The sequence below is a fragment of the Taudactylus pleione genome, unplaced genomic scaffold, assembly GCF_031769625.1.
Source record: "Taudactylus pleione unplaced genomic scaffold, aTauple2 ptg000256l, whole genome shotgun sequence".
Classification (NCBI taxonomy): Eukaryota; Metazoa; Chordata; class Amphibia; order Anura; family Myobatrachidae; genus Taudactylus; species Taudactylus pleione.
In genome coordinates this window covers 6421053-6565231 of record NW_028284658.1, presented here as the reverse complement: position 1 = coordinate 6565231, position 144179 = coordinate 6421053, and the positions used below count along the sequence as shown (strand labels likewise).

At 45.2% G+C, this 144179-nt stretch overlaps 2 protein-coding genes and 1 long non-coding RNA gene across 3 annotated transcripts; 1 reads left to right on the top strand and 2 right to left on the bottom strand.

Annotated features, from left to right (window-relative positions):
* Positions 1 to 16477: 16477 nt before the first annotated feature.
* Positions 16478 to 34354, bottom strand: SACK1D (scaffolding CK1 anchoring protein D). Its single transcript, XM_088480623.1, has 4 exons — positions 33855 to 34354; positions 20821 to 20988; positions 19915 to 20039; positions 16478 to 18997 (listed from the first exon to the last, which is right to left on the bottom strand). The coding sequence occupies exons 1-4, from the start codon at positions 34305 to 34307 to the stop codon at positions 18031 to 18033; spliced, it is 1713 nt and encodes a 570-aa protein (XP_088336749.1). The 5' UTR covers positions 34308 to 34354; the 3' UTR covers positions 16478 to 18030.
* Positions 34355 to 58450: 24096 nt separating this feature from the next.
* LOC148514906 (uncharacterized) lies at positions 58451 to 113350 on the top strand. The gene is made up of 3 exons (XR_015879435.1): positions 58451 to 58551; positions 59018 to 59067; positions 113203 to 113350. It is a non-coding gene; the product is annotated as an uncharacterized LOC148514906 (long non-coding RNA).
* On the bottom strand, positions 61324 to 134852 carry PPP1R16B (protein phosphatase 1 regulatory subunit 16B). The gene is made up of 11 exons (XM_088480622.1): positions 134635 to 134852; positions 132066 to 132383; positions 110315 to 110385; positions 107657 to 107802; positions 89615 to 89718; positions 89354 to 89478; positions 82471 to 82596; positions 82243 to 82318; positions 80753 to 80882; positions 71293 to 71443; positions 61324 to 62671 (listed from the first exon to the last, which is right to left on the bottom strand). Exons 2-11 carry the CDS (start codon positions 132319 to 132321, stop codon positions 62195 to 62197), a joined length of 1662 nt encoding a protein of 553 aa, XP_088336748.1. The 5' UTR covers positions 132322 to 132383; positions 134635 to 134852; the 3' UTR covers positions 61324 to 62194.
* Between the last annotated feature and the right edge of the window lie 9327 nt (positions 134853 to 144179).

Below are 144179 nucleotides of genomic sequence, written 5' to 3'. Positions count from 1 at the left end.
GAATAGGAATAGTGAGCTCTGGATTTATGAACATCAGCATAATGATTGGAGAATACAGTAGCAATAGAAGGGATATCCTCACAAAGCATCCCAGAAGCATCTTTCAGTCTGCACAGTGGTAGGGGAAACCTTAGCGCTAGCTAAATAAGTAAAAAATCTGCTAGTGCGACCCCCTTGAATATAATAGTTATGCGAAGCAAACAGCAGGCGTCGTTTAGATTTGTCTAATAAAAAATCAGTCAACTGTTTGCGTACAATAAGCTATTCCATCCTGTCAGCAGGAAGACCACTAGCAAGGTAAATCGCTTCAAGTGCCTCACATTTAGACTCCAATTCTTCCACGCGCTTTCGATTAAAGGCTTTAAGCTGGGCTATCCTAGATATCAAAGAACCCCTCAGAAGCCGCCCCCATCTGCATTAACCAAAAGTAATTAAGTTTCCAAAATGAAGCACCCCTGGGAAACTTCAGATCTAGGGATACCAGTAAAGGGGAATGATCTGAGACACCCCTTGACAAATATTCTATCTTAACATTAGAGAGAAGCAAACAATGCAATACAAAAGCCATATCTAGACACGAAAACACTTTATGGGACCCAGAAAAACATGAGTAACAACGGGCTAGAGGGAAACGCTGGCACCAAGCATCCACCGAACCTATTTCTGCAATTACATGCAAATAGGGGGCCGGACTCCTCTCTGACATCTGAGAACCCTCCCTCCACCTATCAAGAGATTCATCCAATACACTATTAAAATCTCCACTACAAATAATAGGAGTATTAGGAAATTCCAAAAGAAAATCACAGGCCATGGCAAGCGTAGTCAAATTAAAAGGGGGAGGTATATACATTGCTAGAAGAATAAGGGGAGAGGCATGAAAAGTGCCTGCAAGAAAAACATCGACCCAGAGAATCTATATGCACCTTATTACAGGTAAAGCACATTGATTTGTAAATTAATACAGAGACCCACCTGGAGTGTGAGTGAAAAGTGGAATGAAAGGCTCAGCCCATCCAGGGTTTTTTAAGTGACAGGATATGACTATCCATTAAATGTTTCCATTAAGCAAACTATTCCAGGGGTCTGAGCTTTGACGTAGAACCAGAGAACGTTTAACCTTATAATTTAGGCCCTTACATTCCAGGAAAGAAGACTTAACATATCATTAAGAGGTACCATAAAACAGGATAAACAATGTGCCAAAACCCCAGATCAGCCAGAAAATTCCAGACATACATTTTAGAATACTCCGACCGCCATTCTTCACAATACATAAATGGTCGCATATATTAAAAAAGAAAAAAACAAACAAAGTAAATACAAACACCTAAATCCAACCACCAGTAAAAAAAAAAGGATCTACACCACTAGAAAACTTCCAATCAGGAATAAAACAAATGCACACCTGTGCATTATAAACTTCCCCATACTCAAAAAAAAAAACTTCATAAAACATAATTTACTTAACATCGGTGAGAATAATGAAAAGAGACTACAGTATCATACAGAGAGAAAACACTCAAAATATTGAAAATAGAATACTCAAGAATATTAATATCTCTCATGGTGGAACAGCACGATTCTGCGCCTGTAGATCTATCCAGGTGGAGGCCTCACGCGGAGAGGCAATGAAATGTGTGCGATTCCCAGCCACGACCCACAGTCGAGCAGGAAAAAGCATAGAATAAGGCAACTGAAGATCTCTCAGCTGAGGCTTCACCTGTAGAAACTGTGTCCAGGATTTTTGGACCTCTTTAGAAAAGTCCTGGTTCCGCAATTTTATGACCATTATATTCCGACGGGCCCTTGGTTCTGGCAAGACGAAGGATGGTATCATGGTCCTTATAATGAAGAATCTTGACAATGATAGTCCATGATTGCACTCCAGGCGGAAGAGGGCGGACAGGAATACGGTGGGCTCGCTCAATTGCAAACTGTGGAGTGAAAGAGTCCTTGCCAAATACAGTGACCAACCAAGACTCCAAGAATTGCTCCGGACTTGTGCCCTCAGACTTCTCAGGCAGACCAACAAACCAAACATTGTTCCTGTGAAGACGACCCTCAATATCAGTTAATTTCTGCTGACATGCCATAACCTGAGAGTCCAAGGAAGATAATCTCTCAGGAACAGGAGCACTAGCGTCCTCCAAATTAGATATTCGGGTCGCCGCTTCCCGAATTCTAGTTCTCATTTTTTGCATATCTTGTCGAATAAGAGAGATGTCAACATGAAACTCCTCAACCCTGTCCGCCAGTCTTTTCTCAGAATCAGTAATGGCCTGCAGGAGCGTCTCCTTAGTAACTTCAGTTGATGCAGCCATATCAGGGGAAGGCGGAGCAGACAAAGAAATTGAAGGTGAAGAGGGTGCAGGTGAGGAAGGACCCACACTGTCTCGGGCAAACCTTGCCAACCTAGCCACAGCAGAAGAGTGAGACTTCCACACCATTAGAGAAATAAAGTAGACAGGCAAATATGGAAGCAATATGAAACAGCAAGCAGCCTGGCAAGGTAAGTATCAATCAATGTTTGCAGCACAGGATATTAGGAGAGTCCACAGTGTGAAAGTGAAGCTGTACTCCATCAACTAGTAGACCTCTTATGTACAGCCATATCACTTAATTGCAGAGAGACACATACAATTCCCATGGAGATCAGGCTGTATAGAGTGGGAGAGGAGCACTGAAGGCAGGAGCAGCAGACATTATGTACCTGTGGGATCCAAAATGGTGCTGTCACTCTAGACAAACTTCCAGAGGTCACCCCCAGCCAAGGATACTACAGCTGGCAGGACCAGGAACGTATACAGAGGAGACAGAGAAGGGCACCTCCAGGTAGCCGCTTTCCCCCCAAGATAAGAGTGGCTGCAGGAGACGAGGAGAGGCTGACGCACCACAGATGGCACATTTCAAAATGGCGCTGTCGTCTGTAGCTCCAAGAAGAAGCAGCCCAGGACCCCTAGGCAGCCAGCCGCAGGACAACCGCCGCCCCCAGAGGTCACAGAAGCCGCAGGAGACCAGAGGAGAGCAGCCGCACCTCAGAGAGCCGGATCCAAGATGGCGCCGCGACTCTCCACACAGACCAGGGACCGGGACACAGTGCACCACAGGACTAGAGCTGCTGGACCACCCGAGAGCCGGAGACCCACTCACAGGTAGGTAGGGCACTATATATACGGGGCAGAGCTAAATGGAAGTCCTCCATGTAGTACAGGATACCAATCAAGGATTACTAGGCTGAAGAGCAAAGGGATGTGTGTCCTACTCCATGCCAAGCCAAGCCATGCCCAGTCATTTAGGGTCTCATTTAGTAACGAGTTTTATCACCAAAACGAGTGATAAATTTCACTGTGTATGATAAATGGTGCTCCAGCCAATCAGCTCCCAACTGTCAACTGTTAGAAGAGAAGCACTCCCGCGACTCCACTGGCAACTTACCTTCCTCTTTTGAGAAAAGTGTTCATGTATTTTTTCCTACTGTTCAATAACTAAGTATTTAACTAATTAAAATTTCATTGCAGCTTCATGCAATCTACAGAAAAGTTATGTTGATGCAGATAAACCCCACTTCCAGCCTCTCAAAGAAATTTTATTCACAGACAAGCTGAGTGTGTCTGTGTTTTATATATATATATATATATACATATATATATATAAAAACAAAATGTACACAAGATTAAAATGACCTGCCTAATATTGTGTAAGTCACTAAAACAGTCCTGACCCCTTCCAGCAGTGGGCTCCACAAGACCCCTGAAGGTGTCCTGTGGTATCTAGGTGGTACATGTCAAAGTAACAGCCACATGAATGCCAGGACCCTAGGTTTCCCAGCAGAACATTGCTTATAGCATCACACTGCCTCTGCCGGCTAGCCTTCTTCTTCCTTGCCATCTCTTCCCCAGGTAAATGACACACACACACCTGGCCATCCACATGATGTAAAAGAAAATATGATTCATGAGATGGCCACTTCCATTGCTCCATGGTTTAGTTCTGACACTTACGTGCCCATCGTAGGCGTTTTCGGTGGTGGACACCTGACACCTTACAATCATAGCCAGCATTAACTTTTTCAGCAATTTGTAATACGGTAGCTTTTCTGCTAGATCGGACCAGACGGGCTAGCTTTCTCTCGCCATGCGCATCAATGAGCTTTGGGTGCCCATGACCCTGTTTCCGATTCACCAGCTGTCCTTCCCTGGACCACTTTCAGTAGGTAGTAACCACTGCATACCACACACACACATATATAAAGTGTAGCATCGGTGACACTCGGAAGAAAAAGCTCAATACACACAATAGGTCTGGTTCAGAGTTGAACACTATTGCCACAGCAGCTAAGATCCCATGCGCAATATGCTAACGTCGTAGCTACCGGGACATGTATTCAGACACCAACCAGTGTCTTCACAAATCCAACCATCTGCGAACAAAAAGGCAGCATCGGTCGCAGATCATTCAATGTTAGCAGTCCTCTATGGTCGCGTAAAGAATGTCTGCGGGTATTGAGACACCCCCGAAGAAAAGTCGCAACACACTTACATTTTTAGCAACACTCCCCGTTACCTCCCCCAAACGCCCCTTGACTGTCAATCACACTGCAAATAATATGAGATATGGTAAGAACTTACCCTTGTTATCTCTATTTCTACGAAGTCCATAGGGATCCACAGGATACCTTGGGGTATAGGTGTGACGTCAATCATCGGGCACCAAAAAGTTAAGCTTTCAGCCTCCCAGGATGCACTAGGTCCCCCTCCTATACCCCGCCCCCGAGCCAAGGCATCTCAGTTAGTTATCAAGCCATAGGCCGGAGGAGGAGAAGGAAGAGAGAGAACAAAGATCTGGACACATACAAGAATCACATTCTCACCAGACGGAAAACCGGTGACCAGAGCAAAGCCCATCTGCAGCACAGGTGTGACAGGGCGGGAGTCCTGTGGAACCCTATGGACTTCGTAGAAATAGAGATAACAAGGGTAAGTTCTTACCATATCTCATATTTTCTACTTCAGGGTCCATAGGGTATCCACAGGATACCTTGGGGATGTCCCAAAGCAGTATCCTTTAAGGGTGGGGACGCTCCTGTGCAGAAAGGAGAATCCGCCGCCCGAAGGAAGCATCCTGAGAGGCGAAGGTGTCAAACCTGTAATACCTCACGAAGGTATAGACAGAGGACCACGTAGCAGCCTTGCAGATCTGGACTGCAGAGGCACCACGTTGAGCTGCCCACGAAGGACCCACAGACCTAGTGGAATGAGCCTTCACAGAAGGAGGAACCGGCAGGCCTTCATGAAGATAAGCTTCAGAAATAGCCATACGGATCCAGGCTGCCAAAGTTTGCTTTGAAGCAGGCCAACCCTTTTTACGGAAGCCATAGAGGACAAACAAAGCGTCTGACTTCCTAAACGAAGAAGTGCGGTCAACATAAGTACTTAAGGCCCGCACAACATCCAAAGAGGCCTCATCCACGGAAAGACCCGGTGAGTTAAAGGCCGGAACAACGATTTCCTCGTTAACATGAAACTGGGAAACAACTTTGGGAAGAAACTCGGGCCGATTGCGGAGCACTGCCCTATTCCCATGAAAAACCAAGAAAGGGGGTCTACAAGAAAGAGCCCCTAACTCAGAAACACGTCTGGCCGAAGCAATAGCCAGAAGGAAAACAGTCTTAGCTGTTAGCCATTTAAGATCCACTGAGCCCAGTGGTTCAAACGGCGGTCCTTGGAGAGCCCTCAGGACCACAGCCAAATCCCAAGGCGCCACAGGTGGAACAAAGGGCGGCTGAATGTGGACAACACCTTGCATAAAGGTGCGCACATCAGGGATTGTAGCATTCCTACGGTGAAACCAAACAGACAGGGCCGAAACCTGTACCTTCAAAGAAGCAAGGCGAAGCCCATGATCTAGTCCCGCTTGTAGGAAGGTGAGAATCCGAGACAGTCGAAACTCCCTCGGTGCATAACCTCTCGGTCGACACCACTGGAAGAACGTATGCCACATGGTACGCACCACAGAGCTGGAAAACCCCCGGGACCTCAGCATGGCCGTCTCAACAGCCACGCCGTCAAAGACAGCTGAGTCAGGTCCGGGTGAAGACAAGGACCCTGAGACAGAAGGTCCGGTCGTAGCGGCAACCGCAGAGGACTGTCCACGGACAGACCCTGAAGGTCTGAGAACCAGTGCCGTCTGGGCCACGCGGGAGCTATCAACAGGAGCGTCCCTCCTTCCTGTTTGAATTTCCGGATTACCCGTGGAAGAAGGGAGACCGGAGGGAACAGGTATGCGAACCGGAACGTCCACCGGACGGACAGAGCATCCACCAGAGACGCCCCTTCGTCTCTTGTGCGAGACCCGTACACCGGCAACTTGTTGTTGTGCCGGGACGCCATGAGGTCGATCTCTGGAAGACCCCACCTGTCCACCAGCAGTTGAAAAACGTCCGGGTGCAGGGACCATTCCCCCGGATGAACGTCCTGGCGACTTAGAAAGTCCGCCTCCCAATTTAGCACTCCTGGGATGAAGACCGCTGATATGGCCGGAAGATTGCGCTCCGCCCAAACCAGGATCCGAGAGACCTCTACGAGAGCCGCCCGACTGCGGGTTCCTCCTTGCCTGTTTATGTAGGCCACGGTGGTAGCGTTGTCCGACTGGACCTGTACCGGGTGACCCTGGAGAAACCGATGTGCCTGCTGGAGAGCATTGAAGACCGCACAGAGTTCCAAGATATTAATTGGAAGCTCCGCTTCTGTCCGCGTCCACCTGCCCTGGAACAAGTGTGGACCCAAAACCGCTCCCCAGCCCCGAAGACTGGCGTCCGTTGTCAACAGGACCCAATTTGGAACCCAGAACGGACGTCCCTTGTTGAGGTGGGTCGTCTGTAACCACCAAGCAAGGGACAGGCGAACCACCGGGGTGAGCACAATCGTCTGGGACTTCAGAGACTGAGGCAGCCCGTTCCACTTGGACAGGATCAGGTGCTGCAGAGGTCTGGAGTGAAACTGGGCGTATTCCACCATGTCGAACACCGACACCATGGAGCCCAGTAACCTCATCGCCGAGTGTAGGGACACCCGGCGGCTGTGCAGACAACTGCACACCCTTGACTGTAAAGCAGAGATCTTGTCCTCCGTCACGAAGATCCTTTGCTGTCCCGAGTCCAATAAAGCTCCAAGATGCAGAATCCTCCGAGACGGGATTAGAGTGGACTTCTGCCAGTTGATTAGCCAGCTGTGCCGTTGCAGCAGTGCAATGGTCAGGTCCAAGTGGCGTAACAGGAGCTCTAGAGATCCTGCCACCAATAACAGGTTGTCCAAGTACGGCAACATGCGGACTCCCTGCAGCCGCAGAGAAGCCGCCATGACCGCCATCACCTTGGTGAAAACCCGTGGTGCTGTCGCCAGGCCAAAAGGTAACACCCGAAACTGGAAGTGGTTGCTGCGGATTGTAAACCTGAGGAACTGTTGATGGCGCAAAAGAATAGGGACATGCAGGTAAGCGTCCTGTATGTCCAATGACACCATGTAGTCCCCAGGTTCCAGCGCCAGAATGATGGACCGTAGGGTCTCCATCCGAAACTTCGGTACCCGCAAAGACCTGTTGAGTGCTTTGAGGTTGAGAATCGGACGATACGACCCATTGGGTTTCTGTACCAAAAATAGATTTGAATAGAAACCCTGGCCCCTCTGGGAGAATGGAACAGGCACTATAACTCCAGCCTGGAGCATAGTGTGCAATACCTTCTGCAGCTCCGTAGCCTTGTTCCGGTCTGATGGTAGACCCGTGGTGAAGAATCGAGCCGGGGGTCTGTGCCGGAAGGAGAGGGCGTACCCGTGGGAGACCACCTCCAGAACCCAAGTGTCTGTCGTAGTGGTCGACCAACACTGGGCGAACTACAGCAGGCGGCCTCCCACCCTGGGATCCCCCAAAGGGAGGCCCGGACCGTCAGGCCGCAGGCTTGTCATCTGGCTTGGGGGCCGGACGTCTGGTACTCCATGCCTGCTTCCGGGGCTTGACCGATTTCTTAGGGCCAGCCTGTCGAGGAAACGACTGTGGTTTGGGCCTGCCCTGGGCCCTAGATGACCGAAAGGACGATGGTCCAGAACCAGAAGGAGCAGCGGCCGACGGGAGACAAGCCGATTTGGCTGCCGCTGGCGTGGCCACAATCTTATCCAGATCCGGACCGAAGAGAACTTCTCCGGTAAACGGCAACGCCTCCAGACCCTTTTTGGAATCTGCGTCCGCCTTCCAGGATCGCAGCCACAAGGTGCGACGAGCAGCTACTGCTGCTGAAGAAATCCTAGACACCAGAGTACTAATGTCTAGGGCCGCCTCGTTGATGTAGGTGGCCGAATCACGGAGATTGCCAATCAACTCCGCCTGTTCGGCCGGACAGTCGGAATCAAAAGAAGCCTCTAATGAATCCGCCCAGCGCTCCATCGCCCTGGCAACCCAGCAAATGGCCATAGCCGGCCGTGCTGCCCCCCCGCAAGGGAATAAGCGGACTTCAGGCAGATCTCCACCTTGCGGTCCGTAGCATCCTTAAGGGAGGACATGGATGGCATCGACAATGTGGCACTACGGACAAGACGGGTCACGTGAGAATCCACCTGTGGAGGGGATTCCCACTTTGCAAAATAATTATCCGCGAACGGATAAGCCACTGCCAGGCGTCTCTGCGGCTGGTATCTTTTGCCAGGCTGTTTCCACGCCTCCTCTAAATGGTCCACCAACTGACCCGAAAGAGGAAAGACTGTGGCATCGCCCTTCACATCTTTGAAAAAGGCATACTTAGATTTAGCCGCAGGGGGAACTTCGTCCTCAATCACCAAGGCTGTGCGGACCGCCCGAATAAGTCCAGGAATATATACTTTGGACTTAGCATCAGCGTCCTTAGCATGGAGAGGTTCCTGATCGTAAGGATCCAGAATCTCCCCATCATCAGACGTCCCCTCGTCATCCTCATAAGGAGCCGACAGAGTCGCCACCAGCCGTTTATGCGGCCGCATCACAGACTCCCCTTGCAACACATCCGACAAGTGCTGTACAGAACTCGTCAGGGAGTTAACCCACGCTGGCTCCTGAGAAACCGGGAGCAGGGAAATAGGGAGACTGTGGGGTACCACCAATTGTCGTGGGAAACCCTGCATGGGTGACGACACCACTGACTGCTGGGACAAACCCATCGGTGTAAACGCGGGCTGCGGAGCTAACTGGCCCACTAAGGCTGTAAGCGCTTGAGCGAAACAAGCCCAGGGCGGCTCCTGTACCGGTGCAGTAACCGTAAGAGGCCGCGCCATAGACAAACACTGCCGGCAGAGGCCCTCCGCGCTACCCTCCCCCTCCGCTAACGGTACTTTACACGTAGTACACTGTAGCCGGAGGGGAAAATCACTTTCAGACATGATGGCACCACGTATGTGACCCCTCTCACCAATTATATATTTAAGAGGCGAGAGACCACCCTGCAGCACCGCACCGCAAGGGCTTAGCAGAAAAAAACAGGGACAGTATAAAGCTGACAGTTTAGAAAAAAAGTTACAGGCAGCAGCGCTAGCACAGTCACATACAATGCAGAGAAATAACAATTCCTGCACTAACAGCACTGATCACTCAACTACACAGACACAGGGCCTGGTAGGACACAGCGCTGCATACACAGACCTGACCACAGCGGAGGAGAGGTATGCGGGGGGACCCAGACCACGATGCTTCCAATGCAGGCTTCCAGCAGCGTTCACCATGCTTCAGAAAAGATGGCCACCGAGGAGCAGAGAGAAGGCTGGCCTGGGGGAGGAGCGCTGACACAGGGCCAGTCAGCACAGTGCAGAGAGGGCTGTGTGCAGCGGGGGAGGCGACGGCTGTGAGACAGGGAAGGCGCGCTCCCCTGGCATGCATTTAACCCCTGGGACGCCGCAGCGCTACCGCTCTGCTGCGGTCCGCTGTCCCAGGGGGTAGTGGAAGCGCAGGTTGGTCGCCTGGCTCCACGCTGCAGCCAGTCCCCAGGGAGCCCCCTGCCTGGGGACTTAGGACCATGTGATCAGCGGGGACCCCCCGGGGACCCCGGTGCTTACCTCTGTCCCCCTTTGAATCCGGCCATGGTCCGGAACATCTGGGGTCACCTCTAGCTGTGACCCCAGATGTCCACCAGCATCAGATCAGTACCGGCGTTCTGGTACCGGCGGGCTGTAGGGAAGACAGCATGGACGTCAGGACTGACTGTCCATGCTGTTCATCCAGATGTGCAGCCACAGCTGCATGAAGAAAAAGCTTCAGGGGCTCTTCTAAGCCCCCCTCTAGCAGGTGCCTCCGACTCCGGCCGGGCACCAAACAAAACTGAGATGCCTTGGCTCGGGAGCGGGGTATAGGAGGGGGACCTAGTGCATCCTGGGAGGCTGAAAGCTTAACTCTTTGGTGCCCGATGACTGACGTCACACCTATACCCCAAGGTATCCTGTGGATACCCTATGGACCCTGAAGTAGAAAAATGCTCACTGCGAGCGACTACAGTAATGTACTTTGACACATGTGCAGTGTGACTGACGCATGTGCAGAGGGACGATAATGGCTCAACTTGTGAAAACATCAGCATAGCGTACAACTCTGACTCAGGCACAATATGCTGTCTGTCAGACAACACATTGTGTTTATTGAGCTTTTTATTCCCTGCAAGAGGGAGAGGGGAACGTACTAGTTGTTAAAATGAAAAAATATAATTAATTAGAATACTAGAATTATAAGAGTAGGATTATAACACAATTACAGTAAGTGCTGTCTTCACCAAAGACCAGAGACAATATACAGGGAGCGCATGGAAATCATTGTGATAATCATATTCAGACTACAGAACTTATTTTATTTTTAACATTATAATAGTTCTTGTTTTATTTACTGTCCAGACCCCAGTTTTGCCTCGTCAGGGCCAGATCATCCCAGGACCCCCACACGCACTAGGGGTTAAAGTGATCCGTGAACAGGAGACAGAACCAGTTCCGCCTCCTCCGTTCCACCTAACCCTGGCATAGCAGGGAGGCTCCATTTGCCGGGCGCCCGGCTCCCTCCCCGCAGCGCCAGAGGCAGCCGGTGGCTGGAACTCACACCTGAGTTCTGGCTCACGCAGTGTGCAGTGCACTATGGGAGAGACGTCATGATGCCTCTCCCATAGTTCCGAGAAGCAGGCCAGCCGGACGTACGTGGGAACGGGGTTTAAGGTAAGTATTGTGTTTTTTTTTCGTGTAAGCGGCTTCACTACTGGGGGCACTACTACAGGGGGCATTACTACTGGGGCATTGCTATTGGGGGCACTACCTCAGGGGGCATTACTACTGGGGACACTACTAATGGGGGCATTGCATAGGAGACACTGCATAAGGGGCACCTCTCCTGGATGCACTGCATAAAGGGCACCACTACTGTGGGCTCTGCATCAACGTCATGATGTCTCTCCCATAGTTCCGAGAAGCGGCCAGCTGGACGGAAGTGGGAGCGGGGCTTAAGGTAAGTATTGTTTTTTTTTTGTTTAAGCGGCTACACCACAGGGGGCACTATGACAGGGGGCATTACTACTGAGGCACTACTACAGGGGGCATTGCTACTGGGGGCACTACAGCGGCATTACTGCTGGGGCACTACTACAGGGGGCATTACTATTGGGGGCACTATTACAGAGAGCATTACTATTGAGGGCACTACTACAGGGGGCATTACTATTGGGGGCACTACCACAGGGGGCATTACTACTGGGGACACTAATGGGGCCACTGCATAAGGGGCACCACTCCTGGTGGGCACTGCATAAGGGGCACTACCACTACTGGGGGCATTGCATACGGAGAACTGCTGCTGTGGGCATTGTATAAGAGGCACTACTACTGTGGGCATTATGTGTATTAGGGGCACTACTACTGTGGGCATTATGTATAAGGGGCACTGCTGTGTGCCATAACATGAATAAGGGATACTATTATGTGGTGTAATGTGAATCAGGGGCATTATGTGTGGTGTAATGTGGATAAGATTGTGCAACTGCTAATATTTCATGTGGGTGCCTATATGTGTTTTTTTTCGTGTTGTTGTATATTGTGTGTTTTTTCATGTGGAGCCCATGGGCCCCTTTAACACTCACTAAAGGAGTTATGGCCTCCTTTCAGTATTTAACAAACAGCGCTAAACTCAGCTTATTGCTGTTAGGCAATGTACCGCTAAGGAGCGATACGGTCCCCATTGCGCATACCCCCATTTCGTCCATATTTAATAGAGGCCCCTACAGACCATTGGGCGTGATTCAGAGGCGCTCGCAAAAAGCGAGCGCTCGCTCTGAATCAGGGCGGGCGCTTGATTTTTAAGTTGCGGCCTCTTGGCTGCTCGCATAGCTGTGGGTTACCACCCACAGCTTATGCGAGCGGCCATGATGATGGTCGCGATGGTCAAGACCATTGCGACCATCGCGCTTGCGACGAGACCCTTGTGGTAGGGCCTCGTGGCCGCAAGCCCCAGAGAGCTTTCGGCTCTAACAGGCCGCCCACATACGACAGGCATTCGCTTGGGAACGCCTCCGTTTGTGAAGCCACCCCCCGGCCACACCTACAAAAGGGGTCGAGCTGTCGATCAACATCGACAGCCGCCCCTTTTGTAGTGAGTCCCAGAGCGAGCGCTTTTTGCGCTCGCTCCGGGGCTCACGCACACACAGTGCACACGCCGCACATGCGCACTGGCCCACCATCGACCCGGTTGCGAGCGCACAGCGCTTGCGACCAGGTCTGAATCAGGCCCTGCCTCTTGTATTCTCATAAACATGTTTATATTCACATTCTATCTAATTATACACTCGCCTAGAACCTCTGCTAGATAATCCAGTCTATGAACTGCTAATAAGAGAGATACAATTAAAATACAGTACGCAGAGTGGGAGATAAGTACTATAGAGCATATGCACTGGTGAGGAGTGGCAATTGTGATTTCGGGAGTGTAATAAACTCATTGCAACATCAGATAATTGTGTAACTGATTATATTGCATTAGAATCCCGTTGTTGCCCGCAGAGGCTGTGCTATAATCCTTTTTATACTTATAAATCTGTGACCGAGTATGATTAGTATACATCTGGTTTATGGAATCAGTATGTAATGCCGGCTGTGGGGATGCCTCCTGTCAGAATACCGACAGCAACATCCTGCCTGTTAGTATCCCGACAGGGGTCGGGGAAGTATACTAACCCTCCCTTTTTGTAGCCTAACACTAACCCTCCCCACCCCGTACCCTAACCCTCCCTGTTAGAGCCTAAACCTAAGTCTCCCCCCCTTTGTGCCTAAACCTAACCCTACCCCCTTAGTGCCTAACCCTAACTCTCCCCCATAGGGGTTCCTAACCCTAACCCCGCTACGCTCCCTAAACCTACTACCCCCACTTCGGCTAAGGGCATCCTGGACTTACCTAGTTCGGGCTGCCATCCTTCGGTGTTCTGGCGTCAGGATTAAGATAGGTGTCGGTATTTGAACGCCTATCTTAAGTCCCTTGTCGGGATTCCCGTCAGTATTGAGACCTGCAGCATCGTGGCGGTCGGTCTCATAACTTCATCCCCTAGTTTATTACTAATTGTTTTGTCCATGGGGATCTCTTATTTTATTATGCTTTTATTTTATTCCTAATGTGATGGATTTAATAAAATACATTTAACATATAAGCACAGAAGCAATTTCCTATAACAATGTTTAGTGTAATTCTCCCCTGGACTGATTCTTTGTTGGTCGGAACTCTTTGCATGGACAAAAGTGGCGAGTTTATAGCATAGAGCAAATACTTTTTGTGTCTCTCCATCCTATTCTGAAACTGATGGAACATGGCCAGATCTCTTTGTGTGCCATTGGCATTTTCGGGGCAATGACAATGCGAGCGTACAGAACTGTCCTAACTTGTGGAAGTGTCAAGGACATGTATCTAGAGCTCCATGTTATTCTGAGTTGTACATATGGGGAAGGGAAACCTGTTTTTGACGGATCTCTTGCACCCAGCATGGGGCTGGTGCAAGTGCAGACACTAATTATGCCACTTGCTGCAGTTGGTTTAATAACAGTGAGCAGCCCAGATTCTTGCTTGCAGATGCACAGAACTCGCATTAGCTGAACAGAATCTCGCATTAGCATAGCTGGTTTCCGCTGCTGCCCTCAACTACAGCAACTTTATATATGAAGCCATATCAGTCCCATGTTCAGCACAATTATGCAAATATTTTAACCTATAGTCTTTTTTTTTTGCTATCATCCACTAGACATAGAAGTCTCTAGAACCCTGCTTTACTCTATCACAAAAATTTACTTTCTAGCTAATAATATTTATTTACACATCCAGCTGTTGGAGGTGGAAGCTGGAGTTATTAGAGGTGCAACCTGTGAGCAATATGTCAGGTGACTACCTAAATACATTTATTACAGTGGACAGCACTTAAAATCTTATGCATTTAATATCAGACATATGATTGCCACATTGCATAAAGGAGTCCTGATGGTTGCGGCAGGGATCTATACACTGCACATGAGCAGAAGGGAGGGCGTAAAAAGTTATGCGAGGACATGACTAGGGTATAATCAGAGGATTCGGAAGAGTGGTTTAACCAACATAAAGTGATCGAACCATACAAAATGTTCCCATGCTCCTGCAAAAATGATACCCTGAAATGTGATTTCAGGGTAACTGAAATCACATTTCAGTTACCCTGTTCCTTAAACAAGGAACATTAGGTAAGTAGTTAATGCAGTGGTTCCCAAACTTTTTTGAATCATGGCGCCCTAGAGTATCAGCATTGTTTTCACGGCACTCCTAAGTTTAAGTTTGTTATTGAGAAATTCAGACAAAAATAAGTAAAGTGAAGTAAATTGTGCTGACCTGGTTGTTATGTGGGTGTGGACAAGTTTGTGCTTCCGTTTGTCCACATATTTATATTATATTGGCCATAAATAATTTGATTTGGTTCTGGACCACCAACCTGAGGCACCCCAAGGTGCCACGGCGCACAGTTAGGGAACCACTGAGTTAATCCATATGGGTAGCTACATAGGAATGTTAGATGTGAAATGTTTTTTTTTTTTTAATGGGAAAAGATGATTACGTTGAACACATTCATCTAGGATGTGAAAAAAATTTTGGAAGTCAAGGGGACCAAGGGTGAGCACGGATAGATCTACAAATGTACATTAGAAGTGTAGTTTTCTAACATCAGTCTCAATGGTTTCTCACTCTTCATTGTGCTGCTAACAAAAGTCAATGTAGCTGTATTATTATGAATAAGCAAGTAGTCTGGTCTATGCACAGCTCAGGGAGTATATGTAATCGGGCGCGAGTTCCTTGAACCAGCACAATCTCAGGCATTAAGGTTGTAGATATAAAAAGGCAAAGCCAATAGCTTTGATTGTGCCGGTTCATGGAATTCACACCCTATTATATGGTATAAAATACCCTATATGAGTAAACTGAGCAAGTTATTTCGCCAAGTAAGACCTGTTTACTGACAATTCTGCTGTACCCACCAAGGTAAACTGTCATAGTCTCTGCTCATCCATTGGGGATCTCCATTGACTCCATGGTGGCAGCTCCTTCCCAACATGAGAAACAAGCGTGGTGCGTTTCCAGCAGCAGACGTGCTTAAAAGAAACAGCGAGCTACAAAAAGCTGCGCCAAAATGCAGAATACCCTCTGGGGCCAACCTAAATTTGATGACAAAATACCTTGCTGAGCCTATAGATCTGTGAAACACACAGATGGTAATGTCATAATTTGGCATACAGAGTATGAATCAATCCATTTACTAATAGCTACTTCTATGAAGACAAAGTGCTATATCTCAAAGCACTCAAGCTGGTTCCATGAGTCTGAGAAGGAGTTCAGGGCAATCCAGCGGACTCAATCACCAGATCTCACTCCAATAGAGCACCTTTGTGATGTGATAGATCAATTTGCAGCATGAATGTGCAGCTAACAGACCTGCAGCTAATGTGTGGCTGTATTATGTCAACATGGACCAGAATCTTTAAGGAATGTTTCCACCACTGTGAAGGAATTCAGGCTGTGTCAGGTAAGCAGAATCCTATTAAATAATATAATGGTATCCTTAAAAAAAGTGTCCACTCAGTGTATATGCTAGCAGCAGCTTATGTTTAACTAGTTCGGCAAAGGGTTTTTTGTATGCAATTGAGCACTTGTATTGCAGTGGGATGGAAATAAGAACTCCCAATTAATTTGACATAATTCCCCATCATAGGACCAAATGCACATTCCAGGTAAGAAAGAATTTGAGCCAAATTTTATAATATCGTGTTTACTAAATATATACATGAAACAACATTACTGCTCCGAGAGGTTGTAGCTTTCTGTGTACTTTATAGATCTTTAAGCCTCAGAAAGATGGTGACAGGCACTGTTATCATCCTCAGTGCCAAATAGTGACGCAGGAAAATTAAAATAAAAAACATCCAGAAAAATAAAATTGTGTACCTGTACAACTTGTTTTTAATTGTACATGCTGGTACAAATATATCAGTAATGTCACCATGTCCTTTTCTTCATCCAACAATTAACATTCACTTGAAAATACCCACATTTTACAAGCTGGAAGTGTAGACACGTTTATTCAGTCACAACACAAAATACAGTGCTGCACATGTACCATCACCAAAAGTGCATAATATTGTATCCCAATCTGTTCAAGGAGAACAGTACATATTATAAAACCACATCCCCATCACCTGTATACTAATGAAATACAGCTGCTAGCAGGTTATTATTAGAAGACTTAATAATGCAATGTGTGACAAACATTCCTAATTTGTTTTGCTTATTGAAAAAAAACAACAACTAAACAATGTGTTAAACTGCAAATAAACCTGATCACGCCAGTCTTGGTTATAGGTTTTAAGTATTAATACTTATTTTCAAAACTACATATTTTCTTTGACTATCCTCCAGTGTAAAAGTTTGAAAGGCAGTAATCATGTTTAATTTTAAAAGCAGGTGTTTGATCTAGAAAAGACCTTTGTATTATCACAGATTAAATTTGCTGTTGAAAACCGATTTTCAAGTTTTGCTGCGAGGAATGATGACCAAGTTTTTTTGGAATATGAATTTGGCATATTTTAGCTGCAAAGACAGCATTATCTTCTAAAGTCAGATAGTTATTTCTTTATAAGGTCAGGGAGTAATATTAGAATCCATTCTTCCTGCATTCATGTCAGTATAAGTGCATTAACCTCTTCCATTTACCTCTTTATAATAAGTAACCAAAGGCTTGTAACACAGACAAGCTCACAAAACTTCCTTGGGAAGTATATGATTAAATTAAAACCATTGTGACCTCAGACTGCTTGTTTAACCTATTAAAAAAAAAAAAAAAAAACAAACAACCACAGCATTGCATTATGCAGTAGTAGACACATTAAATTAGCAGCGTATATAAAAATATATATACAAAACACAACATAGAAAAACTACACATGGCAAGAGTTAAGCAATTATGAAGTGTTAAAAGATCCAGCGTCTTTTTCATCTACGGCATTCTGGAACTAGTAGGAGTCCGAACGTGTTCCACGCTATGCCTCAGCAGATTCCAAATGTCTCATATTTGATGGTATCCACATGACATCTCCCGCTTCTGTTTAAGGCTAAGCGTCACCCTTCACCGCTGCAGGCAAAAGCTGTAAAGCATCTTGTTGTTGATTCCTGTCTATTTAATGCAGACCCAACTCCAGGTATAAACCTGGTGATGTTGGAGCTTGCAGGGGCTGTGGGTGACTTCAGCAACAAAACAGGGACGTTAAAAGAACTTTAAAAAAAAAAAGTGTTACATTTACTAAGTATTAAATATTATACCCATTTAAGCACATTTTAACTAGTAGTAATAAGACCTAAAGAGCCAGCAAACATTTTTTTTGGAGCAAGTTCAGGAATCATGCTATAAGGCCACTGACATAAAAGACTCAATCTCCCACTCATCCACTAATACATAAAAATGTTTTTCCCATATTTTAAAAGCCACCCACACCCTCACATATTGGGAGCAAAGCGAACTCCATCACGCAGATTGAGAAGACTGCTGTGCATTACATCTCTTCTCTGCAAGCCATAGCCAAGTGGTGCACAGGTAAAATAAGAATTGGCCAAACGGTTCTTCCTGGAAAGAATGGAAACCATATGATCCAGTTTGGAACGGATAGTAGTGTAATGATACTGACGTTCCTTTGTTAGTTTCTGCAAAGAGTCCCGCATAGGATATTCCATCTGGTGCTGTCCAGCACCTGTGAGGTCTGATGAGCGAATGGAGGTATTTGAGCCGGTGCTAGCAGTAGAAACAGAAGAGGAAGACGAGGAGGAGGAAGTGAATGTGGAAGATGATGTGGACAACCTTGCGGTTGATGAAATTGGTGTACTTTGAGTAAGACCTGTCCCCGTCTCTGGAACATTGGTGGTTTGTGTTGTTGTGGATCTTGAGAACATCACAGTTTGTGTAGAAGCCATACGTGCTGGAACAGATGTTTGAGTGCCAGCAACTGAGGTAGAGACATTTGTCTGGGTGGCTGCATCCGCTCCCTTCACAATCCACTTACCATTCCATGGCTCAGTCTGAGTGGCCATACTCTCTGTCTCCTTGAGGCCAGATATTACTTCACACATTTGCAACCAGTCATCTTCTGAAGCCTTTGCATTAGCACCGGTTCCAAAGTCCTTGTCCCAAAGTGCTCTGTGGTCAGCAGCCATTCTCTTTGGGGTACTGGACACTTTTGCAATATCCAGATGCAGAATATTGCTCAGTAATGTCTTTTTATGTAGTGGTAAATTAGATGGCAACTTATCCATGGATACGTTACGGTTTCGTATAGTAGACAGAAGCTTTGTACTAATTGGTTTGGACTGGGCATAGAGTATCCTAAACTGGAGGTCAAATTTCTCCACTACTTGACCAGATAATACAAGCATGTTACTACTATTAAGCTTACCATCCATCCAGGTAAAACTGTGGAAAGATGAAGGAACATATTTAGTATAAGACAGTATATTACTACAATTCCATCTATACGATATCCAACTGCCCATATAAAACAATAAGGTTTGCCACAAAAGGTGACTCTAGTCTATTGCTCCAAGTAATAACATCTATGGCCAAATTAAATACCAAGTACCCATAAAGGGCCACCCCCCCAAAAACAAAGCCTCACCCCTTCTTGCACAAAGGGGGTCTATGTACGAAGCCTTGGAGAGAGGAAAGTGAATGGAAATAAACCACTAACCAATCAGCTCTTAACTGTCACTTTACAGACTGTTTGAAAAATGACAGGAGCTTTAGGCTTAGTACATAGGCCCCTAAATATGATACTTCATCACAAGCTATTGTATAGTGTCCAGTTAATGCTCTCCGTTATAAAAGAGTCCATGAAGATGGTCATTTTGCCAACTGGTACAAGGTAAATGTATGGTATATTTGCAGCTCAAGGCATGGGCCGTGCCCAGTTGCAAATTGAATGTCTGTCTATTAGGTAGAGAAAATAAAATCACATAGTATACATACACAAAGATTACATTGATTACTCATGGTCAGCAACCTCATTTTGTACACACACACACACACACACACGTATACACACACACACACACACACACACACACCTTTTCTAGGGCCAATTTGCTCATATTCATTAAAGGAGTGAAAAATACGACAACTTAGTGGCAAATCAATTGGCAAGGATTTCTAGCAGTTTTAAAACTGAAAAGCACTTTAAATAGTCTTCTCTTTGTAGCAATCATCCCCATCTGCTTTACTCTTGTAAAACAATGAACTATACGGTCATATTTGTACAAAACAAACATTGTAATTCTAAGGCTTGGACATAACAAAAACAATGTCTTGTTATGGCACATATGCCAATACCACACCTGTAACTTCCTGTAGCAACCTTCACCCCATCCACAAGTAGAAACTTCTCACGGGCTTTTCCAACAATCTTTGCACCAGATCTGGTGTAGTAATTATTGCCAGTTAGTGTTCGGACCCTCATCAGCTGGGAAAGCAGTACATAAATGAACTAATGAATATTTGCCATGTAGATTCATAGAGATCCACTAAAGTGGTAGTTTAAAGAAAAAAAAAAAAAGCCTACAAAGAGCGAATAAAAAGTAGAACACATACATAAAATACTAGATCAATTGCGACTAAGGGGCCTATGTATTAATAATAACGACACTGATGAAATTAAGGATCCATATCGCAGGGTATATTTTCATTTTTAATTAAAATATCCCCGCTATGTACTGAGGGGAACTCACAAGGACAGTGGTTAAGGTAACAGCTGTCACATCTCGGCACACTGTGGTATTCACAGAAGTGAAAGACTTCTCCGGGGGAAGATAACACTGCAAATGCACACAGTAAGCTTCTGCCGTCGGCCGGAAGCTACTGCAGAGAGAAAGATCGGAAGATCTCTCTTCTGCTCCTAAACCTCCACAGGCTTAAAGCAGTTTACACCATCTAAAGATGGTGTAAACTGCCAGGGCCAAACTCCGAAAAGGTCATATCATAGTCCCCGTTGATAATAATGAGGGCTGCGATCTTTAGTGCTAATTACCACTTTGCCAGAGATTTCTGTGAAGTCTCCTGCATTGTGTCATTAGGACATAGCTACAATACATACAATTATGCAGAAACTGCAGTTTCTACATGAATTTATGTTAAAAAACACAAGCTTGATACATACGCAAGTCTTACAGCATCAGACACACATAATGTATGCCATGAATTACATTCTAAAACCTTGGATGATAACATTGGTCTCCCTTATATACCTGTTCAGTTTCTATGGAAATCCCAAGATTTTGGCACATGGTGAGAAAGTGTGGCAGTTGTGACTCATCAAGTAAGATGTAAACTGGGACCTTGCGTTTTTTGCAAACTTCATGAATATCGCGAAATATGTCATTATCTGTGAAGCAATCCATGACCACTGCAATAACCTGTGGAAAGAGATAAAGGGCAAATATTTAATCACATGTAACAAGCACCATGTCCATTTCTACCATTGCTATTTGTAGGTTGCCATTCTTTGCCACACATAGGGGCGGATTCAGTTGATTCATAGCAAGTTTTGCTGATGCATCTTACATTTCTTCACACTGCACAGTGTACATAACTAGGGGCAGTGTGGAGGCTCAGATGCTTCTCCACTTACAGGTGAAGGGGCTTAGCTGGGTTGAAACAGGGCATTCACCCTTGGCAGAGAGTGTAGCAAAGGCATGTTGGTGGTATTGAGAGCGCTACGCAGAGTTGTGCATGTACATAATTACTCCTGGTTTCATACGGATCCTTTGCACAGAGAATAGAGCTGGTGCAAATGCACATGGGTGATGGGCAACAAACCAAGCAAGCCAACCAGCCACAAAGATGCTTACAACTCTGAATAGACACTTGCTTGAAGATAAATAAGATAGATAAAATTGTGAGAAAAAGTACCAACCAATCAGCGCAACAGTTTATAACTACAGCCTGTAATTAGAAGCTGATTGGTTAGCACTTTATCCCCCACAATTTTAGATCTCTCTCCAAACTTTGATAAATACCCCCTAAAATGTCAGAACACAAAACAAAACATGTAAATGTGCTGTGAGGATTGTCTTACATGAAGGCATATTCATAAAGAGTGATAACCTTGTATGGTGGGTAAACAAATATCAGTTCTACTATCTAATAAACATTGAATTGGTTGTCAGATACCGGCTGTTTTACAATGACTGAAAAAAAAAAAAAAAAAAAGTGTATTAAGCATAAAAGTTGATGTGCATTGACAAAACTTAGAACAGTCCAGACTTGCTTTGAGGCTACAAAGTGCAAACATAGATTTCTCTCATGTGAATATACATTTAGGAGACGCAGATATCTCCCATCCAGAAAACATTCATCCTTCAAACCAGGTATTGGAGGCAACAGGTGAGCAGAAGGAATGTAGGTGGTCACACACAAAAACAAGCCTAGACACAGGATAAATGATGTTGCAGGAATCTTGTTGATTGAGGGATGTATTTTCAGCTGAATCTGCAGACCCTCAAGGGGTCTAACTAATGTTTATGCTACACTAACCACGTGCAGGGTATAATGTTAATCAGAAAATGCAGAAATAGCCTAGAGGATTTAACTATTAAAACAGTGAAAGTAGGAGTCTCAGGTTCCTTTGCCAGAATTTTCAAAATCTTGATTACTTGGGGAACACAACATTGGGTATTGGTTTAGATCAGTGGTTCTCAAACTCAGTCCTCAACCCCACACAGGTCATGTTTTGCAGGTCACCCAGCTGGTGCACAGGTGTATTAATTACCTACTACCACATTTTAAAAGATCCACAGGTGGAGACAATTATTTAACTTGTGATTCTGTGAGGAGACCTGGAAAACATGCACTGTTTGGGGTCCTGAGGACCAAGTTTGAGAACCTGTGGTTTAGATTTTGGATAGGAAAGTTAGAAGCTTAACAGTAGTATTAAAGCAACAGATTTTCATTCTCAACTCAGTATGTTAGAACATAATTAATAGAATTAAGTACAGTGCACTGAGTTGTGCTTTGACGCAACAGAGAAAAAAAACAAACAAAAAAAAAAAAAAAACAACTTGTCAACAAACTCCCCATCACCAGATGTATGTCCTCCCACTCCCAGTGTAGTGCAAACCAGTAACCATAACAATATTGAAATAACGACACTAAAAAGTGCATACACACGTAAAGATTTTCTCTGTCCAACCATCCAACTAGTTGATTGGTTGGAATGAAAATCTGGTGAGGTATGAAAGCAAATTACAATCAGCAATTTCCTCCCAAATGCCAGAAAATGGACAAAAACTGTTTGAACAAATTATTTTGATCAAACATTTAACAAACTTGTCTGAACAACCATTTTCATCTAAGAAACACACAAAGTATTCCCCCAGCACACTGAATGAAATCAGCAATAAGATTTGAAAAACTACATGGTGGTAGATAATTCAGAGATCTCAGTTGCATATATTTGCAAAGATATGGCTAAGCCTCCGGGCCGCGTCACGGTGTCTCTGATACCGGAGGTCCCCATCACTTGGTCAGAATCTGGGGTGTAGATGACCAAGTGATAGGGACCTCCGGTGGTTTCTTGTATAGGCTAACCCCTCCCTTACATGCACCTGAGTGATATTACTGAAGTGATTGAGCAGCTTCCAACTTGTATGACCATTTTCATCTGTTTTCTGGCATTTAGGAGCAAATTGCTGATCATCAGTTGCTCCCATATGTTACCAGATTTTCATTCCAACCAATCAACTCGTTGGATGGTTGGACAGAAAATCTGTGTGTATGCAGCATTAAACTTGCTTAAGGGGAAAGGAAGGTCAGCTTTTATTTATTTTCCTATTTAAAACTATAAATGGCTATTTAAACTAGCAGATACTAAAAAATGCCAACAATGCTAAGTGACTGAGGAAAGGACAGATAAAGAATGGTGGCACCGAAAGAACAGCCCCACAATGCAAGAGCCACCAACTGTCACTCCATACTTGACCCGTACCAAAATGGGAGGCGGCCAGCCAGCCCATTACCGCGCCCAAGGTATCCACCTCCCGCCCCAATGACACAACATGAGCTCACCTGGAGCGATGGTACGGGCAACAAACCAAAGGAAGAGGACTTAAACTGGCTGCTAGAGCAATCTCCCTGAAATGTCCCCGAAACCCCACCCCCCAGCATCCTTCCTATAGGCTGACCCAATTCACCCCATCCTCTATAACTGCCTAGTGACAAAAACTTAACCCTCTATAGCCCGTAGTCAGACATACTGGCTCGGGTGTTTAACTTCTTGCATATGAAATGCACTCAGTCTTAAAGATTATTTTATTTGTGAATTAGTGACCAGCCCCGGCTTCACACGGGAACAGTTCTATCTCGCCACAGCCCCCTGCATCTCATAACTACCTACACCATTGTCGCCATAGTCCCCTGCATCGCACAACAGCCTCCTGCATTTCACCAAAGCATCCTATATTTCACCACAACCCCTTGCATCTCACAACAGACCCCTGCTTCTCACTTCTTCTTACCACAGGCCTCTGCATCTCACCAGTGTCACCATAACCCCCACTGCTGCTGACCTGCAGCTGGCTGGGGCCCGGTCCCTGGGATGTGCTGAGAAGGGTAGGAGTATCACGTATGAGATTTGTATTGCAGCTACCTTAAGTATTATAAGCAGCATGTCCCCCTGGGGCTGGGGGCACCTGTGCATATTCCCACAGCCTCCATACAAACTCTCCCCAGCTGCTGAACATGGCGATCAGCAATGTCCTCTTTTGCACAAAGCACCCTGTATTTCCAATGCTTCCTCACTGTGATGCTCCTGTCAGAACAGCGCTGACTTCCATGGGAGGTGCCTCCTGTTCACCAAGGGAGGGTGGAGGAGTGGTGGCCAGAGTCCGCCTGCAGATTCAGAGCAGGGATAGACATCAGAATCTGATGGTAACTAACCATCGATGCTTTTGTTCCAATGGTAGTATTTGTACCATTTGATGGTGGAGGTCCGATGTTTAATACCATCAAATGGAAGTCATTTGATGGTTGTTTCGATTTGATTCAATTCCGGATAGCTATGCCTCCCCTGGCTCCTGTGACTGCATCAGGGCATATTCATGGGTTCTTTGGAGGCTGTCTCTGAGTCTGCCTCAGACATGATCCTTCTCACTCCCTCCCCTCTCTAAGCTGCTGCTAAGGAACAGGGCAAATTGCTAGCTCGGATTGGCTTTCCCTTTGCGGCTTCAGCTTGGTGCAAAATTAAATTTTTTTTTCTGTGACTACGACCAAAACGATGGTCGGGGCACAGATAGTTAATATCGACCATGCATGCAGGCCAACCTGGTCGATATCGACCAGGTTAGCCTGGTTACTATAGGAACCCTCGATAGTTGATCGAGGGTCGTTATAGTAGTTGGGGGAATGGTGCATGTGCTGGATGCTCGATAATGATCATCCAGCACATGGATGACGATCAGACAACGATATCTGATCTGACCGTGTGTATGCACCATAAACCTTCCTTGACAATGCTGTATAGGATAGTGAAAACTCCATCAAAATCCGTCCAGTGGTTCAAGAGATTAACCCAAACAAACACACAGGCCCCCAAAACCGGGAACTTTATTACATAGTGATAAAAAAAAACAAAAAAACCCCTCAGGCACACATTTTATAACCAGGTAAAATATGAGATATGGTAAGAACTTACCCTTGTTATCGCTATTTCTACGAAGTCCATAGGGTTCCACAGGATACCTTGGGGTATAGGTGTGACGTCAGTCGCAGGGCACCAAAGAGTTAAGCTTTCAGCCTCCCAGGATGCACTAGGTCCCCCTCCTATACCCCGCCCCCGGGCCAAGGCACCTCAGTTAGTTACCAAGCCATAGGCCGGAGGAGGAGAAGGAAGAGAGAGAACAAAGATCTGGACACATACAAGAATCACATTCTCACCAGAGGGAGACGGAAAACCGGTGACCAGAGCAAAGCCCATCTGCAGCACAGGTGCGACAGGGCGGGAGTCCTGTGGAACCCTATGGACTTCGTAGAAATAGAGATAACAAGGGTAAGTTCTTACCATATCTCATATTTTCTACTTCAGGGTCCATAGGGTATCCACAGGATACCTTGGGGATGTCCCAAAGCAGTATCCTTTAAGGGTGGGGACGCTCCTGTGCAAAAAGGAGAATCCGCCGCCCGAAGGAAGCATCCTGAGAGGCGAAGGTGTCAAACCTGTAATACCTCACGAAGGTATGGACAGAAGACCACGTAGCAGCCTTGCAGATCTGAACTGCCGAGGCACCACGTCGAGCTGCCCACGAAGGACCCACAGACCTAGTGGAATGAGCCTTCAGAGAAGGAGGGACCGGTAGGCCTTCATGAAGATAAGCTTCAGAAATAGCCATACGGATCCAGGCTGCCAAAGTTTGCTTTGAAGCAGGCCAACCCTTTTTACGGAAGCCAAAGAGGACAAACAAAGCGTCCGACTTCCTAAACGAAGAAGTGCGGTCAACATAAGTCCTTAAGGCCCGCACAACATCCAAAGAGGCCTCACCCACGGAAAGACCCGGTGAGTTAAAGGCCGGAACAACTATTTCCTCGTTAATATGAAACTGGGAAACAACTTTGGGAAGAAACTCGGGCCGAGTGCGGAGCACTGCCCTGTTCCCATAAAAAACCAAGAAAGGGGGTCTACAAGAAAGAGCCCCTAACTCAGAAACACGTCTGGCCGAAGCAATGGCCAGAAGGAAAACAGTCTTAGCTGTTAGCCATTTAAGATCCACTGAGCCCAGTGGTTCAAACGGCGGTCCTTGGAGAGCCCTCAGGACCACAGCCAAATCCCAAGGCGCCACAGGTGGAACAAAGGGCGGCTGAATGCGGAGAACACCCTGCATAAAGGTGCGCACATCCGGGATTGTAGCAATCCTACGGTGAAACCAGACAGATAGGGCCGAAACCTGTACCTTCAAAGAACCAAGGCGAAGCCCATGATCTAGTCCCGCTTGCAGGAAGGCGAGAATCCGAGACACACGAAACTCCCGCGGTGCATAACCTCTCGGTCGACACCACTGGAAGAACGTATGCCACACGTGATGGTATATCCTCGCGGAAGACGGTTTCCGAGCTCGTAACATGGTACGCACCACAGAGCTGGAAAACCCCCGGGACCTCAGCATGGCCGTCTCAACAGCCACGCCGTCAAAGACAGCCGAGTCAGGTCCGGGTGAAGGCAAGGACCCTGAGACAGAAGGTCCGGTCGTAGCGGCAACCGCAGAGGAATGTCCACGGACAGACCCTGAAGGTCTGAGAACCAGTGCCGTCTGGGCCACGCGGGAGCTATCAACAGGAGCGTCCCTCCTTCCTGTTTGAATTTCCGGATTACCCGTGGAAGAAGGGAGACCGGAGGGAACAGGTATGCGAACCGGAACGTCCACCGGACGGACAGAGCATCCACCAGAGACGCCCCTTCGTCTCTTGTGCGAGACCCGTACACCGGCAACTTGTTGTTGTGCCGGGACGCCATGAGGTCGATTTCTGGAAGACCCCACCTGTCCACCAGTAGTTGAAAAACGTCCGGGTGCAGGGACCATTCCCCCGGATGAACGTCCTGGCGACTTAGAAAGTCCGCCTCCCAATTGAGCACTCCCGGGATGAAGACCGCTGATATGGCCGGAAGATTGCGCTCCGCCCAAACCAGGATCCGAGAGACCTCTACGAGAGCCGCCCGACTGCGAGTTCCTCCTTGCCTGTTTATGTAGGCCACGGTGGTAGCATTGTCCGACTGGACCTGCACCGGGCGACACTGGAGAAACCGCTGTGCCTGCTGGAGAGCATTGAAGACCGCACGGAGTTCCAAGATATTTATTGGAAGCTCCGCTTCTGTCGGCGTCCACCTGCCCTGGAACAAGTGTGGACCCGAAACTGCTCCCCAGCCCCGAAGACTGGCGTCCGTTGTCAACAGGACCCAATTTGGAACCCAGAACGGACGTCCCTTGTTGAGGTGGGTCGTCTGTAACCACCACGTAAGGGACAGGCGAACCTCCTGGGTGAGCACAATCGTCTGGGACTTCAGAGACTGAGTCAGCCCGTTCCACTTGGACAGGATCAGGTGCTGCAGAGGTCTGGAGTGAAACTGGGCGTATTCCACCATGTCGAACACCGACACCATGGAGCCCAGTAACCTCATCGCCGAGTGTAAGGACACCCGGCGGCTGTGCAGACAACTGCGCACCCTTGACTGTAAAGCAGAGATCTTGTCCTCCGTCACGAAGATCCTTTGCTGTCCCGAGTCCAATAAGGCTCCAAGATGCAGAATCCTCCGAGACGGGATTAGAGTGGACTTCTGCCAGTTGATTAGCCAGCCGTGCCGTTGCAGCAGTGCAATAGTCAGGTCCAAGTGGCGTAACAGGAGCTCTGGAGATCCTGCCACCAATAACAGGTCGTCCAAATACGGCAACATGCGGACTCCCTGCAGCCGCAGAGAAGCCGCCATGACCGCCATCACCTTGGTGAAAACACGTGGTGCTGTTGCCAGGCCAAAAGGTAACGCCCGAAACTGGAAGTGGTCGCTGCTGATTGCAAACCTGAGGAACTGTTGATGGCGCCAAAGAATAGAGACATGCAGGTAAGCGTCCTGTATGTCCAATGACACCAAGTAGTCCCCAGGTTCCAGCGCCAGAATGATGGACCGTAGGGTCTCCATCCGAAACTTCGGGACCCGCAAAGACTTGTTGAGTGCTTTGAGGTTGAGAATCGGACGATATGACCCATTGGGTTTCTGTACCAAAAATAGATTTGAATAGAAACCCTGGCCCCTCTGGGAGAATGGAACCGCCACTATAACTCCAGCCTGGAGCATAGTGTGCAATACCTTCCGCAGCTCCGTAGCCTTGTTCCGGTCTGATGGGAGACCCGTGGTGAAGAAGCGAGCCGGGGGTCTGTGCCGGAAGGAGAGGGCGTATCCGTGGGAAACCACCTCCAGAACCCAAGTGTCTGTCGTAGTGGTCGACCAACACTGGGCGAACTGTAGCAGGCGGCCTCCCACCCTGGGATCCCCCAAAGGGAGGCCCGGACCGTCAGGCCGCAGGCTTGTCATCTGGCTTGGGGGCCGGACGTCTGGTACTCCATGCCTGCTTCCGGGGCTTGACCGATTTCTTAGGGCCAGCCTGTCGAGGAAACGACTGTGGTTTGGGCCTGCCCTGGGCCCTAGATGACCGAAAGGACGATGGTCCCGAACCAGAAGGAGCAGCGGCCGACGGGAGACAGGCAGATTTGGCTGCCGCCAGCGTGGCCACAATCTTATCCAGATCCGGACCGAAGAGAACTTCTCCGGTAAACGGCAACGCTTCCAGACCTTTCTTGGAATCTGCGTCCGCCTTCCAGGATCGCAGCCACAAGGTGCGACGAGCAGCTGCCGCTGCTGAAGAAATTCTAGACACCAGAGTACTAATGTCTAGAGCCGCCTCGTTGATGTAGGTGGCCGAATCACGGAGATTGCCAATCAACTCCGCCTGATCGGCCGGACAGTCGGATTCAAAAGAAGCCTCTAATGAATCCGCCCAGCGCTCCATCGCTCTGGCAACCCAGCAAATGGCCATAGCCGGCCGTGCTGCCCCCCCTGCAAGGGAATAAGCGGACTTCAGGCAGATTTCTACCTTGCGGTCCGTAGCATCCTTAAGGGAGGACATGGATGGCATCGGCAATGTGGCACTACGGACAAGACGGGTCACGTGAGAATCCACCTGTGGAGGGGATTCCCACTTCGCAAAATAATTATCCGCGAACGGATAAGCCACCGCCAGACGTCTCTGCGGCTGGTATCTTTTGCCAGGTTGTTTCCACGCCTCCTCTAAATGGTCCACCAACTGACCCGAAAGAGGAAAGACTGTGGCATCGCCCTTCACATCTTTGAAAAAGGCATACTTAGATTTAGCCGCTGGGGGAACTTCGTCCTCAATCACCAAGGCTGTGCGGACCGCCCGAATAAGTCCAGGAATATATACTTTGGACTTAGCATCAGCGTCCTTAGTATGGAGAGGTTCCTGATCGTAAGGATCTAGAATCTCCCCATCATCAGACGTCCCTTCGTCATCCTCATAAGGAGCGGACAGAGACGCCACCGGCCTTTTATGAGACCGCATCACAGACTCCCCTTGCAACACATCCGACAAGTGCTGTACAGAACTCGTCAGGGAGTTAACCCACGCTGGCTCCTGAGAACCCGGGAGCGGGGAAATAGGGAGACTGTGGGGTACCACCAATTGTCGTGGGAACCCCTGCATGGGTGACGACACCACAGACTGCTGGGACAAACCCATCGGAGTAAACGCGGGCTGCGGAGCTAACTGGCCCACTAAAGCTGTTAACGCCTGAGCGAAACAAGCCCAGGGCGGCTCCTGTACCGGTGCTGTAACCGTAATAGGCCGCGCCATGGACAAACACTGCCGGCAAAGGCCCTCCGCGCTACCCTCCCCCTCCGCTAACGGTACTTTGCACGTGGTACACTGTAGCCGGAGGGGAAAATCACTTTCAGACATGATGGCACCACGTATGTGACCTCTCTCACCAATTAAGTATTAAATAGGCGAGAGACCACCCTGCAGCACCGCACCGCAAGGGCTTTAGCAGAAAGAACAGGGACAGTAATAAAGCTGACAGTTTAGAGAAGAAAAGATTACAGGCAGCAGCGCTAGCACAGTCACATACAATGCAGAAAAATAACAATTCCTGCACTAACAGCGCTGATCACTCAACTACACAGACACAGGGCCTGGTAGGACACAGCGCTGCATACACAGACCTGACCACAGCGGAGGAGAGGTATGCGGGGGGACCCAGACCACGATGCTTCCGTCCAGCGCTTCCAGCAGCGTTCACCATGCGTTCTGGAGAAGATGGCCGCCGAGGAGCAGAGAGGAGGCTGGCCTGGGGGAGGAGCGCTGCCACAGGACCAGTCGGCAGCATGCAGAGAGGGCTGTGTGCAGCGGGGGAGGCGCCGGCTGTGAGACAGGGAAGGCGCGCTCCCCTGGCATGCATTTAACCCCTGGGACGCCGCAGTGCTACCGCTCTGCTGCGGTCCGCTGTCCCAGGGGGTAGTGGAAGCGCAGGTTGGTCGCCTGGCTCCACGCTGCAGCCAGTCCCCAGGGAGCCCCCTGCCTGGGGACTTAGGACCATGTGATCAGCGGGGACCCACCGCGGGACCCCGTTGCTTACCTCTGTCCCCCTTGAATCCGGCCATGGTCCGGAGCATCTGGGGTCACCGCTAGCTGTGACCCCAGACGCCCACCAGCATCCCCGGATCAGTACCGGCGTTCTGGTACCGGCGGGGTGTAGGGAAGACAGCATGGACATCAGGACTGACTGTCCATGCTGTTCATCCAGTTGTGCAGCCACAGCTGCATGAAGAATAAGCTTCAGGGGCTCTTCTAGCCCCCACTCCAACAGGTGCACCCGACTCCGGCCGGGCACCAAACTAAACTGAGGTGCCTTGGCCCGGGGGCGGGGTATAGGAGGGGGACCTAGTGCATCCTGGGAGGCTGAAAGCTTAACTCTTTGGTGCCCTGCGACTGACGTCACACCTATACCCCAAGGTATCCTGTGGATACCCTATGGACCCTGAAGTAGAAAATACAGATAATGATGATGTGTGGCATAGGTCTCCCATCTCTCTTAATTTCTGCCATATGTCACTTCAAATAAGAATCATGTGTCCCATGTCCCTTCACCTCTCCTTCGTGCGTCCCATAGCAATTTATGACAGGGCTGCAGTGGAGCAGAGTAGTGCAGGTAACAATTTAAGTAAATAAAATAAACAAACACAATAAGGGGAACTTTGGGTGCGAAAAGCTGCTGTAGGTGAGCACAAAGGCTGCACATGAGAAGTATGGCATTTCCAAGCCAAACAGTTCACTGCAAAATTCTGACTTTTGCATCAAACTGAGAAATGCTTAATCCCTCAACTGTTGCAGAATTACCTGTCAAAGCATGCACAGAACCATTTACTGAGAGTGCATGCTGCCAGTCAACAGCTGCCATCACATGTTGGAATATGAATTTCCATTAGTAAGATTTTTTTATTTATAAGGTTTAATTGAACAAGCCATCCCAAATCCCTATTAACAGCTTTAATATAACATTTTCTTTATACTTCATCATAATTTAGTGGGGAATTCATCTATTTTCATAAACCCAAAAATACTAGAAAAAGTAAAAGTAATGGTTTGAAAATGTGTCAGTCCATTACACAGCAACCTCTCGAGTGGCAAGTTGTTGAGGTATTCTCTATAGGCATGGACATCGAAAATTGATGTATTGTGGTCAATATTTTTTTTCCTGTCATGAATGGTTAAGTGTCAAGGTCTTAACCTTAGTTTCTCTTGGAAAGGGTGGGGACATGCATCCCCCAACCACTCTACACTCTCCAGTAAAGGCTTCAACCAAGTGCTAACTGGGATGGATTTTGGAAAGTCTGAAAGGGTCCTTAAAAAAAAAAAAAAAAAAAAAAAAATAGATAGATAGATCTATCTATCAAAACCCAGGTTGAGCGACCCAGCATTTCAACAAACCCAGGTTGGTTACAAGTGTTGGACCCGGTTCAAGGTGCAGTGTAAATGGGGAACCCGGGTTATCCAGCCTGGGACCCATTTACAGTACAGGAAAAGCTGGCACTTGGAGCTGAACTCATCACCAAGCGCAGGAACTGCTACAGTCTGCAGGGATATAGGCAACCTGGGAATAAGCTGCCTGTGCCGGGTCGCATCCAGGTTGGACCTGCATTCAAAATCACAGGTGCAACCCAGGCTCTTTATCTGAAAGGGGTATTACAGTACCCCCCCCCCCATTTACTTAATAAGAGGGGGGGGGGGGGATTAAATTGAACATTATGTTAAATAGCGCCAGGAATTAGCTCCTGGAACTAGCCAAGTGTCCCCATTGCACCCTGCACTTACATCGGGAGATGCCGGTTACAGTGTCTTACGCCGGGTGTTAAATCTGAGAATGCAGATTACGTGACTCAAGTGCAGGCCTCGATGCTGTTAGTACACACGTGGCACTAGCAATTGGGTATCTGCTAGCACCTCAGGCAGGTGCATGAAGAAATACTCTAGTCAGGGTTAACAGCACAGCAATTAAATAGCTCCGGGAACTCATTCTCGGCACTATTCAGCATTGGGTTCAATTGAATTCCACCCCCTAAGTGCGCAAGTTTATGTTGCCACTGCGTTAAAGGTAGACAATGGCATCGCATCTCGCTCCCAGCTCAAGTTTACCAATTTTTTGGGGCTGCAAAAAATTGAGCAAATTTAGGCTGCCATAAAGCGCTGCCGCGCTAACTCACACCGCGACAGGACTCACTGCTAATTGGATTGACCCAAATGTTTATTTTGGGTATTCAGTTAGCAGAACTGATATCATGACTGATATATCCCTGAATACAGTATTAGCAGCAGGTGCCCATGGCATATCAGTTGCACTGGCATTTAAAACATTTTCTGTAAATATCAGGAAAACTAATGTTCAAGTTATGAATTGGACAGTTGCTAAGCCAAGCCATCTTCAAAGCAATTGTAATCGCATATTGATTGATTTATTAAGCAAGGTTTATATGGCCATCAGATTAGTATGTTCTCAAGCATCTGTGAGAACAATTTCAACTGAAGAAGCCTCAAAAAGGAACATGGCTTGGTTATTCAGTGCACCCACCTGAATATTGGACTGGTTTTGCATCGTGTATAAATTGCAGCAATAATTCAGGAAGTTTCAGAACACAATGAGTTATTAGTAAAGGGTAGGGTGTGCATATGAGCATTTAATGGTACAGGAAAGATGTAATTTAATAAAAACAAACGTTTAAGGTTTAAAATACAACACAAGCTATTAGAGTGGAAGCAGAGATCTAACCTGCCCAAACAGAACTACTATACATTCTACTGAGGTTTATGGGTAGACAATATAATGCACTGGACTGAAAGATTACTATAACATGCCGTGCAGGAGGGGTAATAACTTGTACATAAATTATACTGATTAGAATAGACCCTTCCACTCATACTGCCATCCTTTAGCTCTTATACAGTTGGAGATTGTCACCCCGCCTCTTCCCCGGTTAGTGGGCACAGCCAAGTAAGCTTAGATGTATCCCCCTTTTTGATTATATATTTGCAGCTTCTTATTAACTGACATTAGAACATCCGGGATTCATAGGTTGCTTAACGTTTAACTGCTTTATGAAATGCCTTTTACCCCGGTGCTCATACCCGCGCCTGCCAGCTCTATGCTGCCCACCTGCCCGACGTACACCCACCTCCCGGGCGGTTCTTATCAGAGCTCGGGCCGCCTCTTTGCAGCTGTAGATGGTCTCCCCGTAGCCAGGCTGGAAGTGCACCTCTACACGAGTGGCACCGCGGTATGAGCCAGCGCTGAAGGCCGGCCACCCAAGCTCCAGCAGCGGCGGCTCCACGTCCGAGATTTCGGGGAAATAAGTGATGGAGGAACAGTCCACCGAAGCCGACACGGACACTTCGTCCTCCCCGCATTGGAGAGAGGCTGCAGAGTTCAGAATCTCCCCGACCTCCAGCTCGGAAAGGAAATCAGGTACCCGCTCTCGCTTCAGGAACCCTCGCAGCGCCTCTGGACCCCCGGACACCAACTCTTCTAGTGCCAGGCGCTGGGCCTCGCTGTACAAGTCCGGGGGAGGCACGGGGGGCCTCCTGGAGCCCAGGGAGAAATCATCAAGGCACTGGGACAAATTGGCCATGGCTGACAAGTCCTGGTATCCCAGTAGCCACGCACACAGTCACACTAAAGACTACCACCCTCACCTGCGTTACTTATAGGGTATTTAAATACAAACAAACCCGGGGTGGTAGCCGATTGGCCGAAATAACACGCCCCGACCAATGGCAAGCCAGGAAACTCAGCACGCCCATATTTTTAGTGGCAAAGAGGAGGATAGGGCTGGGGATACAGAACATTACATTATAGTGACAGGATTCTCTGATTGTCGAGGTACTTTCACCTTTTACTGTGCACTGTCTGCTGCTCGTGTGTACGCTGTGGCTGTGCTGTGTGTATACAGTGCAGGTGTCAGACGTCAGCGACTGCTATTCCACTGTTGCTTACTGTATATAGTTGTTATTATTATATATAGAACAGTTATGTACATGGAGGGAAGCATAGAGTGGCTTCTATGTTTTATATATTCTTTACCTGTGTAAGTTATAGCGGCCTATGGGGTTTACATTTTTAGTAAACTAATCCGTATTATATCATGAACTATATAGTTCAATTACACTGTTGTTCCCTTTTTATTTGTATAAAAGGATTTTTAAGTTCATGGTGATAAGCAAAAAATTAAATATCATCAATAATAAGTTTATAGATTCAGAGGCGTAACTTCATCCCAGTCATCCGGAGGAAAGATAGATGTTAGCGCCCCCCAAGACGACTCTCCAACATTGTAAAACCAACGACACACCCTTAACAACCCTATGAAAATGAGTTGTATCGTGCAACGCAGTACTACCCATCCAGTTGCAGCCCATTTCCTGCTACCCTGTTACTGCTCACATTAACCTATTGATGCAGGTCCATTCAACTTTCGACTGCTAATTTTACACATGCGCAGCGTGATATCTCAGTAAATTACTCATGCACAGTAGTGTAAAAATCGCTCATTCCATCTGCGATCTTTTTGACCGCCAGACAATATCAAAGCATTTTTAATGACTACCATACAATACTGATAGCATTTCAGTGGCTGCCATACACCACTGAAAGCATTTTAGTGACCACCTTATTATGCAGAGAACATCATAGTGACCACATAATGCAGATAATGTTGCAGTAAATGCCATATAAGGCATTGCAGTGCCTGTCATATAATACAGAGACCATTAATGCCCACCCAATGCAGAGAGCGGTGCAGTGCCCACCATATAATGTAGAGAGCTTTGCAGTGCCCATCATGTAATGCAATGCCCAAGTAATGCAGTGTCGCAGTGCCCACCGTGTAATGCAGAGTGTTGCAGTGCCCGCTATATAATGTAGAGTGTCGTAGTGCCAGCTATATGCAGAGAGTCGCAGTGCTCGCCATGTAATGCAGTGTCTCAGTGCCCGCCATGTAATACCGAGTGTCGCAGTGCCCACCATGTAATGCAGAGAGTGTCGCAGTGCTCACCATGTAATGCGGTGTCGCAGTGCCCGCCATGTAAAGCAGATAGTGTTGCAGTGGCCACCAAGTAATGCAGAGTGTTGCACTGACCACCATGTAATCCAGTGTCACAGTGCCCACCATGTAATGCATAGATCATGAGCAGTGACCCACATTTAACATAGATAATACGAATACACCCCCCCCCCACACACACACACACACACAGTATTAGTACAACATGCACAACATTAATAGACCACCACAACCACAGAAAGTATTAAAACACGGCAACCCCAGAAAAAAAAAATACACACCCTCATTCATAATATACATAAATATACAACCCCCCTAGATAACATTAAAACATGTTTCACACCTCCATTTGAACTTACCTGTCCAGAAGGAGTATCTGTCTCTTAAAGTGACTGACCTGACTCCAGGGGCAAACGCATACTGCTTTCTGTCCTAGCACAGCAGTGTACTACAGGTTGCTGACGGGCAGGCACCTTGCATACTTTGGCTCCGCCCTTCGCAATAATCCCACGATCCGCAGGAATCTGGAAAGGGGCAAAGCTAGCCATATTGGCCCGACCCTGCATATAGGCAGCGTGTATATGTGGGCAGCGGGGGGGGGCATTTGTCAGTAGGGTTTCTGCCTCCGCTCCTTTTTGCCTGTTGCTGGGGCAAAAGTGCGGGGGTAGCGGTGTGAGTGTGCATGTGTGTGTGCATGTATGTGTTAATAAACCTTTAATTTCACGGTGTGTGTGTACTGTGTTTATTTTAATATTTATTTTGCAGTGGAACTACAGGTACCAGTGGGCCTGTAATGCACCGCATGCTGGTACTTGTGGTTCTCCAAGCATGCGTGGGAGGCTTGTTGGGACCTGTAGTTCTACTGCAAAAGACAATACTTTTAACTCTTTCAATTACACTACACTATCAACCTGGTATATACAACTTCAGACGATGAGGAGAATAATCTGTGGCTGTATGATACTTTACTCTCTTTATCTCTCTCACGGATCCTTTGATTACAGTGTGGTGTTTAGGTAACTACTGGGCATTACTTTCTTTAGTGTTTGCAACGGCTCTAATAATAAAAATCCTATCAGTGTAATCTCTCATATACAAATAGGTCTAACACTACTGAAAGATTTTCATGTCGTCTAAGAACAATACAGTAATTGCTGATAAAGCTGGTAAGAGGATCCTGACTATGGGGCCCACAACAAGCTCTATCATATGCAATGAGTTTTAAAACTCGTTGTGTATGATAAATGGTGCTCCAGCCAATCAGCTCCCAACTGTCATTTTCCAAACAGATGACAGGAGGCATGAGAACATGATTGGCTGGAGCACCATTATCATATGCAACAAGTTTTAAAACTCATTGCATATGATAGAATTTGTTGATAAATGGGCCCCTATGTCTGAAGGAATTTCTGCGTGGAAACTCTGCAGGGGATGGGTACGGGATGCCAGCGGTCAGAATCCCAACGCCGGCATTCGGACAGGGTTAAGATACCGACACCTGTCGGTAGGTATCCTAAACCTCCCCCTGTCCCTACCCTAATCCTAACTGTCCTTCCCCGGTGCCTGAACTTAACCTCCCCCTAGTGCCTAAACCTAACCTTCCCCTCCCAGCACCCTAAACCTAGTCACATTACTTACAATTTCTCCTGCTGTCTTTTCCAGCTATGCCACTTCAGCACTGGACAGCAATTCAGCAATCTGGGCAGTACTATCCCAGCACCGCTTTGTCTCTTGATTGGGTGTCCCACACTCCAAGGGTAGGCAAAAAAGAGGGAGGACCCCTCCTGACAGAGCCAATCTGTCTCTTCAATAAGGTGGTGACAGGAGCTCCCACCGGCACAGGTCAGTCTCTCACACAGCAGCACTACAACTGCCCAGCCCAACTGCCCCACGCTCCAACTGTCCCTGCCCAACCACCTGACACACAGTGCTAATGTGACGTGTTCCTGACCTCTCGAGCAGCTGCAGCTGGGAATTGTGGTCTGCCTGTGTAAGAACATGCCATGTAATGCACAGTGTCAGATGTGATACTTCTGTCAGACATAATACCTTGCATAGCGAGGTATTACATACCTAAGTGTGCCTCTGATACACTCCCCAACTCCTACTGTGACCCTAACACCATCCACAACTGTGCCTTTGCCTCCTACCCAAGGCTGGTGGCTGAGGATCAAAAGTAGGTGGACGGCAGGTAAGCTCATTTTTCCTGTTTTCTAAAAGCATTGTGGGTCCCTTCAAAAACTGTATTTTAAGTGGATATTACTTTTTCAATGTATTTTATGTGGATCTGGATTTTTCATTTTTTTTCTCTATGTATCTGGCCTTTTGAATAGTAATATGAATCCTGCTTTTCTTATACATATGTATTTTGATTGTGACTTTCCCCATATAATTAGTATGTTTTCTATGTGTGTGTAAATTGACAGCAGTTTTTTGTCCTATATTTCTGTATTTGAATAGTTTTATATATTATATGATTGACATGTTATAATAACACCCACCCCCAGAGCCCAAACTTTGACAATTAAAAAATAATAATACTAATTGTTTATGCACAAATTGATGTCCCAATCCCGCTGTAGCTCTACCAACATTATCCACAGATCTAGCCCATCTATGCCCCACCAGGAGTTCCAGAACCTATTTTTCTAGAATGATAGCGCTGTATATATATATATATATTTATATAGAAGGATAATCTAGGTGATACATACACTGCCGGGGTGCCTTCCCTTCCTAATAAGGGACATATGCAGGGGTGAATTGGCAGTTATTTTCTGCAGGAAAAATCCCTGTGGGCGATTGGTTGTGGGGCCGCTTTTCCTTTGAGGCCCTGTCCCCTTACATGTATCACGCACCGGATCTTGTACAGACTCACTTTGTGTCACAGGCACCCAGCTGCCTGTCAGTTCTGTCTGGCCGCACCTTAGCCTCTCTTGCAAGAAGAGAGGCCTACGGCAGCCTATTTAAGCCCCGCCCAGCATGCCGTTGGCGTCACACGCCTTGGAGGACTAAAGAAGATGGGAAGTGGCGGTCCGCGGGTGACATTGGTGTGACCGCGAGGGAGGTAAGTTGTGGCGAGGGTGGGGGGACGCCCAGGCGGTCTGCTAGCCCGATCGTCTCCTCTCTACTCTTCCCTTCCCAGGCTGTGAAGTGTCAAGTTAATTTCACAGCCTAGGGAGAGGGCAGAGCGGAGAGGAAACAACCTGGCTAGCTGCAGCAGTGCAGTGCAGGGCAAAGGGGCTGGGAGATGGAGTCTGGAGATACTCGGCATATCTGGGGTGGGGGCCCTGCTATGGGGAGATCATCTGTATAGGGGGGAGGGGAGATCTGCTGAACTAGTGGGAGATGGTCTTTCTGCTGGGGAGAGGGAGTCTTCTATACTAAGGGGGAGATGATCTGTCTGTGGGGTGGATTTATTTTGTGCCAAGGGGAGATGGTCTTTCTGTGGGGGAGGGAGGGCTGCTATAAGATCTGTCTCTGGGGTGGGGTGGGCTCATTTTGTTCTAAGGGGAGATTATATTTCTGTGGGGGGTCTGCTATACTAGGGGGAAGGGAATCGGTATGAAATACTGCCGGCCGATTCCCGGCAGCACCTGGCCAACAAAAGCAGAGTTCCCGGCAGCGGAAGCCCAACAGCGATGGAAATCGCGATCGTTGATAGGTAAGTACTTACTAACCTAACCCCCTAACCCTAACCCTCCTTAGGGGTGCCTAACCCTAACCTCCCTTCCAAGTGCCTAACCCTAATCCTCCCTCTAAGTGCCTAACCATAACCCCCCTTCCCCGCTGCCTAAACCTAAGTCCCCAGGGGGGGTGCCTAACCCTAACCTCCCCCCGGGGGTGCCTAACCCTCCCGGGGGGGGGTGCCTAACCCTAAGTCCCCCCCAAGTGCCCTAAACCTAACCTTCCCCCCCCACGGCTGTCAGCTCGCAGCGCCCGGCATCCCTTTGATCGGGATGCCTGGCGCCTGTCTCCCGGCGTCGGGAAAATGTCAGGCGTCTACATCTAGACGCCTGGCATTTCACCGTCGCCGGGATATGACAGTCGGGAAGCCAGCTGTTGGTATTAAGGCAGCCGGCTTCCCGATTGTATACCAGGGGGGAAGATATACTAGGGGGAAGATGTTATTTTATGCCAAGGGGACATGGTCTTTCTGTGGGGGGGGGGGGGTCTGCTATACTAGGGTGAAGATATACTAGGGGGAAGATGATCTGTCTGTGGGGCAGGGTCTTTTTGTGCCAAGGGGACATGGTCTTTCCTTGGGGGAGGGGGGTCATTTGTCTGTGGGGGGGGTCATTTTGTGCTAAGGGGAGATGATATTTCTGTGGTGGGGTCTGCTATCCTAGGGGGAGATGGTCTGTCTGTGGGGCAGGTTCATTTTGTGCTAAGTGGAGATGGTCTTTCTGTGGGGGATCTGCTCATAGGCAAACGCAGGGGGGGGTTTCCGTCTGCCTGGAAACCCCCCTCCCCACCCCACACCATGACCACAATAGAAATAGTAATAAAATAGATTGTTACTAGTGCTGCATGTTCTTCTCAGTATCACAAATGAAATAAATAGCACCACCTGTGGATCTTTTAACATGTATCAGCCAGTAATAAATAATCTGTGCACCAACTAGAAGATCTGGAAAACATGCACTGTTAGAGATGCACTGCTAAAGAGCCCAATATGTACATAAATGTCCAGGGCAGTGCTAGGTTCTTCTGTTGCTCCTCCAGGCTCCTGGACTTGCTCCAATGCTGGAATGGTGCTCACATCTAAAATAAATACATTCAGCTCAGGCAGGATGGCCCTACTGCCACATCTAATGGGTTACTGTGATCACTGGTCCTGTATATGCTGGAATGATTACACACAATACACTTTGTATTATGCTTATTACAGCTGGTTAAGTACTAATTCTGACCTCTTCATTAACAGGCCACACTCGCTGTAAAATTGAGTATTTGGAAACCCCCCTCTGGAAATCCTGCATTTGCCACTGCTACTGTACTAGGGGGAGATGATGTTTGTGAGGTGGGGTCATTTTGTAGTAAGGGGAGATGATCTGTCTGGGGGGAGGGGGGATCTGCTATACTAGGGGGAAATTATGCTCTGTCTGTGGCAGGGGTATTTCTGTGCTTGGAGAGATGATCTGTGTGAGGTGGGGGATGTCTATTCGGTGCAGTTTTTTAATTTAGGACAAGTTCAATATATGAAGGAAATTGGAAGTACTATTCATCTGAAAATGCTCAGCAAATTTCTCATTAAACCTAGTGGGTTTTCTCTCTCTCTCTCTATACATATATATTATTTATTTTTTTTGTAGCAATTAAGGTCTAATTATATTCTTATAACATTCCTAATGCTGGGTACACAGTAGACGATGTCGTCCAATCCCACGTATCGGAGTGGCATATCGGGTACATCATCTAGTGTGGGCCCATGATATGCGAACTCACGTGGGTCGTTAGCAACATCCCCCTTCAGCTCTACTGCAGGTCACATGTTGAATGTTGCGAACAGAGGCGTCACTAGGGTTGGTGTCACCCGGTGCTGTAATGCAAGGTGACCCCCCCCCCACACACACACCAAAAAAAATCGGGACCATGGTGCGCAGCACCGCGAACTCTTCCCCCTTACCAGTCCAGCAGTCACACTGTGCTCCTCACGGAATGCCAGGCGCACCCAGCAGGCGTGTCGATGCCACGCCCGATATTCTGGGTAGCAATGCTTAAAGTGGTCCTAGAGATGTGGTGGAACGACCCCCCCCCCTCCCCCGGCGATTTATCAATAAAAGGACAGCGTGCGCCTAAGGCGTGTAGCGCAAAAAAGGGGCGTGATCTTGAAAGAAAGGGACATGGTCATACAATACTATCCCCAATTCAAATTACGCCACACAGTAGCACAATCTTATCCACATTACACCGCACATAGTGCTAGAGATTCACATTACACCATAAAGTAGTGTCCCTTATTTATGTTCTGACACACAGTAGTGCCCATTTCACACAATGACCACATAATTGACACTTATACACAATGCCCACAGTAGTAGTGCCCCTTATTCAATGCCCCCAGTAATAGTGCCCATTATGCAGTTTCCCCTTTAGTAATACCCCTTTATGCAATGCCCCCTGTAGTTGTGCCCAATATGCAATGCTTCCTGTATTAGAACCCACTATGCAATGCCTCCTATATTAAAGCCCATTATGCAATGCTTCCTGAATTAGAGCCCCTGATGCTGTGCCCCCAGTAGCACCCCTTATGCAGTGCCCCCTATAGTGCCCTTATACAGTACCCCAGTAGCACCCCTTATACAGTGCCCCCTATAGTGCCCTTATACAGTACCCCAGTAGCACCCCTTATAGAGTGCCCCTATAGTGCCCTTATACAGTGCCCCCTATAGTGCCCTTATACAGTACTCCAGTAGTGCCCTTATACAGTACCCCCAGGAGATCCCCTTATGCAGTGCCCCCAGACAGTAGTGCCCCATATGCTGTGCCCTCTATAATGCCCTTATACTGTGCCCCCCTATACAGTACCCCCAGTAGTGCCCCCAGAACACCCCCAGTAATGCCCATTATGCTGTGCCCCCTCCCCTGTGCAATACTACTTACCTATCTTCAGGATGTCCAGGCTGGCTTCCACCAGGAGGGTTCCGGGCGCGCACCTCCTTCTTCCTCATGCAGCGTCACCGCGGCCGGCGTCCAGAGCAACACACAGGCACATAGAGATGCTCTGTGGTGAGAGAACCAAGTGACCCCCGGTGGCGGCGGCGTGCAGGACTTCGGTGGTGCAGAGGAAGGGGGTGTGCTAGCAGCAGGTGCGGCCGCGGGTCTGTATGCTGCTCTTTTTGGTGTCACCCCCTTGAAGGGTGACACCCGATGCGGGCCGCACCCCCCTTCTGACGCCACTGGTTGCGAAGGATGTCAGGCTGCAGAATGTAGCCTGACACGTCCCTCCCCCGTTGGCCCTGGCATCAGCAAATGTGTATGCACTTGCCGCAGACTGGGTCCAGGCGCCCGCAATGTCGCACTGGGTATGTACACATCGTGTAATCTGTACCCAGCTTCAGTTACTATGTATTTCCACCAACAATTAAAAGATAATTTTAATTCCCAATTTTTACAGGGATTAAAGCAGACTTCCCCAAACTTGGTCCTCAAGGCACCCTAACAGTGCAAGTTTTTAGGGTATCCATGTCTGAGCACATGTGGTTAAATAAGATTGAGGTGATAATTAACTAACCTGTTGTCAAGCATAAATATCCTTTAGGACAGAGGGCCTGATTCAGAGACGGATGCTCTGAAAGAGCGCTCGCTCTGAATCAGGGCGTTTTTTTATTTTATTTTATTTGTGACCACCCACAGCTAGTGCCATTGCGACCATCGGGGCTTGCGACGAGACCCTTGTGGTAGGGTCTCGTGGCCGCAAGCCCCAGAGAGCTTCTGGCTCTAATAGAGCCGGTAGCTCTCCCACTGACATCACTGGTGATGGCAGTGGGGCCGCCCACAAACGTCAGGCGTTAGCTTGGGAACGCCTCCTTTTGTGAAGCCACCCCCATGCCATGCCTCCAAAACGGTGCGAGCTGTCGATCAAAATCGACAGCTGCCCTCTTTTGGTGCGAGACCCGCCCCGGCGTGTGCATGTGCAGTGGCCAAACATTGAGCCGCTCACGAGCGGGTCTGAATCAGGCCCAGAGTTTGGGAACCTATGACTTAACATGTTGCTGTGTAGGGTAAAGTTTTACCACTAAAAAAAAAAAAAAATCACGTAATTTTATTATGCACAGCATTCTCAAGTAGGTGTAAAGCTGGGTACACACTGATATATATATTGCCTGTTCCATTGAACAGGCGATATATATCTATAGCGCATCACCGGTTGTGTACAGCTGATATGTCTGTGAACGATGTAATTCACAGACATATCTGATGCTGACTGCTGGTTGTGTGTACGGGCGACCCGCCCATCATCCGTACACATGCAACAGGAACCCCGCAGTGATTGACAGTTCAACTGGGTGGGTTATTTAAATGCCCACCCAGTTGAGCTGTCAAGCCCGGTACATTATGCAAACAATTTTTAAGTGTGTATATGCTTAACAATTGTCAGGTAGGTCGACCTAGTGTGTTCCCAGCTTAACGGAAAAAAATACAGATTTCAGATTTTTTTTCTCTACTTACATTGTATAATTATGCTATTCATCATGACAAATGCAATTTGACCTTGAGTAAATTCAACCCTAATGCGGGCCATACACAGTGGGATGGCTCCACTGCGAGGCGACAGGGGATCCGACGTCTGACATATCGGGCGGTCCCCACACCCAGTTCGTTCAATTGGCCGACCGCCCGATATGCCGCCTCCCCCCATCTCACCAGCATAGTGCTGCATGGGATCACACATCGCATCCCCTGATAGACTGATCCTGCAGTAAGATCCGGGGGTGTGATGAACGACCCCACGGGAACGCGCTCGGTCCGATATCAGGCCCAACACGGTGCGATATAGAAGCCAAATTGTACCAATCAGTCGGATTGGCTGCTTTATCGCACCGTGTATGGGGCCGCATAGGACTGGGTACACACCTGAAATATATATATGCAGATTATGGGTGTTCATACACACTGAACAACCACCATAGCCATCATGCTGGTGGGGGTCGCATAGCACCTCCCTCCCAGGCGTCCTGTGCTGCAAGTGTATGGGCGGGCTAATGACCGTACACACAGCACAATGTTCAAATATATTTGCCGATATATGTGCCATGTACTGTGATGCACAGCTGCCGCCATCGTGGGATGTCTGTGAACAACATCGTTCACAGACATACAGGACAATTCACACGATGTGTCAGCTGTTCAATTGAATGGCCGATATGTCGGCCAGTGTGTACCTAGAATTACAATATATATGTTGCTAAGTATGTTCTTTTGGTGTATTACATGTTATGTTATTGTGAACCCTGGTCTGCCGGCAACTTGTATGTCATAACTATATTTATTGGCTGTGATGTTTACCATACCTTTTATAGAAAGGTCACAATCATTACAGACACCACAACTTACTTCAACCCAATGAATGGATTGTTATCTGTAATGCTACATCATGTTAATTGGTCACATTAGCCACATTGAGGAATTGTGTTTGGGATCTCAATAGTATTTATTTAAACTGGCTTCTTATAGTCACCACAACTTCCTTTACCTACCAGGTCCAAAAAAACGTAATTACCTTTAGATCACATTCATAGAAATAGCCATTACTTTGATGTATGAGCCTGTAGTTGTTTAAATACACTTTCTTCCCACTTCTCCTTATCCCTGCCCTTCTCTCTCTCTACACTTTCTTCCCACTTCTCCTTCTCTCTCTCTCTACACTTTTTTCCCACTTCTCCTTATCTCTCTCTCTCTCTCTCTCTCTCTCTCTCTCTCTCTCTCTCTCTCTCTCTCTCCACTTTCTTTCCACTTCTCCTTATCTCTCTCTCTCTCTCTACACTTTCTTTCCACTTCTCCTTATCTCTCTCTCTCTCTACACTTTCTTTCCACTTCTCCTTATCTCTCTCTCTCTCTCTCTACACTTTCTTTCCACTTCTCCTTATCTCTCTCTCTTTCTCTCTGTCTCTCTCTGTACACTTTCTTCCCACTTCTCATCCCTCCACTTCTCTCCCTCTACACTTCTTCCCACTTCTCCTTATCTCTCTCTCTGTACACTTTCTTCCCACTTCTCCTTATCCCTCCCCTTCTCTCTCTCTACACTTTCTTCCCACTTCTCCTTATCCCTACCCTTCTCTCTCTCTCTACACTTTCATCCCACTTCTCCTTCTCTCTCTCTCTCTACACTTTCTTCCCACTTCTTCTTTCTCTACACTTTCTTCCCACTTCTCCTTATCTATCTCTCTCTACACTTTCTTCCCACTTCTCTCTCTCTCTCTACACTTTCTTCCCACTTCTCCTTATCTCTCTCTCTCTACACTTTCTTTCCACTTCTCCTTATCCCTCCACTTCTCTCTCTCTACACTTCTTCCCACTTCTCCTAATCTCTCCCTTTCTCTCTCTCTCTCTGTCTCTGTACACTTTCTTCCCACTTCTCCTTATCCCTCCCCTTCTCTCTCTCTACACTTCTTCGCACTTCTCCTTATCCCTCCCCTTCTATCTCTCTACACTTTCTTCCCACTTCTCCTTATCCCTCCCCTTCTCTCTCTCTCTACACTTTCTTCCGACTTCTCCTTCTCTCTCTACACTTTCTTCCCACTTCTCTCTCTCTCTACACTTTCTTCCCACTTCTCCTTATCTCTCTCTCTCTCTACACTTTCTTTCCACTTCTCCATATCCCTCCACTTCTCTCTCTCTACACTTCTTCCCACTTCTCCTTATCTCTCTCTCTTTCTCTCTGTACACTTTCTTTCCACTTCTCCGTATCCCTCCCCTTCTCTCTCTCTCTACACTTTCTTTCCACTTATCCCTCCCCTTCTCTCTCTCTCTACACTTTCTTCCCACTTCTCCTTATCCCTCCCCTTCTCTCTCTCTACACTTTCTTCCCACTTCTCCTTATCCCTCCCCTTCTCTCTCTGTACTTTTTCTTCCCATTTCTCTTTATCCCTCCCCTTCTCTCTCTCTACACTTTCTTCCCACTTCTCCTTATCCCTCCCCTTCTATCTCTCTACACTTTCTTCCCACTTCTCCTTATCCCTCCCCTTCTCTCTCTCTACACTTTCTTCCCACTTCTCATTATCCCTCCCCTTCTCTCTCTCTCTACACTTTCTTCCCACTTCACCTTATCCCTGCCTTTCTCTCTCTCTCTCTGCACTTTCTTCCCACTTCTCCTTACCGCTCCCCTTCTCTCTCTCACTCTGCACTTTCTTCCCAGTTCTCCTTATCTCTCTCTACACTTTCTTCCCACCGCCCCTTATCCCTCCCCTTCTCTCTCTCTCTACACTTTCTTCCCACTTCTCCTTATCCCTCCCCTTCTCTCTCTCTCTCTACACTTTCTTCACACTTCTCCTTATCTCTCTCTGCACTTTCTTCCCACTTCTCCTTATCCCTCCCCTTCTCTCTCTCTACACTTTCTTTCCACTTCTCCTTATCCCTCCCCTTCTCTCTCTCTACACTTTCTTCCCACTTCTCCTTATCCCTCCCTTTCTCTCTCTCTCTCTGCACTTTCTTCCCACTTCTCCTTATCCCTCCCCTTCTCTCTCTCTCTACACTTTCTACCCACTTCTCCTTATCCCTCCCTTTCTCTCTCTCTCTGCACTTTCTTCACACTTCTCCTTATCCCTCCCCTTCTGTCTCTCTCTGCACTTTCTTCCCACTTCTCCTTATCTCTCTCTACACTTTCTTCCCACCTCTCCTTATCCTTCCCCTTCTCGCTCTCTCTACACTTTCTTCCCACTTCTCCTTATCCCTCCCCTTCTCTCTCTCTACACTTTCTTCCCACTTCTCCTTATCCCTCCCCTTCTCTCTCTACTCTTTCTTCCCATTTCTCCTTTTACCTCCCCTTCTCTCTCTCTACACTTTCTTCCCACTTCTCCTTATCCCTCCCCTTCTATCTCTCTACACTTTCTTCCCAGTTCTCCTTATCCCTCCCCTTCTCTCTCTCTACACTTTCTTCCCACTTCTCCTTATCCCTCCCCTTCTCTCTCTCTACACTTTCTTCCCACTTCTCCTTATCCCTCCCTTTCTCTCTCTCTCTCTGCACTTTCTTCCCACTTCTCCTTATCCCTCCACTTCTCTCTCTCTCTCAACACTTTCTTCCCACTTCTCCTTATCTCTCTCTACACTTTCTTCCCACTTCTCCTTATCCCTCCCCTTCTCTCTCTCTCTCTCTGCATTTTCTTCCCACTTCTGCTTATCTCTCTCTACACTTTCTTCCCACTTCTCCTTTTCTCTTTCTACACTTTCTTCCTACTTCTCCTTATCGCTCCACCTCTCTCTCTCTCTCCACTTTCTTCCCACTTCTCCTTATCTCTCTCTACACTTTCTTCCCACTTCTCCTTATCCCTCCCCTTCTCTCTCTCTCTCTGCATTTTCTTCCCACTTCTGCTTATCTCTCTCTAACTTTCTTCCCACTTCTCCTTATCCCTCCCCTTCTCTCTCTCTCTACAAGTTCTTCCCACTTCTCCTTATCCCTCCCCTTCTCTCTCTCTCTCTCTCTACAATTTCTTCCCACTTCTCCTTATCCCTCCCCTTCTCTCTCTCTCTCTCTCTACACGTTCTTCCCACTTCTCCTTATCCCTCCCTTTCTCTCTCTCTCTCTCTACAATTTCTTCCCACTTCTCCTTATGCCTCCCCTTCTCTCTCTCTCTCTACACTTTCTTCCCACTTCTCCTTATCTCTCTCTACACTTCCTTCCCACTTCTGCTTATCCCTCCCTTTCTCTCTCTCTCTCTGCACTTTCTTCCCATTTCTCCTTATCCCTCCACTTCTCTCTCTCTCTCTACACTTTCTTCCCACTTCTCCTTATCTCTCTCTACACTTTCTTCTTATTTATCCTTATCCCTCCCCTTATCTCTCTCTCTCTGCACTTTCTTTCCACTTCTGCTTATCTCTCTCTACACTTTCTTCCCACTTCTCCTTTTCTCTTTCTACACTTTCTTCCTACTTCTCCTTATCGCTCCACCTCTCTCTCTCTCTCTCTCTCTCTCTCTCTCTCTCTCTCCGCTTTCTTCCCACTTCTCCTTATCTCTCTCTACACTTTCTTCCCACTTCTCCTTATCCCTCCCCTTCTCTCTCTCTCTCTGCATTTTCTTCCCACTTCTGCTTATCTCTCTCTAACTTTCTTCCCACTTCTCCTTATCCCTCCCCTTCTCTCTCTCTCTCTCTACACGTTCTTCCCACTTCTCCTTATCCCTCCCTTTCTCTCTCTCTCTCTACAATTTCTTCCCACTTCTCCTTATCCCTCCCCTTCTCTCTCTCTCTCTCTCTACAATTTCTTCCCCCTTCTCCTTATCCCTCCCCTTCTCTCTCTCTACACGTTCTTCCCACTTCTCCTTATCCCTCCCTTTCTCTCTCTCTCTCTACAATTTCTTCCCACTTCTCCTTATGCCTCCCCTTCTCTCTCTCTCTCTACACTTTCTTCCCACTTCTCCTTATCTCTCTCTACACTTTTCTTCCCGCTTCTACTTATCCCTCCCCTTCTCTCTCTCTACACTTTCCTCCCACTTCTCCTTATCCCTCCCCTTCTCTCTCTCTCTCTCCTCACTTTCTTCCCACTTCTCCTTATCTCTCTCTACACTTTTCTTCCCGCTTCTACTTATCCCTCCCCTTCTCTCCCTCTCTCTGCACTTTCTTCCCACTTCTCCTTATCCCTCCCCTTCTCTCTCTCTGCACTTTCTTCCCACTTCTCATTATCCCTCCCCTTCTCTCTCTTTCTACACTTTCTTCCCACTTCTCCTTATCCCTCCCCTTCTCTCTCTCTCTCTCTACACTTTCTTCCCACTTCTCCTTATCCCTCCCTTTCTCTCTCTCTCTCTGCACTTTCTTCCCACTTCTCCTTATCCCTCCACTTCTCTCTCTCTCTCTACACTTTCTTCCCACTTCTGCTTATCTCTCTTTACACTTTCTTCCCACTTCTCCTTATCCCTCCCCTTCTCTCTCTCTCTACACGTTCTTCCCACTTCTCCTTATCCCTCCCCTTCTCTCTTTCTCTCTCTCTCTCTACAATTTCTTCCCACTTCTCCTTATCCCTCCCCTTCTTTCTCTCTCTCTGCACTTTCTTCCAACTTCTCCTTATCTCTCTCTACACTTTCTTCCCACTTCTCCTAATACCTCCCCTTCTCTCTCTCTCTCTCCACTTTCTTCCCACTTCTCTTTATCCTTCCCCTTCTCTCTCTCTATACTTTCTTCCCACTTCTCCTTATCTCTCTCTACACTTTCTTTCCACTTCTCCTTATCCCTCCACTTCTCTCTCTCTACACTTTCCTCCCCCTTCTCCTTATCCCTCCCCTTCTCTCTCTCTCTCTACACTTTCTTCCCACTTCTCCTTATCTCTCTCTACACTTTCCTCCCTCTTCTCCTTATCCCTCCACTTCTCTCTCTCTACACTTTCTTCCCACCTCTCCTTATCCTTCCCCTTCTCTCTCTCTACACTTTCTTCCCACTTCTCCTTATCGCTCCCCTTCTCTCTATCTACACTTCTCCTTATCCCTCCCCATCTATCTCTCTACACTTTCTTCCCACTTCTCCTTATCCCTCCCCTTCTATCTCTCTACACTTTCTTCCCACTTCTCCTTATCTCTCCCCTTCTATCTCTCTACACTTTCTTCCCACTTCTCTTTATCCCTCCCCTTTTATCTCTCTGCACTTTCTTCCAACTTCTCCTTATCTCTCCCCTTCTCTCTACACTTTCTTCCAACTTCTCCTTATCCTTCCCCGTCTCTCTCTCTCTCTACACTTTCATCCCACTTCTCCTTATCCCTCCCTTTTTCTCTCTCTGCACTTTCTTCCGACTTCTCCTTATCCTTCCCCTTCTCTCTCTCTCTGCACTTTCTTCCCACTTCTACTTATCTCTCTCTACACTTTCTTCCCACCTCTCCTTATCCTTCCCCTTCTCTCTCTCTCTACACTTTCTTCCCACTTCTCCTTATCCCTCCCCTTCTCTTTCTCTACACTTTCTTCCCACTTCTCCTTATCGCTCCCCTTCTCTTTCTCTACACTTTCTTCCCACTTCTCCTTATCGCTCCCCTTCTCTCTCTCTCTCTACACTTTCTTTCCACTTCTCCTTATCCCTCCCCTTCTCTCTCTCTACACTTTCTTCCCACTTCTCCTTATCCCTCCCTTTCTCTCTCTCTACACTTTCTTCCCACTTCTCCTTATCCCTCCCCTTCTCTCTCTCTCTCTACACTTTCATCCCACTTCTCCTTATCCCTCCCTTTCTCTCTCTCTCTGCACTTTCTTCCCACTTCTCCTTATCCCTCCCCTTCTCTCTCTCTCTGCACTTTCTTCCCACTTCTCCTTATCCCTCCCCTTCTCTCTCTCTCTGCACTTTCTTCCCACTTCTCCTTATCTCTCTCTACACTTTCTTCCCACCTCTCCTTATCCTTCCCCTTCTCTCTCTCTACACTTTCTTCCCACTTCTCCTTATCGCTCCCCTTCTCTCTATCTACACTTTCTTCCCACTTCTCCTTATCCCTCCCCATCTCTCTCTCTACACTTTCTTCCCACTTCTCCTTAACCCTCCCCTTCTATCTCTCTACACTTTCTTCCCACTTCTCCTTATCCCTCCCCTTCTCTCTCTCTACACTTTCTTCCCACTTTTCCTTATCCCTCCCCTTCTCTCTCTCTCTTTCTCTCTCTCTCACTTTCATCCCACTTCTCCTTATCCCTCCCTTTCTCTCTCTCTGCACTTTCTTCCCACTTCTCCTTATCCCTCCCTTTCTCTCTCTACACTTTCTTCCCACCTCTCCTTATCCCTCCCCTTCTCTCTCTCTCTACACTTTCTTCCAACTTCTTTTCCCTCCCCTTTTCTCTCTCTCTGCACTTTCTTCCCAGTTCTCCTTTTCTCTTTCTACACTTTCTTCCCACTTCTCCTTATCCCTCCACCTCTCTCTCTCTAAACTTTCTTCCCACTTCTCCTTAACTCTCTCTACACTTTCTTCCCACTTCTCCTTATCCCTCCCCATCTCTCTCTCTCTCTGCACTTTCTTCCCACTTCTGCTTATCTCTCTCTAACTTTCTTCCAACTTCTCCTTATCCCTCCCATTCTCTCTCCCTCTACACGTTCTTCCCACTTCTCCTTATCCCTCCCTTTCTCTCTCTCTCTCTACAATTTCTTCCCACTTCTCCTTATCCCTCCCCTTCTCTCTCTCTCTCTCTCTCTCTCTCTCCACTTTCTTCCCACTTCTCCTTATGCCTCCCCTTCTCTCTCTCTCTACACTTTCTTCCCACTTCTCCTTATCTCTCTCTACACTTTCCTCCCACTTCTCCTTATCCCTCCACTTCTCTCTCTCTACACTTTCCTCCCACTTCTCCTTTCCCTCCCCTTCTCTCTCTCTGCACTTTCTTCCGACTTCTCCTTATCCCTCCCCTTCTCTCTCTCTCTACACTTTCTTCCCACTTCTCCTTATCTCTCCCCTTCTATCTCTCTACACTTTCTTCCCACTTCTCTTTGTCCCTCCCCTTCTACCTCTTTACACTTTCTTCCCACTTCTCCTTATCCCTCCCCTTCTCTCTCTCTCTCTACACTTTCTTCCCACTTCTCCTTATCCCTCCCTTTCTCTCTCTACACTTTCTTCCCACCTCTCCTTATCCCTCCCCTTCTCTCTCTCTCTACACTTTCTTCCCACTTCTCCTTTTCCCTCCCCTTTTCTCTCTCTCTGCACTTTCTTCCCAGTTCTCCTTTTCTCTTTCTACACTTTCTTCCCACTTCTCCTTATCCCTCCACCTCTCTCTCTCTCTCTACACTTTCTTCCCACTTCTCCTTAACTCTCTCTACACTTTCTTCCCACTTCTCCTTATCCCTCCCCTTCTCTCTCTCTCTCTGCACTTTCTTCCCACTTCTGCTTATCTCTCTCTAACTTTCTTCCCACTTCTCCTTATCGCTCCCCTTCTCTCTCTCTCTCTCTCTCTACACTTTCTTCCCACTTCTCCTTATCCTTCCTCACTGTCTCTCGGGCTCTATTACCTCTTCCCACTCTCTCATCATGAGCATATCTGACACATACTGGTAGGAGCAGTTATAGAGGTCTTACCCTCAGACATTACATTTTAACATGATGATCAGGCAGCAGTATTTTTTGTAATATATATTGTAATTGTATTTTTATAAGCTTCCTCAACATTTCAAGATCCAGACAACAAGATTGAGGTTGTGAAGACTGCAATAGCAGGTAGGATATAGCATAACAATCCACTAACACTATTTGCTACCTTCCTTAATGTCCTTCCACCCAACAGCTGTTTATATCATTTACATTACTCTACGCTACTCCTCCTCATCCTCTCGAATCTAAAACTTTCTCCACAGTGCCACTTCTGTGGGCCCTTGCAAGCAGCTGCAAATCTGGGAATAGATATTCCCTAATGGGGGGTATCCACTAAGCGATTTAAGCAAGCGATTGCACGATAATGATGTCGTTATCGTGCAATCACTTGCAAATCGCGCATGCATTGTGCATGCATCGGGGATGTTTTGGACGGAAGCGACCCGCGATGCGCGTGCCCGCGGGTCGCTTCCGACATCCGACATCGCCCGTACATGCAGGTCAACCTGACGATCTCGCCAGGTTCTGCATGGGCGAGGATGAGGGATGTGCCGGGACTGAACGAGTGAACGTTCAGTCTAGGCACATCACTTGCTATACAAACGACAGCACGATTGCAATGTCGCAACTGTGCTGTCGTTTGTATATCGCTAAGTGGATAGCCCCCTTAAAAATAGTGTGTTATGTGATGGAGGATTGGGATGACAAAGGAGGTAGTTTATTTGGACAAATAGGGAGGTGCTCTTCGTACCACTGCAAACCCATTGCAGGAAAATAAGAATAAGTTATATTAAAGAAGGGCATCACAGACGGTGTAATGGTTACAGTACTGAGGTCGTGGGCTCAATTCCCATCACGACCCTACCTGTGTGGAGTTTGTATATTCTCCCTGTGCTTTCGTGGGTTTCCTCCAGGTACTCTGGTTTCCTCTCACATTCCAAAATATATACTGGTAGGTTAATTGGCTCCCTCAAAAAGTAACCATAGTGTGTATGTGTGTGAGCATGTGTTAGGGAATATAGAATGTAAGCTCTACTGGGGGCGGGGACTGATTTGAATGGCCAAATATTCTCTGTAAAGCGCTGCGGAATATGTGTGCGCTATATAAATAACTGGTAATAAATAAATAACATTGTTCCAGTTATTTAATTACTACAATATATAACTTAATATTGACTTCTAGTTTTACGAAAATCACATGACTGCGTTGTGTATGTATGTGTGGGTGCATAATTGTGATATTGTGTGTATATATGTGTGTATGTATGTATGTGTCTGTATGCATATATGTGTGTATATGTGTCTGTATGCATATATGTGTATATATATATATATATGTATATTTATTTATTTATTTTTGTTTGTGTGTGGCTATACATACACATATATTACCTTTTGGGATATCTTCAATACCAACAATAAAAATGTCCTTGTCTGCTACAATGTTTTACATATACACACGTGTGTGCGTGTGTGCTCCAATGTGATCACATTAGTAGGATAATCATTACATAGAGGTTACAGCTCGTTAGGATTTGTAAGCAACCATACACAACTGAAGACCAAACAAAGTCAGTATATGATGCAGCACAAGAGTATATACAAGCATTAACACACAGGAGCTAGAACCTTACAATACTATAAAAATGGTCCATGCCAAACCACTGGCCAGGCATTAAAAGTATAAAAATCAATCACATGATTGGCTTTCATAAAAGATAGATACATAAACCAAAGTCATAAGCGGGTGTGAGAACACACAACCGGAGTCCTGACCAAGCTTTTTGACCATCCGGAGGAGGATATGAAAGAGGACAGTTAGATCCCTGGATTGCCACTTTCTTCTAGCAGAGGAGAAAAAGGTGTAGTACCGAGGTAAGAGGCTCTCGAACCCACCAGGAGTCATAGAGGAGCTGGGATTTCATGAGACCAAGAAGTGCTTTGGAATTGCAGAGGTCTTGTCTGCCGGAGTCAGTAGTCCCCGGGGTAGATCTATCCAATGAAGGGTTCAGGGCTGCATTAAATCACCAGATACAACAAGGAAGCACTTCCATTTATGAGAAAGGAGGGCATCTAGTCTAGTGAAAAAAGGCAGACTGAGCTTGGTTAGGGGCATATACGTTAACAATAGTACATAGAGTATTGTTCAGAGTGCCCACGAGGATAAGGAAGCGGCCACACTTATCTTCATAAAAGTCGATCATATCAAAAGTGCCCATGAGGATAAGGAAGCGGCCATCCTTATCTTCATAAAAGTCGATCATATCAAAAGTGAGATGGCGAGCAAAAAGGATAGCCACATCTCGTTTTTTCTACTTTGAGTCACAGGCATAGTAAGTGGTGGGATAGGCTTTAGAACGGAGTTCTGGATGGAGGTTTAAGAAAAAGTGGATTTCTTGAAGGAATATTAAGTCTCCCTTAGACCTAGCTACAAACAAATAGTCAGGATCTGCACACATATGTACATACACGCACAGACAGTTTACAAGTATCAATAGGGCATTGCTGAAAGAATAGCCAGGATATGCACATAGATATATACATACATACAAACAGTATAACATAGAGTCACTGAAGCATTACTAAACAGATCTCTGTAGATACACTAAAAGTGGGTTAAATAAATTCCCCAAAAAAGTAGTGAGATATCAATATGAAATATTCATAATGGGAGTATCTGCACAAGTTGAGGAGCCCCACCATGAAACAATAAGAACAATATAACATTAAATCTTTAGAAGACCTCGGGTTTTGGAGGCCGGAGTGGAAGACTTGGAAGATGCAAGAACAGTAGACCATTCTGATGGAGGGGTCGTCAGGTTGTCGTTTGTCAAGGCCTCTGGGAAAGAGGGGGTGGAAGATGCAGGAGCATGCTCTTCGGATATACCCAGTTTTGGAAGAAGAGATTGAGCTTCAAGGAGAGATCGAGCCGCATGTAGCTGGTTCTGGTGCCATATTAGAATACGGAAGGGGTAACCTCAATGGTATCTTATGTTGTAATGGCGAAGCAAGCTGGTGAAAGACTTAAAGTCTCTACGTTTAGCAAGAGTCAAGGAGGAAACCTCCTGAAAGATCCGAAGATTAGCATCCCTAAAAGTGACCGGAGGGAGCTTACGAGCCTCTCTCATTATAGTCTCCTTGGCTGTAAAGTAGTTAATGATGGAATAACATCTTGAGGTTGAGAAGAGGACTGTGGGTGTATGCTATTAGGAACAATAAACGTTTGCTACATGTTACATAGCAAGTTTGAGAATCCACTTCCTAAAAAGTGAGTTCTGGCAAATGAGCAACTCACAGGGTCTCTTTTCCTCCACTTGTAGCAAAGATCATGTGAGCACAGCTCCTTAAATCTGACTAGAAGAAAGTGTTTACCTGACTGAAACCAATATGGCCGTGCCCATAAAGTCAGGAAGTTTGTAAACAAATGGAGATGCTGATGCTCAGGAATGCCAGTGGAGGCCAGGAGAAGCGCAGGACACCATGATATAACTTTTCTGGACCAGATCAGTAAGGCTAATATGTGACACCTTGTAATCTTAATACTACTAAATAGTTACTGCGCTGGTGTTCAATTTCCATTATATTCATAGATAATGAATCAATTAAGGTTTGTTCTCTATTAGTTTACAGGAGGCTTGTTCAATTTTTTCTAAAATAATTTTATTAAAAACATCAATATATATAAAAAAGCTAAATTATTTATATAAACCTATACATATATAGCAGTAATCTTCATACATAACACCATGTAGATGGTTAAAATCCATACACATACTGTATATATCAATAATGTTAAGGTATATAGGATGATACTGTATACACAAGAAAAAACACTTCTCATAAAAGTCACAGATAATCACTCATTATAGCAAAAGGGATTTTTTAAGTATCAAGTATAACAGTTTTCCCAATAAAAAATACTATGTTATTTGTACATAAATCCACAGTATGTTGCAAATCTTGTGGTAACTGTGTAGCCAAATGTCAGTCCAGTGTTCTAATATGGCATAAGCATACACAATACTAAAAACTTATTACTGTCAATATAAGATGTTTAGATAACTACTGGCGTCCCAGTATTACCATATACTGTATACTCCAAGCAGTCTCTGCTAGATATAAGTTTCCCCCCACTCTTAGGTCAGCCAATAAATAATGCATTACCTTTAGTATGTTTCACCGCGTGGACATGCTTTGTAAGCTTCCAAGGACCGAGTACTCAGTGTCTCAGTTCTCTTGCCGTTGGCTGAAGGTGGGGAAAGTGCTGGTGACACTGTGTAGACGCTGCGGAGATCATATGTCCCGAAGGTAGAATGGAGCCGGTGCAACTGCAAAGCCGCCACGGCTGTGTGTCCCAGCTGTTGAAGTAAGAGTCAGTGCGGCTGTTGTATACTAGTGTCCGGCTTCTGCTGAATGCTTTTTCAAAACAGTCTCCAGCAATCTCTTAAGCAGAGTATCAAGGGGATAATAAAAGGTCAACGCGTTTTGTCCCATGGAATGCTGGGACTTTTTCAAGACTAGAGACCAGTATCCCTGGTGACTCTATTTATTCCCCTTATTTTTGATTGTTTAATCGTTTAATTCGTGACACCTGAATCTTATTTGGATTGCAGGTTCTCAAATCACTCATATCCACAATAAGAGGTTTCTACTACATAAGCTTTCTATGTAAAGCTGGCCACACACTAGAAAAACTTACATCCAACCAGCCAACTTGTTGATTGGTTGGAATGAAAATCTGGTAACGTATGGGAGTAAATGATGATCAGCAATTTGCTCCTAAATGCCAGAAAACAGATGAAAATGGTTGTTCAGACAAGTTTGTTAAATATTTGATCTAAACTATTTGTTCAAACAACAGTTTTGGTCCATTTTCCAGCGTTTGGGAGCAAATTGCTTTCATACCTTACCAGATTTTCATTCCAACCAATCAACTAGTTGGCTGGTTGGACAGATAATCTTTAGATGTGTGGCCAGCATTAGTCTAGGAACCTATGATTGTACTGATAGTCATAACATTAACATTTTTTGTAAAACTAAGACAAAAAAATATAAAAATAATAATAATAATTAGAATAATGAAAGACATATATTAAAAATAATAAAAACACACAGTACTACTAAACAAGCCTCCTGTTTTTATTTTTTATTTTAGACACTTATATACCATATGGCATATAAGTGTAAATAAATAATAAAAAATCTAAAAATAGTATCTTATTGAGAAAACTGATTCTTGATACTTAATCACTTATTATAGCAAAAGGGATTTTTGAACTGTGATTTTTATGAGAAGCGTTTTTTCTTGTGTATATCATCCTATATGCCTAAACATTATTGATATATATGTGGATAGATTTTAACCATCTACTTGGTGTTATGTATGAAGATTGCTGCTATATATGCATAAGTTTATATAAATAGTTTTGCTCTTTAATATATGTTGATGTTTTGAATAAATTATTTTTGGACGAATTGAACAAGCCTCTTGAATACTGTTAGAGAGCAAACCTTAATTGATTCATTATCTATGAATATAAAGGAAATTAGCTTTTTTTCCTCTGGTAATATATTCAGGGTCGTAACTAGACCCAAGTTACTTGCAGCAGGTATCAATTATATGATTACATTATATTGTGTTAACAGCACCAGGAAGGGTGGTTCTTTTAAATTTATACTATGGACAAGGTGCTGATATATCTTGGATTTTGGTGTTTCAACAAAGCAGTACACAGTCAATTCTGCAGCTTCCCTGAAAGATATGTAGCTGTACTTGATGCCTGGTCTTTCAATCTCTGGCTCTCCTGCAGTCATAACCAAATTGTTGCTGAGCTTATATTGTTTTCCAATTGTAGTTCTGATGATTTGGTCATCTTCCTGGCATCCTTAGTCCCCGTAACTGTGCTGCAAAGTGTGTAATCCTGAGTTCCTGACATCCTGTTACCAGTGTGCAATCCAGAATTCCTGTATTCAGTGTGCAATCCTGAGTTCTTGGCATCCTGTTCCAGTGTGCATGCCTGAGGTCCTGGCACCCTGTTGTCAGAGAGCATTCAAGAGTTCTTGGCACCCTGTTACCAGAGTGGAATCCAGAGTTCCTGGCACCCTGTTACCAGAGTGCATAGGTGAGTTCCTGGCATCTTGCTGCCATTGTGCAATTATGAGTTTCTGACACTCTGCTATCTGTATGAAATCCTGAGTTCCTGACACTTTGCAAATTGTGTGAAACCCTGAGTATCTTACACTGTTATATACATGCACAATCCTTGACACTTTGCTACTTATGTGCAATTCCAAGTTTCTGACTCTACTACAAGTATGCAATCCTGAGTTCCATGCTATCCATGTGCAATCCTAATTTCCTGACATTCTCCTTCCCTTGAGTAACCCTGAGTTACTGAAATTATGTTACCGATGTACAATACTTATTTCCTTACACATTGCAACAAGAGTGCAATGCTGAGTTCTTGACACTCTAGGCCTCATTTATCAACTAGTTTTATTAGTCACAACAAGTGATTAAACTTGTAGAGTACAGTATGATAAATGGTGTTCAAGACAATCAGCTATCAACTGTCATTTTTCAAACAGATGCCATTTGGGAATTGACTGGAGCGCTATTATCATAAGCAACGAGAAAGGTAAGCAGGAGATATCTTTTTGTGTTATCGTTCATACATATAACGAGGCAAAGTGATTATTGTTTAGTATTATATAAAAACACCTCTACATGCATGCTCCTCTAATGGTCCTACTCACCTGATATAAGGTGAGAGCACATGAAAAGGTTTCTTTCAGAGTACTCTTGATTTCATATGGTACAGGTGGAACGGGAATCTCAAATTAAAATGTATAACAAAATACACACCAATAGTGCATTACCAGATAACAACAAATTATTTATTATAAAAGCACTTCAAAGAATAAATAACAAAATAAAATCATTGCTTGTACCAGAAGCACGCTGATGGAAAACAAAGTCCTCCTCAAAACCCAGAGAATGTTGGAAGAGGTAGTTACCTGATGGATGGTGTAATTCAGTTCAGTACAGGAAGGTCCCAATCAGCACAAACACATTTCGAATAAGTATCCTTTATCAAGACACTTGAAATATGCCACCATCAGCAAACTACATATATTATCTTCCAGCATTCCCGTAATTTCAGATGAGCCCTTCAGGGCTGTTGCCAGTACCCTTCAGCGGTTTCAGCGTCTGTGGCAATGCTTCTGAACAATGTTCTGAAAATAAAATTAGCACTAAACATTCGGTTACATCTTATGTTGCGGGGTAAACTAATATGAAATTAGTCAGTCAGCCAGCCCAGTGGTGCATACCTAACCACCAAACAGCTCCCATGCAAAGAAGACTAGCAGAATCAAGCATAGGCAGAACAAAACATTTCAGATATATCATCAGTATTTAATCCCAGATGTGGTATGTCCTGCATTCCCAGAGAGTGGTCCCCCCCAACCTGGACATTTTTCAGCAGACACTAGAGACATGTAGCCAGCCAGGTTTTGGTACGATGGTATTCAGTTTGAACTGCAAGGTGGAGAGATTTGTGCTCAAGGATCCAAAAAGGTGAGAAGAGGTCCCAGTGCTATTGGTGGCACCATACTGGCCAAGATATGGCAATTCTTAGAATGACAGTGGGTTGCTATTGCATCTTGCCCTAAAGCGGGATTTAATAACGCGGCAATTGAAGCCAGGATTTTTAAGAAACAATGGTTCTCTGGTAGAGTTATAGAGACCATGCTCAGGTGGTAATCTTACCAGAGGTGTAGACTCTTTTGCAGGGTGCGAGACATCTGCGATCATCATACATTCCTAAAGTAGTCGTTGGGACATGAAATTAGTGTTGACAGCATTACCTTAACCTATTTGAATCACTTAATATAGTGGATGTTAACTTTCTCTCGTGGAAGACAATTTTTTTCCTCTGGCTATTTCCACAGCGAGGAAGGTGTTGGAGTGATTCTGTGATTTGCCCCACTTATATAGGGGCCAGGAAACCTATCCCTTACAATGTAAAGGTACAGTCTACATAATCAGCAACATCTCAGTGTGGTACAGACCTTTGGCTGAGCAGCTGTGTTGGGCAGCAACAAAATCTGTGGTAGATACTTGGCACATTTTACAAATTTAATGATTTTATAGTTTTGGTGTTGTGCAATACTGTGAGTATACTCACCTGAAGAGGCTGATATGGAACTTCACCATTGTCTAGTGTCCAACAAGTAGACAAGAGTAAATGCGATTTTGTGCAGTCATTTACGTTCCAGTTCTCTTGTTAAGTTTAGCCAAACTAAAAGGGTTTTTTTCGAGGATGTGGTTTCTTTCCATTAGTTATGTTATCTCTGTTTCTGACCTGGGGACTTTGGTTAGAAAAAGAAACGATTTGCCTGCAGGGTGGGGATACAGAAGAGTGAGGAGCACAAAACATATTTAATATTTTGAAATGCTAAAGTCCTAAAGGAGCCTTGGTCCAATGCACACCCAATGGATTCAGAGGAAAGGATTTAATACCAGTATAAAAATCATGTTTTCATTACATATCTTATTTAATCCTGTTCATAGCAACAAAGGTGATCATACTATAAGTATATTTACTAAAGTTCGGTTTTATAGAAGTGGAGGTGTTGCCCATAGCAACCAATCAGATCCTAGTTATCATTATCTAGCACCTTCTAGAAGATAATAGCTAGAATCGGATTGGTTGCAGTGGGCAACAACTCCACTTCTATAAACCCACACTTCAGTAAATATACACCTAGGAGAGGTCAACATGTGCCTGCACCATGGTACCTGAATAGTAACCTAATAAATGTGGCTAGTGCTGCCTTCTGTTGAAAGAATCACACACTGCATTTTGTTAAAATCAAGTTTATTACAAAAGGAAATGATTCAGGATTTATTATATTAGTCAGCAATTTTGCAATTTTTCATTTTCTTGAGAGTACAAACTGTAATACATATCCCCAACCTATAATGCGCTGAACACTATGCTGATGAATGCCCTGAGACATGTTGCAGTCCACAGGTATTGTTGTACGTGTTCATACCCCATGCTGCTATTTGTGTGAGATGTAGGTACAATTGTAATTGCCACTTACTTTTACAATATTGGTACTATCATCTAGAACCACCATGCCAAAGCTAGCCCATCCATGATACATTCTATTGTGTACACATAGATGCATTACATAAATAAAGAAACATATTTCTGTTATTAAACACACAATACTTGTATAGGTATATATACATCCTTTTATAGGTATATATATCCTGTTATATACAAACACACACTACCGTGCATGTTCAGAATTATTTATCTCTATAAATACACATAAATTTGTACATAAATATACATATGACATGGTATTTATATAACTATATCAGATTCCTGTGCCTGTATAGGCACACTGTACAAACAAAGCAAGATACAATTGGCACTAGAGCTGCTCTTTGAGCAACCAGTTAACTGCTTGTAAATGTTGAGACTTGTAGTTCAACAACAGGTGAAGTGAAACAAAGGTTTAATTTAATTTAATTCTTTAAGCACATAATAAGCCAAAATATGCACATTTTCATAAAGTCCTTTATGTACAGATCTACATAGGTCTGTGTACACATACACATAGGCCAGCGCATATACAGTATATGTATTTCTACATATAAACTGACACATTGATCTGATGGCCTACATGCACACATTGCTCTGCATATAACACAGATACAATATTCCGCAAAGTACTATATACCTGCAGTCATGACAGCCGGCAACACCGCAATACACTGGCAGCCTCTTCTCCTTCATCTTCAACTTGAGACTTTAGCCGTAAAATTGGGGGGTCACCACTGGTGTGTGTGTAATACACGGGTGTACCATTAGAGCACCAGGGTGGTGTACCAGGGTCACTAGAGTAATCTATATTTCCAGAGCCAAGCAAGTCACTAGTACTCCTTGCAAGGTATCTTCCCTGCTTGGTTGCCATTCTCTGTCTTTTCAGCTCTGAAAGGGTAATCGGGGTCTGGTCCAGGATGCCACTCCATAAAGGGCTTTGTGAATAAGAGGACAGGGAGTGTTTGGTATTACCATTAGTTAGAGAGGTGGGGATTGGTGAATCAGTAATGGTTTGGGAACAATAGAAAGGAGGGATTGGAGAGCAGAACCCATTCCGGAACTTGCTATCTGTAAAGTTCTCTGGTGTTACCATGACTGTGTTAGGATCCACAGATTCTCTCTGTAAAAATAAGAATTCAGTGACTCTTATGCTCATATGGCTTATCACTGCTTCACCATTGTATTACACCAATCACAGCAACAGTCTCCACATCACTCAACTCACTGTAATTTGTTATTAAACATGATCAAAGAAACAGTGTTAGATTTGTCAAGTGTCCTCAGTATTCTCGATTCTACAAGTTTTTTGAACAGTTAAAAACATGGACCTTTCCAGTGGCTGATTATAGTAATAATTTGGTCAGTAGCATAAGGACTAGTACAGAAAGAGGGCCCATAACTTACCCATCTAAACTATGACTAGGACAAGTGACAAAGGAACTGATACAGAGCTGTAAGTCCATTTGGCGGACAGATCGTTTTCGCTTTGTCCATGTGTCTAAGCCGAACATATGCAACTATGAGCAACTACAGACGATTCAGAGATATCCACATCTCAGACACATCTCCACTTGAGCTGAACTGGTGTAACAGGGAAGCAAATGGGCATTTAACTTGCGTGTACTGTGCTTGACTTACGTATACTCTCACCTTTTCTGTGTTGACCTTTTGACCATGTCGAGCTTAGTCCATGTCGGCCATTTGACAGTCAACCTTTTGACCCTGCCAACCAATTGCCTGTCTATCTAAATACTGTTCATCTTTCCCTTTTATACGCACACAGAGAGAGCGAGAGGCCACATTAGAATATATATCCTCCCAGTTTTCATTATCTAAGGTTTCCCCTAATGTTGGGTACATACTGGCCGATATATTGGCTGATCAATTGATCAGCCAATATATTGTGCCCCCATCGGCCAGTGTGTACAGACCATATGTCTGTGAACAACGTCGTTCACAGACATATCACATTGGCTGTGCTGCTCAGCCAATGAACAGATATGTCTTCAGACATATCTGTCCATCAGCAAGTGTGTACGGGCAATCAGCCGATCGCCCGTACACAGGGGTGCAGACAGGAAAGGGGGGGAGCCGCGAGCGGGTACTACTGACCCGAGTCCGGCACAACTCCCCATCCACAGGAGCCCAGCACACGCTGCTGTGTGCTGGGCTGCACTGGGAGACTGTCCGAGGCTGCTAAAGCAGCAGCCGGAGCAGTATTCCATGCCAAAGGGGGGGAGCGATCACGCTGATCGCTCCACCCATTAGCTGTGCGCGGGGCACACAGCGTCCCCGTCCCCAGCGCGCAGCGCTGCAAATTAATTTTTTCTTTTATTTTCCGAAGGAGATGTGACCACGCCTGCTGTGATTAGGTCACGCCCCCTACCCGCCCCCAGGTACGCCCGACCCGCTGCAGCATGCAGATGATGGTCATTCAGTGTATATGAACGTCCATCGTATGCAGATATATCAGCCTGCCAAGCCCTCTCATGAGAGTCTCTCTCCTCGGGGCATGGAGGTATAAGTTTCGTGTACAGTGCAGAGATAAGCCTTTTGGTGTTTGCCCCGCCAGAAGCTAAATACTCAACTCCATGAAGTCATTGTGGAGTGAAAGTACACAATTTGCAAATATTGATAAAAGAATTTGTGAGAAATGGAAAATTCGGTACGAATATCTGAGAATGTAGGGAAGGAAGAATTTTGAGAGATATCGTTCAACAAAATACTGTTCATCTTTCAATCCACACCCATCGCAAAGAGTTTCATAATTCACTAGAGTTTACAGTTGTGTCTATCTTCTGATCCTGTACAGCCCATTCTCCCAAACATTGAGGAGGCAAGACCAGCTAACTGATAAAAAACCCATAAAGATCTACCCCTCCAATCTCTTATATTAACTACTAGGTAAGGCTTTATTAGAATTGGCTTTTAGAGTGATATATGTAGGATGTACATTCTACACCCAGTGGCGCTTACCCCTCGCCCCTGACGAACAAAAATATGATATATGGTAAGAACTTACCTTTGTTATCTCTATTTCTACGAAGTCCATAGGGTTCCACAGGATACCTTGGGGTACAGGCGATGGCGGCAGACATCCAGGCACCACAGAGTTAAATTCTCAGCCTCTCAGGATGCACTGGGATCCTTCTCCTATACCCCGCCCCCGAGCCTCAGGCCACTCAGTTTCGTAACAAGCCATAGGCCGGAGCAGGAGCAAAAAAGAGAGAGAAGAAAGTCTGGAACACACAAGAATCACATTCTAACCAGAAGGAGACGGAGAAACCGGTGACCAGATCAAAGCCCATCTGCAGTACAGGTGCGACAGGGCGGGAGTCCTGTGGAACCCTATGGACTTCGTAGAAATAGAGATAACAAAGGTAAGTTCTTACCATATCTCATATTTTCTACTTCAGGGTCCATAGGGTATCCACAGGATACCTTGGGGATGTCCCAAAGCAGTATCCTTTAAGGGTGGGGACGCTCCTGTGCTGTAAGGAGAATTCGCCGCCCGAAGGAAGCATCCTGAGAGGCGAAGGTATCAAAAACATAATACCTTACAAAAATATGGACAGATGACCACATGGCTGCCAATCACCGCTGAACCACTGAAGCGCCACGTCGAGCTGCCCACGAAGGACCCACAGACCTAATGGAAGAGCTTTAAAAGAGGATGGAACAGGAAGACCTGTGAATCCATCCTGCCAAAGCTAGCGCAGTGGCCGGCCAACCCATTTTATGGAAACCAGAAAGGACAAAACTGAGAGTCTGATTTCTTAAATGGACTGGTACGGTCAACTTAAATTCTTAGAGCCCGTACCACATCCAAAGAGGCCTCACCAGCAGAAAGGACTGGGGAAGTAAAGGCAGGTACTATAATTTCCTCATTGATGTGGAAACTAGACACCACCGTAGGTACAAAACCAGGGCAAGTGCGAAGCACTGCCCTGTTCCTAGGAAAGATGAGAAAGAGGGAGGTCTACATGACAGAGCCCCCCATTCTGAGATCCTACCAAATCAATGGCCAGAAGGAATACATTCCTAGCCATAAGCCATTTGAAGTCCACTGAGCCCAGTGGATCAAATGGCGATCCTCACAGAGCCCTAAAGACCACAGCCAAATCCCAAGGAGCCACAGGAGGAACAAAGGGATACTGAATATAATGTATACACAAAGGTGCGGACATCAGGAAGAGTAGCAATCCTACAATGAAACCAACAGGGCAGAAACCTGCACCGTCAGGTAAGCAAGGCGAAGACCGTTATCTAAGCCCACCTGTAGGAAAGCCAACACTCTGGATATCCGGAATACCCGAGGAGCAGAGCCTGTAGGATGACACAACTGAAAGAAAGTATGCCATACCTGATGGTAAATTCTTGCAGATAAAATCTTCCGAGCTCTTAGCATGGACATAGGCCCTGTTAACTATAGAGCTGGAAAAACTCCTAGACCTTAAGAGGGCAGTCTCCACCGCCACACCGGCAAGGACAGACAACCCATGTCTGGGTATCAGCCAGGATCCTGAGACAACAGGTCTGGTCGTAGAGGTAACAGCTTCGGAGTGTTAACTGAAACACTCCAAAGATCTGAGTAATAGTGCCGTCTGGCCCATGCACGAGCTATCAGCAGGAGCGCGCCTCCTTCTTGCTATTACTGGAAGAAGGGATAACGGAGGGACGAGGTACACAACTTAGAAGGTCCACTGGACCAACATACGTCTACCATAAGAGACTCATCTCTGAAAGGCTCCACTTGTTCACCAGAAGATTGAACACCTCCTGATGAAGAGGACATTTCCCTGAATGCACGTCCTGATGGCTGGGAAAGCCTGCTTTCTATCTGAGGATTTCTGAATGAACACTGCCGATGACGGCAGGGATATAGCCTTCCACCCAAGCCAGAATTCGGGACACCACTGTTAGTGTCGCCCGACTTCGGGAACCACCTAGGTGGTTTACATAAGCCATCATGATGGCGTTGTCAGACCGTACCTGCACGGTATTTCCGTGGAGGACCTGTCCTGCATGCTGGAGAACCGTGAATACTGCTCAGAGTTCTCAGATGTTTATGGGAAGCGCAAAAACTACTGGTGTCCACCTGCCCTGGAACAACTGTGGACCCGTCACTGCTTCCCAGCCACGGATACTGGCGTCCGTTTTCAGAAGGACCCGGTGCGCAATCCCAAAGGGGGTGCCCCTTGTTTAGGTAAGCTTTCCGCAGCCACCAGGCCAGAGAGAGACAAACCTTCGGGGAAAGCACTATTGACTTTATCTTATGGGGCAACCCATCCAATCCGGAGAGGATCAATTTTTCTAGAGTGACACTGGGTACTCTCCACCATGTCGAACAGCGACACCCTGGAACCCAGGAACCACATTGCCGAGTGAATAGACACTCGGCGACTCAGCAGGCAACTGCGTACCTTTGCCTGTAATGCAGAGATCTTTTCCTCAATCACAAAGATCCTCAGATGTTGGGATATGGAGCATCCTCTGTGAAGAATCAGAGAGGACCATTTCCAGTGTATCAGTCAGCCCTAACGTAGCAACACAGATATTGTCCGTTGCAGATGGCACTGAAGTATCTCTGGAGACTCTGGTAACACCAGGAGGTCGCCCGGATTGGGTAACAAGCAGACCCCCTGCATCTGCAGGTGGGCTGCCATAACTGCCATGACCCTGGTAAAACTGGAAATGCTTATCGACTACTGCAAACCTGAGGAAAAACACTGGTGTTCGAAGTAAATAAGGACATTCAGGTAGTCACCCTGAATATATCCGACACCACAAAATTCCCAGGCTCCATTGAATGATGGAATGCAGAGTCCCCCTCCTGAACCAAGGAACCCTTAAGAATTTGTTGAAGGATTTGAGGTTGAGGATGTCCAGGAGTGTAACACCCTCAAAAATTACAGGGCCTTGTCTTGAATTGACAGAAGACCTGTAATGAAAAACCGTCTGGGAGGCTTTTACCGGGAGGAGAGGACATACATTCAAGAAAATACTTCTCTTACCCCAGTGTCCGTGGAGGTCAGACACCAGCACTGGGCGAACTGGAGAAGCCGGCCTCCAACTCTGGGGTCCCCCGAGAGGAGGCCCGTCCCGTGAGGCTTATAGTCCAACTTGGGAGTAGGACGTCTTTCAGCCTGTTCTTATGGCTGAGCAGATTTCCTGGCTACTGACTGTCTTGGAAAGCTATATTTTAGACTTACCCTGGCCTCACAGGGCTGAAAAGACAAAACCCCAGACCCCGATGGGACTGTAGCCGATGGCAGACAGGCAGACGTAGCTGCTGCCTGCGGGGCCACAATTGTGTCCAGATGAGGGCCAAACGGGACCTGTCCCGTAAAAGGCAAAGCATTCCAAATGGAATCTGCGTCCGCTTTCCAAGAGTGCAACCACAGGGAGCGGCGAGCCGCTACTGCTGCCGAGCCGCTACTGCTGCCGAGGAGAATCTGGAAAGGAGTAGGCTATATGTAAGACTGTCTCATTATGAACGTGGCTAAGTCTCTGAGAATTTGCCACTATCCACCTGCTCTGCTGGAGAGTCAGTGTGCAGAGATCCAGTTACCTACCCAGCGCTCCATGTCTCTGGCCCCCCAACACACGGCCATAGCCGGCCTGGAAGCCCCTCCAGCAAGGGAATAATTGGATTTTAGATATATTTGCACCTTGCAATGTGTAACCTCCTTCAAGGAGGACCTGGAGGGCATGGGCCACGTAACACTCCTCACTAGGCGTGTAACATGAGAATCTACCCGTAACGGTAACTCCCATTTGGAAAAATAATTATCCACAAAGGGGTATGCAAAAGGTCAACCGTTTTTGAGGCTGGAACCACTTACCCGGATTTTCCACGCCTCCTCTAAATGATCCACCTGACCGGATAGAGGAATTACAGTGGCAACACCCTTATCCTTAAAGAAGGCATAGTTGGATTTAGCCACGGGGGATATGTAATAACCAAAGCCGCACGGACTGCCCGTATAAGGCCAGGTATATAGACTTTAGACCCAGACTACGCCTCCTTTGCACTAAGGGGCTCGTGTCTGAAAAAGTCAATAATGTCACCGTCATCAGACGTCATGTCCTTACCCGTCTGAGACCCGAAAGGCCGTTTAGAAGGCCGAAATGGTGACTCCCCCTGTAAAACGTCCATCAGGTGCTATACCATTTGGACAATAAATTCACCCACACAGACTCCTGCGAGACCTGGGGGGGCGAAAAACAGGATACACTGGGGTACCATCAACTGCCCAGGGACCCCTGCATGTGATGAGACCACCACTCGTTGCGATAAACCCTATGGGGAAACGCAGGGAGCATTGCCCACAAGGGCTGTAAGCATCTTAGCCAGCCGAGGGTGGTCCCTTTTTGTGCAGGCACAGTGACAGAAATGGTGATATATAATACAACATGCCCAAACCCTCAGCGTCTACATATCCCTCCGCTAACTGCACATGATATCAGTACATTATAGCTGGAAGAGGATATCCTCGTTCACTTTCAGACATGAGGGTTGTGAACGGAGCGTATGTGACCTCCCACACAGAAAAACCACGTTTACTGTGAGGTAATAAACACCCTGCAACACCGCACCGCAAGGGCTGTAGCAGAAGAACAGGGATAGGAAAAAGGCTGACAGTCAGAAATGAAAGTACAGGCAAACAGCGCTAGCATTTAAGTCACATACAATGCACAGATAACATCCTGCATTACAAGCACTGCGATCAACTACACAGACCAGAGCCTGGTAGGAAACAGTGCTGCATACACTGACCTTAATTGAAGGAGAGGTATGCGGGGGATCCGGACCGCAATGGCACCTGTAACAGCTTCCAGCAGCGTTTGTCATTCCCAGCACATGTAGTGAGAAAATTGCCACCGAGGAGCAGAGAGGAGGCGGGCCCGGGGGAGGAGCGCTGACACAGCCCGCTCAGACCGCTGTGGAATGGCACTGTGCAGCGGGGGAGACGCCGGCTGTGAGACAGGGAAGGCGTTCTCCCCTGGCCTGCTATTAACCCCTGGGACGCCGCGCTGTACCGCACATGCTGCGGTCCGCTGTCCCTGGTGGTCTAGTGGAAGGCGCAGGATCAGTACCTGGCCCCACGCGCAGCCGGTCCCCAGGGAGCCCCCTGCCTGGGGACCAAAAAGGACTGTGTTACCGGCGGGTGCCCACCGTGGGACCCCGCCGCTTACCTTGTCCCCCGTGCATCCGGCCACAGTCCAGGTAGCCGGGGTCACCGCTAGCTGTGACCCCAGCTACCAACCAGCATCCCCGGACCGGTACCGGCGTTCTGGTACCGGCGGGGTGTAGGAGTGACAGCATGGACGTCAATACTGACTGTCCTATGCTGGAGCACTCTAGTTGTGCAGCCACAGCTGCGAAGAAATCTTCAGGGGCCTTGAAAAGACCCCCCTCTGTACGGTGCGACTGGTCCGGCCAGGCACCAACGAAAACTGAGTGGCCTGAGGCTCGGGGGCGGGGTATAGGAGAGGGACCCCAGTGCATCCTGGGAGGCTGAGAATTTAACTCTGTGGTGCCTGGATGTCTGCCGCCATCGCCTATACCCCAAGGTATCCTGTGGATACCCTATGGACCCTGAAGTAGAAATTTGTTTTGCAGAGACAGCCTTGTCCCCATCTCTGCACTGGCCGCAGAGCTCTCTGAACAGGATATGGCCAAGGTAGCTGCTACGCATGCTGACCAGCAGCAGCAGATCCACTAACTAGCCTAATGACGTCTACAGTCTGGCCCTGCCCCTCGAAGATGTTTGCAGAATCTCCTCTCCTGCTGCTCGCAGGGAGGAGTTCTGTAAAGTCGGCAAGTATGATACATACTGTACACACAAAAATACTACAAAACAAGGGATTCTTTGCTAAATATAGAATAATACAGTGTGTTCCCAACCTCTCTGTGCAATTGGCATGCATTCAATACATTTCTTTCAAAGTGCATACTGGCTATGTTAGGTCAGACCCCATGATAGAAGTGATGGTACGGAAAATGTAAGCAAATTAATTTAATAGCATTACAACTGAGGCAGTAGGAGAGGAAGCTGTTGGGCTTCCACGGCGGCAGGGCGTGTCGCGGCAAAAGGGGACGTGAGCATGGGCCTGACAGCGACATCGCGTCATTGTGGACCCGCCCCCTCTTCACAATGCTGAGATTAACCCAGTTGCCAGAGTCTATATTGTAATTGCGGGGGGAGGGGGGGTGTGTGGACAGGTCACCGGGGGGCCGGGAGGCTTGCCTGCCTTGCCAGGGAGCTGGGAGCAGCACACGATTTTCAGGAGGCTCCCGTCCGAGTCGGGAGGGTAGGCAAGTATGACTTAGGCCACTGACCAGACCATATTATATCAGCAATTTGAGGTTTATTTGTTTGTTCATTCATCCATTTTTTGTCTTAAGCTGGCCACACACTAGACCAACTTACATCCAACCAGCCAAGTTGTTGATTGGTTGGAATGAAAATCTGGTAACGGATGGGAGTAACTGATGATCAGCAATTTGCTCCTAAATGCAAGAAAACAGATGAAAATGGTTGTCAGACAAGTTTGTTAAATGTTTGATCTAAACTATTTGTTCAAACAACATGTTTCGCCCATTTTACGGCGTTTGGGGGCAAATTGCTGATTGTCATTTGCTTTCATTCCTTACCAGATTTTCATTCCAACCAATCAACTAGTTGGCTGGTTGGACAGATAATCTTTAGATGTGTGGCCAGCTTTAGTGTTTACCCTTTGTATGTCTGGACTGCTCTCCTCCTCTTCTTGCATCCCCTCAGTGTCTTCTGCAGAGACCAGGCACTGCCACACTACAGCCTCCTTCTCATATTCACGTCTGTACATGTTTGTCCTCTCTGACAAGCTGGCACGTCGAACCACCTTTCTGAGAGGGAAACAGACTGTCAGAGTTTGGATTTGATGATCATAAAATTAAGATCAACTTTTGACATGCTGCATTTACAAAATGAGATTGACGATTACTATGTTTTATAACACACTGAGGGGTATATTTACTAAAGTGAGTGTTTTTAGAAGTGGAGATGTTGCCCATAGCAACCAATCAGATTCTAGCTATTATCTTCTAGAAGGTGCTAGTTAAATATTAAGTAGAATCTGATTGGTTGCTATGGGCAACACCTCCACTTCTAAAAACTCTCACTTTAGTAAATATATCCCTGAGAGTTACGTTACATTGGTTAAAATTGCAAATAGTTTCTGATATTATGTGTCTATTATTATCAATATTATGATTTTTTATTTATGTAACAGAAATATATAATAGACCACTGTTTAAACAATTCATTCACTTCACTCCCAATCTCAGTGGGGTTTGCAATTTCCCTGCCTTGAGCACAGACACACATAGGAGCTCATTCAGACCCGCTCGCAAATTGTGGCCGCTCGCTCCCAGCGTATTTAAATTTTGCAAAGTGACGTCAAGGCAGCCGCTCGCTCGGCAAGGCATAAGCACGCCCACTATGTCTTGGCGTGCGATTACTTTGTCATTGTAGACGCCCATTAGCGTGTCTTTACACGCCCACTAGCACACGTTATTTCCAGGAAGTGTCTTAAAACATTGGTACATCGAAGACCATCGGAAGCGATCGCTGCGCTTGTGGTTGACTCTACTCTCACGCAAGCATTGCGAGCAGTCCAGGCTAAAAAACAACCAAGTGACGTGTTCAATGATGCTACTTTGCTAATTATGCACTCCGTTCTGACGCCCAGACACGCCTGCGTTCGCACATCCACTCCCCCGTTCACAAGCACCTTCCCCTGTTACTACCCACAAACGGCTCATTCTGTCACTCAAAGTGGCGGCCAGTCTGTGTACTACGAGCGCACGATTCCCCATCGATGAGACTGGCTTCCGCACGTGCACTGCGAATTATACGCATGCACAGACGGGCAACTATCGGTCAGTACGAGCAGCCGCAGTTTGGCGAGCGGGTCTGAATCAGGTCCATAGTACGGGTTTTTAGAAGTGGAGTTGTTGCCCATAGCAACCAATCAGATTCTAGCTATTATCTTCTAGAAGGTGCAAGATATATGTTAAGTAAAATCTGATTGGTTGCTATGGGCAACATCTCCACTAAAATCCTGCACCTTAGTAAATATACCCCATAGACACTAGAGCCTATTTAGTTAGAACCCGGAATGTTTTTGGACAATGGGAGGAAACCAGAGCCCTGGGAGGAAACACATTGGGAGACGTGGAGAAAATACAGACTTTTTGCAGTAGAAAATGTTATTTAACTCAATATTTTATCTGCCTAACAAGTTTATGAATTCTTCCCACTTTCAAACTGATATACAGATAAATTGAAAAAGCAAAAAAACAAAACGATCCAATACAATGTATACATAATACATTGTAATAAATAATACTAAGAAAAGTCTTAAAATATGCATATTTCACTCTAGGTAATATTGTGTACATATTTTTGTAATGTAGTGTGCATTGTATGACACAAAGCATGTTTTTTTAAGACTTCTTGTCATGTTATATTTTATATATTATGTTAAAACAAAATATTGGGAAAAAATTAATATGCCAAGCGGATAAGCACTAACAAGTGTGGACTAATTAATTAGATTTTGCTCATATAAATGTATTCAAAATCGTCAGCAACTCTTTGTTAAAATCTCCATTGGAGACAAATGTGTCAGAAGTGTAGCGTTTGACTCATTGCTGCTTTAAGGGTCCTATACATCTGCCAGCTGTTTCCCTGATTGGACCGGTATTGCGTTCTGCCTGTCAGAAACGCGGTTCGTCGGCCATCGAGGAACATCGATCTGTCGGTGAATCAGTGAAATTCTTCATGCTAAAAATCACTGATTTGATGATCCTGATCATATTTTGGTTGGGATTGACAAATCAGGGAAATCCAATAAGTTGGACCCTGACCCCGGTATCTTGGGATCGAGGAATTGCCCCAATATATTGCAAATGTATGGGGGCCTTCAGTTTTTCCTTGGCTCTCCAAGATGGATTAAAGAAAACAGTTCTTTATGGGTTTCTGACACAGCTTCCTAGAGCAAAGGTGTTTCTATAGGCCCCAAGAAATGTGCGATGGTCCTAGTTCAGATCTTACTCACCAGGTGCCCCTGGGAGGGGACAGTACTCCACATCCAAAGTCCTGACTGATTCCAGTCACAGCAGTCACCTCCACTATGCCCACCCAGAGATAAACTTTCAGGTGCAATATTTCACCAAAGCATGAGGGGCTCCCTCGCCCAGCAGCCTAATAAATCCAAGGCCTGGACTTCCCTCTGTAGAATCCTGTAATATCATCCTGCTGTCAGGAGACAAAACTCCACTCTCCGTATCTCCTGGTAGGAGCTTAAACTCCATACCCCTGAAGATGTTACACAGCTCCCAACCCAATCCTGTCCTGTCCTTTTATACATAACAATCAGCACGATGTTGGTATAACATCTGTTTAGGCAGGGGCGTAGCTACCATGGGTGCGGTTGCTATGGGGCTGCAGTGCTTACAGGGCCTACCGCCCCACTGCACACAATTTTGGTGGAGTAAGTACTGGATGAGAGACTAGGAAGCAGTTTGCTGTAGGGGATCATCAGTGTTGCGGGCCCCTGTCAAACTAATCAGCCCGGTCCCTCCTCTCATATGACTCTCCTCAACAGCAACAGTGAGGAGAGACACTGCTATGGGGGCCCCTAAGCTGCCATTTACTGCAGTGGAGAGGAGGTGTTTGATGTTTCCATCACCCACCTGCCCCTGCTATAGTCTATGAGGGAGGGGGGCCACTGGGGGGAAGGTTTGTTTGCTGCAAACATATGAAGACTGTCTTCTTGTGCTGTGTGAATGTATAATAAATTAATAAGTGTGTGTCAGTAAGTGGTGTCAGTAAGTGCATGTGTCAGTGTAAGTGTATGTGTCAGTAAGTGTTGTCAATGTCAGTGTGTGTCAGTAAGTGGTGTCAGTGTAAGTGTATGTGTCAGTAAGTGTTGTCAATGTCAGTGTGTGTCAGTAAGTGGTGTTAGTGTCAGTAAGTGGTGTCAGTAAGTGTGTCTGTATCAGGGTCAGTAAGGGGTCTGTGACAGAAAGTGGTATCTGTCAGCAAGGGGTGCCCGTCACAGTAAGGGGTGTCTGTGTCAGTAAGGCAGTGTGTGTGTTTGTGCGTGCAGCTACTGTATAGGGGCAGTGTGTGTATGTATGCGGCTATGGGGCAGTGTGTGTATGCATGTGGCTATGAGGGCCATGTGTGTGTGTGTGGCTATGGGGCAGTGTGTGTGTGTGGCTATGGGGCAGTGTGTGTGTGTGGCTATAGGGCAGTGTGTGTGTGCGGCTATGGGGCAGTGTATGTGTGTGCTGCTATGGGGCAGTGTGTGTCTGTGCGGCTATGGGGAAGTGTGTGTGTGTGCTGCTATGGGGCAGTGTGTGTGTGCGCGTATATGGTGCAATGTGTGTGTGCGCGGCTATGGGGCAGTGTAGGTGTGTGCGGCTATGGGGCAGTGTGTGTGTGTGCGGCTATGGGGCAGTGTATGTGTGTGCGGCTATGGGGCGGCGTCTGTGTGTGCGGCTATGGAGCAGTGTGTGTGTGCGACTATGGGGCAGCCTTTGAGTTATTTGTCCTCGAGACATTACTTCTGAGCCTCACTCCGTGACTTTTTGCTATAGGTCTCTGGCTCGGCCTTGTTTTTCACAGTTTTTACAATGTGATTTTCTATTTCACTATTTACAGCTGCCTTACTCTGCTGCTGTCTCCTTCGCGCTTTTCTCTTAGCTGTTAATGGTTTTGCTATGCTATATATGGAAGTTCAATGACTTTCACTCTCCCCTAGATATTCTGTGCCCTACCAAGGAGACATGTTTCATCCCCCTCTCTTTTGTTTTTTTTTAAGTATACACATTTCTATTCTGATTAATATGTTAATAGGTTAATATGTCACAATTAAAATATGCTCTTGGAACGTTGCTGGGATTAACTCTCCATTAAGAGAAAGAAGATACTTCTCTACCTGAGTAAAATGGGTGCTGATGTGGCTTTATTAAAGTAGACCCAGAGGTTCTCAAACTTAATTCAGTGGGGTTTTCAGTATCTTTGCATGCTCTTGTAATACCAAAGCACAGGCAGTGGCCATATTGGTTAGGAAGAGCTTTAATCCCGCTGTTAATTCTACTATTGCTGACCCTGCAGGGCAATTTATTATTATGGAGGTCTTCATATTGACAGAAACATTGGTGTTTTGCAATCTCTATGCCCTGACCACTTATTCTAAATCCTTTATTCAACGGTTATATTCATTCCCTTGTGGACTCATCATTAGTTGAGGGAGGTGACTAACTTGATGGCTCTCCCTTACCTGGACAAATCCTCTCATCCTAAGAGCTTCCCTAGGCAGCCTCTATTGGGGTTCAAATATTTTGCTGACCCATTAAATATGATAGATTGTTGGAGAGCACATCGCCCCACAGACAGAGATTTTACCTGTCTCTTAGTGGTTCACTGGACTTATTCCCATATAGATTATCTTTTCTCCTAAAACAGATTTCCTTTCCGGGTTCAGAGGAGGACCCAACAGGGTTGTCCTCTCTCAACGCTCTTAATTGCATTGGTCCTAGAACTGCTTGCCATAGCTTTGCGTGTCTCAGATGGCATCAAAGGCATAAGAAATGGTCGAGTGGAATTAAAACTCTCTCTCTGTAGATGATATGCTGCTTTTTGTTTCTGATCCTGATAACTCAATTTCTTTTATTGTAATGTTATTGGCAAAGTTTGGCTTTTGCCGGTTATGAGAGTAGAGGGGGAGTGGGTACTACTTACCCGGGCCTGGGCCAGCCAAAGGGGCCTGTTGGGTGCCTGAGTTAGAAGCACATAAGACAGAGTGAGAGAGGAGACTGCTGCTGCTCAGTGGCAGCAGTCTCTCTCCTCAACCCAGCACACGCTGCTGTGCACTGGGCTGCGGATTGTCCTCTCTCTCCCTGTAAGTATTTCGGGGGTGACGATCGCACTGATTGTCCCCCATCTGGATCTGCCCCCCTGGCTGAGGGGGACAAATCCGCCTCCTTCCCCCGCACACAGTACTTTAAAAAAAAAAAAATGTGGAGGGGGTGTGGCCACAGATTTAGCAATCTCTGTGTATAGCTCAAGCCAAACTATGTTTAGGCAGACAGGAGGGAGGTTTGTGTGTTCCAAACATAAAGGCATTTACTAATGTTGTATTTTTTCGATATATTTTAGATCGGTTACTGAGTAAGAGTCTGACACGCATAAGTCATAAGAAGCCATATTCTTATTAAGCCTTATTCTTATACTTATTTCCCAGACACGTGTCTTCATGAACCTAAGGCTCTTCCCCCGTCCTCTTGTTTTACACATGTGCTGTTTCAGGATACCTATTTTTTTTAGCTCTTTATAAATTGTGTATTGGGTAGATGCCATAATTCATCACATTTTGGGGTAACTCGCTTTTCAGCCCTGGATTAGATAATGTTATCTTTCGGCATTTAAGAGATAATGGTATCACAACCATTAGAGATATTTTTGATCCTGGAAGACATTTATACTTTTTCCAAGACCTTTCTTTTAAGTTTTCTATTCTCAATGCTAAGGGGCCTATTTACTAAACAGTGTTAGGAGACAGAGTGAAAAGTGATAAGGTGCCAGCCAATCAGCTCCTAACTGCCATCTCACAGGCTGTGTTTGAAAAATGACAGTTGGGAGCTGATTGGCTGGCACCTTATCACTTTTCACTCGGTCTCCTAACACTGCTTAGTAAATAGACCCCTAAGTTTTATATGCATTTGCAAATACAGCATATGATACAATCACTGCTGGAAGCAGCATATGCGGAAGAACATCGGTAGGACTTCTTAGTTATAAACCCAGAAGTTCCTCTATTGCAAAGGACAGCTCTTACTGACAGAGCTATCCTTTGCATTTTTTTAGGTACATACTGGCTAAATTATCGCCAGTATGCAGTAGCGTCCCTCCCAGCAAAAAAAGGGGGGGCTTGGCCTCGTGGATGGGGGTGTGGCCTCACAGGTGGGGTGAGGAATTGTGGCTCGAACCACGTAACAGCTCCTGTGGAGAACTCTGGTGGAAGGGGGGGTCCTGGAGGTGCGGCCTGCACCCGGGGACCACTCTGCGGATAGTGCTGGCTCCCTCACTGTGTCAGGAGCCGAGTGCTACACGTAATGTTACAGTGCAGAACCCGGCTCCTGTCACTGAGGGGGAGTCGGCACTTTAGTGTCACACCCCTTGTGACGCAACTGCTGGTATGTACCTGATATGTATCCGATAAGTGGCGATGCTTAGTACTGTACATCCCATCCTAGACGCGTTATATTAAAATATTTTATTCTTACTCTGCATTCAATCTCCTCCCTCCTTCCACCCCCTCCCTATTGTTTTTCCCTCTGTCCTACCCTAGGTAGCCATACATATTTCATGTGTTTTCTTCTTTTTCCATGACCCTGTATTACTTATGCTCTTTCTTATCACAAAACTGTAACAGTGTTATTCTGTGTCCCAACTTACTGCGGTGTGACCCATTCTCTGCCATGTTGTTATACAAAACTCTTAATAAAGAATATATTAAAAATGGATTTGATTGTTCCAGATTTCTTTTAGTTCAGAGCAGGGACAAAATTCAAGTGTTGTTGATGATTGAAAATACCTGTGCGACTTTCTGTAAAGCAAAGGATCCCCCTAGAAATGTGCCTTCATGACTCTTTTTTTTTTTATTTAAAAAATCATTACCAAAAAGTGAAAACCATTCCACACCCTGACTTTCTCTAATTTCTCCAATTGTTCAGCTCCTCCGCAAACACGGACATCTTGCTCTGCAATCTCAGATGTTTTTGCTTCAATATAGATGCATGTGCATCAAGATCAAGGCATGCACCACCAAAAAGATTTTGTGCCTCATAAGTGAGGTCCTGTCTATGCAGAAACAAATGTCAACGACATGTCTGCTCCTGACCTGCCTTTACTTATTTCTCAATTGATCCATGTTGCCATCTTTTGTCTCAGTTCTGTTCCACTTTCCACTGTGCATACTGATCCATGTTCCCCTCACCTGTCTCTGTACTTATCCATGTTACCTCACTCATGTCTGACTGATCCATGTTCCCCTCACTCATGTCTGACTGATCCATGTTCCCTTCAGTCATGTCTGATTGATCCATGTTCCCCTCACTCATGTCTGACTGATCCATGTTCCCCTCACTCATGTCTGACTGATCCATGTTCCCCTCACTCATGTCTGACTGATCCATGTTCCCCTCACTCATGTCTGACTGATCCATGTTCCCCTCACCTGTCTCTATACTAATCCATGTTCCTTTCACACATCTCTAAGTGATCCATGTTCCCCTCACTCATCTCTGTACTCATTCATGCTCACTTCATTGGTCTCTGTAATGACCCATGATAAATTATCCAGCACAATGGTTATCATGTTTAGACATTTGTGACCCCCACAATTGGCATATTTTAAATCTCTTAGACTAATGTTGAACTCATGTATGCTTAAATAGGAGTATCCCAAACACCTTGCTAGAGTGCATTCACTGATTGGGTACTAGAAATAATAATTATTTAATTTTTATAGCAATAAGACTGAGGGCCTGATTCAGAGCTGCACGCTATTTGCGCTCGCTCGGTCAGAAAAAGGGGCCGGCTATTTAAATTGAGCGCTCGCTCTTTGCGGTCTGTTGACGCCTCTATGTCTGAGTGAGCGAACGAAACATGCGCTCGCTATTTTGTAAAGACGCTCCCTGGCCGCTCGCATCCTACGTCATCTCCGCTATTTATTTGATTAATCGAATACATCGAAAGGCATCTGAACTGCTCACAGTGCTTGTGGTAGGTTTATCCTACCGCAATCATGCGAACAGTTCAGGCTAAGAGACAACCAAGTGACGTGGTCGATGATGCTGCTTTGTTAATTATGCACACCCTTAAAACGGCTGTTTTGACCGTTTGGCATGCCTGCGTTCGGATCTCCACTCCCCGTTTTCAAGCACCTTCCCCTGTTATCACCCACAAACACCTCATCCTGTCACTCATATTAGCAGGCACTCGCTATTTGGCGAGCGCTCGATTTCTGATCGCACTGACTGGTTGGCGCATGCGCATTACGACCCATACGCATGCGCAGTTGTGCGAACATAGCTCGGAGCGAACGAGCGGCCGCTTACGAGCGGCTCTGAATCAGGCCCTGAGGACTTTACATATTTGCAAAGGGTAATCATTCACATCAGTCCCTATCACATTGGGGATTACAATCTGATTCAGAGCCGGACGCTCTGAATCAGGGCATTTTTTTTTTTTTTGTGCGGACTCCTGGCCGCTCGCATAGGTACATACTGGCTAAATTATCGCCGGTATGCAGTAGAGTCCCTCCCACAGCTATTGTGAGCGGCCAGGATGATGGTCGCGATAACAATCGGACTTGCGACGAGATCCTTATGGTAGGGTCTCGTGGCCGCAAGCCCCAGAGAGCTTCTGGCTTTAATAGAGCCGGAAGCTCTCCCACTGACATCACTGGTGATGTCAGTGGGGCCGTCCACAAACGGCAGGCGTTTGCTTGGGAACGCCTCCGTTTGTGAAGCCACCCCCCGGCGACGCCTCCAAAATGGTGCGAGCTGTCGATCAAAATCGACAGCCGTCCCCTTTTAGTGCGAGAGACGGAGCGCCCGTTGCTGGCCGGGTCTCGCGCATGCGCATGTCGGAGCCGGCTCCGGCGTGCGCATGCGCAGTGACCAAACATCGACCCGCTCGCGAACGGGCCTGAATCAGGCCCTAAGTTCTCTACCGCACACATATATAAAAAAATAAATTCAATAGCAAAATCAAAAGCAAATTAAGCTACAAGTACTTTTGGACTTTGTAGGAGGAAACCAAAGAACCTACAGTAATCCCATGCAAGCACAGGTAGAACATACAAAGCTCACACAGATAAGGCCTTGAAGGAATTGAACCCATGACCCAGTGCTGTGAGCCAGCGAAAGTAACCACTGTACCACCATGCTGCTCAAGTGATCTAGACCCCTAATTTTATCAATAACTTTTAATTGTATTCCCAATAAGAACTGGGGCTCCCATATGTTTTCCCATGACAATTCCCTTTTTTCTTTAACTCACACTTACTGTATTTTCCTAAAATGCAGACTTCTGGTTATTACTGCGGGAGCCTCTAATATAACTTTAATACTGACCCATGACTCCCAGTACTGGAGCTCCGGCGGCTCAGAGAGGACTTGTTCTTCTGCTGAGACTTCATAATCAGGTCATGTTTGTGCTTCAGCTCCAGGAGCAAAGAACGAAGCTCATCGTCCTCACATAGATCTGGGGACAGAAGTATATATACACTGATGACTTGCAGAGGTTGTGGGACAGATGCACATATAAAACAACAGAAGTGGATTCTAGGTGTGACAAAACAATGGTATTAAATGTTTGTGTGATACGAAACCACAACAGTTTTCTAGTCTTTCAGCATTGGATGTAGCTTTCATGTTTTCACATGTTTGTGGAATCTGATCATACAAAACTTTCACCTGCAGAAGTATATTGTCATTTCCGGCAGTACAATACATTTTATCTGCAGCTTCTGCTGGAATTAGCCCTCACCTGCTTCTTCGTAGTCTCTGTGGAATTGGCCTACAGCTACCTAGCTCTAGATCATAATCTGACCCGGGTAAGTATTTCCATTGCTCAATCCGCCGCTGTAATGTTCTTAATCCTACACACATACCATGAAGAATTATCTTATGTATAAATGCTAAATCAGTGATTCCCAAAGTGGGCTGTATTGCCCCTTGGGCTACTGGATTGCCCTAGGTGGGTGCTAAGAGATAATGGGGCAGCTGGAAGCACATACTTGGAATAGAAGCATCTTATGTGCTTTCTTACTATTAAAATGAACACTTAAAAAATTGTGAAATAGTTCTCACAAAAGACAAAATAACACACCCCTTATATTATTTACTTATTAAGCAATCTCTCTCTCTCTCGCTTTCTCTCTCTCCCTGAAGTGAAAAACACAATATAGCTGCAAGAGCAACCAAGAATAAAGAGAGTTTGCACATTGTGCATATAATATATGAGCTTATGGATATATAAGCTTATGTTTGTTACATCGCGGATGAGTCAACGGCGCAAATAAAGAAATGGAGTGGGACATGAGAAGTCAGGACGATGTAATCACTGTCTGATGAAGAGTTGAAGCATAGCTATATACCCACCATAGAAACAACTTGAGAGATAAGATTCTATTTTTTTTTGTAGTATTTCTTTTTGTTACCACTTTTTCAATGTGGCATCCTGACAAATAGGCCTCTCTGTAACACTATTTGTAACAATTTGTTCTGAGCAATAGCATAAATGAGCAGGGGCGCTGTAACACATTTATAAAATGAAGGAGGTGGCAACCAGACAAATGCCGGGAATCACTGTGATAAATGATAAGACATACACTTTAAGTACAAATAACCAGGCCATGGGTGCCATGTTTTGTGGCTGAAGAAGATGTGAGAGCAAGCACTGAGAGATTGGTGTCTGGTAAATTTACAGAGTGTTCAGAGGACCTGTCACCTAGATAGGTGACAAGTTAGTAGGTAAGCAGTAGACACTTAAATGAGACGCAGATGCCCAAGGTTGATATGCATAGAGTGTACTGAAGATAGGATTGGAAGGCCTGACTCACCAAGAGGAGTTTCCTCCAAAGAAGTCTTGCTGCTAAGACTGGCACCATGTGAGACCAAGATCTCAGCCACATAGATCTGCAAAATATTCCAAATGGAGGAAAGTGATGAAGAACATAGGACAGGAACTACATTCACCAGGGATGCACCACAGTTAGGCTATCTACAAGCCAATATAAAGATAGCAAGATTTCAGCTATTGTCACAGTCTGAACTGGTCGTGTTCTTACCTGACCCCAAAAGGATGCAGCGTGCAAAGGTTCCCATAAGTCAAAATCTTTCACATCCACATGAGCCCCGTTTTCAAGTAAAGTCTCTGTCACTTCTGCGAAGCCCCTAGAGGCAGCAATATGAAGCTGCAGAGTAGAAAGCAGAGTTTGTATCCTACTCTAGTATTATTCATTTATTTTATTAACAGTTATTTATACAGCACACACTTGTTACTCAAGGTTTTACAAAGAACCTTATTAGTCATTCACTTCAGCCCATGCCCCAGTGGTGCGTAAAATCTATGGGCCTGATTCACCAGCGATCGCAATTGTTAGCCATTGCGCATGCATATGCATCGCACTGTGATTACGTATGCACATAGGAATTCATTGTAGTGTATATGACAGGCTGTCAGCGTTTGGTGGTGGTGGTGATGGGGGAGTGGTCGAGAAACGCAGGCGTGCCTGTCCATTTGGGCGTGCATAAATTAGCCACTGCGACTGCATAAGCAGCAAGTGTACTCACTGCATGCGATGAGACTTGCAGTTTCTGCGACTGGTCAGACGTGCAGTAAATGTGTGTGAAGGGCCGATGTGCTTCGATGGTACCGATGCTTATGCAGAAGTGCGAGGGTGGACCGATGTGAGAAAGCAGCAGTGGACTTCTTTATCCTGGCTGAGCTGTTGCAGGCAATAGCATATTTTCGCAGCTGAGTTGCGTGCGATTACGCAGATGCAATTGCGATCCGTACTGAGGGCCTAATTCAGACCCGCTCACGAGCGCAGGACGCTCGCAAGCGGGTCGATGGTGCCCTAATGCGCATGCGCACGACGGAGGGAGCTCCGTCGTGCGCATGCGCGAGACCTGGCGAGCGACGGGGTAGCCGTCGCTCGGGGTCTCGCACCAAATGGGGCGTGCTGTCGATGGTGAGTGACAGCACGCCCCCTTTGGTGGGTGTGGCTGCCAGACGGAGGCGTTCCCATGGGAACGCCTACCGTCTGGGTCCGGCCCCACTGACATCAGTAGTGATGTCAGTGGGAGTGATCAGTCTGCAGTGATCGCAGTGCTTGCGGTGGGGTAGGGTCTACCTCAAGTGCTGTGTGCAGCTCTGATGGCTCTCGATGTCACTGATTAATCTTACACTTCCTGGAGATGACGTGTGCTAAGAAAGAAAGGTGGGCATCTTTATACTCCGATGTGCGCTCACTGCCGTCGCTCACTAAGGCATATAGGGCGTCCTTTCACCAGACAGTGCGATCGTGGCATTTGCATACCCGGCCCCTTTTAGCTGCGTGAGAGTGCAGCTTAGCATCCGGGTCTGAATGAGCTCCCTAGTCCTCTAGGGCAGTGGTTCTCAAACTCGGTCCTCAGGACCCCAAACAGGTCACGTTTTCCAGGTCATCTAGCAGGTGCACAGGTGTATTCATTATTAACTGGCACATTTTAAAAGAATCCACAGATGGAGCTAATTATCTCTCTTGTGATTCTGTGAGGAGATCTGGAAAACATGCACTGTTTGGGGTCCTGAGGACAGAGTTTGAGAACCTGTGCTCTAGGGCATTGCCCAGAAATATGATCTAGCCCTCTCACCTACAGAGACCCTCCTGGTATTCCTGGTCGGTAGGTTCAGAGGTATAAATCTTAAAATGGAGTGTAATCACTTCTGGCACTACAAGTGCCAGCAACAACTGACAGACAGTGGCAGGTATTCAATTAGTCGGCCAAAATCCTGCAGCGCGAGGAAAAATCTGTTCAATAAAATAGCCTTTTTCCCGTGGCAAAATATCGGGACTCGCGTAAACTGCAAAATTGATGTTTATTTCCCCCTCGCGCGAGCCCGATTTGGTGGCTTATGCAGATTTTACCTCGCACCTTCATGAGCTGCGAGGTAAAGTCCGACTGCGGAGACTAGTGCGTGGGGTCTCAGGGACTCGCGCTCGAGGAATCCCCACTAACTGCATAGGTCTGGCGCGGCAATTAGCCCGCGGAGTAAACCCTGCAGCTAATTGAATATGCCCCTATGACTGTTATTGTATGCTGGTGCTTGCAGAACTAGAAGTGTAGAGCTATCAGTGTTGGTAAAAAAAGTAAAAAATAATAGTGTACCCTTATAGCAATAATCTTAGTGCCCACTTATAATATTAATAAATGATTAGTACAACCTATAGTAATAATAAATGCTTAGTTGTACGTAATGCCGATATTTAGTGATTTCGCACGCGTCAAGGTACACTACCTATGACGCTTGCAGTGAGGATTTATTCCCAAAGTTATTGAGAATCTGGGTGTGTTTGAGGGAAGCAATGGAGGAGTGGTGGCAAAAACGCAGTGTGCCGCGACCAATTTGGAGGGAGTGATACAGGCTGCGTCTGCCATCCCGTGCGCATTAAATATAGCTCCTGCATCTCACTACACACGGTCCATTCTGCTCAGCCATAGAATTACTCAGGAGGCCGATTATCTGCAACCAATGCTGCATCGTTATATGCAGTGATTGGATTGGCAAAGCTGCAAGTGGGCGTCTCAATACATTCCTCTGCGTCTGCGGCATAGTTTCTCTCAGTAGCTGTGTACAAGTTTGCAGCTGCGGTGGCATTGGCATACAATTCTGAATCAAGTCCTATAGTAATAATAAATGTTTAGTACCCCCCTAGAGTAATAATAAATGCTTAGTGTCCCATTATAGTAATAATGAATACCAGGGCCGGATTATAGGCAGGGTGATAGGGGCAGTCGTCCCGGGGCACCCACACACAGGGGGCACCCACACACTGTCCCCTACCTCCGGCCACTACTTCTACTGAAAACCCGGAGTACAGTATTTAGCTATCTCCTCTGCGGTACTCCTCGGCAGCTCAGCTGTTTCCTTTCAGAAGCCGTCGAAGCTTCATTACAGTCACAGTCTCGTGAGATTATGAGACTGTGGCTGATCAGACCAGAGCCCAAGCAGCAAACCGGCAACCAGGCTGCCTGCAGTGTGTGACGGCGTGAGGCAGAGCAGACTCCAAGGTGTCATGTTACTCTGCTTCTGCGTGTCACCCAGCCGTGGAGCAGAAGAGGAGAGAGCCTGTGTGCAAGTAGGTAATTGTGTGTGTGTGTGTATATAGGTAATTGTGTGTGTGTGTGTGTGTGTATGTAGGTAATTGTGTGTGTGTGTGTATATAGGTAATTGTTGTTGTGTGTGTGTGTATGTATGTAGGTAATTGTGTGTGTGTGTGTGTGTATGTATGTAGGTAATTGATTGTGTGTGTGTGTGTGTGTGTGTGTGTATATATATAGGTAATTGTTGTTGTGTGTGTGTATGTATGTAGGTAATTGTGTGTGTGTATATATAGGCAATTGTGTGTATATGTATGTAGGTAATTGTGTGTGTATGTGTGTGTGTGTATATAGAGGCAATTGTTGTGTGTGTGTATGTATGTAGGTAATTGTGTGTGTGTATATATAGGTACTTGTGTGTGTGTGTGTGTGTGTGTGTATATGTATGTAGGTAATTGTGTGTGTGTGTGTATGTAGGTAATTGTGTGTATATATAGATAATTGTGTGTGTGTGTGCAGGGTTGTCTTAACAGCAGTGTGGGCTGTGGGCAAAGCAATGCACTGGGGCCTCCACCCACCCATTCACGGGAAAAATATTTAAATGGTCAATAAAATTAATCCCTCCTGCATGGCAATCAGACCTCCCACACATGCAGAGAGACTCTGGGCCTGATTCAGAACCGAACGCTCTGACCAGAGCGCTCGCTCTGAATCAGGGCCCTCCTCCCTGAAAATGGAGCGGCCTTATGGACTGCGAACGTCCATGATGATGGTAGCGATGATTAAGGCCATCGCGACCATCGGGCTTGCGACGGAGACCCTGCAGTAGGGTCTCGCTGCCGCAAGCCCTGGAGTGATTTTGGCTCTATCAGAGCCAAAATCACTCCCACTGACATCAATAGTGATGTCAGTGGGGCCGGCTTCAGACGGTAGGCGTTCCCATGGGAACGCCTCCGTCTGGCAGTCACGCCCCCGGCACGCCCACCAAAGGAGGCGTGCTGTCAATCAACATTGACAGCACGCCCCCTTTGGTGCGAGACCCGGAGCGACGGAGAGCCCGTCGCTATCCGGGTCTCGCGCATGCGCGCGACGGATCTCCCTCCGTCGTGCGCATGCGCAGTGGGGCAACATCGACCCGCTTGCGAGCGTCCTGCGCTCACGAGCGGGTCTGAACGACCCCCTCTGTCTGACTGGTCTGAAGCCGGTGGATGAAGTGAAACTGGGACTGAGGTGAGTACTCGTCACTGGGGGGGAGGGGAGATGGGGGGGGGGAGGTTAGATCAGAGTACAGTGCACTGGCAGCCGTCTTATAAAAATATCACAAATTTACCAACTGGCCGTGGCTGTAGTGGGGTGGGTTGGTGGGCCCCTACAAGCTTCGGGCCCTTGGGCAACTGCCCAACAAGCCCAATGGAAGAGATGGCCCTGTGTGTGTGTGTGTATACATGTAGGTAATTGTGTGCGTATGTAGGTAATTGTGTGTGTATATATAGGTAATTGTGTGTGTATATATATATATATATATATATATATATATGTATTTGTGTGTGCGTGTATATATATATATATATATATATATATATATATACTGTTATATATATTTGCACTTAAAACGACAGCTTATTGCATTTTCTTTTAAATGTAATATACTGGGTGTTTAAAAAAAATTATATATGTATATATATATATATATATATATATATATATATATAAATAGAGAAGAAGGCGGCACTCGGATATATATATAAAACTTATAGCAAAGTATCGCTGTGCTGTACATTTGGATACAGAGAGTGCTGGGTCCTGCTATTAGTGTGTATATATATATATATATATACTGTTTACTGTGTGTGTGTATATATATATATATATATATATATATATATATACACACAGTACGTTATATTTTTTTAAAACATCAGCAATATATCACTTGTATAATTTTATTGATAGGGGCCCCAACAAATTTGTTGCCCAGGGGCCCCCACAGACCTTAATCCAGCCCTGATGAATACTTAGCGCACCCTTACAGTAATTCATAAATGTTTAGTGCAAACTTATAGAATAATAATAAATGCTTAAGGCTACACACTAGACGATATTTTTAACGATTTGGCCGACTCCCAGCATCGGAACGGCAAATCATTCAAATCGTCAAGTGTGTACGCACTATGCGTGCTCCCGTGGTGGCATCTGTCACATCTTCAGATCTTCTCAACATGCAGGAATATCTGTCAATAATAATAACTGCTTAGTGTTCCCTTAATAACAACTGTTTAATGTCCCCGTATAGTAATAATACATACTTAGTGTCCCCTTACAGTAATTCATAAATGTGTAGTGCAAACAAATAGAATAATAATAAATGCTTAGTACCCCCTTATAGTAAGAAATACTTAGTGCTTCCTTACAGTAATACTAAGTACTTATTGCTCCCTTACAGTAAGAATAAATGCTTAGTACCCCACTATAGTAATAATAAATACTTAGTACTCCCTTACAGTAATAATAAATACTTAGTGCTCCCTTACAGTAATAATAAATACTTAGTGCTCCCTTACAGTAAGAATAAATGCGTAGTACCCCACTATAGTAATAATAAATACTTAGTGCTCACTTACAGTAATAATAAATACTTAGTGCCCCTTACAGTAAGAATAAATGCGTAGTACCCCACTATAGTAATAATAAATACTTAGTGCTCCCTTACAGTAATAATAAATACTTAGTGCTCCCTTACAGTAATAATAAATACTTAGTGCTCCCTTACAGTAAGAATAAATACTTAGTACCCCACTATAGTAATAATAAATACTTAGTGCTCCCTTACAGTAATAATAAATACTTAGTGCTCCCTTACAGTAAGAATAAATACTTAGTACCCCACTATAGTAATAATAAATACTTAGTGCTCCCTTAGAGTAATAATAAATACTTAGTGCTCCCTTACAGTAATAATAAATACTTAGTGCTCCCTTACAGTAAGAATAAATGCGTAGTACCCCACTATAGTAATAATAAATACTTAGTGCTCCCTTACAGTAATAATAAATACTTAGTGCTCCCTTACAGTAATAATTAATGTTTAGTGCAAACGTACAGTACATGTTTACTGCAACAATGTCATCATCATCAATGCTTAATGACCTATAGCAACAGTAAATGTTTAGTGCCCCCTTATAATAAATCATTCTCTTTAGAACTGGTGATTTGGAAAGCATCTGAAAAAACACCCCTTTGTAACTGTACCCCTGCCCAGAGCCTTAAGGTTGATCAGACAATACTTATGTTGAGCTGTAAGCAGAAAGTGATACAAGTACACCACTGGGAAGATATAGGCGGCTAGCAATCTACTGATTCCTATGCCTGGCTGCATATGCTGTCCACACAGACATATATCAGTTTCTAGCCTCATATTTCATTGTTGTCCATGTAGTTCCTGAGCTGGCAGTATGGTACCTGCAGTGTGTATGCAAGGTGACAAGAGTTGTTTATGGAAAAGCACTTGTCTTGTTATTCTTATTATTATTATCATCATTTATTTTCTCCATGTATATCTCCATACCATATTGATTCACTCACATCAGTACCTGCCCCACTGGAATTTACATTCAAAATTCCCTACCACCATAAATAAATGTGCTTTGATATTTTGAGTAGACTAACTTGCTTTAAATGTGTAATATTCTATAATTACTTTGCTTCATAATAATAAACAGTACAAACAGTATTACCCATGACATGTTTTCCCACCAAGCAGAGAGTGGCAGTTAACCCCTACATGCACTGGGAGAGGATAGAGGGTGGTACATTTTCTGTGGCACTACATCCAGCAGGCGTAATATTACACAACCAATGTCTCACCAGAGTAGCGCCTTGGCTGTCTGTTCTGTTCAGGTCCTGTCCGGCTTCTACCAGCGCTCTAATATCATTCAGCATGTGACACTCTGGAGCCTGCCGGGCCTCATTAACCATTTCTTGTGTGATGCCTACAGAGAGAGGTGGACATAAATTAGGTACAATCCTATTGAAATCATTGGGGTTAATACAGATTACCCCACGGTATAATATTTAACTAAGAGTCATTAGAGTAACGGTTTGAGGTACAGCACGGATTTCTCTCACCTTTGTAGGTCATACAACTCTCTATGACATTCAGTGTAGCTTCATCCTCACATAGGTCATACACCATGTTACCATCTGCATTTACTGCCAGCAGATCTGCACCGCTGTAGAAGGGAAAGAATCACTATGAAATACAGTATTAGAAATATAGGCCCTCATTCAGAGCCGCTCGTTAGCGGCAGTACGCTCGTTCCGAGCGATGTTTGCACATCTGCGCATGCGTATGGTTTTTAGTACGCATGCGCGAACCAGTCAGTGCGGCCAAAAATCGTTGGTACGCAATATAGCGAGTGCCTGCTATTTTGAATGACAGAATGAGGCGTATGTGGGTGGTAACAGGGGAAGGTGCTTGAAAATGGGGAGTGGAGATCCGAACGCAGGCGTGCTTAAAGGTCAAAACGGGCGTTTTATGGGTGTGTATATTTAAAACAGCAGCGTCATTGTTCACGTCACTGGGTTATTTTATAGCCAGAACTGCTCGCAAATTTGTGGTAGCAAACACCAACCACAAGAATAGCGAGCAGGTCATACGCTGGTCGATGTACTCGATTAATCTAATAAATAGCGGACATGACGTAGGATGCGAGCGGCAAGGGGGCGTTTTTAACAAATAAACGAGCGTATGTTTTGCTCGCTCGTTCAGACTTAGAGGTGTGAACAGACTACAATGTGCGTACGGATCATTTGAATAGCCACCCCTTGTTTTTAAACGAACGACCGCAAATAGCGAACGGCTCTGAATGAGGGCCATAGTCTGCTAATTTGGCTTATTAACTGTCTATTTGTGTTGTGGAATGTCAACAACATTTTTTATACATTGTTAAGTGTAAAACACAAAACCAAACATTTTAAAAAAACTAAAGGCCCCATTTAACATTAAAATAAAAGATGGGCGGAATATAGCTCCTGCTTGCAGCGGTATTTAACACGACCTTACAGTTCATTGAGCAGTAGTGTCATTTTACCTGGCAGCTTTTTTTTCTTTATAATGGATGATATTGCTAACGGGTGAAGAGGATCAGCAGGAGGGAGGGGCAGAGAGAGGGACGGGGCAGTGAGCAGGAGGGAGGGGGCAGAGAGAGGGACGGGGCAGTGAGCAGGAGGGAGGGGGCAGAGAGTTAGAGGGACGGGGCGGTGAGCAGGAGGGAGGGGACGGAGAGTGAGAGGGACGAGGCAGTGAGCAGGAGGGAGGGGGCGGAGAGTGGTAGGGAGGAGGCAGAGAGCAGGGCCAGGAGGCAGAGCTGCACTACTGCATTGGGGGTAATGTCCCAGATGCCGGCTTCTCGTCAGGGCATTACTACTCACAACTCAGCTGGGCGCTAGGATTACCTGACGAGTTTGCCCATCACAACTGAAAAATCGCAGACATTGCTTGTTGTTAAATACAAAGCACATACTATTTATTTGGTTACGAGATAGGAGCCGAGCGCTGCTCACTGCATTAAGAGTAATTGCGGCATCTTGATAGATACCAGAAATGTACTTCAATGTATTATTACATTACAAACTAGCTGGGATACCCGGCATTGCCCAGGTTGAAGAATGGACCTTCAAGTCCATCTACAGCCTTCATTTTTTACAATGACCTCGCCTATAACCCCATTCCTATCTAAGATTATCTGATATCATTTTTTCTAAGGCATTCTTAAAGCTATTGATGTAGTTCTTGGTAGCATGAAACATTTCCTGTAACTGAAAGACTATGTGGAAATCAATGTCAGGAATATTTTCACATCGTCTTTCCTGGTTCCCATCTCCAATTAAATAAATTATGATTCTCATTGCAAAGTGACAGAAGTGATCTTACACAATGGTAGACTTGACCCTGAACTTTAAATTGTCCTTACATAAATGTTGACTCATCAACTGGACCTGTTGCTCCAAAGGATGTCATTTGGAGAGCAGAGTTATATTTTTCGAATGTCTGAGAAAAACACTTTTGATTTATTGTGTGTTCCAGCAAACAGAGACTTAAGTTGCTCAAGTGGGTCCAAGAGAGATGGCAGTTGTACCTTGCCACCACAACAACACATACCAGGTGCTTCTCTGCCAGATGTCTTAGCACTGCAGTACATGCATTGCCTGGACATGTTCCCAAAATGTACCTTAGAGAGCATCCCATACAGGATATTTGCATCATAAGGAAATGCAGCATTTTTAAAGTCTTGTCATGGTTTTAATCTATGAACAGCAGTTCTTGCAACATTAGCAGATTGTCGAAACTGTCCTGCAGCTGGAAACTCCATGGCCCTGGATGCTGCATGTATAGCAGCATCAGAAGATTGGTGAGCTAGCCTTGCATTGATCTCTCTCTCGTGTGGCTGCTTGTCTTTCTTGTTGAGCTGCCAATCGTTCTTGTACTTCCTCTGAGGTATCCTCACGTCTTGCCTCTCTTTTACTTCAAACAGCTGAGAAGCTGCGACCCAGACTGGATCAGATTTTTGTTTTGGTGGCATGGCTATTCTGAAACTTCTGTCTTTGGTTGTGCTTTAACAGTGAATGAAGTAGATTGGCTGGAGCACCATTACCATAGGCAATGAGTTTTAAAACTCATTGCGTATGATAAACTCGTTGATAAATGGGCCCCTAAGTTTGAATGTGGTATACTAAAGGGGGAATGCTTTGACAAGGAACACAGAAGTCATTCACACCTGCATAACAATGCAATTTAGTAATAAATGACAGGCAGGCTTATTCTCTGACTGTTTGGAATGGGGTATGTCAGGAGTAGAGTGACTTACAGGACAGAATCAGTATAGCTTCACAAATCACTGCGGTTTCAGAAATCACTGTAGAACAGAAATCAGTGCAGAGCAGAAATCTCCAAAAATTGAGACCATGGCAAATGAAAATGTGCTTAGAAGAAATTAGTGACTGTCAGTGCAGGTGCAGTGTGACAGTTGATCCTCGACTCACTGCTCTACTGTTGGAGCTCTGCCTGCCCCCTACTGGTACATATCAGCCTGTGCCTTCAGAACAGTGCAGTTTAATGTAGGGTATGCACTAGACAATTTCTCGGACAATATGGCGAATTGAACCGGCATATCATCTGGATAGTCTAGTGTGTATGCACTATGCGCGCACCCAAGCGGCAACATTGGTTTAGTTCCATCGGCCGTGCATGCATGCTGGATGGAGCAACCCAGCTGCCGATGTCAGGCGGGTGAATGGTGCATGTGAACGATGTATTGGGCGGATGGACACTGGATCGTTAAGTGTGTACCGACCGACCTATATATCGTTTCATCGTACCATTGGGCGTCGCATTGGCGGGTCGGGTAATGTGTACCTAGGCTTAGGCACTGAAAGACATCCTGATAGATCTTGCTTAAAAAGAACTCAAAGACTCCACGACCTACTTCGTGGACACCATGTAGACCTCCCTGTCCCCGACGAACTTCAAACATAGCCAAAAACATAATTTGGTCAAACTACACCACCATGGCAAATTTGGTGGAGCTAGGTACAAAACTCTGGCTGTGCATAAAGGACAAACAGACAGACAAACACGCACAAACACACACACTTTCTCGCTTATTATATAGGTGAGTGATAAAAAAGTGATTAAATGGGGCCCTAAATTTTGATACAATAGGTCCCAGCCTGACATGATCTGACCAAATCATGTCCTTATCCACCCACACCACACCCACATCGTCATATGGTCAAAATTAGAATAAGAACTGTCCTGTGAACACCTGTTTATGCCTAGCTTGTGGTCCTGGCATCACAGGTTCCCCCACAATAAACACTGTAATGGGGTCAATTGATATTTTGCAACATTTTACTGCTAATCCTCAGTGTTTTGTGTTCTAAAATCTGCAATACTGCATGACCACTTTCTTTTATGCTAATGTAATGTGGTGGGTGCTAGGGCCAGGAAGTGCTGTGACATGTGGTGCAGGAGGGGGATACGTCTTAGTGCAAAATGAAGCTAGAGGGTAACAAATATAATATGTTTAATAACTAACTTGCTGTAATTTTTTCACATAGGGTTCATTTGCGTGCAAGTAATATCTGACTGCACTCACTGTACAGTATATACAGCACAGCACGTACATCTTCACATACTATTTTAATGGCTACTCTATTTTCCGTGTACTGTGTATGTGGTTATCACCGTCAAATCACAAAGCATGCACTGTGCACTTAGATGCTCAGATCTGAGCAAGCCTTTCATGTAATTTACTTCAACCAACTATGAATGGTTTCCTCAGATCCAAAACCACTTAAAATAGTTTGTCAAGAAATGAAAGATACACCCATATGTTTCCTTCTAGCTAGGATGCACCAACTCCAACACTCTGCTTTGGACTCTGCTAAAGACTCAAAGGGTAATTTAAGCATAGCTCCCAGCTGTTATAATTTAGGTAGAATAGTCTTTATTCTGAAGGGACCATCTCAATATCTTGGGCCTTGACCCGACTAATGGAAATTTTGAGAGGTATGTGTGCAGCATCGAAGCATTACTTGGACTCATGACAATGGGCCTGATTCAGACCCACTCGCGAGCGGCTGTCCGCTCGCAAGTGGGTCGATGTTATGGACTGAGCATGCGCACGACGGAGGGAGCTCCGTCGTGCGCATGCGCCAGACGCGACGAGCGAAGGAAAGTCCTTCGCTCGTTGTGTCCGATCAAAGGGGGCGTGCTGTCAATGTTGATTGACAGCACGCCCCCTTTGGTGGGCGTGCCGGGGGCGTGCCTCCCTGACGGGGGCGTTCCCACGGGAACGCCTCCCGTCAGAAGCCGGCCCACTGACATCACTAGTGATGTCAGTGGGAGTGATTTTGGCTCTGATAGAGCCAAAATCACTCCGGAGCTTGCGGTTGAAAACCTCAACCGCAGGCTCCGGCTCGCAAATTCGATGGTCGCGATGGTCTCGACCATCGCGACCATCACAATGCACGCTCGTATAGCCTGTGGGTGGTGACCCACAGCTATACGAGCATCCAGGAGGACACTCCATGAAAATGGAGCCCGGCCCTCATTCAGAGCGTGCGCTCTGCTCAGAGCGTCCGGCTCTGAATGAGGGCCAATGTTCCTATTAGGGGAGGCAAGGGCATCGAAAGGGGAGGTGGGAGCAGATACTAATTACCCAGGCCCTGGCTTTTTGAAGGACCCTGGCGGGACCCCGGTCCGCCGCTGCCTCCCATCCCTCTTACCTGTCAACAGCCTCTCTCCCCAACACAGCACTCGCTACTATGTGCTGGTTTGGAGTGGGGTTATGGAGGCTGCTGCCGCTGATCAGCAGCAGCAGGCTCCTCTGCCAGAGGGGCTCACAGCACCCTCTTGTTCAGCGTGCGATTAGGCCATGCCCCCAGCATCCGAAAATGTGATTATGTGATCAATGTGGGTTTATTTTAATTTTCCAACATAGTAAAAGAATACAAAAGAATGAAGCGATGAGGGAGGATCCCTGAGGTGTTGTTCTGTTATAGATAAACCAAGCACACCAAACCTGTATTTATTTATAGGTATTATTATGTAGGTATGCAAATATTTTCTCAGAATTAGAAAAAACAAAGTATACTGCGCTTAGCACTATAAATATACAATATGTGGATATAAAATATATAGAAGGTTTGCTATCTGTTAATAAACAGGAGGCTTATAATAGATTGTGAAATTTAATACATATATAGCAAATATATCAACACTTAACATATACAAATGAAATAAAACAATAGAGAATCAAGCTATAAATACAAAAATATAAAAATTATATAGAAGTGGATTGCAATCATAGATAAATGGCAGTGAAGCTTGAGATGTTTAAGATACTAATGTATCTATAATGAACGAGAGTCCAAGATATAATGTTTCTAATGTAGCATTTCAGCAACACTTCCACTGATAATTTAAACGCAGGTGTTTGTTGGCAGAAAGACTGCTGAGAACAAATTCTCAGTACTGGCATCCCAGTGTGAGAGTGGTGACCGCAATAATAAATGCTTAGTTTGTAGGCAATAGATTGAATGCACCTGATATAGCATGTCCACGCTATTTATCCGTCCTGGCTCTGCTTGTGCCTGGCTATGTAGAGCCGCTGCCAGAAGAATTACAGGTTGCCGTGAGCGAAGTGAGAGGCGAGTTGTATGCGGTGGGCGGTCAGATGATCCAGAGACTCGCTGGAAATCGCTGGAAGGTTGCATTGGAGTACACAGTCAGGAATGGTGTAAGGGGACCTCGTCTGCCTGGATGACGTCAACGCATTTCGTCCCGTCAATCACCGGGACTTTCTCAAGACTGCTGGTCGTTTAGACATCTATCATCGGGCAAACATGTTGTACAACCTGACGATAACGTCAGGTTCAGCATATCTGCAGATGATTGATGTGCCTACACTGAGCGACTGCTCGTTCAGTGTAGGCACATCACAGACTGACAAACGACTGCACGATTACAAAGTCGTAATCGTGCAGTTGTTTTCATGTCTTTAAATGGATGGGCACCTTAACTCAGGAGCTGCTGGCGGGATGGGAGATCTTGGCGTTTCCAATGTCTGGCAATTAAACACAGCAGCATAAAGGATCTAAACAGAAAATGTATCAATGTGTTCAAACCTTCCAGTAGGCAAACAAGGAGAAAAGACCAGGAGATTTAAGCTGTACAGGCCAGTTTCACATCTGCCGCTTTTGACCGGGCGGCAAAAAAGCCGCCCGTTTTTTTCCAGGGTGTGAAAAAAGTATAAACAGTGAAGCAGTTGGATCCTTTCACACGGCCCAGGCACGGCACGGTTGCCGTGTAACAGCCGGGAGTATCCACTGAGCAGGATGGCTGCTGTGCCGTGCCCATGCCATCCCTGCACGCCAGTGGTGTATAGGAAACAATGTTTCCTTTCACACACACTGGCTTGTGCCGGCCGGGCTTGTGCAGTAGCAGCTTCTGCTGCGCATGCCCAATAGATAAAAAAAAAAATACATTAAAAGCGGCTCAAAGCCGCTGCTTGTGAAAGGCACTGAGGGCCTGATTCAGAGCCACTCGTAAGCGGCCGCTCGTTCGCTCCGAGCGATGTTCGCACATCTGCACATGCGTATGGGTTGTAATGCGCATGCGCCAACCAGTCATTGCGGTCGGAAATCGTGCGCTCGCAAAACAGCGAGGGCCTGCTAATTTGAGTGAGAGAATGAGGCGTTTGTGGGTGGTAACAGGGGAAGGTGCTTGAAAAGGGGAGTGGAGATCCGAACGCAGGCATGCCAAACGGTCAAAACGGGCGTTTAATGGGTGTGCATAATTAACAAAGCAGCGTCATCGACCACGTCACTTGGTTGTCTTTTAGCCTGAACTGCTCGCAGTGATTGCGGGAAGTAAAATCTACCACAAGCACTGCGAGCAGTTCAGACGCCTTTCGATGTACTCGATTAATCTAATAAATAGTGGAGATGACGTATGATGCGAACGGCCAGGGGGCGTCTTTACAAAATAGCGAGCGCATGTTTCGTTCACTCGCTCAGACATAGAGGCATCAACAGACCGCAAAGAGCGAGCACTCCATTTAAATAGCCGGCCCCTTTTTCTGAACGACCATTCGCAAATAGCTTCCGGCTCTGAATCAGGCCCTGAGTGCCTGAAAAAACTTGTCAAGCTACCGCCTGTTTCTTGCCCGTCCGGTCAAAACCGGCAGGTGTGTAAGTGGTCATACACACGGTACGCTCTGTACCACCAACGACTTGAAAGATATCTTTCAAAGATATAATTCAAAGCTCTTTCAAAGATATCTTTCAGTGAAGTCATACTGCCACTTCTCTGAACAGGCAAAGTTGGCAATATCGTGCAAGTTGGCCTGCATGTACGAACGCTAATAGATATCGTTATCGTTCATGCGGGAACACGCATCGTTGGTCGTTCCCTGCATAAAAATTAATGATATAAACGATATATCGTTGAACGATATTGTTATCATTCATAGATATCGTACTGGTCTGAGACAGAGCCATACATTCTTTTCAGCCTAGTAGGTACCAGGTACCACCTATAATAGATTTTGTAGGAGTTCTCCTTCATCATATAGGAAAGGATACAGGATTTTGAAACCCTTTCTCTTACTGTAGACCAAGGGCCTGATTCAGACCCGCTCGCTTGATGCGGCCGCTCACTCCCAGCGTATGGAAATTCAGCTAAGTGACGTCAAGGTATGCGCTCGCACAGCAAGATATAAGCACGCCCACTATGTCTTGGCGAGCGATCACTTTGTGTTTCGAGATGCCCACAAGCCTGTCTTTAGCCGCCCACTAGTGTGCGTCATCTCCAGGAAGTATATACAACCATCGGTACACCGGGAACCATTGGATCAGACCGCAGCGCCTGCGGTTGACTGTACCCTACCGCAAGCACTGTGAGCAGTTCAGTGTAAAAAACAACCAGGTGACGTGTACTATGACGCTGCCTGTTAATTTTGCACGCCTCTGAAATGGTGTTGAAACACACTGGCACGCCTGCGTCCGCAACTCCACTCCCCCGTTACTACTGCCCTGCCCCTGTTACCACCCACAAATGGCCTCTCCTGTCACTCATTCCACTGGGCTGTCTTGGCAGGGCGAGCGAGCACATTCCAATCGCTCGTACTAGTTTGTGCACGCGCACTGCGAACTACACGCATGCGCACATTAGCGAACATCGTCTGCAATGAGCAGCCGCTTGCTAGTGAGTGGGTGTGTATCAGGTCCCAAGTGTACTAATCTAAAGGACTCCACACATCCGCTTCCCACTTAAGCACATGGCTCTGGAAAGCAGTATATTTTGGTGTCAAGTATAAGTTATAGAGAACAGATATAATACCCTTCATGAGGTGATTATAGATACCGATGTTCTCAAGGGAGGGCAAGGGTCTGTTGGTGAGGTGATTGGGAATCTTCACTGTCTCATTAGGAGATTTGAAAACGGGATAATAGTTCATACCTTACATTGTCCTGTACGGTATCCAGAAAGGCCCAACGATTGATGGGCTGATAAAGGATGTACAGGTTACAGTGTTACATCCTTCATCAACTATGATGAAGAGATCTTAAGTCTAAAAAATACAAGGGGCTAGATTTGCTAACTAGGTGGTTTGGACCCTGAAATGTAAAACAGCAATAATATGTAATGCAAAACACGCCTGACTTTGCATATCATATTATTGGCGGTTAAATTTTGGGGTCAAAACTCATAAGAATCAGGAGCATACAAAAGGCGCCGCTTAGTAAATCTAGCCCAAGGTGTTAACCAGTTTTATATACTTAGTCCGGAGTCTTCCCTTGGTGTTAAGAGTTTTTATGATTGTATGTGAATTGGAAGATCAGAATTGCACTGCCTTCTTGCCCCACACAGGTGCTTACCACTCAATCACTGCTGGTCACTGTATTCACTTCAGGCCTCACTAAATGGTGAGCAACTTTTTGAATTTTACTTTGATCAGTTATCACAATCATAGCAAAACATACCAGTAACATTTAGGCCACTCCCATATCCTTTTAATGAGAAAATACGTTTTATCTGGCATGCGCAGAATGATTTTGCGCATTTTGCTCTAGGCAAGCTAACTTAAGTTCAACTCAGCATCAACCTCATTGTGTTGACAATATATCCTGTTAGCAGAGCTCATCTACTGAGTAAAGAAAGACAAAGGCCACGTCTCAAAGATGTCTCCTCTAAAATATATTGCCCTGATTCTTGAGAATGTAACGTCATGCCATGTTTAATTTAAAGCTCACCAGTGTAAGAAATATGGAAGCTCTCATTATCATGTTAATAAATGAAAATATGCAAAGAAAAATGTCTTAAAGGAACAATAGCCCACAGCCATATGTTTTACTTGATATTTAAAAAATAAATCAAGAATTTTTTATTTTTATTTTAAGTGACTCATTCAGATAAAGAATTACAGAATAACTTGTGCACCTATATATGGTGCATTCCAACTGCAATACCTGTATAGTGACAAGCTGCAGTGTTAGTAAAATAATATTCTAATGCTGTGAGTTTCACACTTGTCACCAGGTGGCACCAGTAACTGTGCCAGAAAAACCAAGCCAGGCTTTGAGCTGATAAGTATATGTGAATACTCAGGCATCTTATTCAGCCTGTGTGTTATAAGAGATGTTACTATGGGAACATAACTATGAATAATTGCTACTTGCCAGCATACTGGTGAGAGAAACGGCATTGCGACTCAAATTAGCCTCAAAAGTGAAGGGATGCTGCATCCAGTTACACCACAAGGTGGCAGCAGAACTAGTGTATTACACTAATAGTAACAGGTTTACTTGTTTAATTTGTTGTGCAACTCTCCTCTTGGGGGCAATTTAAAGTCTCCACACTCTTGAAGGAGACTAAGGGGCATATTCAATTTGAAGCGAAAAGTCCGTTGCTGGACTTTTCGCCGTCATCGGAGGTTTTGTCGTCAAAAAGTTATCGCGCTTATCCCCGTATTCAATTCCAAATCGTCGAAAACGAAATCGGCGAAAAGTCCTGTCATTTTTGGGGGAATCAGCCTGACACCGCCCAAAAGATGCTCTGACATGGGGGTTCACTATGGGTATCCCTGAATAGCCCTGCAAAAGGTATTTGGGGTCTCTGAATGGTCTCAATAGGTGCTATTTAGTGTCTATGGGATAGTGGTGAATAGCATTTAGACACTTTTTGGGGGGAAAATAAGTAGTCCCATCAAATTTAGGGTACCTGAAAATGGGTGCAGGCATACTTTTAATTGGCTAAAGTGAACTTGTAAAAATCGTGAAAAATCCACCTGTTGCAAGCACCTGCAATCAAAAAAACACCTGGGGCATACTTGGGCCCCCCCGAGTCTATTTAGCTAGTTTAAAAGTTTGTCCCCAGACTTTTTTTTTTTCACCCCCAAACTGAAAGTACCTTTTTTGGGGTGTCCTGTGGTACTTTTTATTTTTTTTTACACAGAATAGCTTTGGGGGCCTGTCCAAGGGGTGCAGGGTGGTTTTTGGAAGTCTGCACCCCAAAACCCCAATTCTGCACTTGTTCTTGTACACCTATTCAGTGGTGATACTTTTTCGCTGGTACCAATGCATAGACTTTTCGCACCAGTGAAAAGTCGGGAAAATTTAATACGGGGATAAGTCAAACCTGCGAAAATTACGTCATCGGCGATAAAGTATTGCCGATAATGGCTTTTTGCAGCCTAATTGAATATGACTCTAAGAGGTCTATTTATTAAGCAGTGAAAAGCGTGGAGAACTGTACCAGTGGAGAAGTTGCCGATAGCAACCAATCAGCTTTGAAGTAGCATTTATCAAGTACAGTCTATAAAATAATAGGTAGGAGCTGATTGGTTGCTGTGGGCAACTTCTCCACTGGTCCCCTTCTCCATGCTTTTCACTGCTTGATAAATAGACCCCTAGGTGCCATATTTAACATCATTTACATAGTGTTAGATGCAGATCTTATAAGTTGAAGAGTTGTCCATGCAAAAACCTTATTGGGCCCTTGCAGGAGAGGCTCCAATGAATTAGAAGACCACTGAATACATATAATGGGCCAAGATATGTGATAAAACATATTTTCAGCATTTGGAAAGTATTAAGTAGAATTGGGTTCAGTTTATTTGCCGGGACTAAATAACCTACTGTATAGTTTGCACAATGTCGGGTCTCATCTGCTTCTGGAATCACCACTATGTCCGCTATGTTAATCAGAGTTTGCCCCCTCTAATATGTTGTTTAACCACTTGTCTGGCGTGGTTGCATAAAATGCATCCATGCCATGCTGGGCTTCCTCTGACATGATCGCATCTGATGTGACCAGCCAGAAACGCCCACTTGGCGGCTGCTGGAAGATAAATCTTCTAGCAGTCACCAGTCTAAGAAGGGCCTCCCGACCCCTGTGCACCTACTGCTCCTCTTCCTGTATGTGCCAATGACTGCCAGTGGTCATGCAGCCTGGCGGCACCCCCCATCCAGCGGCTGCAGAGAGGAGCAGCCTCCAGTGAAGAGTAATGAAATCAACACAATGCTCCAGTATTTACCAAGCAGCTGCAGAGAGGAGCAGACTCCAGTGAAGAGTAATGAAATCAGCACGCTGCTCCAGTATTTACCCAGCAGCTGTAGAGAGGAGCAGCCTCCAGTGAAGAGTAATGAAATCAACACAATGCTCCAGTATTTACCCAGCAGCTGCAGAGAGGAGCAGACTCCAGTGAAGAGTAATGAAATCAGCACGCTGCTCCAGTATTTACCCAGCAGCTGTAGAGAAGAGCAGCCGCCAGTGAAGAGAAATGAAATCAGCATGCTGCTCCAGTATTTACCCAGCAGCTGTAGAGAGGAGCAGACTCCAGTGAAGAGTAATGAAATCAGCATGCTGCTCCAGTATTTACCCAGCAGCTGTAGAGAGGAGCAGACTCCAGTGAAGAGTAATGAAATCAGCACGCTCCAGTATTTACCCAGCAGCTGTAGAGAGGAGCAGCCGCCAGTGTAGAGTAATGAAATCAGCACGCTGCTCCAGTATTTACCCAGCAGCTGTAGAGAGGAGCAGACTCCAGTGAAGAGTAATGAAATCAGCACGCTGCTCCAGTATTTACCCAGCAGCTGTAGAGAGGAGCAGCCGCCAATGAAGAGTAATGAAATCAGCACGCTGCTCCAGTATTTACCCAGCAACTGTAGAGAGGAGCAGCCGCCAGTGAAGAGTAATGAAATCAGCACGCTGCTCCAGTATTTACCCAGCAGCTGTAGAGAGGAGCAGACTCCAGTGAAGAGTAATGAAATCAGCACGCTGTCACAGTATTAACCCAGCAGCTGTAGAGAGGAGCAGCCGCCAGTGAAGAGTAATGAAATCAGCACGCTGTCACAGTATTTACCCAGCAACTGTAGAGAGGAGCAGCCGCCAATGAAGAGTAATGAAATCAGCACGCTGCTCCAGTATTTACCCAGCAGCTGTAGAGAGGAGCAGACTACAGTGAAGAGTAATGAAATCAGCACGCTGCTCCAGTATTTACCCAGCAGCTGTAGAGAGGAGCAGCCGCCAGTGAAGAGTAATGAAATCAGCACGCTGTCACAGTATATACCCAGCAGCTGTAGAGAGGAGCAGCCGCCAGTGAAGAGTAATGAAATCAGCACGCTGTCACAGTATTTACCCAGCAACTGTAGAGAGGAGCAGCCGCCAGTGAAGAGTAATGAAATCAGCACGCTGCTCCAGTATTTACCCAGCAGCTGCAGAGAGGAGCAGCCGCCAGTGAAGAGTAATGAAATCAGCACGCTGCTCCAGTATTTACCCAGCAGCTGTAGAGAGGAGCAGACTACAGTGAAGAGTAATGAAATCAGCACGCTGCTCCAGTATTTACCCAGCAGCTGCAGAGAGGAGCAGCCGCCAGTGAAGAGTAATGAAATCAACACGCTCCAGTATTTACCCAGCAGCTGTAGAGAGGAGCAGACTCCAGTGAAGAGTAATGAAATCAGCACGCTGTCACAGTATTTACCCAGCAGATGTAGAGAGGAGCAGACTCCAGTGAAGAGTAATGAAATCAGCACGCTGTCACAGTATTTACCCAGCAACTGTAGAGAGGAGCAGACTCCAGTGAAGAGTAATGAAATCAGCACGCTGCTCCAGTATTTACCCAGCAGCTGTAGAGAGGAGCAGACTCCAGTGAAGAGTAATGAAATCAGCACGCTGTCACAGTATTTACCCAGCAGATGTAGAGAGGAGCAGACTCCAGTGAAGAGTAATGAAATCAGCACGCTGTCACAGTATTTACTCAGCAGCAGTAGAGAGGAGCAGACTCCAGTGAAGAGTAATGAAATCAGCACGCTGTCACAGTATTTACCCAGCAGCTGTAGAGAGGAGCAGACTCCAGTGAACAGTAATGAAATCAGCACGCTGCTCCAGTATTTACTCAGCAGCTGTAGAGAGGAGCAGCCGCCAGTGAAGAGTAATGAAATCAGCACGCTGCTCCAGTATTTACCCAGCAGCTGTAGAGAGGAGCAGCCACCAGTGAAGAGTAATGAAATCAGCACGCTGCTTCAGTATTTACCCAGCAGCTGTAGAGAAGAGCAGCCGCCAGTGAAGAGTAATGAATTCAGCATGCTGTCACAGTATTTACCCAGCAGCTGTAGAGAGGAGCAGCCGCCAGTGTAGAGTAATGAAATCAGCACGCTGCTCCAGTATTTACCCTGCAGCTGTAGAGAGGAGCAGCCGCCAGTGAAGAGTAATGAAATCAGCACGCTGTCACAGTATTTACCCAGCAGCTGTAGAGAGGAGCAGCCGCCAGTGTAGAGTAATGAAATCAGCATGCTGTCACAGTATTTACCCAGCAGCTGTAGAGAGGAGCAGCCGCCAGTGTAGAGTAATGAAATCAGCACGCTGCTCCAGTATTTACCCAGCAGCTGTAGAGAGGAGCAGCCGCCAGTGTAGAGTAATGAAATCAGCATGCTGTCACAGTATTTACCCTCAGCTGTAGAGAGGAGCAGCCGCCAGTGAAGAGTAATGAAATCAGCATGCTGTCACAGTATTTACCCAGCAGCTGTAGAGAGGAGCAGCCGCCAGTGTAGAGTAATGAAATCAGCACGCTGCTCCAGTATTTACCCTGCAGCTGTAGAGAGGAGCAGCCGCCAGTGAAGAGTAATGAAATCAGCACGCTGTCACAGTATTTACCCAGCAGCTGTAGAGAGGAGCAGAAGCCAGTGTAGAGTAATGAAATCAGCACTCTGCTCCAGTATTTACCCAGCAGCTGTAGAGAGGAGCAGCCGCCAGTGAAGAGTAATGAAATCAGCACGCTGTCACAGTATTTACCCAGCAGCTGTAGAGAGGAGCAGCCGCCAGTGTAGAGTAATGAAATCAGCACGCTGCTCCAGTATTTACCCAGCAGCTGTAGAGAGTAGCAAGCCGCCAGTGAAGAGTAATGAAATCAGCACGCTGCTCCAGTATATACCCAGCAGCTGTAGAGAGGAGCAGCCGCCAGTGTAGAGTAATGAAATCAGCACGTTGCTCCAGTATTTACTCAGCAGCTGTAGAGAGGAGCAGCCGCCAGTGAAGAGTAATGAAATCAGCACGCTGTCACAGTATTTACCCAGCAGCTGTAGAGAGGAGCAGCCGCCAGTGAAGAGTAATGAAATCAGCACGCTGTCACAGTATTTACCCAGCAGCTGTAGAGAGGAGCAGCCGCCAGTGAAGAGTAATGAAATCAGCACGCTGCTCCAGTATTTACCCAGCAGCTGTAGAGAGGAGCAGCCGCCAGTGAAGAGTAATGAAATCAGCATGCTGTCACAGTATTTACCCAGCAGCTGTAGAGAGGAGCAGCCGCCAGTGAAGAGTAATGAAATCAGCACGCTGTCACAGTATTTACCCAGCAGCTGTAGAGAGGAGCAGCCGCCAGTGAAGAGTTATGAAATCAGCACGCTGCTCCAGTATTTACCCAGCAGCTGTAGAGAGGAGCAGCCGCCAGTGAAGAGTAATGAAATCAGCACGCTGCTCCAGTATTTACTCAGCAGCTGTAGAGAGGAGCAGCCGCCAGTGAAGAGTAATGAAATCAGCACGCTGCTCCAGTATTTACCCAGCAGCTGTAGAGAGGAGCAGCCGCCAGTGAAGAGTAATGAAATCAGCACGCTGCTCCAGTATTTACCCAGCAGCTGTAGAGACGAGCAGCCACCAGTGTAGAGTAATGAAATCAGCACGCTGCTCCAGTATTTACCCAGCAGCTGTAGAGAGGAGCAGCCGCCCGTGTAGAGTAATGAAATCAGCATGCTGTCACAGTATTTACCCAGCAGCTGTAGAGAGGAGCAGCCGCCAGTGTAGAGTAATGAAATCAGCACGCTGCTCCAGTATTTACCCAGCAGCTGTAGAGAGTAGCAGCCGCCAGTGAAGAGTAATGAAATCAGCACGCTGTCACAGTATTTACCCAGCAGCGGTAGAGAGGAGTAGCCGCCAGTGAAGAGAAATGAAATCAGCATGCTGTCACAGTATTTACCCAGCAGCTGTAGAGAGGAGCAGCCGCCAGTGTAGAGTAATGAAATCAGCACGCTGCTCCAGTATTTACCCTGCAGCTGTAGAGAGGAGCAGCCGCCAGTGAAGAGTAATGAAATCAGCACGCTGTCACAGTATTTACCCAGCAGCTGTAGAGAGGAGCAGAAGCCAGTGTAGAGTAATGAAATCAGCACGCTGCTCCAGTATTTACCCAGCAGCTGTAGAGAGGAGCAGCCGCCAGTGAAGAGTAATGAAATCAGCACGCTGTCACAGTATTTACCCAGCAGCTGTAGAGAGGAGCAGCCGCCAGTGTAGAGTAATGAAATCAGCACGCTGCTCCAGTATTTACCCAGCAGCTGTAGAGAGTAGCAAGCCGCCAGTGAAGAGTAATGAAATCAGCACGCTGCTCCAGTATATACCCAGCAGCTGTAGAGAGGAGCAGCCGCCAGTGTAGAGTAATGAAATCAGCACGTTGCTCCAGTATTTACTCAGCAGCTGTAGAGAGGAGCAGCCGCCAGTGAAGAGTAATGAAATCAGCACGCTGTCACAGTATTTACCCAGCAGCTGTAGAGAGGAGCAGCCGCCAGTGAAGAGTAATGAAATCAGCACGCTGTCACAGTATTTACCCAGCAGCTGTAGAGAGGAGCAGCCGCCAGTGAAGAGTAATGAAATCAGCACGCTGCTCCAGTATTTACCCAGCAGCTGTAGAGAGGAGCAGCCGCCAGTGAAGAGTAATGAAATCAGCATGCTGTCACAGTATTTACCCAGCAGCTGCAGAGAGGAGCAGCCGCCAGTGAAGAGTAATGAAATGAGCACGCTGTCACAGTATTTACCCAGCAGCTGTAGAGAGGAGCAGCCGCCAGTGTAGAGTAATGAAATCAGCACGCTGCTCCAGTATTTACCCAGCAGCTGTAGAGAGGAGCAGACTCCAGTGAAGAGTAATGAAATCAGCACGCTGCTCCAGTATTTACCCAGCAGCTGTAGAGAGGAGCAGACTCCAGTGAAGAGTAATGAAATCAGCACGCTGTCCCAGTATTTACCTGGCAGCGGTAGAGAGGAGCAGCCGCCAATGAAGAGTAATGAAATCAGCACGCTGCTCCAGTATTTACCCAGCAGCTGTAGAGAGGAGCAGCCGCCAGTGAAGAGTAATGAAATCAGCACGCTGCTCCAGTATTTACTCAGCAGCTGTAGAGAGGAGCAGCCGCCAGTGAAGAGTAATGAAATCAGCACGCTGTCACAGTATTTACCCAGCAGCTGCAGAGAGGAGCAGCCGCCAGTGAAGAGTAATGAAATCAGCACGCTGTCACAGTATTTACCCAGCAGCTGCAGAGAGGAGCAGCCGCCAGTGAAGAGTAATGAAATGAGCACGCTGTCACAGTATTTACCCAGCAGCTGTAGAGAGGAGCAGCCGCCAGTGTAGAGTAATGAAATCAGCACGCTGTCACAGTATTTACCCAGCAGCTGTAGAGAGGAGCAGCCGCCAGTGAAGAGTAATGAAATCAGCACGCTGCTCCAGTATTTACCCAGCAGCTGTAGAGAGGAGCAGACTCCAGTGAAGAGTAATGAAATCAGCACGCTGTCCCAGTATTTACCTGGCAGCGGTAGAGAGGAGCAGCCGCCAATGAAGAGTAATGAAATCAGCACGCTGCTCCAGTATTTACCCAGCAGCTGTAGAGAGGAGCAGCCGCCAGTGAAGAGTAATGAAATCAGCACGCTGTCACAGTATTTACCCAGCAGCTGTAGAGAGGAGCCACCGCTGGGGGAAATGTATTCAAAGCAGTGCCCTAGTGTCTCTACGTCACCAGAAACTTGTGATAGGGAGCAGAGTGGGAAATTGGTGGAAAATTGGGCTTAATATATAAGATACATGGTTAATAATTTGGGATTGTCATGAAAGATAGTGAACAATGTAACTCTGAATCCTACCTCAGGAAATAATTCAGTGTCTTAGATACAGAAAATGCATAGTTCCTGTTTATTTGATAGGCTGTATTTAAATGGGAATCTCCTCAGCCCACTAATGGCTAAGTTGTTACAAGTAATATCCATATATTGTGGTATGTTTATGATCTGAAGAGCATGAAACACTCCATAGTAAAATGTGACAGAGTACTAATGTAGAATATCTGTAGCAATGTACTTACTGCTGTATAAGTATCCGCACCAGGTTAGTGTGACCACAGGTGGCTGCCGCATGGAGAGGAGTCCAGAGCTCATTGTCTGTGACATTAACATTAGCACCGTGTGATAATAGCAACTTCAGAAGATCTTCATAGTTATCAATGCAGCACTGAGGGGACAGGGCGATAGGAAAGACCATGTGATACAGGAAAGACAGTGACTGAGAGAGAACAGAATTCCAGGCATACATATGACACAGTCAGAAAGACCCATAAATAAATCTACATATTGTCTACAAGATAAAAATGATAGACACCACTTATACTATAGACTTAACACATTAACAATACATATTTTTCCTCCACTGAATGCTTTAAGGAATAAGGAACACAAGTTTAAGGAATAAGCAACACAGGTTTTACTTAGAGCAACGGTTCTCAACCTGGGATACAAGTCCCTCCAGGGGTACTTGCTGTCATGTTCAGGGGTACACAGAAAAATAACTGCTGGGGGTAGCATCTAGGTGCCATAGGGATCTGTACCCACATACACAGTAAAGGTGGCTACACATTAGACGATATGTCGAGTCCACATTTTGGCACATGTGTACCCACTATGTCGGCCTTTGCACGCTCCCGCGAGGTCGTTCATCGCATCGACAGATCTGCAGTACATGCTCGTCAATCTGTCAATGTGATGAACGACGCCAGGCAGGTGAATGGAGCCGGTGCCCGACATATCGTGCGGTCGGCCCCCGGATCATGTAATGTGTACCGGCCGCCAGATATTTTGACCCGTTGGGCATCTCTTCACTGTGTACACACATTGTTAAGTGTGTACCCAGCTTTAGACCTTGATAACAGGCAGGAGAATACAGAGATATGTGTGCTATAATTTTATTGTCACTTTTAAAATGTTTCCTAAGTTTTAATATGTCAGCAATGTACAGTATATGTATAATCCATTCCACTCCTGTGTCATTTTTTATTTTTAATCTTGTTTATATTTATTGCTTTTTATATAGTGGCGCCTAAATATTTTATCTATTGTAATTATATTCAGTGCACATGTTTTGTTTAGCACATGTTAGGGGCTCAGATAATGCAAATAGGATGCCAGGGGGTCCCCAGCTGGTAAATGATTGATAATCACCAACTTAGGGCCAAATGTAATAATCTGTAACTTGCAAGACTCGGCGCAATTGTAGCATGATAGTCACTAGCTTTAACGCAGAAAAACAGGTTTTGCTTTTAAACCATACATGCCTACCATCCGCGGGAGGCTAGCGATTTTTCGGGTAACCCCCCGCACCCCCGGAAGGGTAGGCATTTCTCCCAAATTCTACCCACTTCCTAGTGAAGTGGGCAGAATGAGGAGAATTCCCGCAGCAATTGCGGGTCTCCGTGTAGGGGGCTGGGCTTATTGACGTGATTCTACATGAATCACGTCATTTGGCCCTGCCCCTATGTAAATTCTAGCCAATCACGGCAATTTTACCATGAAGGGCGGGGCTTAATGGCAGGAATCATCAGGCCCCGCCCCCATCGCCACCCTCCTGCTTCTCTTACCTGGGCTTCTCCCGGGAAGAGATATTAAAAGGTAGGCAAATATGTTTTAAACTAATTGCAGCTTTAAATCTAAATGACGATCTCACCAGGATCACGACGGCTTTTGCAAAACATGGCACTTAGTGTAAGAGGGCCCTTACCTGAAAATAAGTTGGAGCCCTAACATTCAGCTTGAATTAGATGTCAATTAAAAATGTAATAAAGTCACTGATTTAAACACGATATTTAGGTGAAATAATCTTATATCCAGGTGGGTGTGCCATTTTCTGGTACACTAAAACATTGTAGAAAATGATTGACACCTGTTTAACAAGATTATATGGAGAAAACAGCAGGTAAGCAGAGCAGTAAGTGGTATTTAGTTTGTAATAAATATAGGCCTAAAACTGTCAACTATGAAATTAACCAATGTGCTTCCACAAATATGAAGTTTTTATTGAGGTCCTTCAGTAGCTGTTTTCCCACCCTGTGCAACATTATTAGCTGGAGGATACAGGATCAGACAGACAAACAGTGGGTGGCACACAATGCCTTCCTTGATGCTGAGATCTATGTGGGGAGCTAGGAATGTGCCCGCTCTGAAGTTTTTTCCCATTGCACAGGCTGGCATCGGATTTGATTAACCCAGTGGTTCCCAAACTTTCTTGAATCATGGCACCCTAGAGAATAAGTATTTTGTATCATGGCACCCCGAGATCAAAAGTGTCTTAATGAGAAATTCAGCATAAATTATTAAATGAAGTAAATTGTGATTACATGTCATCCTTAGGTTCAGGTATGTGGTGGTGGGCTGCACTTCTGTTTGTCCATATATTTTATGTTTAGCATTTGGCAACCACCAGCACTGGCTTTGCCTACACATGGACTACAAATAGTTTGATTTGGTCTTGCACCACCACCTCATGGCACTTCTGCAAGTGCCCTGCGGCATTCCAGAGTGCACCGGCCCCCAGTTTGGGAACCACTGGTTTACCCTTCAGCTACCCAAGTACTGGAGCATATAAAGTACCTTAATGAACACTTTGTCCATGCAGGTTAATGCTCCTCTAAGCAAAGGATTAATAAGAGAAGTGGTTGACAGGTGTCAGTTGAGCAGCATATATGTCACCATACCTGATGCAGAGCTGTCAAGCCATCTTCATTACTGAGGTTGGGGTCCACATTACTCTGAAGTAAAGAGAGGACTGCAGAAGAGATAGAAATGGAATCATTAGAGCATGTCACAAAAACATAGCCGCATCTATACAAAGGAGTGACCCATAGCAATCAGCACTGACCAGTGTAGTCCAAGGTAGATTAATGACAGTGTGTGACTGGTTGCTATGGGATATTGCACTGTGTAATTTTATACAGATGTTATTAATAAACCAGCAACTATTTGCAGAGGCAAGACCGTCTTTGACTGACCATTACATTTTACACCCAGTGAGTCCCAGGTCTTAGCGGGCTCATGTAGCGAGATTAAGACAAGGTAGAGAACATGAGTTTGTTTCTGTTCAAGCATTATATGTCTACACTGTATATGTAATTGTGCATATAGACTCTGAGGCGGTCATGTACAAGCACAGCCTATGTGCACTGCAATATATCTTGGCTTTGCGCCAGTTCTGTGTATGCTTCCCCTGGTTTGATATGTAGTTGGCAGTTCGACAGTTAAAATGTTACCACTCAGCAGTGCCAACTTTACAGCTTCAAACATAATGATTTACAATTACCACCATATGTCTAGAAATGTGCGTCTCCAGGAGAGGTCCAAATATAAGACACAAAAAGAATTGAAATAATAGTCTGGGCTTAGACGCAAGCTCTGAGCTACTGCAAAATCCTGGGATGAAAAAGGCCATGCAACCCCCAGCACATTCACATCATGTAATGTCCCTAATAACACACATTTTCTACTCAGTATTTCTTATTTCAATAATCCTGCTCTGCAAAACAAAGTGCACCAATGTTTTGCAAACCCACGCACCTGAAGTGGAAATCTAGGTGTACTTATACAGATCGAGGTCTATGGTGGCGCCATAGATGGATTTTCACTTCATAAATGGTCTCTTGAATGAGAGTTTTTCATAAAATATACTATTTCCAGCTCTATATATACGACTGCATTTACTGGAGTAATACCATAGTCCGTCATAAATCCCATTGTATATTTACCTTTTTTTTTTTTTTATAAATCAACCACACTCTCATTGCACTTCAGAGATCCTATGTTGTACTTGTATAATTGCAATTGCAGAAATATCAATTAAATTCTAGGTCACCAGTTACACATTGATCGAATCCTGCTTTATTTAATACCCCATTCAATTAAAGGTTATGATTGATTGTCGAGACAGCAGCTTCTTGTAGAGCAGTAGTCGTTTTCTGAGAGGTCACCCAGGGTTTCCCAGCCTCTGGGCTATAAGATGTCTCATGTATGCTCATTGTTCTTATTGTATTGATTATTAAATTATATATTATTATAACTATATAATATTTGTACAGATGTTATAATGTCCTTTTTCTACATATTATAGTTTTTCCTAACCTGTAACCAACAGTGACGTGCGGTGAGGTCATTGGCTGGGGAGGCACACATGTATAAAAACACACTTTTTATATCAAAACTCTGGAGCATGAAAGGGAGTATGATAAGGGGGAAGGAGTAAGACAGGGGAGGCTCAGCCTCCCCTGACTCCCCTGACTGCACGTCCCTGGTAACCAAGCATGACCACGTTGCAAAGCATATGGTAGTGGCACCTGGAGAATTCCCACCTTAATGGGCCATGTGTTTTCTTGAAAGAACATAATGCATAAAAATAGTGAAAAGTGCAAGTTGTCAAAAATATCAGCAATGCCCATGTCTCCTGGAAGTATCCCCACCCCCTGTGTTTGACTATGATGGCGACTCTAGAGAACAAGATGGGTGCGCCGAGAGGGGGGGGTCGGGTACAGATTACCGGGGCCCGGGCTTCCTGAGGGGCCCGGCGGGGGCCCGGGTCCGGCGCCGCTCCCCCTCCCTCACAGCAGCCCAGCACACAGCATGTGCTGAGCTGCAGTGGCGATTGCTTGTGGCTGCTGAGCAGCAGCCAGAGCAGTCTCCTATGCCTGCGGGGGGGGGCGATCACACTGATCGCGCCCCCCCTGCCTTTGAGCAGGACTGAGGGGGCCCAGAGCGCCGCCCTCCCCAGCGGCGCTGCAAATCTGGCCACGCCTCCCGTGATTAGGCCATGCCCCCTATTACCCGGGCCCGCCGCAGCTCTCAGCGGGCCTGTGTGTGATGCGTTTTGGAGCAGTCATGAATAGTTATTTCGGCACTTGTTTTACTACTATTTCAATGCAAAGAGCAAGTGCAAGACCAATATGGCAGCTGTGCTTGTCTCACTGACATGAACCAATATGGCAATGACTACAAACTTGAAGATGCTGATATGCAGCACACATGTTGGCAGACCTTGAATCTAATGCAGTCAGGTCATTCTTCTCAATCATGGATATAATAGTAAAGCTGTTTTTTTCAGAGTAGATTTCCAATTTTGCTGTACCTTCATCCATGTAGCCCTTCATTCAGGTCCTGTCACCATGTCATTCTCTACACTGAACATCTGGTCTTCTGTACCTGACACTTTGGAGTGGAGAAAGCTCACAAAACCTGTAGACTGGCAGCTAAATGGTGGCTACAGTTGTCTGTAATGCAATAAGCGGTAATGCTCTATTATGCTTTATTACTAGCAGTGGAATATTCGGACTGTAGACTTTTATGGTACATTTAAATTTTGGGGTTTAGTAGTCCTGTACTTAAAGACACTTCCCGTCTGCATTTCATTTATTTTAACCCTTCTGACAAAGAAAATTAAATTTCACCAATTTGCAATCACTACATCACATCTAGCAATCTAAGGAGGTTGTAACCTTCCAATCCAGCACACTACAGAATGAGGTAACGGTTCTCAACAATTGCTAAACACTTTTCAGCTACTGTAGGTTATAACTTGTTATGTCTTGTTTTTTCCCTGCAGGCTGGTCCTCACACATTCCTGGAGGTAGAGGAGATCATTCTTTGGCCTATAATTTCAATGGGACATCATTTGCACCTAAATTAAAATAGGGATCATTTTTAGGAGTTCAATAATTTTATAAAAACATTATGTACAATAATGGTGTGTAATAAAGACAGTATGGATATTTTCAGACATAAATGCAACTGGAACAAGAATAATTTATTGAGTAAAACTGCAAAGTACGAATGAATGAAGTGTGTTGTTCCAGGGCAGAACTATAAACCCTGCATTGGGTACAGAGGTTACAGGGTACAGAGAGGAACAGCATCACTGCCTGCACCATTTACCGTCTCAGCGTAAGCGAAGGCCCTATTGTAAGCTCAAAAGGGGAGAGAGGTGACATTTTAATATTTGCAGTACAGTATGTACATTTTCAGCCCCCAGCACTCCGACCAATGTAGGCAAATAATTATTTTCAAGGGATATTTCCAAATACTGTAGTCACGCATATACCTGTATTCCCACAGTGATTTTGGCATCACCCTCCTCATTAAATTATTTAGCTGTGCTCCTTCTAGTGATCGTAGGAGGAGGCACATAAGCACACGTATGACATTATCTACTTTTGCCTGTTTTTCAGTTTCTGTATACAGGATTCCAAGTAAAAGATCAGATCTCTATATAACTGTACTTTACTGTATTGCAATTAGTAATTTACGTACATTTTTTTTTATTTACAGTGAACATAATAATAATAACAATAATTAATACTCAAGTGCCAACGCTGATTATTGTTTATTTTTCCGATGGCTTTCCATGCACACTTTACATTAGCATATAGGTTGTACCAGCCCTACCAGTATTTATGACCATGGGATTTTCACAGTGTCTTCCCTAATGCAGTATTTTTACAATGTTATGTTTGTTCCTCATTTGTAGATAATAAACTAGTAGATAACCTAATTACTTCATACTTCCTCTCCACAGTTGATTTTTTGGGAGAGGCTAATAGGATCACCCTGGGACAATAACCTAGCATCTGTTTACAAGATCATTAACCCTCAGGACTTCTAACCAATGAAATGTGAGTTCCAGAATCATGAAATCCTCACACTGTTTGTAGAGGGAGAGCGTCTGAGCTCTCTATTTCTCTAACACAAGAATCTAGTACTAAGCTCTCTCAAACTCGCCTGCTCCGGTTCCTAACAACTCTGCATAACAAGCCTCATCAAGGTTTATTGGTTCAAAAATAGTCAGGTGTCCTTGTGCTTCCTTTACCCTTTCCTTGCCATGCTGTGGAAAGTGACGTGTTACATATGAGAGTGACCCATCCCACTCACCTTTGTATTACACAGGCCTTGAAAGCCGCATCATGACTTTTTTACAATTCATCAAAAGCTTATTAATTCAGCAATTAAGCTATCAAGATCTCACAATGTTCAGTGGACTAACACACACGCAGACAACCAGGGTTAACAGAGGTTATGACGCATATGCCTAAGGAGCCTAGTAATTATCAGAAATTTTAGGTTATCAACCTTTTTTATTTGGCTATATCCATTCTATGATTTATAGCTCAGGATTATTCTATTATTCTCCCTGTGCAACTCCTAGAATGACCATGGAACAACAAACAATCCTTTTTCTCTTATGAATCACATTTGGTATATAGCCAGCATGGAAAAGATTACCTACTACCTACATGATGGCCCTCTCAAATTTGAACTTGTTTGGGGCTGCTGGCTCTTGATAGAGAGCCATGGCTCACCTCCCTCCTCTGGTTTGGTGCTTTCTTTGGGTGTACACAGGTCTTAATCTGACTGTCGGCCTTGCCGACCTCGGGTCCTCCACACCGATTTATGTGCCTTGGTGCCTAGTAAGACTTACTTCATCACTACTCTTTTGAATTTTTGTGATGTGTATTGTTTGATATGCACCTGTATTTTCACCCCTCTTTTCCTCCCTCCTCTACCCCCACCCTATGTCTTTGGTTTTCATGTTTGTATACACTATTTCACAAAAGTTAATAAAAACTGCGGAAACATTTGTGATATATAACTGCGGAAAGATTTGTGATCTGTAATCTGTATTTTTTTATGCAGATTTCTATTGTTTTCCTTTAAAAGATAAAGAGTTTAAAAAAAAAAAATAATAAATAATAACTTTCAAGATGTTAAGTGGAATCGGGCACTACAGACAGATGAAGAAAATCAGATGTTTTTGTGGCTGCAATAATATAGTAGTTTCGCCTTTGCACTTATTAAATACCTAACTAGGCGATTATAATTTAACATCATTTTCATTTTTATGACATACTTAACATTGTTTTTGTGACATCTCAAGATGCGTCCAGCTGTAAAACATCAGCCTTTTCCACCAGACATGTGTTAGGTGTAAAATATTGTATACTTGATAGCAGTGGCGTAAGTTCATCTCAGATGCCCGGAGGCAAGTTATAATTTGGTGCCCTCCCCATCACAGACGCTGACACTGTAATGTAGCAATTTACATGCAGACAGGCTATAGATAGACAAAGGCAGCAGCTGATGGTCTGACATGGAGCTCTCCACTAGTGTATGGCGGCTTCTCAGGTGATGGTACACTCCGAGTACATAGTTACAGCCCTAAGTGGGGTGAATATGTTGTGGACAATGGAGGAGGTGCTCCTTCAGAGCTGGAGCCCAGCGGCAGGTGCCTCCATTGTCTCCCATAGTTTTGCCCCTGCTTGATAGCATTAAGATGTGACCTGACAGTGTTAGTAGTAAATACTATTTTCAAACTACTCTACTACACAATATAATAATGTAACAAAGCATCATGTATATGTGTGAGAATATTATTAATAAATGTAATGTGTTAAGATGTGTCCATGTCTGGCAGTGTGGCAATCATGTGAACATGCTCTCACTGTACTTGGCCTCCACTTTCCCCACTTTCCACTCCAGCCAAATGTATTTTTGATGTGCATGAATAGTATAGAAGTTTGTGCTTTACAAAAAAAATACAGATGTAGAGCCAACTCTAATGCTGGGTACACACTTGGCGATATATCGGACGTTCAATGGAACGGACGATATATTGCGAGCAAATTGGCAGCTGTGTACCCAGATATGTCTGTGAACGACGTCATTCACAGACATATAGCATCAGCTGTGCTGCACAGCCGATATACAGTGCCTTGCAAAAGTATTCACCCCCCTTTGCATTTTTTCATGTTTTGTTGCCTCACAACCTGGAACTAAAATGGATTGTTTGAAGGTGTGCATCATTTCATTCACAGAACATGCCTACAACTGTGAAGTTGTGTTTTTTTTATATTGTGAACCAAACAACATTTAGGACAACATAACAGAAAACTTCAGCGTGCATAACTATTCACCCCCTAAAGTCAGTACTTTGTCGAGCCACCTTTTTAGCGGCAATTACAGCTGCAAGCCACTTTGAATAAGTCTCTATGAGCTTGCCACATCTTGGGATTTTTGCCTATTCCTCAAGGCAAAACTGCTCCAGCTCCTTCATGTTGGATGGTTTCCGCTTGTGAACAGCAATCTTCACGTCTGACCACAGATTCTCAATTGGATTGAGATCTGGGCTTTGACTAGGCCATTCCAACACATTTAAATGTTTCCTCTTAAACCACTCGAGTGTTGCTTTAGCAGTATGCTTCGGGTCATTGTCCTGATGGAAGGTGAACCTCCGTCCCAGTCTCAAATCACAGGCAGACTGAAACAGGTTTTGCTCAAGAATATCCCTGTATTTAGCACCATCCATCTTTCCCTTGACTCGTTGACTCGACATGTTCCCTTGACATGTTGACTCCAATCAGTTTCCCAGTCCCTGCTGCTGAAAAACATCCCCACAGCATGATGCTGCCACCACCATGTTTCACTGTGGGGATGGTGTTCTTGGGGTGATGGGATGTGTTGGGTTTTCTCCAAACAGCGTTTTCCTTGGTGGCCGAAAAATTTAATTTTAGTCTCATCTGACCAGAGCACCTTCCTCCATACATTTGGGGAGTCGCCCACATGCCTTTTGGCGAACTCAAATTGTGTCTTCTTATTTTTATCACTAAGTAATGGCTTTTTTCTGGCCACTCTTCCATAAAGCCTAGCTCTATGGAGTGTACAGCTTATTGTGGTCACTTGCACAGATATAACAGTCTCTGCTGTGGAACTCTGCAGCTCCTTCAGGGTTACCTTTGGTCTCTGTGCTGCCTCTCTGATTAATGCCCTCCTTGCTCGGTCTGTGAGTTTTGGTGGGCGGCCCTCTCTTGGCAGGTTTGTTGTGGTAACATGTTCTTTCCATTAGATGAGGATGGATTTGATGGTGCTCCGGGGGATCAGCAAAGATTTGGATATTTTTTTATAACCCAACCCAGAACTATACTTCTCAACAACTTTGTCCCTGACTTGTTTGGAGAGCTCCTTGGTCTTCATGGTGTGATGCCTCTTGCTTAGTGGTGTTGCAGCCTCTGGTGCCTTTCAGAAAAGGTGTGTTTATACTGACAGATCATGTGACACTTAGATTTCACACTGGTGGACTCCATTTCACCAATTATGTGACTTCTGAAGGTAATTGGTTGCACCAGAACTTTTGAGGGGCTTCATAGCAAAGGGGGTGATTACATATGCACATGCCAATTTTCAGAATTTTTTTTATAAAGATTCTTTTTTATATATATTTTTCTCATTTCACTTCACCAAATTAGACTATTTTGTGCAGATCCATCACATAAAATTCAGATTAAAAAAATAAATAAATTACAGGTTGTAATGTAACAAAAAAGGTAAAAAGCCAAGGGGGGTGAATATTTTTGCAAGGCACTCTGGGGTCATTCAGACCCGGTCATTAGCGCCGATGCGCTCGTACCGGGTCGATGGCCCCCCACAGAGCATGCGCACGACGGCGCCGGCGCCGTCGTGCGCATGCGTGAGACCCGCTACGACCGACAGCGCCGGTCGTAGCGGGTCTCGATCCAAAGGGGGCGAGCTGTCGATGTTGATTGACAGCTCGTCCCGTTTGGAAGGCGGGCCGGGGGGGTGGCAGCCCAAATGGAGGCGTTCCAAGACAGAGCCAGAAGCTCTCCGGGGCTTACGACAAGGGAGACCCTACCCTAGGGTCTCGTTGTAAGCCCCGATGGCCATCACCGTAGCGGTCGTTAGAGCTGTGGGTGTTAACCCACAGCCTAACGACCGCAACAGGGGCAGGCGGTCAGGATGCAAGCGGCCGCCCAGTTTCTGAGCAACCGCTTGCATCCTCCGACCGCCTCTGAATGAGGCCCTCTATCTGCAGATATATTGGTGCATCTGGCTGTGTGTAGAGGTGGTCTGCCGACCATCCGTACACTTGCTGCCGGGACTGATGTCACAGCTGGGTGGGCAATTCAAATGCCTGCCCAGCTGTGACGTCAGGATGACATGTCGAGTGGTAAGTACTTACCAGAATCGGCCGCTCGGTCAGCGTGACAGACAGTCGACCGTCAAGTCGACCTATTGTGTAACCAGCTTTAAAGGACTTAAAGGAAAATAATACAACTACTTTAGATTATAAGGGGTAAATTTACAACAGTGAGAGTTTTTAGAAGTGAGTTTTAGAAGAGATGTTGCCCATAGCAACCAATCAGATTCTAGCTTTTATCTTCTATAAGGTGCTACTTAAATGTTAAGTAGAATCTGATTTGCTATGGGCAACATCTCTTTTAAAACTCACTTCTAAAAACTTTCACTTTAGTAAATTTACCCCTAAGAGTATATGGAGGAATAAAACTGCTGTATCTAATAAGGGCTGATCTATAACCCCTAAAGCTGGGTACATACTGACAGATACATTGGCCGATCAATTGATCGGCCAATGTATCTGCTGCCTGTCGAGCAGTGTGTACCCGCGATATGTCGGTGAACTTCGGCGTTCACCAACATATCGCATTGGCTGTGCTGCACAGCCGATGGACAGATATGCCTGTAGACATATCTGTTCATCGGCAGGTGTGTAAGGGCGGTCTGCAGACACACACAGCGGCAGCCGCGAGGAAGGGGGCGGGACACGCACCCGACCCGCCCACAGGCTGCCGGGTACCGGCCACCGGGACCCAAAGGCATAAGCAGATGATGGCCGTTCAGTGTGTATGAGAGACCATCATCTGCAGATATATCTGCAGATCACTCAATCCGCAGATATATCTGTCAGGTGTGTACCCACCTTTAGTCAGTATATACTAGTCAAGATAGATAAATTTAATCATCTAAGGCACGCATTTCAACTAATTATGAATGAACTTATAAGTATCAGTGGAAATAAAATATTCACAATTTGTAAATTAATACATTTATGTGTCACTAATCTTAAAAACAAACAAAAAAACAAACAATAAAAATCTAAGAAATAATCTTAGACAACACAGACTGAAACATTGGACTTCAATTATAACTAAATAATATATTTTACATCAACTGCACGTGTGAAACAGCATGGAGGAAGGTGGCTCTCAGTACAGTGATGAGAGCACTCAGTGCCGCTGCTATATTTGTTTAGCTGTCGGACAGACTCATAGCTGAGCTGAGCAGTAAAATACATTGGTGCGTGTGTAGCTGCCCACAAGCTCTGGTTGCTCCACCCATGCTATGCCCGTGGATATAAACTAGCCCATTTCATCTTTATTTTAATATTCACCTCAATAAATGAGGTATGTATAGGGGCCATGAACTTAACGTGGTGTTGCCAATATCAACCAATCAAACATTTGTTTTCATTTTCTAAACTGTGCTAGAAAAATTCTATTCTGATTGGTTGTTACAGATAACTCTCTTTTTCTGCACAGTTACCTTGGGAACAATGTTCATATTTGTTTCTTAATATAGTTAGCAAGAAGAGTCAGGGAACATAGGGCAGAAAGGTGAGAGGTTATTAATCTAATTCTGCAAAACCTGAACATTTAATACATTTCTATGATGCAGTCTAAAAATATCACACATGTAAACACAGAAGTGATTACAGGGACACACAACATGGGGGATTTCCAATCCTCAATTACCTCACACTGTATATGGCCCATCTACTGTATATTAGCAATCTGATTGCAAATGAATACACTGAGAATGTGTTGTTGGATGTAAGTTCTCCCGAGATTAGGCCACGCCCCCTATTACCGGGGCCCGCCTTGGCTCTTGGCGACCCTGACTGAATGTTGAAATAGGGATGTAGTCATGTCGTCATAACAATGTCAGTTATGACATTGACATTGTTGAAGTGTCAACACTGAACACGTAGGCATGTACAGAATGTCAACATAATTGCAATGTTAATAATTCTGCACGGACAGGCAGCGGAGGGTTAGGCAGCAGACTGGCAGCATAGGGTTAGGGATAGGCTGCAGGAGGGGGATGTAGTTAGGAAGCCGACGGTCGAAATGCTGATCGCCGGCTTCCCGACTGTCAAATCCCGGCAGGGGTCTAATGAAAGGCGTCTAAATCCCGACGCCTATTATTATCCCTACGCCGGAAGCCCAACAGCCGGCATACCGAACGAAGGTAAGCCGGGTGGCGGGCGCGGACAGGGGAGGGTTAGGTTAGGGGCTCCAGGGGGGACTTAGGGATAGGCACCCCCCCGAGAGGATTAGGGCTAGGCATGGGAAGGGGGAGTTAGGGTTAGGCACCCCTGGGGGGAGGTTAGGTTTAGGCACCCCCCCGGTAGGGTTAGGTTTAGGCGGCGGGGAGAGGGGGTTAGGTTTAGGCACTTACAGGGGGGGGGGTTAGGGTTAGGCACTAGGGGGAGGTTAGGGTTAGGCACTAGGGGGGTGTTTAGGATTAGGCACCCCTAACGGAGGGTTAGGTGGAGAGAGAGGGTTAGAAATAGTACATTTACTTACCTTATCAGGATCTTCACTGCTGGTACTCAGGCGGTACTCCGTCGTCGGGATTTGAATCATACTGATCCCGCGGGATGGGAGGGTTAGGTACTAGGGGGAGGGTTATGCTACAGGAGGAGGGGTAGGATTAGTCATACTGCCAGAAGCCATGCAGTAAGAACTGCAAGTCCAGCTGACCACTGGACCCGGAAAAGACACCTCTGGAGTCGCTGGACAAGTCAGCACTGGACCACCAGGGACATTTTGAAGGCACTCTAATCTTGGTTGACATGATGAATGTTGACATGCCAAGCATGTTGACATTGTCATGTTGTCATGATGAATGTTGACAAAATACCCCACACCCCCGTTGAAATGGCCTCATATACTGACAAAAGATAAGATTCTGAGTTGGGAGTAAAGTGATAAAAAGAAAGTAACTGTGCACCAAGACAAACCATGCTGCAATGCAAGGGGTGCAAATACATTTATTTTCTTCGTATGCAGGGTTAATACTGGCTGCTTTTGCATGTATCCCACAAATGCTGGACTGCTTTATTTTTACAGAGCAATTTACAATTTACCCTATCATAGTTTGTCTAGCAGTCAGGGCGTCGACAATGACAATGTCAACATATTAATGTGGTCATTTGCATTATGCTTAGGGTTAGATTTAGGCTTATGGTTAAGGATACACTCACATTAAAAAGACACTGTCAACATGCCAACCATGTTGACATGACATAAGTACTGACATGACTCATTTCTACATGGTCAATGTTAGGGACTCAACTGAGGCTCACCGTGACGTGGTAGGTTTCTCTGCTTGTTTCCTTCTCTCGTCTCTTCTATTTCCTTTAAGTAGACTCTTTTAGAACACCTATAATGACATTTCTCAATAATGTCATACATATCAATCAAACCTCTCACATTGCAGTCTGACACCTTACACATGGAGCTATTTGCTCATGCATAGGAAATCTGTGAATTCAAACTATATGAAGCTACTAGTAATTGTTAGTTTAATACATTTGCAAGTAGGCAGATGTATGTAGTGTGCATCCACAAAACCAATGCCCTGCTGCCAGATACCACATAGATCTGCTCAGCTGCAAAGGTGTATACTGACAATTACAAGTAGCTTCTAAAGGTGCATAAACGCACAACGATTTTTTTGAACGATTATCGATAACAATATCTTTTATCATGCAATCGTTGAAAAAATCGTTCACTTACTGAGTTAAAACGATAAATTATTATCGTTCATGTTTGTAGTTTGTAGTTCAGTCAGACTGACCAACTCAACGATTTCCAGTAAGGGATTATGCAAAAAAGTTTGTAGTTCAAAAAAATCGCTCATTACATTTAGTAAATGAATGATTTCAGTAAACTATATTCGTTCATTTTTCTCTTGAAAAAATGAATGAAAATCATTTACTAAAATCGCTCATTTACTAAATCGTTGTGTATATGCAGCTATATAGTTAGAATTCACAGGCTTCCTATGCAGGAGCAGGTAGCTTCATGTGTGACTGCAAAGTCTGAGGTGATGGGTTTGAGTCCTGGGTATGACAGAATTTGAAATGTGTTAACTTATGGAGAATGTGACAGAAGGTGTGCAGGGGTGTTAGCCCGGCAGCAGAGGGGACCCAATAATCAGCGCAAACCCTGGATGTCTGTATGGAAAGGAGTTAAGGAAATAGGGTAGAGTGGTTTGTGGGTGGGGGCATTTTGGTGCAGTGGCCATACACAAAAGGAGATGAGAAAGGAGTTAGGTAGAGTGGGCCTGATATGCTTAGCTAAAGTGTGTTTTTGTGGGAGGAGGAATGGTTAGGTAGACATGGGACAGGCTCTATGTCTGTCTAGCAACATTAAAGTGGCGATTCAAATGGTTTTGGGTGCCCAAACATAATGTTGCTCTATTCGGGCACTAGTGCCGAGTGTGCGCGCCCAAAAGCATGGGGTTTAGCAGCTAACTAGGGATGTGCGCCGACCCCCGTGTTTTGGTTTTGGATCTGTATCTCCTTCAAGGTTTTGGATCTGGATTTGGTTTTGCAAACCACCCTCAAGTGTTTTGGTTTTGGTTTTGGATCTGGATTTTTTAAAATAAAAAATAGATAAAAAGTTTTAAAAACAGCTAAAATCATATAATTTATGCAATCCAAAACCCGAAATTCGGATCTAAAATCCGAATTCTGAACCGCAAAAAGGTCAAAACTGCGACCCGAATTTACCCGGATCTCCTCAGGAGATTAGAACCGTGACTCGGATTTACCCAGATTCACGAAATTCGGGTGGATTCGGATCTCTGGAGAACCGAACCGCAAATCTCTACAGCTAACTATCGTTTGGATGCCCAAACAGCCGACTTATCGCACATTTCTGCTCGCCACCTTGGGAGGCAGCGAGTAGAAATGTGTGCAGCCATAGCTATTCACGCTCAAAACGGAACAAGAATTGAATTGCTCCATTGGGCACCCAAAAGAAATAGCCGTGGCTAAAACATTTGAAACGCCCCCTAAAAGCTCTGAGGGAAGGCGGGGCCTCATTTCATCTGTAGCGCGCAACTGTAAAGACAGATTTTAAGCCCATTATATAACAGATGTTAATTCCAATTAACAAAGCAAACTTCAACTCTGTTATTTACAGTACTGATGGAAGAGAAAAGTAGGGCGCCTACCTCTCTGCAATTAGATCATGACCAGCAGCTGTCCTATGGGTCCTCCAATACCCTAATTCCAATGAGGAATGAAGTACAATGTAGAAAAAGAGGGATAGCGCGTGGTTGTCTAACCGGACCCAAGAGACACGCTATGCTTAATCATCTAAAAATGTATTAAAGACACATGTAATAAATGCAATAAAATATTAAATAGTTATAATTGCAAATACTGTCATATTCTGAGTATAAAGCTAAGAACCATGTGGATATAGAATAGACTTAAAGCGGAGCACCAGCTGTGTGCTCCGGTCTCATAGCAATATAGCTTGTCTGTCCATTCATATGAAAAAAAAAAGTGGGTATAATGAATCCTTCTAGAGGATATGTTTGTGTCCGTATTGGCTCACTGTGTAACAGTTCTTTTTAATATGGATCCGTAGTAACAAAGTTTATAATTGTATCCAATAGCTGCTGCACATAATAACATTAACGTCTGGGATAATATGAGCACAAACTAGAATCAATGTATCTCTTGCTGATGAAGGGGGAGGTGAGGATGGAGTCTGTTAACCCTCCCATTGCCCACCTAGGATATACGGGCTGGGGATTAAGGTAGGTATGCTGCTCACCTCTTTCTTCTTTGTATCTCCTGTTGAATGATTTGGCAATGCCGTGTGAGTTCAAAGATGCTGCAGCCATTGATTAACGATTGTAAATGGAAGTGAAGTCCCGCTTTTTCTACTTACAGCACTGATGCCTAATTCATAATTACAGTAGTACTTTCTACACACCTCAAACTCATCATTTAGAAAAATTATCCCCATGATCACAGACGCTGGGATATGTACTGAGGCGCCTACTGGGGCCATCGCAAGTCCAAGCAACTGTGCACAGCCACCATCACAGATCATTCAATAATCAGCCGTCTGAGCAGTGGCGTAACTAGGGCAGGGATGCTGGGGCTCATCCCTTGGGCACAGTGGGACCGGGGGCATGGGGGCGCGCCGCCGGCCACAGTACCGACCCGTCCTAGTTAGCCCGTGTAGTGCCGACTGCAGTGAGTGCGGTCAGCATTACACATTTACTCAGGACCAGCGCTAGGCTTCCCTGCGCCCAGCACTGGTCCTGTGCTGCACAGCCGAGCCCCTTCCCTCCCCCTGAGTGCTTACCCAATAGCGCCAGACGGAGGGTGGGAGGCGGGCTAAGGCTGGTTTATTTACACACACATCGCCACCAGCGCGGCGGCGATGTGTGTGTTAATCAGCGGCCAATGAGAGTCATACAGACTCTTATTGGCTGCTGCTGTATCCACTGAAAGAGCCAGGCTGTAGCTCATTCATGAGCTCCGTCTTCCGGCTCCTGCACTGGGTATTGGAAGAAACGTAATGACGTCTCTCCCATAATGCCGAGAACGCCAGCCCGGTGGTGCGGACGGCGGCAGGAGCAGGAGCCGGAGTGGGGATTCAGTGGTATTTTTTATTTATTTGTGTGTTTGTCTATTGGGGCACTGCATCGGGGGGGGGGACCTCTACTGGGGACTGCTACTAATGGGGAGGGAGACTACTACTGCGGGCACAGCATTGGGGAGGACCCTCTACTGGGAACTGCTACTGGGGGGACTACTACTGGGGGCACTGCATCAGGGGGGGACCATTACTGGGGAGGGGGCACTACTGGGGAGGGAGCTACTACTGGGGCACTGCATGGGGGGGACCTCTACTGGGGACTACTGCATTGGGGGGGACCACTGCTGGGGGCACTACTGGGGAGGGGGCTACTAATGGGGCACTGCTTCGGGGGGGGCACTACTGGGGGCACAGCATGGGGGGACTACTGGGGGCACTGAATAGGGAGGACCACTACAGAGGGCACTGCATAAGGGGCACTGGATAGAGGGGATCACTACTGGAGGCCTACATAAGGGGGACCACTACTTGGGGCACTGTATAAGGGGCACTGGATAGGGGGGATCACTACTGGGGGCCTGCATAAGGGGTTCACTACTAGGGGCTGCATAAGGGGGACCACTACTGGGGGCACTGTATAAGGGGGACCACTACAAGGGGCACTGACTAAGGGGGAACACTACTGGGGGCCTGCATAAGGGAGACCACTACTGGGGGCCTGCATAAGGGGGGGCCACTACTGGGGGCACTGCATAGCGAGGACCACTACATGGGGCACTGCATAAGGGGGATCACTACTGGCGTCCTGCATAAGGGAGACCACTACTGGGGGCACTGTATAAGGGGCACTACTGGGGGCCTGCATAAGGGGGACCACAACTGGGGACACTGTATAAGAGGCACTAATGGGGGCACTGGCACTACTGGGGGCACTATATAAGAGGCACTACTGGGGGCACTGTATAAGGGGCACTACTGGGGGCACTGTATAAGGGGCACTACTGGAGGCACTGCATAGGGGGACCACTTCTGGGGGCCTGCATAAGGGGGACCACTACTGGGGGCACTGCATAGGGGGGACCACTACATGGGGCACTGCATAAGGGAGACCACTACTGGGGGCACTTGATAAGGGGCACTACTGGGGGCCTGTATAAGGGGGACCACTACTGGGGGCACTGTATAAGGGACACTACTGGGGGCCTGCATATGGGGGACCACTACTGGGGGCACTGTATAAGGGGAACTTATAGGTAGCTGCATAAGGGGGACCACTACTGGGGGTACTGTATAAGGGGCACTACTGAGGGCCTGCATAAGAGGGATCACTACTGGGGACATTGCATACTGAGAGTACTGTATAAGGGGCACCTACTGGGGGCTCCATTTTTAAATAAGGGGAACTTATACGGAGCTGCATAAGGGGGACCACTACTGGGGGTACTGTATAAGGGGCACTACTGAGGGCCTGCATAAGAGGGATCACTACTGGGAACATTGCATACTGGGAGTACTGTATAAGGGGCACCTACTGAGGGCTCCATTTTTAAATTTGCCCTGGGCTCCATATACCCATATAGTAGTTACACCACTGCATCTGAGTAGCCCTATGGTCGCGCAGAATTGGCGCCTAAACTGAGACGCAGGAACCACTTTATCTGTGTACGGGATCATAGTTGTAGGCTGAAACGTAAACCAAAAGAGATTGCAACTTTCCTGCATTTTTGTCGCTACTCCCCGTAACTGACCCCAAAATGGCCCTGAATGTCAATCACTTTGCAAAGAATTCCTCACTGCATGGGGGTTCATTAAGGCACGTGTGCAGTACGACCGTGGCGCATGTGCAGTCGGCTGAACTGCGTAAATATCGGCATTTTGTACATATCTGATTCAGGCCCAGAATTCACACATAAATAATCAATACCTAAAATAAGGTGTTCTATAAAGCACTATTTAAATTAGTAGGATCAGTAAATGGAATCTGTCTGTATACACTATAAAAGCTGTCTGTATACCTGCCTCAAGTAATGGACCAATCAAAGTCTTACAGCTGTTTTATGGTTAAATATGCTCCAAGATGGTGTACTTGCACATGTCCCAATTACCAGTACATTGTCCAGCATGTATGAAGATAATTCTTTAGTGGGAATCCATGCAGACCACAATCTCAAAGCTTGTATGCTCTGTACCAACACCACTAAGTGAAATACATAGTCCTGATGTGAGCACACAAACTACTCCTGCAGCTGCGGCAGAAATCCAAACAAAAGGTGATAGGTTATTCTCTGGATCCAGTGTACAGTACGGAGATAGTACAATGGTAATGACAGATGAGAGTACTGTAGTTCTCTAACTAGTTTTGTCTATATTGAGGCTTTATCGAAGAGTAATGATTATTTGTTTCCCTTGGTGGTGTTGGTACAGAGGAGATTGTGCTCTGCATGGATTCCCACTAAAAATTACAGTTTACAAGCTGTATTTGAAAAATGACAGTTAGGAGCTGATTGGTTGGCACTTTATTACTCTCCACTTCTGACACTTATCTGACAAAAGTATAGCCAAGCATAACTGTTGACTATAAATGCAATTTCCTACCACCTGGAAGACATTATTCAACCTGTTTCTCTAGCTTTTTATTTGTGCTAAAAATACTTATGTTTAGATTTTCTAAAGCTACTAAACATGAAAAGTGGAGGTGTTGTCCATACCAACCAATCAGATTCAGTCTATCATTTTCTAGGATGCAATAGACAAATAACAGCTAGGGGTAAATTTACTAAAATGAGAGTTTTTAGAAGTGAGATGTTGGCCATAGCAACCAATCAGATTCTACTTAATATTTAACTAGCACCTTCTAGAACAGTAGTTCTCAAACTTGGTCCTCAGGACCCCCACACAGTTCACGTTTTGCAGGTCACCCAGCAGGTGCACAGGTGTAATCATTACTCACTGACACATTTTAAAAGGTCCACAGGTGGAGCTAATTATTTCTCTTGATTTAGTGTGGAGACATGGAAAACATGCACTGTTTGGGGTCCTGAGGACCGAGTTTGAGAACCTGTGTTCTAGAAGATAACAGCTAGAATCTGATTGGTTGCTATGGGCAACATCTCCACTTCTAAAAACTCTCACTTTAGTAAATATACCCCTAGTATCTGTTTGGTTGCTATGGGCAACACCACCACTTTTCATTTTTAGAAGCTTTAGTTAATCTAACATTTTTCTCATCTACCTTCAAAATGAAATGAGACAACATAACTTGCCCCTCTCTAATGTGTTTTACCTGATTTACCTAGACACTTCTAGACATTCTCTTAAGTAAGCCGACCCTATGCGGCTGCTTGCCAGCTAAATAAAGATTCACACACTGGTCTCTTGAGGAAAAACAATGGTCACAGCTTTATTAAAAACCAAACAAACCACCACAGCAATCACGGGAAAGCAGAGCGCAAGGGCGTATTCACCTTACCCGTAAGCACCCTACCCATCATGACCATACATACCTGTCTACTCGCCCATGACATGACACCAATAGTGGCCTAACCCCTTTGCTTTAGGGGGTGTGTGCGTCGCGGGCCTATGTTTATGGCTATACCTTGCGTGCGTCTTTCCCCCCCGCATGCGTTCTCTTTCCCCTGCAGCTTCCTTTCTCCCTATCCTCCCTCCTCCTTCCCTCCCAGCGATGGCCCTATCCTACAGCTCTCTGCTTGCCCAAATGTAAGGGCTGCCATGCCTGTTCGCTCTCCTCTTTCCGGTGCTGCAGCCAAGGAGCTGGCCTCGCGGCCATGCTACTTATATGGCTTTGGCGCCATTCATCGCCTCTGCTGGCATTTTACTCATTTTACACCCTGAGGTAGGTATTCATTTACTAATGGTGTCATGCCCCCTGCTTGCATTAGTGATCCGGACTGCGTACATGGATGCATAATCGGCTCATCTGCGACATCATCGGCCTCCTGCTTGCATTAGTGATCCGAGTTGCATTCTAGGATACATCATCGGCTCATCTACGACACCATCGGCGGGATGCGTGACTTGTGGGGTTGCGCATGCTGGCCGCCACAGATACAGAAAAGAGGCCAGGAAATCTCCATCCTCCGACTGAGATTCTGGTCTCGTCCCTCCCACACAACAGCAGCAACATGCATCCGTTTTGAGAAACAGAGGCCATAACCGCCCCCAAACAGCATCAGATTGTTAATCACTGACAGTCTGATGCTGTACTGAGGACCTGATTCATAGATGGATGATAATGCAATTTTCATGCAGATCGAGCATTGCTTGTTTGCTATTACGCAAGCGTATGCACCACACTGCGCATGTGCTGCGATCACATTGCGATCACGTACGCACAGAGGAATCCATCACTAAGTGAGTGACAGACTGCCAGCGTTTGGGGGTGGTAATGGGGAGTGGTCACAAAAACGCAGACATGCCTGTCCGTTTCAACGCCGTTACATGGACATGCATAAATTAGCCACTGCGATTGCATACGCAGCTCTGCATGTCAGAAGAGCACCCAAGGCTGCTGCAGGTCAGACATGCCGCAAGTGTAAAATGGCCGCCGATGTGCGTCGATGTTACTGTTGTTTACATAGGTATGCGTAGTCGCACGCAGGTAAGAAGGCAGCAGTGTGCGTCTTTATGCTCAGGTGACCTTTGCTGACATTTGCATATTATCGCAGCTGCGTTGCATATGATAACTCAGTTGCGATCGCATTAGCATCTGTCTCTGAATCAGGCCCTGAGTACGGGTCCGGCACATATGCGCAAAGTACCAAACATCGGTACTTTGCGCTATGCGCAACACCTCCACCCAATGTAGTTTTGATTTTTTTTCTGTCATGTTAAAATTGTAGGAAGCAATCCTTTAGATTTTGTTTTGATTAAAAAGATCATATTTATATTTTTAAAGACTGGATTGTAACATTTATGCCTGTATATTGCTTAAAAAAAACCCTATAGAGTATGCTGTATTAGTGCATCAGCAGCATGGTTGGCGTAGTATTTAGCACTACTGTCTAACAGCACTTAGGTCGTGGTAGATATGTGCTGAGTTTGTATGTTCTCCCAATGCTTCCATAAGTTTCCTATGGATGCTCTAGTTTCCTCCCACACTCCAAACACACACTGGTAGGATAATTAGCTCCAGACAAAAAAAGAACCCTAGTGTGTGTCCATGTGACAGGGAACATAGGGCCCGATTCAGACCCACTTGCTAGATGCGGTCGCTCGTTCGATGCGTATGCAAATTCAGCAAGGCAAGCGAACGCACGGCAAGGCATTAGTACGCCCACTATGTCTTGGCGTGCGATCGCTTTGTGTATGCAGACGCCCACCAGCCTGTCTTAAGACGCCCACTTGCGCACGTCATCTCCAGGAAGTGTATGCAACCATCGGACCCATACGCAGCACTTGTGGCTGACCGTACCCTACCGCAAGCTCTGCAAGCACTTCAGTATAATATTAAACCAAGTGACGTGTACTATGACGTTGCCTCTTAATTATGCACGCTTCTGAAATGGCGTTGAGACGCTCAGGCACGCCGGCATTCGCACCTCCACTCCCCCGTTTTTAATGGCCAGCCACTGTCACCACCCACAAACGGCTTCTCCTGTCACTCATTCAGCCGGCTTGTCTATGCACGGCGAGAGAACGCTTCCCGATTGCTCGGAATGGTTCGTGCACGCGCACTGCGATGCATACGCATGCGCAGAATGCAAAAATCGTCTGGCTGCGTTACAACGCTTCCTAGCGGGCTGGTCTGAATCGGGCCCATAGACTGTAAGCTCCACTGGGGCAGGGACTGATGTGAATGACTGAAAATATTCTCTGTAAAGCGCTGCGGAATATGTGCATGCTATATAAATATCTGTTAATAAATAAATCAATACTAATACTTAGCAAAATGGTTTAACTGCTTTACTCACTGGCATTTGCTAAATTTGTAATCTTCTGTAAAACTGATTTAGATATATTAGCCTTTGATCCCTACATAAGTCAGTCCTATCGCTCACAGTACTGATTCTGCTTCACCTCAGAGTTACTGTACTAATAATACACACCTCTACCATTCCACACACAGTGCTGACCTTTACTTCTCAATCCCATGACTAAGAACTATGATTAAAAACATAACTCTATCATCCATCCACAATACATGATATCCTTAATAGGGCGAGATGCAGGAAGGGGAGAAATGCGGTCAAACCCCGAAAATGTGGGTTTGACCACATTTCTCATATGCGCTAAGCCCCGCAGTGCTATGCACTCCGGGACTTACTTGCGGTGGGTAATGCCATCTTCCTGACGGCGTTACCCATAGAAGCCTATGGGCTTCTTTCCGCAGAGTGCTGATAGAGGGATCCAATCGGATTCCTCCCAGCACCCCCGAGGCATGTGCGTCCTTCTGCACATGCGCAGAAGGATGCCGGAGGGGCTTCTGGGTCATAGACCCGGAAGTCCCTCCATGGCAAAGGGCCACTCTTACCGACAGAGTGGTCCTTTGCGGGGATCTTCATGCATACCAGCGTTACCAACACCGGCATGCATGCAATGACTGGGGGAATACATCACATTGCTAGTGTGATGCGTCATGCATCCCGATTCCCGACCATAGTATTAATTGGTCCATACATGAATGATTCCTAATTATTACACACCTTAGAGATCCCTACACACCTCAACTATGAGTCACAATAATGGTAAGGTGATTCATCAACTCCTTCATTAACTAAACATTATTAGTTCTAGCACTAATCTCTGCAAGCTCCAAGTCATAGAATTGTGCCCTATAGCTGCATCATCATTAATGTAATGTATCCCACCACCTATACCACCTCCATACCTGACACGTGGGTTTCTGTATTGCTACTTGACACAAGCCTCATCTCCCATATTACTGTGGCGTATTTTACCCATCTATCTATATTTATCCATGTACTTACTATCCCTGCACAATCATGTTTACCTTCTTCTGGGTCATTTCTCAGGCAGGCCTCATGGAGGGTGACCCGGGAAGGGAAAGACACTCTCTTGCTCCTGGTGGGTGTCTTCCTTCTGGCTTTCTGCTGTCGCCGCCTCCTATTCTCATCTTCCCTCTCACTTTGTGCCCACCTCTTCAGTTGTTGCTCTCTCCTTTTCTTTGCAGCACGTAATCTCTCTAAGGTAGATGCTTTCTCCAATAGCTGAAGTTCTGCCAGTAAGTCCATTGGTTTTGTGGCCATATCTCACTGTCAGAACAGCATTATCTCCTCTCTTACAGTAAGGGGTGGATGCCTTGACATACCTGTAGAATAAAATACATATTGCAATTGGAAACTGAAGAACCACTGTTTGGTCTGTGAAAATGAACTGGGGTATAGAGTTTTTAGAAGTGGAGATGTTGCCCATAGCAACCAATCAGATTCTAACTGTTATCTTCTAGAAGGTGCTAGTTAAATGTTAAGTAGAATCTGATTGGTTGCTATGGGCAACATCTCCATTTTTAAAAACTCTCACTTTAGTAAATATACCCAAGAGTTAAAAGGCCAAATTAATCTAAAGTTCCTAACAGTCCTGACATATAGCAGTGTAACCTAGGGACCTAATTGACAGCAGTGTGTTTAATCTCTGATCATACAGCTGTGTAGCGCATCCTGTATGGTAAATGAGACAGGCGACAAATGAAACCAGAGCAGGAAAGACAGATGCAGACTGGTCAATGATGTGACTTCCTGCGCTAGTAAATGACACACTGCTCAGCACAATGAACAATTACAAGGCATTGGGGAAAATATAGAAGTTATATTTACAAGTATAATATAGAAGATCACAGATAACAGTCTGGCAGGTTAGTGTATAAACCCCCTACACAATGTGAAAATTATCATCGATTTCATACTTGTTAGAGAAATACACAATAAAGAAACTAACAACTTTGGCAGGAAGAAAATTATATATATTTTATGTCTCCTACAAATGTTGCTTCCAGAGTCCCAGTATAAACTTACACCTGTAAGGGGGAAGCCTTAGGAACAAAATGAATTGCTCATGCCAAATGGGAGACAGAAAACAGCAGGAAAACTATCATAGCGAGAGCAATTTATCCACTGACAATAGCAATTAGAAAGGTGACATAGGGCCTTTCTCATAAAAAGACAGGCTGACAACTTTATAGTTCAGGACATGATATCTTCTCTAAATAAAAATGTATGATCCAAGCGGGATGTAGTTAATAAACGAATAAACCTACAGTCAGGACGCCAGCTGCCGAAATCCCGGCACTGGAATCCCGAACTGCGGCCAGAAGACCGGCGCCGGAATCCCGACACGAGTAGAGATGCCGGAATCCCGACACAAGTGGAGATGCCGACTCTGGAATCCCGACAGCCAGCATCCCGTCTGTAAGTATAGTGGGGCGGATTAGCTGTTAGCCGTGGGGGGGGGGGGACGAGGGTGTGTGTGTTAGGTTTAGGCACCATGGGGGGGAGTTATGGTTATGCTGCGGGAGGGGGGAGGTTAGGGGTAGGCTGCGGGGGGGAGGTTAGGGTTAGGCTGCGGACTAGGGGGGTTGGGCACCACTGGGGGGAGGTTAGGGTTAGGCACTGAGGGGGGAGCGTTATGGTTAGACACTAAGGGGGGAGGGTTAGGTTTAGGCACTAACCGGGAGGGTTAGGGTGCGGGGTAGGGAGGGTTAGTGTTAGGGTACAATAAAGGAGGGTTAGGGGGTGAACAGGGCAGGGTTACAGTACTTACTGTTCCCCTGTCGGGATTGTCAGCATCAGGATGCTGCTGTCGATGTATTGACAGGTGGCATCCCAAGTGCCGGTATTTCATACCCAACCCAACCAAACGCATATATTGAGCTTGATGTGTAATTCCTGTACCTGCTAGACACCATTATGTTCCTTCCTGGAAATGAATTAACTGAAAACATATGCAGGACATAAAATGCGTAAATTGACATAAATTACAATAATAAAAATATCACCCAATCCAATCCCTTATTCTCCATAAAACATACTCAAGAGCCATCACTGCCCCATAGTTGACTGGCTATGTACGGGTAACTGCTGGGTCAGCTATTGACAAGACCACTTCACTATATACTCATGGAGAAATATGCGCATGATATATATATATATATATATATATATATTATATATATATATATATATATATATATATTTTCATGCAATATAATTGACAAGTCACCATGGATGATATCCTGTACACGTGTTCAGTGTTCATTTCACACAAAATGCAGAAGGCTGAACGTGTGTAATGTGTCCATTATGGACAAGGCACCTGCTACATATAGTGCAGTCATAATATATATATATATATATATATATATATATATATGTATATATATATATATACTGTCCATTGCCAGCACTGCTTTATAAATACATTGTATTATTAATATATTCTTTCACATTCTAAATAAATGTAAGCTCTGTTTACATGTCATGTATAGACATCTGATGCACACAAATACACACAAGAAAAAAATGAAACATCTTTACATATTCTACCAGAAAGACTCTGTAATATACCTCTATAAGAATCACTGCGCTGAGACCAGCACACAGCTCCCAGATGCCACTAGACAAGGGTCAGGAAGCATTCTCAAATCTCTGGGACCACCAGGCAGCTCTTAGGATCGAGTAGAAATAGAAATTGTGATCCAACTGACAGCATTGAGGGAGTATGCAGTCACACCGCTGGGATCAGCACACAGTGCTACTAGCTCTGCAGAGTAAAGAGAAGAGGCGTCTGCTGCAGCCTGACAACCAAGCGAGGAGGGGGAGAGAGCAGACTGAGACAGTCTCATTATACAACTCCGCCTACAGCACAACCAAGTGCTGCTGCTAAACCCACATACTGTACATACACCACACACAAGCTTGTTCAGTACGGTACTCTGCGTACAATACAGATAAACACACTGCTCTGCTTATAATACATATGTATTCTTAAAATACTCACTGCTCTGTGTATCTAACATAGGTATACACACTGGTTTGTGTATAATACAAATGCAAACACTACTGTAGGTAGATAATACAGATATATTCTGTATACACTACTACATAATGCAGATTGACACACTATTCGGTGTATATAAAACAGATACACACTAATACAGATAGATACACTATTCTGTGTTTATATGACATATGTACACACTACTCTGTGTATAATAACGATACACACAATATAATACGGCAACACTGCATTAAATATATATTTTTATTGCACCTTTATATCTGTCTATCTACAAAAAATCACGATAGCACTCTCCAAATTATCCAGAAACAAACTATGCTTTACTTTATAATCCCATTATCACTAGTAGAAAATATATATATTGCACAGTCACTACACCATAAAAAAAGCTTCAGCAAAAAAGTGCATGAATATTGGCACTTGATATTGGCCACTTATCATGTCGGTCGACTTCGGCCACCTCCGGGCCATTCCAGACTGCCACCCAGTTCAAATTGCCAGCGGCGTGGACATGCTGCAAATTAATTGTGACGGCCATACACTTTTTTGCTGAAGCTTATGGTTTAGTGACTGTGCAATATATATATTTATATATATATATATATATATATATATATATATATATATATATATTTATTTATTTTCTTAAGGTACATACACACACAACGATTTTTTGAACGATTATCCATAACGATATAGTTTATCGTTCAATCGTTGAAAAAATCATTCACTTTCTGAGTTAAAACGATGAACAATTATCGTCCATGCACGTTCACGTTTGTAGTTTGTAGTTCAGTCAGACTGACCAACTGAACGATTTTCATTAAGGGAATATGCAAAAATCGTTTGTAGTTCAAAAAAAATCATTCATTACACTTTAAAAATCTGACAGATAATCTGACAGAAAATCGTTCAGAAAATTGTTGGTAACAAAATCGTTGTGTGTGTATGCAGCTTTACTGGTGATAATGTGATTATAAAGTAAAACATTGTTTGTTTCTGGATAATTTGGAGAGTGCCATCGTGATTTTTTCTTTTATGTGGCTAAACTGAACAATGGTATGGCTTTGAATGCAGCACCCCAGAGGATAAATCATAAATAAGGAGAGTGCGGATTTGTGATTTAATTATCTATCTATCTATCTATCTATCTATCTATCTATCTATCTATCTATCTATCTATCTATCTATCTATCTATCTATCTATAATGCTGGGTACACACTATGCATTATTTTGTTGGTACAACCGACAGTGCATAGTGCATCTGTGGGAGTGACATATCAGGTCAGCCCTGCAGCACAGCCTATGCCAATATATTTTACAGATATATCAATGCATCTGCCTGTGTGTACAGGCAACCCGTCAATACCCATACACTGGCACAGGAAATGGCAACATTGACATCACAACTGATTGGGTAAATGTAAATGCCTGCAAAGTTGTGATGTCTGGCCAAACATATCAAGAGGTCGATTGGTAAGTGTGTATAGATTACCAAGACGGCCGCTCAGGAGGAGCGACGGCAGGTCGGCCACGGGTTCACTTAAGTGTGTACCCAGCTTATGATAGGCACACACACTACTTGGTGTATAATAACTATACACACAATAATCTGTACTATATAATACACACAATGCTTTGTGTGTCTATGGGCTCTATTTAATATTTAGTTTTATAGCGCTTTGCTCCTAAAGGACTCAAAGATACTTTACATTTGCCTTTACAGTACAAAATACAAAATAAGCTTAAACAATGGACATTAGTGAAATGCTTGGGAGAAGAGGTAAGTCTTGAGTCTATTTTTGAAGGATTCTAGAGTGGAGGCCTCTCGAACTGTGCGGGGAAGTGAGTTCCATAAGGTTGGAGCCACAAAACTGAAAGCTCGACCCCCAGACGAATTCCGGGAGATTCTAGGTACTGTTATTAGTCCTTCGTCAACGGATCGCAGTAATCAAGTGGGACAGTAAGGAAACAGAAGCTGCTTCAGGTACCTTGGGCCATGGTCATATAGGGCTTTGTAAGTTAGTAAGCCAATAATGAAAAAAATTCGCCATCTGACAGGTAGCCAGTGAAGGGAGTAGAGTATGGGTGTTATGTGGCTGGAACGGGGCTCGTTGGTTAATAGCCTGGCAGCTGCGTTTTGTACCATCTGCAAGTGGTGCAATTCTTTTGCTGAGAGACCAAATTAGAGGGCGTTGCAGTAGTCTAGGCATGATGATATAAATGCATGTATGACTTTAGGCAGATCTTCTAAGGGAATGAAGTGCTTGATTCTGGCTATGTTCCTCAGATGAAAGAATAAGAATTTGATTGTGGCTGATACCTGATGTTTAAGTGTCAAGCCACTATCCAAGTCAACATACAGTAAATGAAAAATTTATAGCGCTGATAGAGGGTAATGATCTTATTAAATCTTATTAAAACAGATGAAGTGCAATCAATTTTAAAAGATTATATAGAATTTTAATAATGTATATAAAAAAACATACATATAAAATACATGTAAAAAACATGTATAGACCAGTCTGTATTTGAGCTACCCTTGCATGAAATAGTAATATTCGAGTGGATATGAATAACAAAGTCTTATTGCTCTATGACTCCTTTGAGATAACAGTGGAAAGAATATTAGAAATTCCAATTGGATTAGTCTCTACCAACTCACGATGTATAGGGATCCAGAGAATATCAAAGCGGCATCACGCTTATTGAAGTGTCCCTTGGAGTGGTGAAACACAAATATAGTCCATGGGATTCCTTTAGAAGCCACTGTAAAAGTCCGTCTGTCGTTTGGTGAATGCCCAGACAAGAAATTGAATGGTCCACGGAGTCCGTTCCAAATTAGAGCTGACAGCAATGTAAGTGTATCCAGAAGAGTCTTCTTCATGTAGAGAGGTGCTCAATCTACTAACGCGTTTCGCTGGGTAACCCCCAGCTTTATCAAAGGTAATCATATGTTGGAGTATTAGGGATATTTATACAGGGTCAATATGGCCACTAATTGCTCACACATGAGATTAATTGCACTTCATCCATAAATACACATTAAAAAGAAACAAGTTAACACTAATAAAGAATCCTAATTATGAGGCAAACTTGTTATTGTTCAAAAATTAAAAGTTTAAACATGCAATGAGCTTTTCCGTCCAGAATTTTATTTCTCTGCTTTACACTGCATAGCGTGTTGAGCCGATCATGTGATATAAACAACAGACCATGTGACATTGCTAAGTCACATGGTCTATTTGTTGATAGAAGGACGTCACATTCGGCCTGGCATTCCGGCGCATTATGAGGCCGGAGGTGGGAGACCAACCACGTGACCGCCCGCCGTACTTGTGCACGCGCCCTGCGTTGTTGCCATTCACTGTGCACAATGGACACCAGCACTTCTCGGCGTCCTCCCGCCTCCTATTCACTTCTCACGATCCGTGAGTAAGGGCAACATGTGACTCTCATATGTCACAGGACCGCCATATTACATACGGTTTTTGCCCTGAATAAAGATGGCTATTTTAGATTACTTAGCCAACAGGGTAAGTTCAAATAACGTATATGTAAAAACATATTAGATGTTTATATAAATATAAATACAAGCCCAAATTTTATTATAATCACGATCCTCAAAATGGATATATAGCATAATTACCTAATCGCCATAATAATTATGGCTTTGCCCTTAGCAAACATGGCGGATTTAGTATCGTGTAATGAACTCTGTTGTGGTCTAATCTATATACCTACAAACATATAGGGATAACAACATGATACAAATTACATAAGATCATGAAGTATGGAATATACATATAAATATTCCCCAATAGATGATCATCTGTAAAGGGGTACAAAACCACCATACTTAGTGAGTCATGACTCATATTGTTAATAGATCCTGATACTTAATATATCAGATCATATGATGGATCAACAATATATATTATATGACCATCTAACAACACATCATAGTTATTGTTAATTCAATTGAAACCTACTATTTTTAGTAATCATAAACTCTTCGACACTCTATAACTTCCTATATTAAGTCTATAGTTGTATATTATCTATCCATACTTAGTTGTTGGAGTTCCAAAACATTATTATAAAATGTATTCAGTTAGAAAGAGAATCAAAAGGACTAAGTCTAATACCACCATTGTCATTATTGGGACTATTGGCATTAAACATCCAGAGCAGCAAATGATGAATAACATCATCAAAATTCTACACATAATATATGGAGATGAAAATTTAGTAATACACTTATAGAACTACATTCAATTCTACCGATTCATTTAAGCCGTTCGGGTGTAATGTATCTAACTTAAACATCCAGAAGATTTCTTGAATACAGAGACGTTTAAATCTGTCGCCTCCTCTTTTCGTGACTGATATATGTTCTAATCCCGTAATTGTCAAACATGTCGGATCTCCATTATGTTTCTCATCATAGTGTTTGGATAAGCTATGATTGAGATTCCTATTAAGAATATTTCTACGATGTTCCATGAATCTGGTTTTAATTTTTCGAGTTGTCCTTCCTACATAACGTAAATTACAACCACATGTGAGTAAATATATAGAAAATTCAGTATTACAATTTAAGAAACTCCTAATATTAATCTGCTCTTCATTCCCACAAACTATAACCTTAGTGGGTTTTTTCACATGTTGACACGTGGTACATCTGTTCCCTCCACACTTATAAAAACCACACGTTGGCTTTAGCCAATGTGGGCCAGAGTTGACAACATCACACTTCTTCTTGATTATTGGGAGCATTAGATGACTCGGTGCCAAAATATTTCTTAGTGATTTGTTTTTCTTAAAAATAAAAGTCGGTTTGATAGGTATGCAACCTTGTAGGATGTTATCCTGTCTGAGAATATTATAGTTGTTTAATATTATTTGTTTAATCTTCCCGTATTGGCTATTATATGTTGTGATAAATGCCAAATTACTATCATTATTTTTATTTTTATTATTATTATTTTCCTTCTTATCTGAATTCTCTATAGTTTTTTTAGATTTTTGATGTAAAAGAGTCTCTCTAGGTGTTGCTCTGGTTTCGTTCAATGCTTTTTGAATAATAAAATCAGGATATCCCCTAGTTAGAAAAGATTGTGCCATTTCTTGTGCTTGAGTCTCAAAAGTAGCTAAATCTGTGCAATTTCTCCGTAATCAGAGTAATTGGCCCTTGGGAATGTTCCTCTTCCACGCGGCACTATGTTCGCTTTTGTAATGTAGGTACGCATTTGTTCCAACTGTTTTATTATAGTTGGACGTGTGAATGGTGCCCTCTTTTATCTCTAGGGTTATATCAAGAAAATGAATTAAAGTGGGGTGATAAGTGTATGTAAACTGTAAATTTTAATCATTAGTATTCAGTGATGTGACAAATGTGAGTGCTGTTTCTAGATCACCATCCCAAATAATAAATAAATCATCAATATAATGGCCATAGAGGACCAGGCACCCGCCGATCCCGCCTCCCCACACATGTTGGTCCTCAAAGTGACCCATGTATAGGTTAGCGTAGCTCGGCGCGAACCTGGTCCCCATGGCCGTTCCCATCACCTGTAAATAGTGGGTGTCCAAAAACATAAAGTGATTGTGACGTAAAATGAAAGAAATAGAATCCAACAAAAATTGAATGTGTTTCTCAGACAAATCATTATCCAACTTCAATTTTGCTTCTATGACTTGTAAACCCTTATCGTGAGGTATGTTTGAGTACAAACTCTGTGCATCCAGAGTGAGGAATGCATAAGATTCTTTCCACTCTAAATCATTTATTAACTTCAAAAAATGGGTAGTGTCTTTGATATGTGATTTTAACTGAGAAACACATGGTTGTAAAAAAGTGTCAACATAATGTGATAAATTAGAAGAAAGTGACCCAATACCTGAAATTATAGGACGACCAGGAGGTGCTGTGAGGGACTTGTGAATTTTTGGGAGGTGATAATATATAGGGATAATCATATGTTCAATTAAAATAAATTTATATTCTTCTCTTGATATGACCCTATCCTCAAGTGCCGCGTCTAAGAGATTTATCAAGGTGGGGAGATAGAGTTTAGAGGGGTCTGATGTTAATTTACAGTAAAAATTAGAGTTATCAAGTTGGCGAATAGCCTCAGTTATGTAAACATCTCTATTTTGTATCACCAGGCCCCCCCCTTTATCAGCCTCCTTTATTACTATTTGAGTATCCTCAGTTAGTCTACGTAATGCTCTTTTTTCCCATTTGTTCAAATTAGACTTACGTTGATGTGTAAGTGGAGAATGATCGTGTTTACATAATTGTTTAAAATTATCTAACGTTGTCTTATAGAAACTTTCAATATTAGCCCTTTTGTATTTCATTGGATAGAAATCTGATTTTTTCTTTACAGTTTCTTTGTTAACGTTATAAAGTTCCATTATGGGATCTTGATTAGGGACTTCCCCATTCTCTCTAAGGAGCTCATTAAGGATATGAAGAGTTTGATCATCATCATTGTCCAGTATGATAGGTAGAGCTTCCCTTGGGAACATTCCCAAGGGCCAATTTCTCAGATTACGGAGAAATTGCACAGATTTAGCTACTTTTGAGACTCAAGCACAAGAAATGGCACAATCTTTTCTATCTAGGGGATATCCTGATTTTATTATTCAAAAAGCATTGAACGAAACCAGAGCAACACCTAGAGAGACTCTTTTACATCAAAAATCTAAAAAAACTATAGAGAATTCAGATAAGAAGGAAAATAATAATAATAAAAATAATGATAGTAATTTGGCATTTATCACAACATATAATAGCCAATACGGGAATATTAAACAAATAATATTAAACAACTATAATATTCTCAGACAGGATAACATCCTACAAGGTTGCATACCTATCAAACCGACTTTTATTTTTAAGAAAAACAAATCACTAAGAAATATTTTGGCACCGAGTCATCTAATGCTCCCAATAATCAAGAAGAAGTGTGATGTTGTCAACTCTGGCCCACATTGGCTAAAGCCAACGTGTGGTTTTTATAAGTGTGGAGGGAACAGATGTACCACGTGTCAACATGTGAAAAAACCCACTAAGGTTATAGTTTGTGGGAATGAAGAGCAGATTAATATTAGGAGTTTCTTAAATTGTAATACTGAATTTTCTATATATTTACTCACATGTGGTTGTAATTTACGTTATGTAGGAAGGACAACTCGAAAAATTAAAACCAGATTCATGGAACATCGTAGAAATATTCTTAATAGGAATCTCAATCATAGCGTATCCAAACACTATGATGAGAAACATAATGGAGATCCGACATGTTTGACAATTACGGGATTAGAACATATATCAGTCACAATAAGAGGAGGCGACAGATTTAAACGTCTCTGTATTCAAGAAATCTTCTGGATGTTTAAGTTAGATACATTATACCCAAACGGCTTAAATGAATCGGTAGAATTGAATGTAGTTCTATAAGTGTATTACTAAATTTTCGTCTCCATATATTATGTGTAGAATTTTGATGATGTTATTCATCATTTGCTGCTCTGGATGTTTAATGCCAATAGTCCCAATAATGACAATGGTGGTATTAGACTTAGTCCTTTTGATTCTCTTTCTAACTGAAACATTTTATAATAATGTTTTGGAACTCCAACAACTAAGTATGGATAGATAATATACAACTATAGACTTAATATAGGAAGTTATAGAGTGTCGAAGAGTTTATGATTACTAAAAATAGCAGGTTTCAATTGAATTAACAATAACTATGATGTGTTGTTAGATGGTCATATAATATATATTGTTGATCCATCATATGATCTGATATATTAAGTATCAGGATCTATTAACAATATGAGTCGTGACTCACTAAGTATGGTGGTTTTGTACCCCTTTACAGATGATCATCTATTGGGGAATATTTATCTGTATATTCCATACTTCATGATTTTTGTAATTTGTATCATGTTGTTATCCCTATATGTTTGTAGGTATATAGATTAGACCCCAACAGAGTTCATTACACGATACTAAATCCGCCATGTTTGCTAAGGGCAAAGCCATAATTATTATGGCGATTAGGTAATTATGCTATATATCCATTTTGAGGATCGTGATTATAATAAAATTTGGGCTTGTATTTATATTTATATAAACATCTAATATGTTTTTACATATACGTCATTTGAACTTACCCTGTTGGCTAAGTAATCTAAAATAGCCATCTTTATTCAGTGCAAAAACCGTATGTAATATGGCGGTCCCGTGACATATGAGAGCCACATGTTGCCCTTACTCGCGGATCGCGAGAAGTGAATAGGAGGCGGGAGGACGCCGAGAAGTGCTGGTGTCCATTGTGCACAGTGTGAATGGCAACAACGCAGGGCGCGTGCACAAGTACGGCGGGCGGTCACGTGGTTGGTCTCCAGCCTCCAGCCTCATAATGCACCGGAATGCCAGGCCGAATGTGACGTCCTTCTATAAACAAATAGACCATGTGACTTAGCAATGTCACATGGTCTGTTGTTTATATCACATGATTAGCTCAACACGCTATGCAGTGTAAAGCAGAGAAATAAAATTCTGGACGGAAAAGCTCATTGTATGTTTAAACTTTTAATTTTTGAACAATAACAGGTTTGCCTCATAATTAGGATTCTTTATTAGTGTTAACTTGTTTCTTTTTAATGTGTATTTATGGATGAAGTGCAATTAATCTCATGTGTGAGCAATTAGTGGCCATATTGACCCTGTATAAATATCCCTAATACTCCAACATATGATTACCTTTGATAAAGCTGGGGGTTACCCAGCGAAACGCGTTAGGAGATTGAGCACCCCTCTACATGAAGAAGACTCTTCTGGATACACTTACATTGCTGTCAGCTCTAATTTGGAACGGACTCCGTGGACCATTCAATTTCTTGTCTGGGCATTCACCAAACGACAGACGGACTTTTACAGTGGCTTCTAAAGGAATCCCATGGACTATATTTGTGTTTCACCACTCCAAGGGACACTTCAATAAGCGTGATGCCGTTTTGATATTCCCTGGATCCCTATACATCATGAGTTGGTAGAGACTAATCCAA

Coding starts and splice junctions, on each gene's coding strand:
- SACK1D (XM_088480623.1), bottom strand. CDS start 34,307: ATGGCCAATTTGTCCCAGTGCCTTGATGATTTCTCCCTGGGCTCCAGG. Junction 20,989..33,854: donor TGATAAGAACCGCCCGGGAG/GTGGGTGTACGT, acceptor CTCTTTCCACAG/GTTATTGCAGTGGTCATGGA. Junction 18,998..19,914: donor GTTGCTACAGGAAGTTACAG/GTGTGGTATTGG, acceptor ATCTTTCCACAG/TTTTACCTGGATGGATGGTA.
- PPP1R16B (XM_088480622.1), bottom strand. CDS start 132,321: ATGGCCACAAAACCAATGGACTTACTGGCAGAACTTCAGCTATTGGAG. Junction 110,386..132,065: donor GAGAAATGACCCAGAAGAAG/GTAAACATGATT, acceptor TCTCTTCTGCAG/TCCTCTCTTTACTTCAGAGT. Junction 89,479..89,614: donor GAGTTGTATGACCTACAAAG/GTGAGAGAAATC, acceptor CTCTCTCTGTAG/GCATCACACAAGAAATGGTT.